Here is a 144,179-nt window from a genome sequence, read left to right on the forward strand (position 1 = left end):
GAAATGAAATGCAAGCAATATGTTAGAGCATCCAAGTAGTGCAATATTTCCATCAAATAATTAAAGGTCTGTATTCTATTGTAGGGCCCACAAGACAACAAGAGCGGTGGTGGAGCGTGGCATAGGCCAGCTTAAGAGGCGCTTTCATGTTCTCCACGGAGAGGTGCGGCTGAGGCCTGAAAAAGTCAGCAAACTCATCATAGCCTGTGCAATATTACACAATATTTGCAAGGTTAGACAGATTGCAGAACCTCTGGAGGATGGCGATGAGGATGAGGATGGAGACAACGATGAGGATGGTGGTGAAGAAGATATTCACATTCCACAGGGGAACCTAGCCCAGAGTGGACTGCCTTACAGGGCAAACTTCACAAATTTACATTTCAGGCAAGCTGTAGCCCCATGTCATTTGAGAACTTGTGATGGTATTAAGAACTACCACAGTTTTACTGCACATCACCTGCAACTGTTAAATGCAAGACACAGAACACAATCTCTAAATGGTTTATTTTTTAGGTGTTCAATTTTAAGGCGGTAGTACTCCTCCTGAAGGGAAAGGACTTTTTTTTGTTGTTCAAACACATCAATTGTGAGTTGCAATCTTCTCTCCTGCAGGGATGCTGACGGAGCAGGTGCTGCGGATGGGAATGGTGTTTGATCCGCCGGGCTATCCTGAGTAGCAGCTGCAGATGGTTCAGGCGGCAAACTTGATGGGCCCGGTTCTTGTGATGGCTCCATGCTACAGAAATACATAGGCCTAGTTTAATTATTGTTTTGATTAAATTAATTTAATACAATGAGCATGGATAACACATGAAATGGCTTCTGCAATGAATAAACACTGTTGATATGAATAACCCTGTGTCCTACCTTTGCTGCATTTCAAGGGCCTGCATCATTGACGTGTCAATGCCTGTTGGCAGCCCGGTGACACTGACCTCAGAGTGTCCCAGGACTTGAAAGACAGTGTCGGCCACCTGGGACAGCCGCTTTGCAGGTGGTCCACCCCCTAGAAAGAAACAGTCAATGAACACAGTACTTAGGCATGTAAATTAACTTTGCCAGCAGGAGCAAATTGCCAGATTATGTGGTAGGCCATAGTATTTTGCTCACCTGTGAGTGAGGATTCCCGCTTGTGTGCTGCAATCTCATCTTTTGCCTTGGACTGCAGCACATACCACCTTTTCTCACAATCGTCGCCTGTCCGCACCACCAGTGGAAAAGAGGCATTGATTGTTTGGGATATTGTGTCCCAGGCGCGCCTCTTGCCTTGGCTAGTGACAGTTGGGCCAAATTTTCCTCGTAACATACCTTTATGTTCGTTCACCAACTGGGCCAGCAACAAACCTTGCTCCTCAGTCCAGTTCGGCTTGCGATTCCTTTTTTTCTCCATTTTCTGTGTTTGTAGGATATTTGTTAACAAGCCTTCATAAATAGACCAGCCAGCAATCACAGACATTGTTAAAAGCTGAGCTGTGTTACCCTCGTTAAGTTCACACTGAGTTGTAACGTTGCAATTTCTACTTCATTAAGGACAGCCCCTTGAGATAGGCCATCTTGTTTTCAATGGGGTCCATATGGAAGTGAAAGTACAAAATATGCCAGCTAGGATATTAATATGAGCAAATGAGACACAAATCATTATTTGAACAGGGTGTAATGAGCTTAAGTTTTCACATATTTTAGATTCTAATGTTAGGCTATAACCCCTACAGCTTACTATTCATTTTCCAGATATTTTCTTGAATGTGAAATATTATTTACAATTATAGTCTGCATAAGATTAGAGTGTATAATTATGTTTATTGATTAGAGGGTACATCCTTTGCTCATTATCACCAAAAGTTCATTTTCATCAAACTTGTAGGATCAACCAATCACGGCTTTTGAAATGATGACTCATACCTAGCAACGGGGTCAACCACACCTCCTCACTAAGATAGGATTTTTCATCCATTCCTGGCTCAGAGTTCACTGAAAATGTTCTGGAATCACTTCTAAGCTAAAACTCCTGGCAAGGAATTTTTAGGTTAAGTTAGGAGCTCTCTGAGAGGATTCTCAGAATCTTTAAGGATACGGGCCCTGGAGACTGGCTAGGCCACTCCAGGACCTTGAAATGCTTCTTGCGAAGCCACTCCTTCGTTGCCCGGGCGGTGTGTTTGGGATCATTGTCATGCTGAAAGACCCAGCCACGTTTCATCTTCAATGCCCTTGCTGATGGAAGGAGGTTTTCACTCAAAATCACACGATACATGGCCCCATTCATTCTTTCCTTTACACGGATCAGTCGTCCTGGTCCCTTTGCAGAAAAACAGCCCCAAAGCATGATGTTTCCACCCCCATGCTTCACAGTAGGTATGGTGTTCTTTGGATACAACTCAGCATTCTTTGTCCTCCAAACACGACAAGTTCTATTTTGGTTTCATCTGACCATATGACATATGACATTCTCCCAATCCTCTTCTGGATCATCCAAATGCACTCTAGTAAACTTCAGACGGGCCTGGACATGTACTGGCTTAAGCAGGGGGACACGTCTGGCACTGCAGGATTTGTGTCCCTGGCGGCGTAGTGTGTTACTGATGGTAGGCTTTGTTACTTTGGTCCCAGCTCTCTGCAGGTCATTCACTAGGTCCCCCCGTGTGGTTCTGGGATTTTTGCTCACCGTTCTTGTGATCATTTTGACCCCACGGGGTGAGATTTTGCTTGGAGCCCCAGATCGAGGGAGATTATCAGTGGTCTTGTATGTCTTCCATTTCCTAATAATTGCTCCCACAGTTGATTTCTTCAAACCAAGCTGCTTACCTATTGCAGATTCAGTCTTCCCAGCCTGGTGCAGGTCTACAATTTTGTTTCTGGTGTCCTTTGACAGCTCTTTGGTCTTGGCCATAGTGGAGTTTGGAGTGTGACTGTTTGAGGTTGTGGACAGGTGTCTTTTATACTGATAACAAGTTCAAACAGGTGCCATTAATACAGGTAACGAGTGGAGGACAGAGGAGCCTCTTCAAGAAGAAGTTACAGGTCTGTGAGAGCCAGAAATCTTGCTTGTTTGTAGGTAACCAAATACTTATTTTCCACCATAATTTGCAAATAAATTCATAAAAAATCCTACAATGTGATTTTCTCAATGTTTTTTCCTCAATTTGTCTGTCATAGTTGACGTGTACCTATGATGAAAATTACAGGCCTCTCTCATCTTTTTAAGTGGGAGAACTTGCACAATTGGTGGCTGACTAAATACTTTTTTTCCCCACTGTATTTAGATTGTAGGTAGGTATTGTAGTTTGGTATTATAGGTAGCTTACTCAGGTAGTTATTGTAGGTAATTATTGTAGGTAAGTATTGTATTCGGCGGACCCCGGCGAAGCACGAGGCTAGCTTACCCACTACTTGGACCAACAAAGCTAGCTAGCTAGCTAGCGGGCAGCTACTGGTAACTTTTAGCAACTGTGGTTAGTTGTTTCCAATGTTATTTCATGCTTAAGAGTACCTGTGATTGAGCCAGCTAGCTGCCACCATTCAGCTGTTTTTCTAACCTCATTATCCGAGGCACTAACAGTCTGCTGTAGTTTACAACAATTCTAATTTCTAAAGTGGAAGTTGGGAGAGTTTTATTTGGGTGGTTCAGTGAAACAATTATAGTTTCTGAGGTGGAAGTTGTGAGAGTTATATATATATATTTTTTTTTTTTTGGTGAGGGAGGCCTGCTCTCTCCTTTCCCAGATGTTTAGTTCATTTCATTCCGATCTCCTCTGCATTATTGTAGCCATCTGCTGCAGCCTGTCAACTATGCCTCTGCCTATCCCTGTTCTCTCCTCTCCGCACAGGCTACACAAACGCCTCACACCGCGTGGCTGCTGCCTCTCTAACCTGGTGGTCCCTGCACGCACCCCACACCTGGAGTTCCAGGTCTCAGGCAGCCTCTGGAACTGCCGTTCTCCTGCCAACAAAGCTGACTTCATCCCAGCCTATGCTAACCTCCAGTCCCTCGACTTCCTGGCGCTGACGGAAACATGGATTACCACTGAAAACACTGCTACTCCTACTGCTCTCTCCTCGTCTGACCATGTGTTCTCGCATACCCCGAGAGCATCTGGTCAGAGGGGTGGTGGCACAGGAATCCTCATCTCTCCCAAGTGGTCATTCTCAATTTTTCCCCTAACCCATCTGTCTATCTCCTCATTTGAATTCCACGCTGTCACAGTCACTAGCCCATTTAAGCTTAATATCCTTGTCATCTATCGCCCTCCAGGTTCCCTTGGAGAGTTCATCAATGAGCTTGACGCCTTGATAAGTTCCTTTCCTGAGGATGGCTCACCCTTCACAGTTTTGGGGGATTTCAACCTCCCTACGTCTACATTTGACTCATTTCTCTCTGCCTCCTTCTTTCCACTCCTCTCCTCTTTTGACCTCACCCTCTCACCATCCCCCCCTACTCACAAGGCAGGCAATATGCTTGACTTCATCTTTACTAGATGTTGCTCTTCTACTAATCTCACTGCAACTCCCCTCCATGTCTCCGACCACTACTTTGTATCCTTTTCTCTCTCGCTCTCCTCCAACACTACTCACTCTGCCCCTATACAGATGGTAACGCGCCGCCGCAACCTTCGCTCTCTCTCTCCCACTACTCTCTCCTCTTCCATCCTATCATCTCTTCCCTCTGCTCAATCCTTCTCCCTCCAATCTCCTGATTCTGCCTCCTCAACCCTTCTCTCCTCCCTTTCTGCATCCTTTGACTCCCTGTGTCCCCTATCCTCCCGGCCGGCTCGGTCCTCCCCTCCAGCCCCGTGGCTTGATGACTCATTGCGAGCTCACAGAACAGAGCTCCGGGCAGCTGAGCGGAAATGGAAGAAAACTAAACTCCCTGCCGACCTGGCATCTTTTCACTCCCTCCTCTCTACATTTTCTTCATCTGTTTCTGCTGCTAAGGCCACTTTCTACCACTAAATTCCAAGCATCTGCCTCTAACCCTAGGAAGCTCTTTGCCACATTCTCCTCACTGCTGAATCCTCCCCCCCTCCCCCCCCCCCCCCCCCCTCCTCCCTCTCTGTGGATGACTTCGTCAACCACTTTGAAAAGAAGGTTGACGACATCCGATCCTCGTTTGTTAAGTCTAATGACACTGCTGGTCCTGCTCACACTGCCCTACCCTATGCTTTGACTTCTTTCTCCCCTCTCTCTCCAGATAAAATCTTGTGACTAGTGACTGCAGGCCGCCCAACAACCTGCCCGCTTGACCCCATCCCCTCCTCTCTTCTCCAGACCATCTCCGGTGACCTTCTCCCCTACCTCACCTTCGCTGATCAACTCATCCTTGACCGCTGGCCATGTCCCTTCCGTCTTCAAGAGAGCGAGAGTTGCACCCCTTCTCAAAAAACCAACACTCGATCCCACTGATGTCAACAACTACAGACCAGTATCCCTTCTTTCTTTTCTTTCCAAAACTATTGAGCGTGCAGTCTTTAGCCAACTCTCTTGCTATCTCTCTCAGAATGACCTCCTTGATCCAAACCAGTCAGGTTTCAGGACTGGTCATTCAACTGAGACTGCTCTTCTCTGTGTCACGGAGGCTCTCCGCACTGCTAAAGCTAACTCAGTCTCCTCTGCCCTTGTCCTTCTAGACCTGTCTGCTGCCTTTGATACTGTGAACCATCAGATCCTCCTCTCCACCCTCTCCGAGCTGGGCATCTCCGGCGCGGCTCACTCCTGGATTGCGTCCTACCTGACCGGTCGCTCCTACCAAGTGGCGTGGCGAGAAGCTGTCTCCGCACCACGTGCTCTCACCACTGGTGTCCCCCAGGGCTCAGTTCTAGGCCCTCTCCTTTTCTCCCTATACACCAAGTCACTTGGCTCTGTCATATCCTCACATGGCCTCTCCTATCATTGCTACGCTGACGATACAGAACTAATCTTCTCCTTTCCCCCTTCTGATAACCAGGTGGCGAATCGCATCTCTGCATGTCTGGCCGACATATCAGTATGGATGACGGATCACCACCTCAAGCTGAACCCTGGCAAGACGGAGCTGCTCTTCCTCCCGGGGAAGGACTGCCCGTTCCATGATCTCGCCATCACGGTTGACAACTCCGTTGTGTCCTCCTCCCAGAGTGCGAAGAGCCTTGGCGTGACCCTGGACAACACCCTGTCGTTCTCCGCTAACATCAAGGCGGTGACCCGATCCTGCAGGTTCATGCTCTACAACATTCGGAGAGTACGACCCTGCCTTACACAGGAAGCGGCACAGGTCCTAATCCAGGCACTTGTCATCTCCCGTCTGGATTACTGCAACTCGCTGTTGGCTGGGCTCCCTGCCTGTGCCATTAAATCCCTACAACTCATCCAGAATGCCGCAGCCCGTCTGGTGTTCAACCTTCCCAAGTTCTCTCACGTCACCCCCCTCCTCCGCACACTCCACTGGCTTCCAGTTGAAGCTCGCATCCGTTACAAGACCATGGTGCTTGCCTATGGAGCAGTGAGGGGAACGGCACCTCCGTACCTTCAGGCTCTGATCAGTCCCTACACCCAAACGAGGGCATTGCGTTCATCCACCTCTGGCCTGCTGGCTCCCCTTCCTCTGCGGAAGCATAGTTCCCGCTCAGCCCAGTCAAAACTGTTCGCTGCTCTGGCACCCCAATGGTGGAACAAGCTCCCTCACGACGCCAGGACAGCGGAGTCACTCACCACAATTTATACATTTATAACATACCCATACAAAACGTTTTTATAACAAAAAAGTCACTGGTTTTTAACAACATTGTACCACCACATCTTAACATACACCATCATCTATTTCACAGTTGAACTATCAGCACGTCAAAACCATTTTCCAACCTACTGACATTTCCCCCATTCTCAATTTATGGTACTTGGTAACATAATTTTTATGGCTTATAAACACAGGGTATTGGTGTTCAACCTGCGCCTGACCCCTGTTCCTTTGCAGGGGACCGCAGCGAACTAAAACCACTATACATCAGTAAACCTAACACATCAATATCCCACAACTGCCTACCAATAACTACCTTCTAGGACTTACCTATCTGACCAGCCCTAGTCCCCCTTTCCACCGCTCTATGGCGGCATGGTGACCCCACTTCCTCTCCTCCCTCCTTATCCTCCCTCTCAAATCTCCCTCCACTCTCCTCACTATTCCCTCCACCCCACAGTTTGCCCCTGACTTTACCAAACCTTGCCTAGCATCCCACAGCCCTTGTTTTAAGAAGGCTGATCAGCCACAACAAAAAACGTTTCCTACTTACCCCTCCTGCTCTCCCTATTCCTCTCTCCACCCTCGCCCATGTTAAAACAAAATCCCCCTTAACTCTACCTAGTCAACACTGTGCCCTGGCCCACACTACTCCTGCGAAAGCACAGTCCCAGTACATGTGGCGTATCGTCTCCTCCCCAACGCAAGTTGGTCTCGGACACTGAGGGGATCGTGCCAAACTATGCCGGTACATGATGGATCTTACCGGCAAGCACTTGTGGAGGCTTAACCAATTTAGATCCTTTAGGCGGTTGTCCAAAACCCGCACCTGTATGTTCTCCCAGACCACAGCAGGGGTACCCACCACAGGGGCCGCACAAACACTACGTCTAACCTCCTCGTACAGGTGTCTGTGATCCAGGTGTCTGTGACTTCAACCTCTGGATGCGCACGCAGCCACTTCGCCGCATGGCTGAAGTGCCACGGCAGCTGTTCAGCCCGAGGACCCGTGTTGGAACACACCATTACACTTCTCGCCTGGTATGAGAAGAACACCCACAGAAAATAACCGGAGGAATGAATCACCGGATTAGCGAGCTCATTCAACAAAAACGAAACAAAAATAGAGTCCAGCTTGAGTGGGAAATGTGGGACTCCGCTCCCACCCTCCCCGATGGTTGAGAGCATGCGAGCCCTGGCGACATACTCATACCTGCCCCCCCACATGAACTTAAACAAGCCATACTAGCCCCCTCCTCATGCTCGCTGGCAATGGATAAATGTATGCCAAATACAGACGGGAAGGCAGTACATCCACCTTCAGGACCAGGACCTTGCCCAAGAAAGACAAAGATCTGGCCTTCCACATTGCCAGCTTCCTCTGCACCACAGCAACCCTCATGTTGCAGTTCAGTGTCGCAGAGCCGGAGGTCTCAAAGTGGACCCCAAGAATCCTCAGGGCCCCATTACAGAAAGATAGTCCACCGGGCACGTCCGTCCTGCCCCACCATCTGCCAAAATACTTAACCTCGCCAAGTCGTCTGTTAAGGACCGCTCCCGACGCGCGGGTGAAGTCTCCAATTATGGCCAGAGACCTTAGCAGGCACGAGTCCTTGCAAAAAAGCAAGGTGGTGTCATCGGCATACTGTGTCACCTTAACATGCAAACCGCCGCTCCCAGGGACAAGCAAACCCTCCACCCCTGCGTCAGCTCTAATAGCAGCCGCCAGGGGCTCCATATAGAGCACGAAAAGGAGTGCCGAGAGCGGGCATCCCTGCCTGACCCCTGAGGAGTGGCCAAACACGTCACCCAGATGGCTGTTTATGCTCACCCTCTACCCACATACAAAATCTTGATCCACTTTATAAAGCGATCACTAAACCCTAACCTACCTAACACTCTGAAAAGAAAAACCCTACTGACGCGATCGAAAGCCTTTGCCTGATCAAGTGCCGCTACCATTAGAGGCAGTCTTCTATCCTCAACCCAGGCGATGGAGTCCCTGATCAGTTGGAGGTTCCACCTAATGGAACGGCCTTCCACCCCACACGTTTGATCCTCATGGACAACATAGGGAAGGGCTGTGCGCAAACGGTCTGCCATGACCTTAGCTAGTATTTTATAATCTACGCACAACATGGTCAACGGCCGCCAGTTGCTAAGGTCTGCGGTGTCTCCCTTCTTGTAGAGGAGGGACAGCACACCTACAGCCATTGACCTGCCCGGAACTCCAGTCTCGAGAACGGCCGTCAGGACTTCGAGTACCACCGGTCCAAGCATACCCCAAAATTTGAGGTAAAACTCAGTCGGCAGCCCATCCATCCCAGGCACCTTCCCTTTCCACATCCTCTTGAGGGCACTCTCCACCTCCTCTAGTGTTATCGGGGCCTCCACCGCCTTTGTAATGTCCTCCGGCACACGCTGGGACAAATGTTCTAAGAACACGGTACCCTGCTCTTCCTCTACTACCCTCTCCTGGAAAAACCTCTGGAAATGGTCAGTTGCCACCCTGACCATCTGTGCCAGCTCCCTGACTATCCTACCCTGTCTATCCCTCACCCCGTAAAAAACCTGTCTTTCCTGCTTTTCCCTAACTGATTTAAAAAACACTGCAGAGCAGGTCTCATTCTGCTCTATGAACTCGGAGTGTGCACGCTGCAGGAAAGCACGGGCCTTCCGCTCATGCACCTCCCTGAGTTGAGCCTTTAGGCTGGTTGCACGCTCAACATCCATCGAGCTCCCGAGGTTGCCTGCCTCGTACTCGAGCTCAAGTAAAGCTGTTCCACCTCCCTTCTCTCACCTTCCTGTTACAAAACCCACTAATAAAACCCTAATCCTGACTTTGGCTATCTCCCACCACTCCAACACCCCTCCGCACATAGGACGGACACCCTCAAGCCCCCGAAAAAAAACGGAAAAAGTGTTGATGAAAGCTCGCTCCTCCAGGATATCCCGGTCGAGCTTCCAGTACCCCCTACCGAAAAGGCAGACAGGTGCTTTGACCCTAAAACAAACCCTGTCGTGGTCCGAGAAAAACACAGGCAACAACCGCCCAGACAAAAGCCCCAGGGATTTGGGTAGGAAGACGTAGTCCAGCCTCCTCACAAAACCCGGGAGTTACGCCACGTGGGGCCTGCCAGCGCCGGAGTAGTATTAAGGCCGCCATCCACCAGGCCATGGCTTGCCATAAGTCCGGTGATGGCCCCTACACTACCATCTGCTACCCCTCCTAAATCTACATTAAAATCCCCTCCCACTACCAAAACCCTGTTTGTGGCACACAGGGCTGCCAGAAGCTCCACCATCTCCCTTCTCTCTGGCACCGTCTGTGGCCCGTATACCCCTATAACCCTTAGTCTAAAATCCCCTAATACTATGTCCACCCCCAATACCCTCCCCTGCATCGCTACGTATGTTCCTTCCACCTTCACCTCCCTTGTGCCAAACAAAATCCCAACCCCTGCTGAGTGTACTCCCCCCACACTCCACACTGACTTCCCTTTAACCCACTCTTTTAAAAATTGTTCCACATCCCCCCCATCTCTCAAATGCACCTCCTGCAAAAAGCAAAAAGTAAAACTTATGTTGGACAACCAACTAAAAACGGCCCTTCTTTTTATGTTGTCATTATTTTAATGTTTGCCATTTTCCCAAACTAATAGAAAAAACAGCCCTATACAATAGTCATGCACTTACTCTGTCCGGTTGGTACCTGTCCTCATCAGACAGGGATGCTACTCCCAGAAAATGCCCTGAGACTCCCCATCTCCAGCAGGCTTCACCATCACCCTGGTCTCCAGGTCTACGTCCACCTGGATGAGTTGGATCGATGAGCCCGTCAACGACGGGGGGGGATCACCTCCTCTGCACTGTGTATCTCCCCCATCGCTTATCTCCCTTTCAAGCTGACTGACCTAGCTGTCAAGCCATTCCAAATGTTCTCCTTCTCCACCAAAATATTTTCTTTACACCCTATAGTCAAATAACAGTTCTTCCTGCACCGGAATGTCTCGTTGGGCAATGAAAAGGATGACGTTCCACACTTTGCCATCTTCTTCAAGTTGCTGAAGCTGACCCTTTATGTTGCTTCTCTTTCTGGAGTGGTTGATCCTCCGTCCAATTGTGTCCTTCTCTGGGTGGCAAGGGCAGGGCACAGTCTTGGCCTCTATGTAGCACGTTTTCCCTGATGCATCCTTGTAGAAGTAAAGGTACCCCATCTTGTCTTCCTCTGTTGCTGCCAAAAGTTATTTCCCCTGCTTCCCTAAGAGTGGGAGACCGTGGTAGTCACAGACGACTTCCCCTTTAGCAAATGTCCGTGTCGTCATGACCTTTCATCCTTTGACAGGGTCACTGGCAATGTACAGTCCTTTCCACTTCTGGGACTTCACCAGCTTCATAATTGCCTTGTATTTTGTTGTCAGTGTTGCTTGAAGGTTGCCAGTAACGAAGGACATCCTCCACCTTCACTTTGTTCTTCTCCCAGTTCTGCCATTTAATGTATATCTCTACTTGACTGGCAGTGGGTTCTCTTCTGGGGAAGTGAGCTGTAACAACGCAAAGACAAACATAAATGTGTTATTATTAATTTCATTTAATTCAATAGCAGAAGCCCTTATCCAGGACTACTTACAGTCGTAGTTATGTGACTAAATCAAGTACATTCTCGTAATACCTTATATGATAAAATTGTATTCAGTTTACTGTATTTTAGCTGCATCTTACTGATCACATAATCCCTTGCTGGCTTCTCCACTTGTCATAACAGTATCTCTCATGCCTTCCTGCAATCAGTAGTCTGTCCTTCTTCTTGATTGATTGTCCATCAATTGTGACAGGGAAGTGTTGATAGAAGAGGTTCAAGGCCTGTGCCTCATCCAACTTTTGGCTGCTGGACAATGCTCCTGTTCCATAACTTGTGCTTGCGCAGGAGGGGCCTGCAGTTTCACTACTTGAAAAAGGAAAAATAACAAATATGTTCGCCATTTGTAACAACATTTACAAGACAATGTAAAGGGTCATTCATATAATTAGTGTAAATACTTACTCAGATTCACTGGACATGGCAACTTTGGAGATCAGCTTCAATCCCATGAAGGCATTGACTGGTGTCTTCAAGCGGTAGTGCCTGTCAGCTGTAGCAGTTGTATGGGCCAAGTAGTCAGCAACAAGTGCCTTCTCTGCATCTGTGAAGCTGGCTTTGGTATTTGTCTCAAAAACCTGTGTCGCTACCTGGCTTGTGATGTTGGGGAGTTTGTATCTGATGAAAGAACAAGAAAAAACTGTTTTGGATTTAGAAAACTGTACTGTCAAAAAAGTATTGTGTAATGATAAAAAAAACAGCGTTCTTCTTAACAGTGTTGTACTTGGCATGAAACCTTTGTAGGTCTTTCGAAGGGTTGTAGATGGCTTTTCCAGTTGTGGAAATGAAGAATCTCATCTTCTTCCACGTCAGAGTTTTGAAGAAAAGCTGGTCGAACGTGTCGGTAGTACACATCCAACCACTGAAAATGTACACAAAAAAAACATATTTACCAGGTTTGTATTAAATCAATCACATTCACAATAACCAGATTGTGGTAAATATACTTACTGAATCTTCCTCCTCGTCTAACGAAACGGTTGCCACTAACTGTGTCCCTGTCTTGTGTTGCTTAACACCGATGACAGTCCATTTCTCACCATTTGGCAACTTGCGCACCTCCCTTGAGAGCCATTCGTTCAGCTACAATTGGAACTGTGACATATCAATAACACGTGCCAAAAAAGCAAATACGATTCAACATTATAGCATATGACATTAGTTAACTTACGGTCAACATTTCTACAACTCCAGCCATTTGGAGATGTTTCAGCATGAGACTCCAGGTAGTATAGAACGAGCAGTTGTTCATTTTCGGCCAAGGATTCTTCACTCATGGCCTTCCCATTAATAATAATAATAATAATAATAATATAATAATAATACAGTGAGGGGAAAAAAGTATTTGATCCCCTGCTGATTTTGTACGTTTGCCCACTGACAAAGACATGATCAGTCTATCATTTTAATGGTAGGTTTATTTGAACAGTGAGAGACAGAATAACAACAAAAGAATCCAGAAAAACGCATGTCAAAAATGTTATAAATTGATTTGCATTTTAATGAGGGAAATAAGTATTTGACCCCTCTGCAAAACATTACTTAGTACTTGCTTGCAATACCCTTGTTGGCGATCACAGTGGTCAGACGTTTCTTGTAGTTGGCCACCAGGTTTGCACACATCTCAGGAGGGATTTTGTCCCACTCCTCTTTGCAGATCTTCTCCAAGTCATTAAGGTTTTGAGGCTGACGGTTGGCAACTCAAACCTTCAGCTCCCTCCACATATTTTATATGGGATTAAGGTCTGGAGACTGGCTAGGCCACTCCAGGACCTTAATGTGCTTCTTCTTGAGCCACTCCTTTGTTGCCTTGGCCGTGTGTTTTGGGTCATTGTCATGCTGGAATACCCATCCACAACCCATTTTCAATGCCCTGGCTGAGGGAAGGAGGTTCTCACCCAAGATTTGACGGTACGGTGAAGTTGTCCTGTCCCCTTAGCAGAAAAACACCCCCAAAGCATAATGTTTCCACCTTCATGTTTGACGGTGGGGAAGGTGTTCTTGGGGTCATAGGCAGCATTCCTCCTCCTAAAAACACGGCGAGTTGAGTTGATGCCAAAGAGCTCCATTGGTCTCATCTGACCACAACACTTTCACCCAGTTCTCCTCTGAATCATTCAGATGTTCATTGGCAATCTTCAGACGGGCCTGTATATGTTCTTTCTTGAGCAGGGGGACCTTGTGGGTGCTGCAGGATTTCAGTCCTTCACGGCGTAGTGTGTTACCAATTGTTTTCTTGGTGACTATGGTCCTAGCTGCCTTGAGATCATTGACAAGATCCTCCTGTGTAGTTCTGGGCAGATTCCTCACTGTTCTCATGATCATTGCAACTCCACGAGGTGAGATCTTGCATGGAGCCCCAGGCCAAGGGAGATTGACAGTTCTTTTGTGTTTCTTCCATTTGCGAATAATTGCACCAACTGTTGTCACCTTCTCACCAAGCTGCTTGGCGATGGTCTTGTAGCCCATTCCAGCCTTGTGTAGGTCTACAATCTTGTCCCTGACATCCTTCGAGAGCTCTTTGGTCTTGGCCATGGTGGAAAGTTTTGAATCTGATTTATTGATTACTTCTGTGGACAGGTGTATTTTTTATACAGGTAACAAGCTGAGATTAGGAGCAGTCCCTTTAAGAGTGTGCTCCTAATCTCAGCTCGTTACCTGTATAAAAGACACCTGGGAGCCAGAAATCTTTCTGATTGAGAGGGGGTCAAATACTTATTTCCCTCATTAAAATGCAAATCTATAACATTTTAGACATGCGTTTTTCTGGATTTGTTTGTTGTTATTGTCTTTCACTGTTCAAATAAACCTACCTGTCACGATCATTGAGAGATGTATGCATTCCACGCTGCGCCTTGGTCTAATCCATGTTTATTAAAACAATAAACACTGACAAAAGGCAACGAAACGTGACGTCAGAAGGCTATACACAAACAAGCCAAACATACCGAAACACAAACAAGCCAAACATACCGAAACACAAACAAGATCCCACAACCCAGGCAGGAAAACTGGCTGCCTAAGTATGATCCCCAATCAGAGACAACGTGCGACAGCTGCCTCTGATTGGGAACCACACCCGGCAAAACATAGAAATACAAAACAGAGTTTCACACCCTGACCAAACTACCTAGAGAATAAGTCTCTCCAGGTCAGGGCGTGACACTACCATTAAAATTATAGACTGATCATTTCTTTGTCAGTGGGCAAACATACAAAATCAGCAGGGAATCAAATACTTTTCCCCCCCACTGTATATGCCATTTAGCAGACACTTTTATCCAAAGCGACTTAGTCATGCATGCATACATTTTACCATCCAAGCTGTGTGTAAATTAAAAAGTGAAACAATTATAATAGGATATAAAGACACAGTTAAAATAGGAAGTGACCACACCTTTTTTTGCTCATTCTATTACAGTGGAGGCTGGTGTCACTTTAAATGTATGTGTGTGTCTTTACCAATGACACCCAGAAAGTCTTTCTTGGCCACCTCCAAGATTGCCAAACATTATTTTGGTGTCTTCGTGACTGTCACCATCTGTGTGTACCTGCAGAAAAACAATAATACATTCATGATTTGAAGAATGTTAATAACTAGCCACGGGCTCCCCTGGTTGAACACGAATCCCGCTCTATCTCGTGACCAGAACATCGCACAGTAATTGTTCAAGTATCTACGTGTCCGGGAGGACCAGATAAACACATTGATAGTTCGAGCTGATCGGATATACTGGCGAGGAACCAGAAAAGCAAAAATGTCTAAAATTTGAACATCAATAAAATAACAATGCAGAAGTACATGAAATGAAACTGATATCTTCAACTGTTGAAAAAGCTGTTTTAAATAGGCAGCCTGGGCCATCTTCTTCCAAGAAGATGCATGTTCTTCTTGGAAGAAGAAGTATCTTCCAGGGCCAGATTGAACAGCAGCGGTGACATTGGATCACCTTGCTTAACACTGACCGACATGTCAATCATCGAGGATTTCACTCCGTCTATGATGATCCTTGTTGTGTTGTGCTGTTCTCATAGGTGCTCCCCATTAGCTCCACAATGTGCTGGAGGAGGCCCCTTTGCCCTAGAACACCCTGAAGGTGCTCGTGTGATACCGAGCCGAAGGTCTTCGCAAAGTCCACAAATACCATTAGTAGAGGTGTCTGTTTTTTACTCTGCTTGATGAGCCCCTGGAGCAACATCAAGTTTTCTGAACACCCCGGGGCGTATATGAAGAGCCTCTGTCACGGATTTATCAGGCAGGCATGCGCCAGCCTGGCTATAATAATCCTTGAGAAGAGCCTTGCCACTACAGATCCGATAGTGATCGGCCTCCATCCTCCAATCTGCTTCCGCTCTACTGAATCAGACGTTTTTGGTATTAGGTTAGTGCGGCACTCTTTGAAGGTCGATGGTAGGGCCCCTGTCACCAGCCACATTGAGAATAAGCTAGCCAACTTGTCTCCTTTAGGGTCCCAACTTAACAGACTTTCTCTGGTCACTCCATCTGGTCCCGCTGCTGTGCCCTTTTTCATTTCTTTGAGGTTTTCATATACCTCCATTGCTGAGATCAGATGCAGGAATTCAACATTGTTGGCCCCTCCTTCTGTGTGGAATTGGCCCAGCCCATTGAAAGGCTTTGTGGTCCGCCATCAGTCAGCCAAGGCCAGAGTGAGTTCTGGCATGGGGATGGCACACAAACCTTTCACCTCTCCGTCTAAGATTAGGGACGCCAGTTTGGACTGATCTTTGTCAAACAACATCTGTTGTCGATGGAAGACCCCCCTCTTTACTTTCCATTTCTTATTCCCGCTCCTAGGCCTACTTTCCACCGTATCGCTCTTCCCATACTGTCCCGCAACTTTTCCCAGCAACTTCTGTATTTCCAGTGACGAGGGCTCAATCTGTGCACAATTCTGATACACAACCCTCAAAGAATATGTGCTGGTCCCGATTTCGAGATCACCATCCATCCCCATGTTGGCCTCGACCGCAGCTTGGAGTTTGTCGCGGACCCCATGTATTGAGGGTGGTGTTTCACCTGGGTTGGACAGCCATCTGGGTTCTTTGTTCACCACAGAGGCTTCCGCGGGACCATTGCTTCGGGTCGTTGTCTTTCTCAGGCGTCCTTGTTTTATACCTCACCTGCTCTTGGGTCCTCCCCTGTAGGCCCCTCTCGACCATGCTATGGATTGCTTTGTGGCCCTCGAATAGTTCATACCGGCGGTTCATCTCTTACTCTTCCCATTCCGTCCAGCCCTCTTTGCTATTTTCCCTTCCGTTCCGCTTTCCTTTGATTGCTCTCGCTTCCTCTGACTTTTGCTGGCAATAAAGGGCTAGGTTGACATGCTGCTTATGATGGGAGAGGCCAACCCCAAAACCGAAGCTTTTTGGGCAATATTCGATGCGAAAGCTGCCGCAGCCGCAACCCTGGTCTCTGTCACACCGTTACACTTAGGAACGTGACAGGAGATTGCATGACTACTGGGGCCGGAACGCCCACAAGAGCTGCATTTATATAGGACTTTCACCAGGCTATGGCGGATCTTAAAGTGTCTGACGACGCCGCCCACCCGTTTAAGTATTTCACCACATAACCCACAGCTCAGTTCTTGTTCCAGGATTATGATGAGCATGGTGTCGATGGCTGGAGGCTTGGCTGGAAGAGGGTCTGTGGCAGGATATGGTTCGGACCGAGCTGGCTGTGGTGGCAACACAACCTTCCTTCCTCCGTTATTCGATGCCCTGGAAGGAATCATTAATTCGCTCACCCACAGCATCCGGCTGTCTGGGGGAATCCAGGCTTATGGACTGAAATTTTTTTAGGCGGCGACGTTTTCTCGGTTGGCTAAACCGGGGTTCGTTCAAGTTTGAGCTTCTCCCGATTGCCCTTCACGTATTCTGTGCTTGAGTCTGACTTGGCCGCACTGGTGATCTGATCTCCCGTAATTTTCCCCCCCAGAGTCCCTGGAATATAGGACTGTGGAAGATCCTCCTCGCTTGACCTGACGGTGTCCGGAAACGCCCACCGTCGGTGCCAGTTTCGATCAACCAGGTAATGGATTTAAGTCCATTACCTGGTTGATCCTGCCAGTAAACAGTCTCTTGTTTTACGCAGAGGCTAGTGGCTAGGCGGGGTTGGGGTTGGGGAGGTTGGCCTCCTTTCCCCCGCCAGCCCTTAACCAGAGCGAGAGGCCACAGCTTCTTCTGTACCACTGCGATGCCGGAGGTCTCAAAATGGACCCCGAGAATTTTCAGGGCCCCGTTACAGAGAGAGAACCCCCCGGGCACATCCATCCTACCACACCATCTTCTGAAGAACTTAATGGCAGACTTTGCGTGGTTAAGAACCCGCTCCTGGCACTCGGGTGAAATCGCCAATAATGACAAGGGACGTGGTCAGGCACGAGTCCTTGCAAAGCAGCAAGGAAGTGTCGTCGGCATACTGCATCAACTTAACATACAGCCCACCACTTTCAGGGATCAACAAGCCCTCCACCCCTGTGTCCGCCCTAATGGCAGCCCCCAGAGGCTCTATGTACGGAACCAAGAGGAGGGCCGAGAGCGGGCACCCCTGCCTTATTCCAGACGAGAGGTCAAAAAAGTCACCCATGTGACCGTTTACGCTAACCCGGCACCCCGCTCCAACATATAAAGTATGGATCCACCCTATAAACTTCTCCCCAAATCCTAAACTACCTAACACCCTGAAAATAAAATATATATTCACGCGATCAAAGACTTTTGCCTGATCAAGCGCTGCTACCATTAAAGGCAGCCCTCTATCCTCTACCGAAGCGATGGAGTCCCTAATCAACTGCAGGTTCCACCTAATAGAGCAGCCCTCTACCCCACACGTCTGAACCTCGTGGACAACGTAGGGAAGGGCTGTGCGCAACCGGTCTGCTAGGACCTTCGCAAGCAACTTGTAGTCTACGCACAGCATGGTCAATGGCCGCCTATTGCCAAGGTCTGTGGCATCCCCCTTCTTGTAAAGAAGTGACAGCACACCTACGGCCATCGATCCCCCCGGGACCCCCGTCTCGAAGATGGCCTTCAAGACTTTGAGAACTACCGGTCCAAGTATCCCCCAAAACTTGAGGTAAAACTAAGCCGGCAGCCCATCCATCCCGGGCACCTTCCCTTTTCCCATCCTCCTGAGGGCTCTCTCAACCTCTTCGAGGGAGTTCTGATCCTCTATCACTTCTCTAATATCCTACGGCAATTGCAGGGACAGGTGTTCTAAAAACATGTTTCCCTGCTCTACATCTACTGCCCTTTCCTGAAAGAAAACCTGAAAATGGTCAGTGGTCACCCTGACCATTTCCTCCGTCTCTCTCACTACTCTACCGCTTTCTTCCCTACCCCCCTTACATTACCTTCCTACTCTGTCTTCCCCTTACTGATTTAAAGAACACGGCCGAACATGTTTCGTCGTGTTCTATAAAACCACAATGCGCACGCATCAGGAACGCGTGAGCCTTCCGCTCATACACCTCCCTTAGCTGCGCCTTTAGGGCAGTGGATCTCTCCCAGTCTACCGACCCGCCGAGGTTGCCTGCCTCAAGCTCGAGTTCTAGCAGCCTCTGGATATGATCCACCTCCCTCCTTTCCTCCCTCTTTTTCTTCTTCCACTGTCCTATTATAAAAACCCTCATCCTCACCTTTACTATTTCCCACCACTCTAACACCCCCTCACACATAGACCGGAGGCCCTCAAGCCCCCTAAAAAAATCAACAAAAGCATTGACGAAAGCCTGCCCATCCAGCACCTCCCGTTCTAACTTCCAGTACCCCCTACCGAAGAGGCAGACTGGTGCCCCCAACTGCAGAAGCACCCCGTCGTCGTCCAAAAAGAACACAGGCAAAAAGCGCCCAGAAAACTGACCCAGAGACCTAGATAAGAAAATATAGTTGAGCCTCCGCTCGACCCCCCCCCTAGAGTTGCGCCATGTTGGCCATGCCATCGTCGGAACAGTGTGCAGGCCCCCATCCACCAGACCATGGCATGCCATTAGTCTGGCAATGGCTCCTGCACTACTATCTCTCCCCCTCCCTATATCTATATTGATATCCTCCCCTATCACCAAGTGTCTATTTGTAGCACACAGCGGCGCCAAGCAGTCCACCATCTCCCTCCTGCCCCCACCGCCAACTGTGGCCCATACACCACAATAACTCTGTACCTGCTCTCTCTTATCGTGACATCCGCTCCCAGTACTCTACCCTGCATAACCACAAATGTGCCCTCCACCTTCACCTCCCTATTTCCACCCCCGATGAATGAACCCCCCCATGCCCCAAACTGACTCACCCTTGTCCCACTCCCTCTTAAACCTTAAAACATCCCCACTATCCCTTAGGTTAACCTCCTGTATAAAACAAACATCAAAACCCACCTCCTCTAAATACCCGAAAACCGCCCTTCTCTTAACATCCTCCCTTATTCCCCTCACATTTACAGTAACAAAAATAGCCCCTGCCATAATACATTTCACCCATCACAAATGTCTTACCCCAAAACACAAAAACAAAACAGGAGGCTAACCTGATGCTCCCCTGCTCCATCTCCTCCTGTGGGGACTCCGACTCCCCCTCAGATGCCCCCCCACTCCCCTCCATCTCTCCCACCCAGGATGGGGGAATGGTGTTTGGAAGAGGATGGTGGGGAGCCCAGGATGCAGGGAACCCAGGAACCAACCTCCCCAAACCGAAACCGGTTGGGAAAAGTGCAGGGAATCCAGAGCCCTCCACCCCCTGTGGTTTGGGGGGGGCAACGAGGTCACAGGAGATTCTTCCCCCGCACTGCCTTTCTCCCCCATGACCCTCTTGGCCACCCCCTCACCACCCTTTTCCCTCTTCCTGTCATTGGATCGCCCCCTCCTCTTCCCTCTCTTCATCGGCGACACAGGCAGTGGGGAGGGGGCCAGCCCCCCCCTGACCCCCAAAACCTCCCCCATCTCGTCCCCCCGGGCCCTCTGCATCTCACTGTCCCCCCACTCCGGCCTCATCTCTCCCCCCTTCTCCTCTCCTACTGGGGCCGTGGCTGGCTCCTCCCCGTCCTCCTCTCCCTCCGTCTCCTTCCGATCCGGCACCTCCTCTCCCACTCTCCCCTCCGTCTCTGTCCCCGGTCCCACCTCTCCTTCCGGCCCTTTTCCGGCCGTCCTCTGCCAGTCCTCCTCTCTTCCCGCTGCTTTTCCCGGCTCCTCCTCCGTTGCAGCTGGGCTTCCCTCTGGCCCTTTGCTCGGGTCTGGAACTCCCTCTCCTCTTCCTCCTCCATTCCCTGCTCCCCCCCTGCAGCCGCTGCATACGACTTGTGGCAAGCCATGCAGTCCCTCCATACGTGTGCAGACGATCCACGCCCGTGGCATTTCTTCGACTCGCCACAGTCTTTTGCCTCGTGCGCCCCTGACCCACACACCCTGCATTTCCTCCCTCCACATGAGGCAAAATTATGACCATATTTCATGCAGCGTCTGCATAAAATAATGGCCCCCTATCAGCCCCCAGGGAGAACAGCACTGGAGGATGAAGGTACCCCCCCAGGCCCCCTGGGTCTTCCTTCAATAAGGCCTGGAAATTCCTCCTCCCATTCCAGAACCCTAACGTGTCCTTGAGGAGCCTTGCTGAGGAGACATTGTCCATGTATCTCCCCAGAAAGGCCCTCACCTCCTCTTCCTTCACATGCAGATTATACATGTTGACAGTCACCACCCTGAAGCTGTTCCTTGCCAGGCTCGCCACTCATAGTGGCACATCGGTCTAGCATTTCGACCTCCTTTACCCTTCCCATAACCTCGTCATGCTTCGCCTCTGTGTGCAACACCACATCATAGGCCCCTTCTAGGGGATTCACCTGGAGGCACAGCACGTCTTTTACCGCCAGCTTCAGGACCCCCATCAGTATGGTCCTCCCGAAAGTCTCCCTTCCAAAGGGCTCCATCTCCTTCTCCCTCCATGCGAACCTTATCGCATTTGTGATCCCCATCCTGGGAATCGCCCTGTACCCTTTTGGGTCCGCCATCTCCGCAAAGAGATTAGCGCTCGCACCTCTGCTCCGACTCTCTTTATTGAATTTGGCACTTTTAACAAAGAATGTTGCTTGTTTTTTGTTGTCTTGCTTCCTTCTTTGACAGTCGGAGTATAGCCTCGAAATGCCTATGTGAAGTTTATAAAGCCAGCCGTGGCGTCTGCTGATTGGACACCATCTCCCCACCACCCCGATTGGGCCGTTGCGGAGGCCTCCTCCGTCGGCCATTGGACGGGAGGCCTGGCCTCTCCGTGCCACCCCAAAATTCACACTGCCAGCCCTTTATGTGCAATAATAGTCGCCAAAGTCCAGAATAAAATTGTATATCCATGTTCTAATCTAATGCTAGCCTACTATGGCAAACGAGGCCTAGTAGGTGTTATTACTCACGTAAGGCCTCATGTGGGTTAATGAATGATGTGTAATGGACACTGTCCAATAGCAATATCTACAATGGGCATTTATTTATGCTGTAACACGCTCTTACAAAGCTTAAAAGCCACATTTTCAAGATTATTGAACTCGGGCTGGCCAACAAATGATAGTGGATCCTCTCCCTTACTCATTGGTGTTGATTTCAGCATGTCCATTTGGCTGATAATAAATGCCCATTGAAACATATTCCAAATGTACTTGTACATTTGCAATATGAAATACAACCAATGCCAGTATAACATATTGGCATTGGCAATGTTTCATATGGCAAATGGACCTTGTACATTTGCATATGAAACATTGCCAATGATCTTGAAAATGTGGCTTTTAAGCTTTGTAACAGCATGTTACATCATGTCCAATTGGTGATAATAAATGCCCATTGAAATGTATTGCAAATGGACTTGTATGTTTGCCATATGAAATACATACTGGCAATGTTTCATATGGCAAACATACAAGTCCATTATAACGACACTCGGCTGTTGGATTCTGTTAAAGCTGTTGCACCCTTGTGGCTCAGCTGACTTCCATGCAGGCCCACATTAACCTTGTGACCTCTGGAGCTCCATGTCTCTAATTGTGCACTCCCTGCCTGTTCAAAAGACACTTCCCATGGGCCTGAGAGTACAGCTTACCCACTTGGAACTCCAGAGGGACAGCAGGCCAAAAGAAAGTGGGGAGAGAGTGGCCTGCCTCCACGGGGGCTGCCTGCTCTGCCTGCTCTGCCCACCTGTTGAACAGTTTCACTCTCAGACAGACAGACACACACAGACAGACATAGACAGACACAGACACACCTATTAACTTTGGCCTTCTCCCTCATGCCCTGCTGACTTCCATGCAGGCCCACATTGACCTTGTGACCTCTGGAGCTAAATGCCTCTATTTCTACACTCCCTGTCTAGTAAAAAACCTCTCCCAAGGGCCTGAGAGTACAGCTTACTCTCTGGACCTCCAGAGAGTGGCCAGCTTCCACAGGGGCTGCCTGCTCTTCCCCCCTGTAGGACAGTTTCACTCTCAAACACACAGACACACCTATTCACTTGGGCCTTCTTCCTCATGCCCTGCTGACTTCCATGCAGGCCCACATTGACCTTGTGACCTCTGGAGCTAAATGCCTCTATTTCTACACTCCCTGTCTAGTAAAAAACCTCTCCCAAGGGCCTGAGAGTACAGCTTACTCTCTGGACCTCCAGAGAGTGGCCAGCTTCCACAGGGGCTGCCTGCTCTTCCCCCCTGTAGGACAGTTTCACTCTCAAACACACAGACACACCTATTCACTTGGGCCTTCTTCCTCATGCCCTGCTGACTTCCATGCAGGCCCACATTGACCTTGTGACCTCTGGAGCTCCATGCCTCTATTTCTACACTCCCTGCCTAGTAACAGACATCTCCCATGGGCCTGAGAGTACAGCTCACTCCCTGGACCTTCAGAGGTGCAGCAGGCTAGAAGAAAGGGGGGAGAGTGTGTCCTGCCTCCACAGGGGCTGCCTGCTCTGCCCCCCTGTAGGACAGCTTCACTCACACACACACACACACACAGACAGACCTATTAACTTGGGCCTTCTCCCTTGTGGCCCTGCTGACTTCCATGTAAAGTAGTGTTAATGTGTTATTGCATTCTTATTTTTAAATGAACCAAACTAAGTTAAGGAACACAAAATAATAGAGTGGATATAGGTGCTAAATGAAGCTACCAAGTTGAAAAAACACCATTATTTCAGGACACAAACCTCTGAAAACACTAAGTCAAACCAACAATAAACCTAGTTGACAGCTGCATTGTGTTCACACTCTGAGAAGGTTTTGAAATGAACTATTTCCTAAGTAATTTCTCTCTGATAAATAACAGAGAAATTAATTAAGATTATTTCTTTTAACCAACATTCACAGACAATAAAGACAAGACAGTGCAGGTTGAATATAATATAAGTGACACAGAGCAAATCCAAACCTTTAATAAAAAATGTTTTTGAGTAATTCATTGTGTTGTTGTGCTTTTTTAAACAGAGCAAACCTTGGAACATTATAAAGCATCACACCAACATTTAAAATAGATTAGACAGTTTGAATAAATTACACACATTTTATGATCTGAACAAGCACACTAAAATAGAAAACCACACAACACAAAAATAGGAACAGTGTAAATGTGAGAGAGTCTTTAAGAGGTGCTGCTGTTTCCTTCCTCCCCTTGTTGAGTCTTGAAGTGGGTCGTCTCCCCTTCCTTCTGGCTGCCAGAAGGCTCCCCTCTTTCCGTGTGCACCTTCTCATCCATCTTCCTCCTCCTTGAGGCAATGGCTTTTTTGAGTCGGTCTTTATTAGAATTCACCTGCTGCATACCTTGCATCGTGACAATGGGGGAGGTGAGGGGCGACTTGCTCTTCAATTTGATGGGTGAGACTAGCAGGGGGCTGACGGCGACCACCATGCGGCGCCTGCGGATCAGCTGCTTCTTGCTCGGGGTATGGTACTGTCACGGTTTCGGCCGAGGCTGCCTCTCTTCCTTGTTCGGGCAGGCTTCGGCGTTCGTTGTCTCCGGAATACTAGCTGCCACCGTTGTATGTTTCATGTTCGTTTGCTTTTGTCTGTTTGTTGTGACACCTGTTCTCGTTTAGCGTAATTAGTGTCCTATAAGTTTCTCGTTGTGTTTGTCTAGTGTTGTGTGTTATTGATGTTGGTCTGTCGTGTGTAGGGCTTATTTGGTATTTTCGCTCGCTTGAGCTTCCCTCCACTGCGTTGGAGTGTTATGCACCTGTTTAGTGCGCTTTTGTTTTGTTCGCCTTCGTGCGTAATTTCGCCTTCGGGCAAGTGTTATCGTATTTCCTTGTTGGAGATTTACTAAAGTCTGTTGGACTATACTTCGGTGTCCTGCGTTTGATTCCACCACTGCACCCACCTACAGCACGCGTGACAGAATAACACACCTAAAGAATGGAATCAGCAGGAGCCGCAGCAGCCCAGGCGACGCTGGAGGACAAGGTCCGGGAACAAGCTGACCAGATCCTGCAGATGGGGACCGCACTGCAGGAGGTGATCACTACCATTCGAGGCTGGGGGACGCCGCCAACGCCATCCTCCCTGCCAGCACCATCGGCCAGTCAGCCCATTCCCGCACCGGAACCCCGAGGAGTCCGACTCTCGCTCCCGAGGGCCTACGATGGGACCGCGGCCGGGTGTCAGGGTTTCCTTCTCCAGGTGGAGCTGTACCTGGCCACCGTGCACCCGGCGCCCTCGGGACATGAGAGCGTGTCCGCCCTGATCTCCTGCCTTTCCGGGAAGGCGTTGGAATGGGCCAACGCGGAGTGGAGGAGGATCGACGCGGACACCATAACATACGACGAGTTCTCCCGCCGCTTCAGGGCGGTGTTTGACCATCCCCCGGAGGGGAAAGCGGCGGGGGAGCGTCTGGTCTTCCTCCGGCAGGGGAGGAGGAGTGCCCAGGAGTTCGCCCTCGAATTCCGTACTCTAGCGGCAGATGCAGGGTGGAATGATCGGGCTCTCGTCGATCACTACAGATGTAGTCTACGAGAGGACGTCCGTCGGGAGCTGGCCTGTAGGGACACCAGCCTCACGTTCGACCAGTTGGTCGACATGTCCATCAGGCTGGATAACCTGCTAGCTACCCGCGGACGTCCCGAGGGGGGTCCGTCCATTTCACCCTCCAGCGCCTCCGAGCCGTGCCCCATGGAGCTCGGGGGCGCTGGCGCTAGAGAGAGGAGGGGTCGGCTTACTAGGGGGTCCATCCCCTGCACCAACTGTGGTCGGGGAGGACACACCGCAGCTAGGTGCTGAGGATGGCCTCCTAGGGGAGAGGACGACAGGTCCCGCACTGGGGATTCCTTCCAGGTGAGTAGGCGCCCCACTCACCCAGAGCTCTCTGTTGCACATTTCTGTATACCTGTGAGTTTTCCACAGGTAGCACCTCATTCCCAGCATAAGGCGCTGGTAGATTCAGGCGCGGCTGGGAATTTTATTGATAAGAAGTTTTGTTTAGCCTTAGGGATTCCCCTTCTTCCTGTTGATGTCCCTTTCCCCGTTCATGCCCTAGATAGCCGTCCGTTGGGTGCGGGCTTGATCAGGGAAGTCACTGCGCCACTTAGGATGTGTGCGCAGGGGGGTCATCAGGAGATGATTCAGCTATTTCTGATTGACTCTCCTGCGTATCCGGTGGTGCTGGGCATGCCCTGGTTGAGTACCCATAACCCATCTATTTCGTGGCAGGAGAGGGCTCTGATGGAGTGGTCTGCTCAGTGTGTGGGTCGATGTTTGGGCGTTTCCGTGGGGGCTACCTCGGTGGAGAGTCCAAACCAGGTGCCCGCATTGCACGTTCCCCCTGAGTATGGGGATTTGGCTATCGCGTTTAGTAAATCGAGGGCGACGCGGTTGCCACCCCATAGGCAGGGGGATTGTGCGATAGACCTCCAGGCAGGAGCTGCGCTCCCACGGAGCCATGTGTATCCTTTGTCTCAGGAGGAGAAGAAAGCTATGGAGACTTACATAGACGAATCTCTGAGACAAGGATACATACGGCCTTCCACTTCCCCTGCGTCCTCGAGTTTCTTTTTTGTGAAGAAGAAGGATGGTGGTTTGCGCCCGTGCATCGATTACCGTGGTCTCAATCAGATCACGGTGAAGTACAGTTATCCACTCCCGCTGATTGCGACCATGACTGAGTCCTTGCATGGGGCGCGTTTCTTCACTAAATTAGATCTCAGGAGCGCGTACAACTTGGTGCGCATCAGGGAGGGCGATGAATGGAAGACAGCCTTTAGTACCACCTCGGGCCATTACGAGTATCTTGTCATGCCATACGGGTTGATGAACGCTCCGTCAGTTTTCCAATCATTCGTGGATGAGATCTTCAGGGACATGCAGGGGCAGGGGGTTGTTGTGTACATAGATGACATTCTCGTGTACTCGCCTACCCGTGCCGAGCATGTGGCCCTGGTGCGCAGAGTGTTGCGGAGGCTGGTGGAGCACGACCTGTATGTTAAGGCAGAGAAGTGTCTGTTTTTCCAGGAGTCGGTCTCCTTTTTGGGGTATCAGTTGTCTGCGTCAGGGGTGAAGATGGAGGTAGACCGGGTGTCAGCCGTGCGTAATTGGCAAACACCAACCACTGTGAAGGAGGTGCAGCAGTTTTTGGGGTTTGCGAATTACTACCGGAGGTTTATCCGGGGTTTTGGACAGGTGGCAGCTCCCATCACATCTCTTTTGAAGGGGGGTCCGGTGCGTCTGCAGTGGTCTGCCGAGGCGGACAGGGCGTTTGGGAGGCTGAAGGACCTGTTTACCTCGGCTCCGGTGCTGGCGCATCCGGATCCCTCTTTACCATTTCAGGTAGAGGTGGACGCGTCTGAGGCCGGTATAGGAGCCGTGCTTTCACAACGGTCAGGCGCGCCACCTAAACTCCGCCCCTGTGCTTTTTATTCCAAGAAGCTCAGTCCGGCGGAGCGAAATTATGACGTAGGGGACAGGGAGCTGTTAGCCATGGTACAGGCCCTAAAGGTGTGGAGGCACTGGCTCGAGGGGGCTCAACACCCTTTCCTCATTTTGACGGACCACCGTAACCTGGAGTACATCCGGGCAGCGAGGAGGCTAAACCCTCGGCAGGCAAGATGGAATATGTTTTTGACCCGGTTTACATTTAAGATCACGTACATCCCTGGGTCACAGAACGGTAAGGCAGATGCGCTGTCTCGGCGGTATGACACGGAGGAGAGGTCCGTGGAGCCCACTCCCATACTGCCAGAGTCGTGTCTGGTGGCACCGGTAGTGTGGGAGGTCGATGCTGAGCTCGAGCGGGCGTTACGCACCGACCCTAGTCCACCGCAATGCCCGGAGGGTCGGAAGTACGTTCCGCTCGAGGTTCGGGATCGATTGATCTATTGGGCTCACACGTCACCCTCCTCTGGACACCCTGGTATCGGCCGGACAGTGCACTGTCTTAGTGCCAAGTACTGGTGGCCCACGTTGGCAAGGGATGTGAGGGTTTATGTTTCCTCCTGCTCGGTGTGCGCCCAGTGTAAGGTGCCTAGACATCTGCCTAGGGGTAAGTTACTACCCCTGCCCGTTCCACAACGACCATGGTCCCACCTCTCGGTGGATTTCCTTACTGACCTTCCTCCTTCACAGGGGAATACCACTATACTGGTCGTTGTGGACCGGTTTTCTAAGGCCTGTCATTTGCTCCCCATGCCGGGCCTCCCTACCGCCCTGCAAACTGCCGAAGCCCTATTCACCCATGTGTTCCGGCACTACGGGGTACCCGAGGATATTGTGTCTGATCGAGGTCCCCAATTTACCTCCAGAGTCTGGAGAGCCTTTATGGAGCGGTTGGGGGTCTCGGTGAGCCTCACCTCGGGTTACCACCCGGAGAGTAATGGGCAGGTGGAACGTGTGAACCAGGATGTGGGTAGGTTTCTTAGAACATACTGCCAGGACCGGCCGGAGGAGTGGGCAAGGTACGTTCCCTGGGCCGAAATGGCCCAGAATTCCCTACGCCATTCCTCCACTAACCTAACCCCTTTCCAATGTGTGTTAGGTTACCAGCCGGTTCTGGCACCTTGGCAGCAGAGCCAGATCGAGGCTCCTGCGGTGGATGAGTGGGCGCGGCGCTCGGAGGAGACATGGAACGCTGCACACGTCCACCTGCAGCGGGCCCTCCGACGTCATAAGGCGAGCGCCGATCTCCACCGCAGTGAGGGACCGGTGTACGCACCCGGTGATCGAGTCTGGCTCTCTACCAGAAACCTGCCCCTCCGGAAACTGGGTCGGCGGTTTGTAGGGCCATTTAAAGTCCTGGGAAGGTTGAACGAGGTGTGTTACAAATTACAACTACCTGTTGAATATAAAAGTATTAACCCCTCGTTCCATGTGTCCCTTCTCAGGCCGGTGGTAGCTGGCCCACTCCAAGAAAGTGAGATCAGGGAGACTCCTCCGCCCCCATTGGACATCGAGGGGGCACCGGCGTACTCCGTGAGGTCCATCTTGGATTCGAGACGTCGGATGGGGGGTCTCCAATATCTAGTGGAGTGGGAGGGGTACGGTCCGGAGGAGCGGTGCTGGGTGCCGAGGGGAGACATTTTGGACCCGTCTCTCCTGACGGAATTCCATCGTGGGCACCCGACGCGCCCTGCTCCGCGTCCTCCGGGTCGTCCCCGAGGCCGGAGTCGGCGCACGTCTGGAGCCGCGCGTCAAGGGGGGGGTACTGTCATGGTTTCGGCCGAGGCTGCCTCTCTTCCTTGTTCGGGCAGGCTTCGGCGTTCGTTGTCTCCGGAATACTAGCTGCCACCGTTGTATGTTTCATGTTCGTTTGCTTTTGTCTGTTTGTTGTGACACCTGTTCTCGTTTAGCGTAATTAGTGTCCTATAAGTTTCTCGTTGTGTTTGTCTAGTGTTGTGTGTTATTGATGTTGGTCTGTCGTGTGTAGGGCTTATTTGGTATTTTCGCTCGGTTGAGCTTCCCTCCACTGCGTTGGAGTGTTACGCACCTGTTTAGTGCGCTTTTGTTTTGTTCGCCTTCGTGCGTAATTTCGCCTTCGGGCAAGTGTTATCGTATTTCCTTGTTGGAGATTTACTAAAGTCTGTTGGACTATACTTCGGTGTCCTGCGTTTGATTCCACCACTGCACCCACCTACAGCACGCGTGACAGGTACTGCTCAGGCATGGTCAACTTGGAGGGTGTCTGCAGGCACAGCAAACACAAAAGAGAACATATATATATATATATACAAAAATGCACGTTTGACTGTTACATGGTGTACAAGCACATTTTGGTAATGTAATGTGTGGTGTCGGAATAGCTGATCTTACCACAGGTTGTCTGGCCGTCCGTTCCTCATCCTTGACCTCTTCCTCCTCCGAGTCCCTGGAGGACGTGCCAGACTCCTGGTACATCACCTTGGTCTCTTCGGGGGTGGTGCTCCCCTCGGAGAGGGAGTCCTCCTCTCTCGCCTTCCGCTTTTTTTTTTAAGAGGCCTGGTTCTCGGCGGCGACAGAGGTATCTTCTCCCTTTAATGCTGCCTGGAAGAGTGCCCTGGTTTCACTGGCTTGGGCCGGATTTAAATTGATGGCATAAATTTGTCTGCCGTCTGGATGTCGTGGCACATGAAGTTGGCCACCCTTTCCCTGTCAGCCTTCGGGAGCATGTTTTTGACCTGTAAGACACAAGCAAAAAAGACACACACACACACACACACACAAAAAATAAAATAATGTATTGATATTATTTCAGACAACAGTGGAATAGGATCTTACAATACTTCTATTCATATCTAATCTGACTTACATGAGTGACAATGGAGGTCCGCAGGTCAGTGAAGGAAGGAGTTTCAGGCAGACCCATCTCCTTCCACACCTCCCTCAGGTAGGCAGGCAGGTTCTTTAGCTGAGTGTTTGTGGAATTGAAAAATAAGTGCTGGGACTTCTTTCCCCCTGGGAGGCAGTGTTTGAATTTGAGGAAGTCTGTAAACCAAGTGTACTCATCCTTTGTCAGCGACATCTGGACCATGCCATGGTCTCTATTCGTTTTGTGTTCCCCCAGCTATTAGAAATTGAACAGAATAAACACACACAAAAACACACAAATGACGCAAAGGCGACTGCAATTGTTTCCAAAAACAACCAACCAACCAACAAAACAAACAAATAAACACATTCAGGTGTACATTTATAGACTTACACCCGATGAGATACATCCCAGACTGGTCACATTTTGCCTCCTTCACCAACATGTTCTTATACAGGCCCGGTCTATGGCCGTATATGGAGGTAAAATAGACACACAGGTATCCATAAAACTGGTACTGATTTCTCTGTGTCCTTGTTTCTTCCAAGGTTTCTGTAGGGACATGAAAATAATAACAGGCATCTTCACACTGCACGCTATACATGTCTGACGTTTATAAGTGTGTAATAACAGTGACATCACAGATTTAGAAACACTTACTCAGCACTTCTGGGAGCTTGGCCTTGGCAAGAGACTGGCACTCCAGCAGGGTCTTTCTGGAAACCCCCTTGGCTTCTTTGCTGTCTTTAACCTTTACCTGGTGAATGGAAACTCTGCGTTTCATGGACTTGTTGATCCCCTTCATCAACCGGTTGATCCCCTTCCATTGATTTTTCGTCAGCCGGCATGCAGGTGGAGGGGTCTCCTCGGCATATTTAAGAAAGGCGCCGACAGTCAAGGTGTAGTGGTTGACTGTGGTGATTGCCTTTGTCTTTTGGAGGGATTGAACCCATCAAAAAAAAAATACACACACAAACACACACACATCATACAATCAATTACTGCATTGTTAATGAACGCTGATGAGACTAAAAAGAAAGAACTCTGCTTATCCCCTTATTTTGTCATGGTTAGTGAGGAAAAGGAGATTGGAATGGTAGGTCTCATCCTTCGCCATGTAGTTAAAAAATTGCGTCACCCTTTTGATCATTCCGGCACAATTTTCCCTTAGTTTATAATTTGGATTGGGGCCCTCACAGGTCTTCCTGAATCCCTCAAGAAACACACCTGTCAAAGAAACATAACATTTTAGACAAGAATTACAATCTCATGAGGCAACATGAATCAGTCAGGCTGTTTAAAAAAAAAAACTTTCCAACACAAACACTTGCCACTATTTAAAGAAACAGTACTTACTAATGGAAGAGCCCGGGAAGATAAGTATGCTGCCAGATCCGGACGCTGTAGCCTCCTCTGTCTGGTCCCCTGAACCTGTCACTTGGTCCAGCTGCAGCTCCTCTTGGGCTGTGTCTGCCTCGGCCTGAAAGCTGAGGGACCTCTTTGCCGACCTCTCCTTTGCCGGACTCACCCTGAGAATCCCCATCTGCCTTTTCAGTAGCTGGTACCTCTTCCTCACTCTATGCAGCTCAGAGATGAGCTTGTTGTCCTCTTTAATGGATATGATGGTCTCACTTCTCTTGGTCAGGGCCTCATCCCTCTCTTTCACAGCTTTCTGCAGCCCCAAAAGTGGTGCTTGGCAGTGGCAGTAATCATATGTGCAGCCCTCTTCCTCCTCTTCCTCTGCAAAAGTATCTAAAAAGTTATCCTCTTCTTCTTGCCTCGCAGTCTCCACAATATCAAAATCTGTGGCCAATGGGATGGCAGGGATCGACGCCCTCAATGCCGCCAGCCTCTCCATCGTCAGACGTCTCTTCACCTCCTCTAAAGCCTGTCTCCTCTGTGCTCTGTTGAGCTCTGTATGGGAGTCCATATACCGGTCCAGCCTGCTGACATGGGTGGAGCATCCTGTCACTGGACACCGCTCCAGCCTGATATTTACACGGCCCGACTGCCAATTACAAAGGAGAATCCTCTCAGTGTTCCAAACGTTGTGTACTTGCCTAAGGTGCTGACTGAAGCCAACCACAACCTTAAAGCAAAGTGAACATGAACGAAATAGAGAACGCACTGGAGCCATCTATATAATTGAAAAGTCAAATAACAGTAAATAAATACCTTTACACAATCACTTCAGTTATCCAGAAAGTACAATGCTCCAGGCTGCTTATTTGCTGCTTATAAACACATCTGAGACCACTCCCTCCACTCCTCCCATGCTGTCAGCCTCTAGTCAAATGCATTCTATTTCCAAAACACACTACTCCCACTAAAACACACATCCATGCTGTCAGGCATGGGTGACCGGACTGGTTACCAGGAGTGCACCTGGTGATGGACGGGTTATCAGGAGTGCACCTGGTGACCGGGCAGGGGGTGTAGGCCTGGAGGTCTATAGTTCCATGGAATAGGCTGTGCTCTCAAAAAAAACCTAATAAAAACCCTGTTTTCTGCTATTTACCGGTTCATGAGGGTTGCCTAATCACACATGTTACATTTTGGAAAGATGTGACCTTTTTAACCCTTCGAAACTGCCCTATGACCCCAATTTAAGGCACTTCCGGTTGTTACAGGAAGCTGTGACAACCAGAACACGCTTTTATCGATTCCGGAGTTTCAAATCTTTACATGAAGAACTGACTGATTTACAGAGGGTTGAATGCAGTGTTTTTCACTGACTGCAGAGAGTGAAATCAAAACCACATTTAGGGTCAATTTTACCACTTACGGTTGCTCCAGGAAGCTTAAAATCAACACAGGTAATTCTTATAGTGGCCTGATGGGTTGTTATTGAAGTCAGTTTGATATGGCAATCATAACCCACATAGGCATCAGGTTGAATTTAGGGCAGCAGGCAAACTTCCTATGGGGAGAGAGGTCAAGGTCAGAAGAAATACAGTTTTCACTGTTAACATTTAAGGGTTAATTCCACATGGTCAAGGGTAGGCTTGCACAGATCGGGAGGACCTTAGTAACGTTCCTGTGGTTGAATTGTATTTCTAGCCTCAATGGTTCTGCCACTGTCACCCAAAAGCACCTCAAATTTAGGTCAGGCTTCATTATGGGCCTTGTCCTAAGACCTTTCTGGATGTCAATATCTTGCCCCAAAAACGTCAAACAGCTGCTCTTCACATATGTTGCTCTTTATATGCCTCCCAACCATTATCTGGAAATATATTAAATTCAGACTACACATGGATACATACCACTACCTACCTAACCCTAACAAGCCATTCTCCATGCATTATTCTGTTGGTCAGGGAGGAGGTAGATTGAAAGGCTGGGAAGATCTTCTCCACAGAAGATCCTCCCAGCCTTTCAACTTTTTTCGAAATAGAGTAATGGTGGGAATCCCATTCATTCTGTATGGCAGTTTAACATGGGCACGGATTTGTCCCCTAGTTCCTCGCCAGTTTCTCGGATTGGCTAGAACTCCCAGACACGCAGGTACCAGACCTGTCGCTGTACGAGGTTTGGTTCGCGAGCTAGGGCGGGAGACGCGACTCCCATTCATTCCCTATGAAAACTGAATGTTGAAAGGCTGGGAAAATCTTCTCCACAGAAGATCCTCCCAGCCGTTCAACTTTTTTTCAAATGCAATACATTCTGAGGACAGTACACAAAGGTGCTAGAGCTATTGTGAGGAGTGAAGTGATATTCTATACCATATGATAATGTTACCTAATTTCCATTTTATTGGGACTTGGCAACTATTAACAGTTGATCTGTGATCAATTAATCTGCTAATGCGTCAATTTACCCTGAATGGAATATTTTTATGTGGAAAAGGGTTTGGCCTATCTGATTGTACATATATTGACCAAGGAAACAGAATATAATCTAGTTCAGAACAGAATTTCCAACTGAGAGCAAAGGCCACAGTTGATTATTGCTTTTTCCTTATTCTGCAGAGATTTCTTTGAGATATTCCTACTACTTCCTTCCTTCTGGACCAAGATGGCATCTGCAACTGCTACTGGTGCAGGGTAAGTTATCTCTTTTTAATTATTCAATGTATATTACTATTATTATCTTGCTGTTATTAATGTTAGTCGTAGCTCTGGTAGCACCAGTAATAATAGGTGTATAAGTATTGACATATTGCTATTTATTGTGCAAAATGTTTTTGAAATCACTTGGCAACCCAGTTTGTATTTGTTTGTAAATCATGTTGTATATGTTTAATTAAGTAGTAACTTCATTACATGTAGTTATTGTGCATTTACTGTCTTACATAAACCAACATCTCTCTACACCTCAACAGAGTGTGCAGAAAGCTAAAACCAAAACAAGAGATTGATCAATAAGTCACCGCTGCCCGAGATTCCATGATAGAGCATCTTTGGCAAGGCAGGATGTTTGACTACAGCTCACTCAGCTGTATCGTTACACAACAAGACACACTCCGACTCCTGATCCAGAAGCTTGATCAAACTGGTCATATTGTTAAGAACAAGCCAGAAGACAAACAAACACCTGGGTAAACTATTTTTTAAACTGATAAAATAATATATGCAAGTTACATAATATTTTAACTCATTTTAACTGTTGTCCAATTATGTTTGATTGTAATATAATATAAATGTTTTTGTTTATCTGTATGTTATTTCAGCCAAGTGGAAGTGGCTCATGTGTTGGCAACAACGGCAAATGTAGAATCAGACATCAACATGGAGGATGACCAGTCTGCCTTGTACCACCCGTAAGTAAATACACATATATACTTATGTGTAGTACTTCTTTATGAGATTATTTATAAGTGAACATGGATTTATTTTATTTATTCTAATCTGCATACCAAATGTTTTCCAGACCAGAGAACCAGTAATGGGACACCAAACTGAGAAAGGGGATGCAAAGCAGTGGTTTATACCAAAAGCACCCTCTGGATGCTGATCTGCTGGCTGGATTTGGCAAATATCTCAGCGACGACCACAACATTCCCAATTTCAAACAGGAGGTATGTACAGCAATTTTACTTTAGTTTAAATATTTTAAGGAGAATTACTCAATTCTAAAGTAGTTGTTAACTATGTAACTAACATTATTTTCATTTTCATGTACAGGTACAGGTTGCAAATATGTCAAGGACCACCAAACTATCCCTGGATTTTGTCCATGACTTGGACAAAAGCAGGTCCTTTTTTACAAAGCTTGCAAACATTCGACAGAAGAAGCAAACCATTGCAAACTACATGAAGAATCTGAAGAGATTTCTTCGCTACAACTCTGCTGCAACGAACCTCATCCAGACAGACAGGGGCTTGTATGAGCAATTCAAGCATTTCCAAGAGTGCCTGAATGACCTCCATAAGTCCATGAGCAAGCAGGTGTCTCAGGAAATTAATGGGAAAAGGTGTATATTTAAAATTGATCCTCACAGAAATGTTTTTTACATTTTAAGTGTGTATTGTTGTCATTCTTCAAATCATTAATGTATTATTGTTTTTCTGCAGGTACACACAGATGGTGACAGTTGAAAAGACACCAAAATAATGTTTGGCAATCTTGGAGGTGGCCAAGAAAGACTTTCTGGGTGTCATTTGGAAGGCCATGAGTGAAAATGAACAACTGCTCGTTCTGTACTACCTGGTGTCTCTACTCATGCTGAAACATCTCCAAAGGGCTGGAGTTGTAAAAATATGACCGTAAGTTAACTAATGTCATATATTTGTTATAATGTTGATTCGTATTTGCTTATTTAGCATATGTTTTATTGATATGTTCCAGTTGTAGCTGAACGAATGGCTCTCAAGGGAGGTGTGCAAGTTCCAAATGGTGAGAAATGGACTGTCATCGGTGTTAAGCAACACAAGACAGGGACACAGCGAGTGGCAACTGTTTCGTTAGATGAGGAGGAAGATGTAGTAAGTATATTTACCACAATCTGGTTATTGTGAATGTGATTGATTTAATACAAACCTGGTAAATATGTTTTCTTTTGTCTACATTTTCAGTGGTTGGATGTGTACTACCGACACGTTCGACCAGCTTTTCTTCAAAACTCTGATGACGTGGAAGAAGATGAGATTCTCAATTTCCACAACTGGAAAAGCCATCTACAACCCTTCCAAAGACCTACAAAGGTTTCATGCCAAGTAAGTCGAACACTGTTAAGAAGAACGCTGTTTTTTATCATTACACAATACTTTTTTGACAGTACAGTTTTCTAAATCCAAAACTGTTTTTTCTTGTTCTTTCATCAGATACAAACTCCCCAACATCACCAGCCAGGTAGCGACACAGGTTTTTGAGACAAATACCAAAGCCAACTTCACAGATGCAGAGAAGGCACTTGTTGCTGACTACTTGGCCCATACACCTGCTACAGCTGACAGGCACTACCGCTTGAAGACACCAGTAAATGCCTTCATGGGATTGAAGCTGATCTCCAAAGTTGCCATGTCCAGTGAATCTGAGTAAGTATTTACATGAATTATATAAATGACCCATTACGATGTCTTGTAAATGTTGTTACAAATGGCTAACATATTTTTGTTATTTTCCCTTTTTCAAGTAGTGAGACTGCATGCCCCTCCTGCGCAAGCACACATTATGGAACAGGAGCATTGTCCAGCAGCCAAAGGTTGGATGAGGCACAGGCCTTGAACCTCTTCTATCAACACTTCCCTGTCACAGTTGATAGACAATCAATCAAGAAGAAGGACAGACTACTGATTGCAGGAAGTTATGAGAGATACTGTTATGACAAGTGGAGAAGCCAGCAAGAGAAAATGAGATGGGATTATGTGATCGGTAAAATGCAGCTAAAATACAGTAAACTGAATACAATTTGATCATATTAGGTATTATGAGAATGTACTTGATTTAGTCACATAACTACGACTAAGTATTCCTGGATAAGGGCTTCTGCTATTGAATTAAATGAAATGAATAATAACACATTTATGTTTGTCTTTGCATTGTTACAGCTCACTTCCCCAGAAGAGAACCCACTGCCAGTCAAGTAGAGATATACATTGAATGGCAGAACTGGTAGAAGAACAAAGTGAAGATGGAGGATGTCCTTCGTTACTGGCAACCTTCAAGCAACACTGACACAACAAAAGACAACAAGGCAATTATGAAGCTGGTGAAGTCCCAGAAGTGGAAAGGACTGTACATTGCCAGTGACCCTGTCATAGGAAGAAAGATCATGACGACACAGACATTTGCTAAAGGGGAAGTCGTCTGTGACTACCACGGTCTCCCACTCTCAGGGAAGCAGGGGAAATAACTTTTGGCAGCAACAGAGGAAGACGAGATGGGGTACCTTTTACATCTACAAGGATGCATCAGGGAAAACGTGCTACATAGATGCCAAGACTGTGCCCTGCCCTTGCCACCCAGAGATGGACACAATTGGACGGAGGATCAACCACTCCAGAAAGAGAAGCAACATAAAGAGGATGGCAAAGTGTGGAACGTTATCCTTTTCATTGCCCAACGAGACATTCCGGTGCAGGAAGAACTGTTATTTGACTATGGGGTGTAAAGAAAATATTTTGGTGGAGAAGAAGATTTGGAATGGCTTGACAGCTAGGCCAGTCAGCATGAAATCAACAATAACTGATGGGACTCAAAAATATCCTTAAACCCCTTTTTAAAATGTAAATCTGTAATTTTGGTAATATATTTAGCCATGCATGTTCAACTTAAAATGTCAGTTTTGGGTATCCTGCACTTTAAAATAAACAACACATTTAAAGAAAACCTGCATATTGTTTTTATTTTCACCCACACTTTTGGCAGATGCCATCTTGCTAAAAAATGTCTCAGGTGTTGTTTCCTAGGCCATTGCTCTGATGTTTGAGGCTTCTCAAGCTGAGGAATTTCACACCTCTGTGTGGGGGTTTCACAAGCTATTAGGGTTAGAGAGGAAGTATTATGTGCAGTAGTCAGAATTGCTTCTATATAACAAGACATTCTCCCAAGAACTGTCTGATACAGTTGCCCCCCAGGAGACCAGCTACACCCTCATCCAGGTTGAACACCCGATATCCCCCACCACCCAGGAGACCAGCTACACCCGGATCCCCAACCTGGTTGAACCCCCGCTAACCCCCACCGCCCAGGAGACCAGCTACACCCAAACCGAACCAAAGAAGACTGGCATAAAGTCCTGTCACCCTGTCACCCTAAAAAAATTCCAACCCACTGAGCATGACACAGACAACCCCTTCCAACCACGACCAAGGAAGAGGAAATATGACTACATGCGAAAAGGTAAATCAGTATCCAACTTATATTGTTTTTTAATAAATCGTAATGCTGTCAATAACTTCAATTATTTTTTTCATAAATTAATACAACAATTCCAGTGATTGATGATCCCCTACTTTTCGGGAGGCAGGCATATTATACACTCTTAGAAAAAAGGGTTCCAAAAGGGTTCTTCAGCTGACCCCATAGTAGAACCCTTTTTGGTTCCAGGTAGAACTCTATTTGGTTCCATGTAGAACCCTTTGTCTTAAGGGTTCTACATCGAACCAAAAAGGGTTCTCCTATGGGGACAGCCAAATAACAATTTCTAAGAGCGTAGTCTAAGGCTAGGCATAGATGTAAAGTGAATAATGCAAATGACTGGCACACTAACTTCATAAATTTTCTGATAGGTGGTGATTAAATAAATGTATTTATTGTTTCAGTGCATCCGGGGCAAATTATTTTCCCTATTCTCGAAATTCTTGCCAATAGAACTTTTACATTACATTTTAGTAATTTAGCGGACGCTCTTATCCAGAGCGACTTACAGTTAGTGAGTGCATACATTTTTTATATTTTTTTCATACTGGCCCCCCGTGGGAATCGAACCCACAACCCTGGCGTTGTAAACACCATGCTCTACCAACTGAGCTACATCCCAACTTCAGAGGAGGTAAATCATCTGCAGTACATTGAAATTCCTGTGACTGTATTTACAGGCTAATCCTAGTGCAACACCAATTGTAGTTAACTTGCAGTATTAATAATAATAATAAGTAGACCTTGTAGTTAAAGTGGCAATATGTAACCAAATTCACATAGAAATGTGAGTTACAGATCTTTCATTCTACTTGAAAGCAAGTCTAAGAAGCAGTAGATCTGTTCGACAGTGTGCGTTATTTCTGTGCTTCCCGTTCTTAAGTTTTGTTTTAGAGTCTTTTACTTTGGTTTTGTACAACAGCTTCAAACAGCTGACATTACCAACCATGACATTGTGGAGAGATTTCTGCATAGTGCAGCTTTTAAATAAAAAATACATTTATATTTCTTGCATAATAAAGGATCAGGAGCAGAAAGTGAGATGGAAGCCATGCTCTGGATGGTATGTTTACTTCAACTAATCTCCTAGAAAGAATTGAGAATATACTGTACACTCAATACCATATGTATTTTGACAGTGAAGCTAAAATGTACAATTTTAATCTAAACTCCAGCATTTTGAATTTGAGATCAAATGTTTCATATGAGGCGATAGTACAGAAGGTCACCTTTTTACAATTTTGAAAAGAAAGTACTTTATGCATATAGTCCCCCCCAATTGAAGAAGCCATAAGTATTTTGACAAATTCACTTATAGTGTATTAAAGTTATTAAACCTTTTATTTAAAATACTAAATTCTGGAGTATAGATCCATATTTCACATTTTAGCTTCACTGTCCAAATACATATAGTTTTGGTTGTACCTTGGTATTGGATCTAACGTTACAGTGCCTTGCAAAAGTACTCATACCCCTTGGAAACGCCTTTGACAGCGATAACAGCTGTGAGTCTTCTCGGGTAAGTCTCTTAGAGCTTAACACCAGGATTGTGCAATATTAGCCCATTATTCGTTCCATAATTCTTCAAGCTAGGTCAATAAGTTGGGGATCATGGCTAGACAGCAATTTTAAAGTCTTGCAATAGATTTCCAATCAGATTTAAGTCCAAACTTTAACTTGGCAACTCAAGAACATTCTCTGTCTTCTTGCTAAGCAACTCCAGTGTAACTCCTGAGTGGCGCAGTGGTCTAAGGCACTGCATCGCAGTGTTAACTGTGCCACTAGAGATCCTGGTTCGAATCCAGGCTCTGTCGCAGCCGGCCGCGACCGGGAGACTCATGGGCGGCGCACAATTGGCCCAGCGTCGTCCAGGGTAGGGGAGGGAATGGCCGGCAGGGATGTTGATAGGGTTGTGGGTTCAATTCCCACGGGGGGCCAGTATAAAAAAATATGTATTCACTAACTGTAAGTCGCTCTGGATAAGAGCGTCTGCTAAATGACTAAAATGTAAATGTAAATGTAGATTTGTCATTGTGTTGTAGGTAATTGTCCTGCTGAAAGGTGAATTCCTTTCCCAATATCTGGTGTAAAGCAGACTGAACCAGATTTTCCTTTAGCATTTTGTCTGTGCTTAGCTCCATCCCATTTCTTTTCATCCTGAAAAACTCCACACTTTTTAATGATGTCAATCATACCCATACCATGATCCAGCCAGCACCAATCTTGAAAATACGGAGTTAGTTACTCAGTGATGTGTTGTGTTGGATTTGACCCAAACAACATAAGGTTTTGCATTTAGACAAAATAAGTGTATTCCTTTGCAGTTTTCTTTTTTCAGTATTCACTTTAGTGCCTTGTTGTTGCATACAAGATACATATTTTTGATTTTTGGTATTATGTGTATTTGTATTCTTTTTTTACTGTCATTTAAGTCATTATTGTGGTGTCACTACAATGATGTTAATCCATCCACAGTTTTTCTAACATTGCAGACTGTAACTGTTTTAAAATCACTGATGGCCTCATGGGCAATTTCATTCATGTCGTGCAGCTCAGTTCAGAAGGAAGACTATCTTTGATGTGTCTTGGTGGTTTAATACATAATCCACACCATAATTATTAACTTGATCATACTTAAAGAGATATGCAATGTCTGATTTGTTATTGTTACCCATCTACCAATCACTGCTCTTTTTTATGAGGCTTTCGAAAAGCTACCTGGTCTTTGTAGTTGAATCTGAGCTTGAAATTCAATACTTGACTGAGGGACCTTACAGATGTTGTATGTATGGGGGACAGAGGTATGGGTAGTCATTCAAATATCATGTCAACCCCTATTGAGTCCATATAACATATTATGTGATTTGTTAAGCCAAATGTAACTTGTGAAATAATTTAGGCATACCTAAACAAAGGGGCTGAAATACTTATGTAACGACTATTTTAGTTCTCAAATGTTGAATTAGTCTTCATAAAAAAATCAAAATGTTCATCCACTTTGACATTAGAGTACACAATTTTGAGTTGATTGTTGACGAAAAATCAAAATGAAATCAATTTCAATCCAACTTTGTAACACAATAAAATGTGGAGAAATCCAAGGGGTATGAATACTTTTGCAAGGCACTTTATGTAGTTGAAATAATATATATTTGAGAGGAGAAGGTGCTTGACCAACGGGAGACAAGGTGCAACCAAAAATCATAAAACCCTTTGAAAAGAATAGGTGCAACCCTTGCTCACGATTAAATATTGAATGATTTATTTTCTATTTCTGCTTAAAAACATGACATTCCTTTTTATGATTTCTTTCTTGTCTTACAGTGGCAAGAAATGGGACGATGACTGGATCAAGGCCGAGGACCGGTTTTCTCCAGTTTAACCTCTACTTTATGCACAAATGTCTTCCTCACTCTCCCTTCACATTCATCACTGTCAATCATAAATGGTTGGCTAGATTCGTCATGATTGTCGCTTTGGATAAAAGCGTCTGCTAAATGGCATATTATATTATATTATAAACGTTCATGGAGCATCAGCATGCCAACCATTTGATCTCAATCAGTTTCATGAGAATATGCATTTAGATCTTCTTGATATACAGTGAGCTACAAAAGTATTGCAACTGTGACAATTTTTTTGTTGTTTTGGCTCTGTACTCCAGCACTTTGGATTTGAAATGATACAAGGTTAACTATGAGGTTAAAGTCAGCCTGCCATCTTTAATTTGAGGGTATTTTCATCCATATCTGGTGAACCGTTTAGAAAACACTTTTTGTGCGTAGTCCCCCCATTTTAGGGGACCAAAAGTATTGTGATAAATTCACTTCATATGTGTATTAAAGTAGTCAGAAGTTGAGTATTTTTGTATTTTATGTTTGAATTGATTCAGTTTACTATGTTATTAAATATGTACGTTTAATTCCACTCTCTGTCCATTCTTGACCTTTAGCTTCTGCCTATTCTATAACACAATGCACATAGCTAATTATCTTATGGAGTAGATACAATAATATTTACTGTATAGACTGTTAATTTGCAAGTTATATAGTCAATGGGCTCCAGATCAAACGTGTTGGTCTTTCAGCCAAAGCACCCCATACAGAAGCAATAATTTGATATAATAAAGAACAAACAAAAATCAGGCTATATGAATCAGACAGTACTAGGTCAGATGGTTGAAAATCACAGATTTTATCGTGATTTGACTGTTTACAGTAGGTAGAAATCATCTTGTGGTCTTCCTATTTGTTGTTAGTGACACTCTCCAGTCTCCACTGCCGTGGTTCTGAACTCGCCACGGCATTCCTTGCATTTCTACCGCACTAGCTAGCAGTAGCTGTCTGTGGTCCTGGAATAAAACGTTGGCTCACTATTAGAAAAGGCACACAGGTTAATATACACAGTTCCTCATTTTACCTGTGCCTTTTCCAATATAGTTAAGCTACAACATTATGTTTGGAACAAATGCATGTAAATCTGAGACTTAAAGGTCACTCTTGTTTCCTTCTGTCTTTCTACTTTAACAATGTTAGTTCAATGGATAAAGGTACAGGATCCTTTCTTTCCAAATATATATATATATTTTGTCATTTAGCAGACGCTCTCATCCAGAGCGACAGCACACATTTTTTTGTATTATTATTTTTATATACTGTCCCCCCTTGGGAAGTGAACCCACAACCATGGCGTTGCAAACACCATGCTCTACCAACTGAGCTACATCCCTGCCGGCCATTCCCTCCCCTACAATGGGCCAATTGTGCGCCGCCCCATGTGTGTGCCGGTCACAGCCAGCTACAACAGAGCCTGGATTTGAACCAGGATCTCTAGTGGCACAGCTAGCACTGCGATGCAGTGCCTTAGACCACTGCGCCACTCTGGAGACAAATTCACCCTACTCCTTGGAAAGTGGACTACTTTTAACCAGATGCCTAAGCACATAGTACAATGTTGATATATTAGTTATGAGCAGTGGATTGGGCTGATCAACTTTAGTACTTAGTGAATGTCTTATGAGTAATGAGAAAATAATAATCAAAAGTGATGAGAATGTTGCATTTTGGACGACTGACCTTGATCTTCGCAATTCATATCCAAGTTTATTATAGGCCTATAGGCTAGGCGTAGCTAGGCTATATATTAAAATACATAGGCCTACATGTATATCAACATATCTTATTTTTTGTTATATATATAAATATCTATATGTATATATATATATATATATGGATTATATACACAGTTGATTTAATGCTATTACATATATTAATTTACCTGAATTTTTTCTGTTGGATATAGGCCTACCCCTGAGTCGTATTGACATGCAGCATGTTTAGTACATTGAGACAGACCGTCTATCTGTTTGCGCTCTAAGCTAGTTGTCCGCGAAAATATTTGATGAAGATCAAAGCCAAATCATGCCTCAACTGCTTTTTAGAAAAGCAGTTGCTTATCAGGAATATGATGTGCCGAGGACCATGGCAATAGAAGTGCGGTTATAAGGCCATGCGGGTAATAATATAATAATATGCCATTTAGCAGACGCTTTTATCCAAAGCGACTTACAGTCATGCGTGCATACATTTTTGTGTATGGGTGGTCCCGGGGATCGTACCCACTACCTTGGCTTTACAAGCGCCGTGCTCTACCAGCTGAGCTACAGAGGACCACAAATAATGGGTAATGGGTATAGGGGTTGAAAGGCCACATATAGGCTGTTGAATGTTAATATTGTCAATTTTTTGAGCTTCTTGAAGCATCAATATCGATGTAACAACGTTTCTATAAGCATTTCTATACATACACTTGTTTTCTGCCATTAACCTTTATACAACACCAGGAAATCTTTGTAAGAGGTCAGGTCTGGTCATGGAATGTTTTTTGTAGCTCAGTCTTATGGCTTGGCACAAATAATATTTTACATTAATCAGACATAATTATGCAATCCCATACCCCTGGTGGCCATGGGGTGCTCAATAGCGCTACCCACAGTCTACTTTTTCACAACCTTTGATGATTCTTTAATCAAGAATAGATTAACATAGCCTAATGTTATTTGACGTTAGGGGTAACTCCAGGGGTACAGCAGGCCTAAAAAAAAGGGGGAGAGAGCAGCCAGCCTCCACAGGGTCTGCCTTCTCTTCCCCCCTGTGAGACAGTTTGACTCACCCACCTATTCACTTGTGCCTTTTCCCTGTGGCCCAAATGACTACCATGCAGGCCCACATTGACCTTTGTGACCTCTGGAACTACAGGCCTCTAGTTCCACACTCCCTGCCTAGTAAAACCCTCTCTCACTGGGCCTGAGAGTACAGCTTACTCCCTGTAACTCCAGAGGTACAGCAGATATAATAATATGCTTACATTCCGGGTTTTATCCGGGGGTTTTTTGAGAGCACAGACATCCAGGCCTTTAGGCCTGCACTCCCTGCCCAGTCACAAACCGTTACTCTCATTTGAAAAATGTTGAAATGCTACGTGGAAATTCTGTGGAGAAGTTTTTCCCAGCATTTCAACCTCCCTCGTCCCTGACCCAACAGCATAATGCAAGGAGAATGACATGTTATATAGAAACATTGATTTGGAGAATGGCGTGTTATATATGAACATTCATTTGGAAGACAATTGCTCACCCAAGGTGTTGTCGCCTAGGCCATTGCTCTGATGTTTGAGGCTCATCTAGCTAAGGGATTTCACATGTCTGTGTGTGGTTTTCACAAGCTGTTAGGGTTAGATAGTAAGTTTTATGTCCAGAAGTCTGAAATTAATATATTTCCAGATTATGGTTGGGGGGCATATAAAGAGCAACATATTTGAAGATCAGCAGGCTCTGACGTTTTTTGGGCTAAAATATAGACATCAAGAAAGGTCTCAGGACAAGGCCCAAAATGAAGCCTGACCTACATTTGAGGTGCTTTTGGGTGAGAGCATTAGAATCGTTGAGGCTAGAAACACAATTCAACCACAGGAACACTCCTAAGGTCCTCCCGATCTGTGCAAGCCTACCTTTGACCATGTGGAATTAACCATTAACAGTGAAAAGAGGGTGCATTTAGGGTCATTTTCCATAGAAATACATTGCCTGCTGACCTAACTTCAACCTGATGCCTATGTGGGTTATGATTGCCATATCAAACTGTCTTCTATGACTATAAGGATTACCTGTGTTGATTTTAAGCTTCCTGGAGCAACCGGAAGTGTTAAGATTGACCTTAAACGTGGTTTTGATTTCACTCCCTGCAGTTAGTGAAAAACACTGCATTCAACCCTCTGGAAATTATTCAGTTCTTCACGTATAGACCTGCAACAGGGTTCTGTAAAAGTGTGTCCCAATGGTATCCAAATGTTCTATAATAATATAATAATAATATGCCATTTAGCAGACGCTTTTATCCAAAGTGACTTACAGTCATGCGTGCATAAATTTTTGTGTATGGGTGGTCCCAGGGATTGAACCCACTACCCATCTGAGCTGCAGAGGTATTGTGAGGTGTGAAGTGGTATGGGGGTTAGCAACTCATTTGCTTATGTGTAAATCTACCCTGAATGGAATATTTTAATGTGGAATGGGGTTGGGTCAATCTGATTGTATATATACTGACCAAGGCAACAGTATATACTCCACTTGTCACGGTTTCGGCCGAGGCTGCTCCTCCTCCTTGTTCGGGCAGGCTTCGGCGGTCGTCGTCTCCGGAGTACTAGCTGCCACCGTTCTATGTTTCGATGTTTGTTTGGTTTGGTCTGTTTGTACACCTGTTCATTGTTAGTGTTAATTATGTGTCCTATAAGTTCTCTTGGGTTTTGTCATGTGTTGTGTGTAATTGTTTCTTATGTCAGCAAGGGTTGCTAGTACTTCTCTCTCTCGTGTTTGTTTGGAGAGATTGTCCGCACAGTGTACGCATTTTGTTTTGTATTTTGAGCTGTACTCAGTGTGCGTAAAGTTCGCTTGCCTTCCGGCTTGGATTTAGCCGTGTGTCTTGTTTTCGTGTCTTCACTAAAGACTGTTGAACGAAGCCTCTGTTGTCCTGCGCTTGATTCCACACCACATCCACGCTCGAACCTGACACCGCTTCAGAAAAAAGAATTCAACTGAGAGCAACGACAACACTCTTTCCTTCTGGGAGCTGATATTTTGGATTATTGCTTTTTTCCTTATTCTGCAGAGATTTCTTTGTGATTGTCTTATTACTTCCTTCATTTTCACCAGTCAATGCCTGCATGGGAATGAAGCTGATCTCCAAAGTTGCCATGTCCAGTGAATCTGAGTAAGTATTTACACTCGTTATATAAATGACCCTTTATAATGTCTTGTAAAGTTGTTACATATGGCTAATACGTTTTTGTTATTTTCCCTTTTTCAAGTAGTGAGACTGCAGGCCCCTCCTCCGCAAGCACAAGTTATGGAAGAGGAACATTGTCCAGCAGCCAAAAGTTGGATGAGGCACAGGCCTTGAACGTCTTCTACCAAAACTTCCCTGTCACAATTGATGGACAATCAATCAAGAAGAAGGACAGACTACTGATTGCAGGAAGGCATGAGAGATACTGTTATGACAAGTGGAGAAACCAGCAAAAGAAAATGAGACGGAATTATGTGATCGGTAAGATGCAGCTAAATTACAATAGACTGAATACAATTTTAACATATTAGGTATTACGAGAATGTACTTTATTTAGTCACATAACTATGACTGTAAGTAGTCCTGGATAAGGGCTTCTGCTATTGAATAAATTAAATTAATAATAACACATTTATTTTTGTCTTTGCATTGTTACAGCTCACTTCCCCAGAAAAGAACCCACTGCCAGAAAAGTAGAGATATACATTAAACGGCAGAACTGGGAGAAGAACAAAGTGAAGGTGGAGGATGTCCTTCGTTACTGGCAACCTTCAAGCAACACTGACACAAAAAAAGACATCAACGCAATTATGAAGCTGGTGAAGTCCCAGAAGTGGAAAGGACTGTACATTTCCAGTGACCCTGTCAAAGGAAGAAAGGTCATGACAACACAGAAATTTGCTAAAGGGGAAGTCGTCTGTGACTACCACGGTCTCCCACTCTCAGGGAAGCAGGGGAAAGAACTTTTGGCAGCAACAGATGAAGACGAGATGGGGTACCTATATTTCTACAAGGATGTATCAGGGAAAACGTGCTGCATAGATGCCAAGACTGTGCCCTGCCCTTGCCACCCAGAGAAGGACACAATTGGACGGAGGATCAACCACTCCAGAAAGAGAAGCAACATAAAGGGTCAGCTTCAGCAACTTGAAGAGGATGGCAATGTGTGGAACGTCATCCTTTTCATTGAAATCACCAATAACTGATGGGACTCAAAACTATCCTTAAACCCCCTTTTAAAATGTAAAACTGTAATTTTTGTAATATATTTAGCCCTGCATGTTTGACTGCAAAAGTCAGTTTTGGGTATGCTGCACTTAAGTAAAACAACACGTTTAAAAAAAAAACTGCGTATTCTTTTTATTTCCACCCTTATCTATTGAACACACTTTTGGCATAATTTGTAATAAACTTTTTTTTTTTTTTGTCTTTTTTTTTTCAGTCATTTCAAATCTAGCTTTTGCATTAGAGACAGGCAAATATGTGAGCTGCCTTGGTCATTAATTTCAGAAAGTATAGTTGCTTGCGAAAGTATTCACCCTCCTTAGCATTCTTCCTATTTTGTTGTTTTACAACATGGAATTTAAATGGATTTTTTTGGGGTTTGTATCATTTGATTTACACAACATGCCTACCACTTTGAAGATGGTTGATTGTGGAGGAAAGTGGTTGAGTGTGTTAGAGTATGTGTGTGTGTGTTTATCCCACATCTGGTGCAAGGGGGTAAGGATGTTAGGGAGAATATAGGATGAATCACAATTGTTTGCTAAAATTATAATTGCCATTGTATTACATTAAATTTTTGTCGAGCAATCTGGGTTATAGGTAACAATCTAACTGCCGACATTATTATGCATATTAATTGATAATGATAGAAATTAAGATATGCAAGATATTTGAATAGATATATATTTTTAAATAGCTATATATATATATATACAGTGGGAAGTATTTGATACACTGCCGATTTTGCAGGTTTTCCTACTTACAAAGCATGTAGAGGTCTGTAATCATAGGTACACTTCAACTGTGAGATCTAAATCTAAAACAAAAATCCAGAAAATCACATTGTATGATTTTTAAGTAATTAATTTGCATTTTATTGCATGACATAAGTATTTGATACATCAAAAAGCTGAACTTAATATTTGGTACAGAAACCTTTGTTTGCAATTACAGAGATCATACATTTCCTGTAGGTCTTGTCCCGGTTTGCACACACTGCAGCAGGGATTTTGGCCCACTCCTCCATACAGACCTTCTCCAGATCCTTCAGGTTTCGGGGCTGTCGCTGGGCAATACAGACTTTCAGCTCCCTCCAAATATTTTCTATTGGGTTCAATTCTGGAGACTGGCTAGGCCACTCCAGGACCTTGAGATGCTTCTTACGGAGCCACTCCTTAGTTGCCCTGGCTGTGTGTTTTGGGTCATTGTCATGCTGGAAGACCCAGCCACGACCCATCTTCAATGCTCTTACTGAGGGAAGGAGGTTGTTGGCCAAGATCTCGGCCCCATCCATCCTCCCCTCAATACGGTGCAGTCGTCCTGTCCCCTTTGCAGAAAAGCATCCCCAAAGAATGATGTTTCCACCTCCATGCTTCACGGTTGGGATGGTGTTCTTGGGGTTGTACTCATCCTTCTTCTTCCTCCAAACACGGCGAGTGGAGTTTAGACCAAAAAGCTATATTTTTGTCTCATCAGACCACATGACCTTCTCCCATTCCTCCTCTGGATCATCCAGATGGTCATTGGCAAACTTCAGACGGGCCTGGACATGCGCTGGCTTGAGCAGGGGGACCTTGCGTGCGCTGCAGGATTTTAATCCATGACGGCGTAGTGTGTTATTAATGGTTTTCTTTGAGACTGTGGTCCCAGCTCTCTTCAGGTCATTGACCAGGTCCTGCCGTGTAGTTCTGGGCTAATCCCTCACCTTCCTCATGATCATTGATGCCCCACGAGGTGAGATCTTGCATGGAGCCCCAGACCGAGGGTGATTGACCGTCATCTTGAACTTCTTCCATTTTCTAATAATTGCGCCAACAGTTGTTGCATTCTCACCAAGCTGCTTCCCTATTGTCCTGTAGCCCATCCCAGCCTTGTGCAGGTCTACAATTTTATCCCTGATGTCCTTACACAGCTCTCTGGTCTTGGCCATTGTGGAGAGGTTGGAGTCTGTTTGATTGAGTGTGTGGGCAGGTGTCTTTTATACAGGTAACGAGTTCAAACAGGTGCAGTTAATACAGGTAATGAGTGGAGAACAGGAGGGCTTCTTAAAGAAAAACTAACAGGTCTGTGAGAGCCGGAATTCTTACTGGTTGGTAGGTGATCAAATACTTATGTCATGCAATAAAATGCAAATTAATTACTTAAAAATCATACAATGTGATTTTCTGGATTTTTGTTTTAGATTCCGTCTCTCACAGTTGAAGTGTACCTATGATAAAAATTACAGACCTCTACATGCTTTGTAAGTAGGAAAACCTGCAAAATCGGCAGTGTATCAAATACTTGTTCTCCCCACTGTATATATTGAGGTGAGAGCATTGGAAAGGCTTTTGGCGGTTGACCTGCTTCTGTTTTGTTGGTGGTAATGTGTGCTGTTTTTGATAGATTTAGAAATATTGCCTAGTGCCAAATCGGTAACAGAATGACCAAAAAATTTAAAATGACTAACTGGATTGGCTACAATGGGAATTCATAGGAGTCACAAACCACAGTTGGGTCACCTGCTACTGTCCTCCCTTCCACTGGCGTACTATTATGTTCAGCTCATAACTGTTTTCTTTTTCTTTCTGTCACTTGATGGTCAAAGCAAGAGTGTGAAAACATTACATTTACGTCATTTAGCAGACACTCTTATCCAGAGCGACTTACAAATTGGTGCATTCACCTTATAGCCAGTGGAATAACCACTTTACAATGTGTTTTCTTTTTTTTTTTGGGGGGGGGGGGGGGTTGGGTAGAAGGATTACTTTATCCTATCCCAGGTATTCCGTAAAGAGGTGGGGTTTCAAGTGTCTCCGGAAGGTGGTGAGTGACTCCGTTGTCCTGGCGTCGTGAGGGAGCTTGTTCCACCATTGGGGTGCCAGAGCAGCGAACAGTTTTGACTGGGCTGAGCGGGAACTGTGCTTCCGCAGAGGTAGGGGGCCAGCAGGCCAGAGGTGGATGAACACAATGCCTCGTTTGGGTGTAGGGACTGATCAGAGCCTGAAGGTACGGAGGTGCCGTTCCCCTCACAGCTCCGTAGGCAAGCACCATGGTCTTGTAGCAGATGCAAGCTTCAACTGGAAGCCAGTGGAGTGTGCGGAGGAGGGGGGTGACGTGAGAGAACTTGGGAAGGTTGAACACCAGACGGGCTGTGGCATTCTGGATGAGTTGTAGGGGTTTAATGGCACAGGCAGGGAGCCCAGCCAACAGCGAGTTGCAGTAATCTAGACGGGGGATGACAAGTGCCTGGATTAGGACCTGTGCCGCTTCCTGTGTAAGGCAGGGTCGTACTCTCCGAATGTTGTAGAGCATGAACCTACAGGATCGGGTCACCGCCTTGATGTTAGCGGAGAATGATAGGGTGTTGCCAAGGCTCTTTGCACTCTGGGAGGAGGACACAACGGAGTTGTCAACCGTGATGGCGAGATCATGGAACGGGCAGTCCTTCCCCGGGAGGAAGAGCAGCTCCGTCTTGCTACCTGGACTATTTGCACTGCCCCCCCACCCCATCCTTTTTACGCTGCTGCTACTCTGTTAAGTATTTATGCATAGTCACTTTAACTCTACCCACATGTACATATTACCTCAACTACCTCAACTAGCCGGTGCCCCCGCACATTGACTCTGCAACGGTACCCCCCTGTATATATAGCCTCCCTACTGTCACTTTATTTTACTTCTGCTCTTTTTTTTCTCAACACTTTTTTTTTGTTGTTGTTGTTTTATTTTTTACTTTTTTGTTTAAAATAAATGCACTGTTGGTTAAGGGCTGTAAGTAAGCATTTCACTGTAATGTCTGCACCTGTTGTATTCGGCGCATGTGACCAATAAAATTTGATTTGATTTGATTTGATTTGATCCGTCATCCACACTGATATGTCTGCCAGACATGCAGAGATGCGATTTGCCACCTGGTTATCAGAAGGGGGAAAGGAGAAGATTAGTTGTGTGTCGTCTGCGTAGCAATGATAGGAGAGGCCATGTGAGGATATGACAGAGCCAAGTGACTTGGTGTATAGTGAGAATAGGAGAGGGCCTAGAACTGAACCCTGGGGGACACCAGTGGTGAGAGCACGTGGTGCGGAGACAGATTCTCGCCACACCACTTGGTAGGAGCGACCTGTCAGGTAAGATGCAATCCAAGAGTGAGCCGCGCCGGAGATGTCCAACTCAGAGAGGGTGGCGAGGAGGATCTGAAGGTTCACAGTATCAAAAGCAGCAGACAGGTCTAGAAGGACGAGCAGAGGAGAGAGAGTTAGCTTTAGCAGTGCGGAGAGCCTCCGTGACACAGAGAAGAGCAGTCTCAGTTGAATGACCAGTCTTGAAACCTGACTGGTTTGAATAAAGAAGGTCATTCTGAGAGAGATAGCAAGAGAGTTGGCTAAAGACGGCACGCTCAAGAGTTTTGGAGAGAAAAGAAAGAAGGGATACTGGTCTGTAGTTGTTGACATCGGAGGGATCGAGTGTTGGTTTTTTGAGAAGGGGTGCAACTCTCGCTCTCTTGAAGATGGAAGGGACATAGCCAGCGGTCAAGGATGAGTTGATGAGTGAGGTGAGGTAAGGGAGAAGGTCTTTGGAAATGGTCTGGAGAAGAGAGGAGGGGATAGGGTCTCCGGAAATGGTCTGGAGAAGAGAGGAGGGGATAGGGTCAAGCGGGCAGGTTGTTGGGCGGCCGGCCGTCACAAGTCGCAAGATTTCATCTGGAGAGAGAGGGGAGAAAGAAGTCAAAGCATAGGGTAGGGCAGTGTGAGCAGGACCAGCAGTGTCATTTGACTTAACAAACGAGGATCGGATGTCGTCAACCTTCTTTTCAAAATGGTTGACGAAGTCATCCACAGAGAGGGAGGAGGGGGGAGAAGGATTCAGCAGGGAGGAGAAGGTGGCAAAGAGCTTCCTATGGTTAGAGGCAGATGAGATGAGAGGAGGGAGTGAAAAGATGCCAGGTCCGCAGGGAGTCTAGTTTTCCTCCATTTCCGCTCGGCTGCCTGGAGCCCTGTTCTGTGAGCTCGCAATGAGTCGTCAAGCCACAGAGCAGGAGGGGAGGACCGAGCCGGCCGGGAGAATAGGGGACATAGAGAGTCAAAGGATGCAGAAAGGGAGGAGAGGAGGGTTGAGGAGGCAGAATCAGGAGATTGGAGGGAGAAGGATTGAGCAGAGGGAAGAGATGATAGGATGGAAGAGGAGAGAGTAGCGAGAGAGAGAGAGAGCGAAGGTTGCGACGGCGCATTACCATCTGAGTAGGGGCAGAGTGATTAGTGTTGGAGGAGAGCGAGAGAGAAAAGGATACAAAGTAGTGGTCGGAGACATGGAGGGGAGTTGCAGTTAGATTAGTAGAAGAACAGCATCTAGTAAAGATGAGGTCAAGCGTATTGCCTGCCTTGTGAGTAGGGGGGGACGGTGAGAGGGTGAGGTCAAAAGAGGAGAGGAGTGGAAAGAAGGAGGCAGAGAGAAATGAGTCAAAGGTAGACGTAGGGAGGTTAAAGTCACCCAGAACTGTGAGGGGTGAGCCATCCTCAGGAAAGGAACTTATCAAGGCGTCAAGCTCATTGATGAACTCTCCAAGGGAACCTGGAGGGCGATAAATGATAAGGATGTTAAACTTGAATGGGCTAGTGACTGTGACAGCATGGAATTCAAATGAGGAGATAGACAGATGGGTCAGGGGAAAAAGAGAGAATGTCCACTTGGGAGAGATGAGGATTGCTGTGCCACCACCCCGCTGACCAGATGCTCTCGGGGTATGCGAGAACACATGGTCAGACGAGGAGAGAGCAGTAGGAGTAGCAGTGTTTTCAGTGGTAATCCATGTTTCTGTCAGCGCCAAGAAGTCGAGGGACTGGAGGGTAGCATAGGCTGGGATGAACTCTGCCTTGTTGGCCGCAGAACGGCAGTTCCAGAGGCTGCCAGAGACCTGGAACTCCACGTGGCTGGACAACTCTCTCTCTCTCTTCTCTCTCTCGCCAGTTAATGGGAGATGGCGCTGTAGAGGACAGCAGCCGTTTTTCCGTCTCCCGACCAATTCTGCTACATTGTGTGTGTTTTTTTACCCAGATATTTTTGTTGTTGTACATAATGTCTCTACCATAATTTCCTATGACCGAAAGTAGCTTCTGGACATCGGAATCACTAACCTTAATTTGGATGACAACTTCTACTTCAACGAGTCAGCTGCTGTGGATGTTCTGCTTACTCCGGACAAGGCCCTAATCTCGGAAAAGGAAGCGACGCCACAAAAGGGTCAGACGGACAGGGATACTGATGAAACTACGCTGGCGTGCAAATAAACCGCCCCCTATCCTCTGTTATGAAGAATTGTAAAATCCTGTGTTTCTCAGAGTTGTGGCTGAACAAGGACATGCATAATATACATCAAAAACGTACGGCAGCGTCGGGTATGGTTAGGGGGGAGGGGTGTGTCTCTTTGTTAAGAATAGCTGGTGTGCGATCTCTATTGTTTAGGAAGTGCAAGATGGCGCCGGAGGGGATGGCTGCCGTTTTATGGACTCTTAACCAACAATGCTATTTTGTTAGTTTTTTCGCATTGTTTGTAACTTATTTAGTACATAATGTTGCTGCTACCGTCGCTTATGACCAAAAAGAGCTTCTGGACATCAGAACAGCGATTACTCACCTTGAACTAGACTAAGAATGTTTCTTTAATGAGTCGGACTAGAGGGATTTGTTCCAGACCCCCGACAAGGCCCTCATCCCCGTCATTTGCAGTAGAAAGAAAAGTAGATATCGCGGAAGGAGATCGGGGTGCCTGGTAAGGAGCCGGCGACGAGTGCTAATCTGCCTTTGCCATCGATACTATTGGCCAATTTGCAATCGCTTGATAATAAAGTGGATGAACTACAAGCACGTATATCCTACCAACGGGACATAAAAAACTGTAATATCTTATGTTTCACAGAGTCGTGGCTGAACGAAGACATGAATAACATACAGCTGGCGGGTAATACACTGTATCGGCAGGATAGAACAGCAGCCTATGGTAAGACAAGGGGTGGCGGTCTATGTATATTTGTAAACAACAGCTGGTGCACGATATCTAAGGAAGTCTCAAGGTTTTGCTCGCCTGAGGTAGAGTATCTCATGATAAGCTGTAGACCACACTATCTACCAAGAGAGTTTTCATCTATATCCTTCGTAGCTGTCTATTTACCACCACAAACCGATGCTGGCACTAAGACCGCACTCAATGAACTGTATACGGCCATAAGCAAACAGAAAAACACTCATCCAGAGGCGGTGCTCCTAGTGGCCGGGGACTTTAATGCAGGGAAACTTAAATCAGTTTTACCTAATTTCTACCAGCATGTTAAATGTGCAACCAGGGGGGAAAAAACAAGAGTTTTTTTCTTTACTCCACACAAAGAGATGCGTACAAAGCTCGCCCTCCATTCGGCAAATCTGACCATAATTCTATCCTCCTGATTCCTGCTTACAAGCAAAATCTAAAGCTGGAAGCACCAGTGACTCGGTCAATACAAATGTGGTCAGATGAAGCAGATGCAAAGCTACAGGACTGTTTTGCTAGCACAATAAATAGTACCCGCAAAACACCAGTCTCAACATCAACAGTGAAGTGGCGACTCCGGGATGCTGACCTTCTAGGCAGAGTTGCAAAGAAAAAGCCATATCTCAGACTGCCCATCTTAATCATTTCTTTTTATTGGCGAGTCTGAGATATGACTTTTTCTTTGCAACTCTGCCTAGAAGGTCAGCATCCCGGAGTTGCCTCTTCACTGTTGACGTTGAGACTGGTGTTTTGCGGGTACTATTTAATGAAGCTGCCAGTTGAGAACCTGTGAGGCGTCTGTTTCTCAAACTAGACACTAATGTATTTGTCCTCTTGCACAGTTGTGCACCGGGGCCTCCTACTCCTCTTTCTATTCTGGTTAGAGCCAGTTTGTGCTGTTCTGTGAAGGGAGTAGTACACAGCGTTGTACGAGATCTTCAGTTTCTTGGCAATTTCTCGCATGGAATAGCCTTCATTTCTCAGAAGAAATGAAGGCTCAACTAGTCTCAAGGAGGCCAGTTTTATTGCTTCTATAATCAGCACAACAGTTTTAAGCTGTGCTAACATAATTGCAAAAGGGTTTTCTAATGATCAATTAGCCTTTTAAAATGCTAAACTTGGATTAGCAAACACAACGTGCCATTGACTGATGGTTGCTAATAATGGGCCTCTGTACCCCTATGTAGATATTCCATAAAAAATCAGCAGTTTCCAGCTACAATAGCCATCTACAACATTAACAATGTCTACACTGTATTTCTGATCAATTTGATGTTATTTTAATGGACAACAAAATTGCTTTTCTTTCGAAAACAAGGACATTCCTAAGTGACCCCAAACTTTTGAACGGTAGTGTACATACCCCAACCAGAAGCCATGGATTACAGGCAACATCTGCACTGAGCTAAAGGGTAGAGCTGCTGCTTTCAAGGAGCGGGACTCTAACCCGGAAGCTTATAAGAAATCCCGCTATGCCCTCAGACGAACCATCAAACAGGCAAAGGCTCAATACAGGACTAAGATCGACTCGTACTACACCGGCTCTGACGCTCGTCGGATGTGGCAGGGCTTGCAAACTATTACAGACTACAAAGGGAAGAACAGCCGTGAGCTGCCCAGTGACACGAGCCTACCAGACGAGCGAAATTACTTCTATGCTCGCTTCAAGGCAAGTAACACTGAAACATGCATGAGAGCATCAGCTGTTCCGGACGACTGTGATCACGCTTTCCGTAGCCGATGTGAGTAAGACCTTTAAACAGGTCAACATTCACAAGGCCGCAGGGCCAGACGGATTACCAGGACGTGTACTCCGAGCGCGCGTTGACCAACTGGCAAGTGTCTTCACTGATATTTTCAACATGTCCCTGACTGACTCTGTAATACCAACATGTTTCACGCAGACCACCATAGTCCCTGTACCCAAGAACACTAAGGTAACCTGCCTAAATGACTAACCCCCGGAGCACTCACGTCTGTAGCCATGAAGTGCTTTGAAAGGCTGGTCATCTCTCACATCAACACCATTATCCCAGAAACCCTAGACCCACTCCAATTTGCATACCACCCCAACATATCCACAGATGGTGCAATCTCTATTGTACTCCACACAGCCCTCTCCCACCTGGGTAAGAGGAACACTTATGTGAGAATGTTGTTCATTGACTACAGCTCAGCATTAAACACCATAGTGCCCTCCAAGCTCATCACTAAGCTCAGGACCCTGGGACTGAACACCTCCCACTGCAACTGGACCCTGGACTTTCTGACGGCCCACTCCAGGTGGTGAGGGTAGGCAACAACACATCCGCCACGCTGACCCTCAACACGGGGGCCCCTCAGGGGTGCGTGCTTAGTCCCCTCCTGTACTTCCTGTTCACCAATGACAAACGGTACCAAAGTGCCGAGTCTGGGACCAAATGGCTCCTGAACAGCTTCTACCCCCAAGCCATAAGACTGCTGAACAGTTAATCAAATGACTACCTGGACTATTTCCATTGACACTTTTTTGCACTGAATCTCTTGCACTGACTCTATGCACACTCACTGGACTCTACCCACACATTCACACATACTTACACTTACACTCCAACACTCCAACACACACACAACATATGCTCACACACACACACACTTTTTGTAAAATTGCCAGTGGAAATGGTTAATAGGAGTCATTGTGCACAGAGTTGTATGGTTTGTTTAACTTTGTGTAATAAGTGTTTTTTGTTTGACATACTTTTAAAGTGAAAAATATGTGTCTCAGCATCATTCTGTTACCATGGAATTGCCCTGAATTAAATCAAACAATTATTCATTGTTTAGCCTATATTTAATGAATGAATGTTAATTTAGAATGTATACATCCCCACCCCTGAATATAACAAATATGTGTTTGTAGTCCCCTATAATACAAATACAAAAATAATCACTTTACAGTTCATATATCAAGCTCATTTTCTGAGCTGTAATAACATAAGTACTACCATGTCATCTTACAGCATGACCTCACCTGTGGTAGCAGCCTTGCCCAGTTGATGGTTAGAGGTACTGATGACAGTACCATACTCCACAGCCAAGTGCCCTGTCAGAACTGAATCCCAAAATATGAATGCCCTCTGGCAGAAGTCTGATAGGACACTGACAGCCCTAGCATTGCCCTCTTTGTAGCCTGTCATCTGTAGCTTCTCCATCTCACTCACTCCTCTGAGAAGAACACTAGCAAGCCGACCCTCTGCCGGTCCAGGTCATTCAGGCTGCCAAACCCACTCAGCACTGCACTGTCTGTGTCACCGGATGCTGCCACAAGGATGAGGTAGTTGCACATTTGTGGGAGACAATAGCTGAAGAGCTAAGGCATCAACTACAAGGCCAGGTCTTTGAACGAAGCAGTAGGGCCGTGGAAGAACTCCTGCACAAACTGGTTATGAATGTGGTGTTTCACCGGTGCAACGGTCTTGCTGGCAAAGTTAACCCCGTAAGCTCTGAACACCATTCTTCTGAGATCTGTACCAGGGATATCCATGGGGTGTATAGCAATTTTCAAGGATGGCTCGTTCAGGATAGGGCATGTCTGCTAGTCTCAGCATTCTCGTGCGTCGAGCTTCGGAAAGCCTTTTTGGGGCACGTATAGTCCACCATCAGGAGCTCAACCCTCAACAACAACTTCACTAAAGTATTTTGGATCACTAGATAATCCGTTATCACTCCTGGTTGACACAGTGGTCTCCGAATCAGAGTTCTGGTATCTCTTCACAGCCTGAAGCACCTTCTCTGCAATCTCCTCAACAGTATCTCCAGTCCCACAGAGCACTCTAGTGTCAAACCATTTCTCATAAAACTGCTTCCTGTAGTGTAGAATCTGCCTCATGGGGATCTCAGCCTCCTGGCCCACATTCCTGTTCACCTTCATCCTGGAGAGTCTCTGTATGATGTCATCGGTGGCTACATCTAGATACACTACCAGTCCTTTGTGTTTTACATTTACATTTTAGTCATTTAGCAGACGCTCTTATCCAGAGCGACTTACAGTTAGTGAATACATATATTTTTTTTTATACTGGCCCCCCGTGGGAATCGAACCCACAACCCTGGCGTTGCAAACGCCATGCTCTATCAACTGAGCTACATCCCTGCCGGCCATTCCCTCCCCTACCCTCGACGACGCTGGGCCAATTGTGCGCCGCCCATGAGTCTCCCGGTCGCGGCCGGCTGCGACAGAGCCTGGATTCGAACCAGGATCTCTAGTGGCACAGTTAGCACTGCGATGCAGTGCCTTAGACCACTGCGCCACTCAGGAGTACTTGTTTTAGGTGCTGCATAGCCCCAGAGTGGAGTGGGTTGGATCCCATTAGGGAGATGACACTACCAGCAGTGGAGAATTTGCACACAGCCTGCCCCTCTTCTTCCAGGAAATGTTCACCTCTGACCTCGGAAAGCTTGTCAGCCACGGCACCTTCCATGTCACCTCCAGGACATGGTCGTCCATGTCAATGACAGGCATTCCCAGTCTGTGAGTGACATCACACCCCACTGAGGTTTTTCCTGCTCCAGCCGGACCCGTTAGCAGGATGTTTCAGTCCCCTATCTGGGGTACAGTAGATAGCCATGATCTGGATATTGAGAAAGAGCTTGTGCTTGTCCGCCATCTCACAGCTTTCAGAGCAAGCTGCTGTGTGTTGTTCAACACTCCCATTGCTATAAACAGTTTCACCCTTTGACAGTAGGATCCTGGAAGCATTTTGAGGTAGTTGTTATGTCAGATCAGATCAGATTGATTGTGCAGGGTTAATTACATCAAATAATGACAGGTAATACATTCAGTGAGGTAAATTCCTTGTCAGGAGCTGTTGAAATGTGTAATTTATGTAGCAACAGGATGATAATTAACATCTATCCTGGTCATACAGCAGTTAATGTAGCTAGCTAAGTTAGTTACTTGACCAGAATTAATAGACCCCATAGTTTATCTACATACTTCCATTTCTGTCTTCTAAAATACTATTCTGTTTAAAGAGGCAATCAGCAGTTGAAACAATAACAAAGAGTTATCTCCACCACTGTTTGTTTTACTAAAAAGATAAGGGATGGGGCTGGATTTTTTTTTACCACATTCAAATTCATAGACAGAGCTATGGACTGACCAACAAGCTTATATTTTGGGTTCTGATGGGGTACGACAGTTGAACAGCTCATGAGGCATTTATAAGTTATATTCTTCAAGAAGCAAATTTCGTTGACATACTGTAGCTAGCTAGAGAAAGAGCTGCTGAAAGTAAACCAAAGTCAGCCACATTGGCTTGTTGAACGTTGACACATTGTACGGCAAAGTAAATGGACAAACTTTATTTAGCGATTACCGTACTAACGGTAGCTAACTCAGTTCTGTACATATGTGGGCAACCGCAGCATTCAAACGAGGCTGCAATGAATACTAATGGTACTGTTGCGACTGTGTTGGCATCAAAATCCGGGGTGTGAACTAAGTTTCGATTCAGCGTTGATTGACATGGTAATAGACCAATAGTATTGGACAAGTTGAAAGAAACTGACCCCGCTGACGCTGTATGTTAAAGTGTGACATGTCACGACGTAACGTACGCAGAGGAGGTCTAAGAGAGAGAGGGAGGAAGACTGTGAGCTTAATTCTGTAAAAAATGGCGGGAAAAAGTGAGAAGGTTTGTTAAAGAAGAATGGTAGGAAATGTAAGCAAAGTGAGCTGAAGACAGGAGTAGAAATGGAAGTGAATGAGAGTGAAGTATCGGAGGTGGTAGGTGTGGTGAAGTACTCGGAGCCAGAGGCTTGCACAGAGCGTCAGATAAAGATGAGTCTGTGACACTAGGAGTGACGTTTTTGGAAAAAGGGGACCCCTTGCCTTTTGGCTGATCCATTTGTGGTTTCAAGATCGGTGAAAAAAGCGTTGGGTATAGTGGAATCGGTGAGGGTAACCAGAAGTGGTCTAGTGATAATTGTTTGTGTTTCTGTTGGGCAGAGGGAGAAGGCGCTAAGAGTTAAACAAATGGGGGAAAGAATTGTGAATTGATTAGCTCTCAAGAAAAGGGCACCATTGAAAGGAGTGATTACTGGGGTAGCAGTAAATGTAAAAGTGGACCAACTGAAGGGGAAGATTCCCGGTGTGTGATGCTCGTCGTATGGTGCGACGCAAACAGGATGGCAAGAGTGGGGAAACAGAAGAGTCATTGTCTGTTCTTTTGAGTTTTGAAGTTGAGTCTTTGCCTGACAAAGTGAAGTTAGGATATATATGTTATCCTGTACGAGCTTATGTGCCGAGTATATTACGATGTTACAGGTTTCAAACTTATGGGCATGTGGCAGCAGTATATAATGTATGCTAATCTCCAGTCCCTCGACTTCCTGGCGCTGACGGAAACATGGATTACCACTGAAAACACTGCTACTCCTACTGCTCTCTCCTCGTCTGACCATGTGTTCTCGCATACCCCGAGAGCATCTGGTCAGAGGGGTGGTGGCACAGGAATCCTCATCTCTCCCAAGTGGACATTCTCAATTTTTCCCCTAACCCATCTGTCTATCTCCTCATTTGAATTCCATGCTGTCACAGTCACTAGCTCATTTAAGCTTAATATCCTTGTCATCTATCGCCCTCCAGGTTCCCTTGGAGAGTTCATCAATGAGCTTGACGCCTTGATAAGTTCCTTTCCTGAGGATGGCTCACCCCTCACAGTTTTGGGGGATTTCAACCTCCCTATGTCCACATTTGACTCATTTCTCTCTGCCTCCTTCTTTCCACTCCTCTCCTCTTTTGACCTCACCCTCTCACCGTCCCCCCCTACTCACAAGGCAGGCAATACGCTTGACCTCATCTTTACTAGATGCTGCTCTTCTACTAATCTCACTGCAACTCCCCTCCATGTCTCCGACCACTACTTTGTTTCCTTTTCTCTCTCGCTCTCCTCCCACACTACTCACTCTGCCCCTACACAGATGGTAATGCGCCGCCGCAACCTTCGCTCTCTCTCTCCCACTACTCTCTCCTCTTCCATCCTATCATCTCTTCCCTCTGCTCAATCCTTCTCCCTCCAATCTCCTGATTCTGCCTCCTCAACCCTCCTCTCCTCCCTTTCTGCATCCTTTGACTCTCTGTGTCCCCTATCCTCCCGGCCGGCTCGGTCCTCCCCTCCAGCTCCGTGGCTTGATGACTCATTGCGAGCTCACAGAACAGAGCTCCGGGCAGCGGAGCGGAAATGGAAGAAAACTAAACTCCCTGCCGACCTGGCATCTTTTCACTCCCTCCTCTCTACATTTTCTTCATCTGTTTCTGCTGCTAAGGCCACTTTCTACCACTCTAAATTCCAAGCATCTGCCTCTAACCCTAGGAAGCTCTTTGCCACATTTTCCTCCCTGCTGAATCCTCCCCCCCCCCCCCTCCTCTCTCTCTGTGGATGACTTCGTCAACCACTTTGAAAAGAAGGTTGACGACATTCGATCCTCGTTTGTTAAGTCTAATGACACTGCTGGTCCTACTCACACTGCCCTACCCTATGCTTTGACTTCTTTCTCCCCTCTCTCTCCAGATAAAATCCTGCGACTTGTGACTGCAGGCCGCCCAACAACCTGCCCGCTTGACCCCATCCCCTCCTCTCTTCTCCAGACCATCTCCGGTGACCTTCTCCCCTACCTCACCTCGCTGATCAACTCATCCTTGACCGCTGGCCATGTCCCTTCCGTCTTCAAGAGAGCGAGAGTTGCTCCCCTTCTCAAAAAACCAACACTCGATCCCACTGATGTCAACAACTACAGACCAGTATCCCTTCTTTCTTTTCTTTCCAAAACTATTGAGTGTGCCGTCTTTAGCCAACTCTCTTGCTATCTCTCTCAGAATGACCTTCTTGATCCAAACCAGTCAGGTTTCAGGACTGGTCATTCAACTGAGACTGCTCTTCTCTGTGTCACGGAGGCTCTCCGCACTGCTAAAGCTAACTCTCTCTCCTCTGCTCTTGTCCTTCTAGACCTGTCTGCTGCCTTTGATACTGTGAACCATCAGATCCTCCTCTCCACCCTCTCCGAGCTGGGCATCTCCGGCGCGGCTCACTCCTGGATTGCGTCCTACCTGACCGGTCGCTCCTACCAAGTGGCGTGGCGAGAAGCTGTCTCCGCACCACGTGCTCTCACCACTGGTGTCCCCCAGGGCTCAGTTCTAGGCCCTCTCCTTTTCTCCCTATACACCAAGTCACTTGGCTCTGTCATATCCTCACATGGCCTCTCCTATCATTGCTACGCTGACGATACACAACTAATCTTCTCCTTTCCCCCTTCTGATAACCAGGTGGCGAATCGCATCTCTGCATGTCTGGCAGACATATCAGTATGGATGACGGATCACCACCTCAAGCTGAACCCTGGCAAGACGGAGCTGCTCTTCCTCCCGGGGAAGGACTGCCCGTTCCATGATCTCGCCATCACGGTTGACAACTCCGCTGTGTCCTCCTCCCAGAGTGCGAAGAGCCTAGGCGTGACCCTGGACAACACCCTGTCGTTCTCCGCCAACATCAAGGCGGTGACCCGCTCCTGCAGGTTCATGCTCTACAACATTCGGAGAGTACGACCCTGCCTTACACAGGAAGCGGCACAGGTCCTAATCCAGGCACTTGTCATCTCCCGTCTGGACTACTGCAACTCGCTGTTGGCTGGCCTCCCTGCCTGTGCCATTAAACCCCTACAACTCATCCAGAATGCCGCAGCCCGTCTGGTGTTCAACCTTCCCAAGTTCTCTCACGTCACCCCCCTCCTCCGCACACTCCACTGGCTTCCAGTTGAAGCTCGCATCCGCTACAAGACCATGGTGCTTGCCTATGGAGCAGTGAGGGGAACGGCACCTCTGTACCTTCGGGCTCTGATCAGTCCCTACACCCAAACGAGGGCATTGCGTTCATCCACCTCTGGCCTGCTGGCTCCCCTTCCTCTGCGGAAGCATAGTTCCCGCTCAGCCCAGTCAAAACTGTTCGCTGCTCTGGCACCCCAATGGTGGAACAAGCTCCCTCACGACGCCAGGACAGCAGAGTCACTCACCACCTTCCGGAGACATTTGAAACCCCACCTCTTTAAGGAATACCTGGGATAGGATAAAGTAATCCTTCTACCCCCCCCCCCCCCCCCAAAAAAAAATTGTAAAGTGGTTATCCCACTGGCTATAGGGTGAACGCACCAATTTGTGAGTCGCTCTGGATAAGAGCGTCTGCTAAATGACGTAAATGTGCCCTTGAGCAAGGCACTTAACCCTAATTGCTCCTGTAAGTCGCTCTGGATAAGAGCGTCTGCTAAATGACTAAAATGTAAATGTAAAATATATATAGGAGGGAGGTTCCAAGGTGTGATAAGTGTGCAGAAGGGCATGAGACAAAGGAATGTGTAGCATTGGGGAAAGTAGTGGTATGTGCTAATTGTAGGGGTGGCCATCGGGCTGGGGATCAGACATGTCCCATGCGAGAGAAGCTGGTTGAGGTTTCCAGGGTAAGAGTAGAGAAAAAGTTGTCATATGCTGAGGCAGCGAAGAAAGTAGAGGAAGAGGGGTCAAGGGGGGGAGTGGTGAGAGTAGTATATATTTACCAGTACAGAGGAATAGGCAAGCAAGTGATATATGTTTCAGTAAGATTGGATTTTTTGCATTTATAGCAATGGTTATTAATTGTACTGCAGGGATGGAACACAAGTCGAAGAAATTTGAGGTGGTGATGGCAGCTGCAGAGAGGTATTTGGGTGTACGAGACTTGACATCAGAAGAGTTACAGGGAGTGTTAAGTGGTGATGTCCCATCATTTCAGGTTGAGGGCATGAGGTAAGAGTGAATATTTATTGTTATTTTATTTTACCTTTATTTATCTAGGTAAGTCAGTTAAGAACAAATTCTTATTTACAATGACGGCCTACACCGGCCAAACCCGGACGACGCTGGGCCAATTGTGCGCCGCCCTATGGGACTCCCAATCACGGCCGGTTGTGATACAGCCTGGAATCGGGGGGGTCTGTAGTGACGCCTCAAGCACTGAAATGCAGTGCCTTAGACCGCTGCGCCACTCAGGAGCCTATTTAAATATATTTAAATAGTGGAGAAGGGTGGGTTAGTTGTTAGTAATAATTTTGAATTCGTGTAGCGTTAGATGGTAGGGTTTTTCTTGATTTTATTTTTCAAGCAAAATATAAGGGAGTTGTACTCCAGTCTAGTAGGTGGCGGTAATGCAACAAATTGGATGCCAACCGCAGTAAAACCTCATTGAAGAAGAAGAAGAAGACGTAACATACGTTATTATTCAGTCATTCTGTACCGTACAGCCTCTTTCCACCAGGTGCAGCGCTTCTCTCGCAGATTAAAAACATGAAATGATCAATAGTGAGTTCATCAATAGTTAATTCAATCAATTGTTAACTGCGAGCCATCATGACTCTCAAAAACCCTGACACCCACAGTTTAATTATATAGATAAATTTAGCGCCACCCTGCAAACCCTATCCCTATTCAAATTCGACACAAACCTTCAAATGGGTATGTAATGAGACATTATATAAAATATTTATAGTGTTTTATTTACATTTTAGAGGTGCTAAATTTGACAAATCGGGTGAAAAAAGCCAGTTCCCCACAATACACATCTACCCCTTTCACTATGACGCAGTAGCTTTCGCTTCCCCACCCGCCATTTTTAAAAAGACCCGGCGGAGCTCCCATTGCTTTCTTCGATCATGCAGAGACGGGCAGCATGAAGGTCTCGTCATTACTTTGCTGGAAAGGGGAGAAATTGTGTTTTACAATGGTATTCAGATTACAGTTGACCTGGAAGTATTTCGTTTTTGGGGCGCTAAAATAAGGTAAAATGTATGGAACAGCGCGATGTACAAAAGTGCGTTTGCTACCGTTACAAGTAAGAGAAGGCAAAACAAAGCAGACAAGCTGCAGATTGCACTATGATTAGTCAGGCCACTTGTTTCTATTGTCGATGCACCATCCTATTTCACTTAAATGGCGATACAATGTAGTAATCAATCAGTAACAATGACTAATAATGAAGGGAAGTAACAAAGACATTACTCTGTGGAAGTGATACTGTCTTCTATTCGCCATTTATACCACGGGTGGGTCTAATCCTGAATGCTGATTGGTTAAAACCGCATTCCAGCGGGTGTCTATTCCACAAATTACCACCAGCTAAATCTATGACGTTAAAATGCCTATTTACAGTCTCATCAACCCAGTCAGACACTTTATAAACTTGATCTCCACTATCAAAAGCATCTAGACATTATCTCACATTTCTTTTAGACTAACAGTTAGTTTTCAACAGCGGAGATTTGTATAAACTTTGCCGTCTATCTCTCCGACATTTTTAACATCGTTTCAATATTCAAATACGATCTCCTGCTGTCGGGACGATACAGAAAGGCAGGCAGCGTTTCTCAGCCGGTCGAAATGATGAATCAGCTGGCATCATTTTTATATACAAAAAAAGGTAAATTCAAAAAAGGTAAAATGAAACGCAGCTAATTTGCAGTCTTTCCAGCTTCAATTTGAAGTGATTGTGTTACTGTAGCTGTGTTGTTGGCTAGCTCCTCTGAACGACAGTGTGCTGACAAGTGAGCACATTCTCTGCCAGGCGAAATCGCGCCTCATTAGTTCATTGTTATTTATGTATCCAAGTAATTGTCACTAGAAAACAGCTTAAGCAAATGTAAATGAAGCTATTTTGCTGTTATTCTGGCGGAACTTTTTGACTAAGTTAGCCGTAGTTGGCTAGCTAGCAAACAAGGGATAAGAACGTTGTCAGCCAACGGAACATTTAGAACGAACGACTGGGTCGCGTCCATAGATACAGAACAAAAATACTGAATGACTGGGTCGCGTCCATAGATGCAGAACAAAAAGAACGCGCGACTGGCTCGTGTCTAGCAACCCTAGATTTGTGTTGGGACTATACATTGTGGAAGGATGAAATAGTACGAATAAATTAATCAAAATAACGTTTTTAATTAAAATATGTCAATCATTATTTGAATATGTTGGTAACCCATTGTATAATAGTGATAATGCCCTCGAAGCCGGTGTTCGTTGGACATATTGGCACGATTTGTCAGCCCTCGATTTCGTCTCGGGCCTGACAACACCCGTGCCAATATATCGAACAACAAACACCGGCTTCTCAGGCATTATCACTTAATTCAGGGGCGTTACAATGTAGCAGCATTGGATTTATTTTAGATTGTAGCACGCTGATGTTACAATCATTCCCCGACAGTTGCCAAGCAACTGTTGCCCAGGGAACTTGTCAAACAAAACATTCCAGCAGCCTTCCCTACTTATCAGAAATTCGAATGTAGAGCCAGCTAGAGGTGACTAGCTAGCTGTTATTTGCATTTTATTTTTTCCGGTGCATATTTTGCAGCAATATGTATCCAACAGAAAGTATTTACAACCTTATTCCAAGGGAGGAGGTTAAAATGGAGAAACCACCAAGGTATGGCTGACTGTGAACTACCTATAGCTACGTAACTGTATGTAGGCTACATTGTAGCTAGCTAAACTTATTTGCACTGCACACAGCCTATGGCATTTTTACTGTACCCAGCTAGCCACATGTATTTATTTAGCCTATGTTTCTGTGTATTAGGAATGTGTGGGGATACTTTGTTGCCACAACCTGCACAGTGAATAAGACTGCACCACTGTGCACAGGGCTTCTGACTCATGACATGTCCTGTAATGATATATCAATCTTCTCTTTTCTCTTTTATTGTCAAGGTATAAATCAAAGTTTAGGGCACAAGTTAAGCATGAGAAAATGCTGAATAAGGCTACCAACAAGACTATGGGACCAGCAAAAGTAGACGTGCCCTCTCCAGAGAAATATCTGCTAAAGCACTCCAAGGAACCCAAACTTCCTGAAAGTAAGCAATAGGATGAGAATACATCTCAATATCACTTTGTTTGGAGGTCATTTCCTAACTCTGTGTTTATATTGTTAAACCCTTAGAGCAACCATTTTCATATTTGGATGATGAGACTCTCAAAAAACCACAAATACCTGCCAAAGCGGACAACCCACTTATGGGCATTCACACCAAAAAGGACTTTGTAAAGACAAATGCCTTTGAGAACATCATGGCAGTGCCAAAAAAGCCACAGCCTATCTACGCCGACACTAAAACTGGAGACAAACAGCTCCTGGAAAATTCAGGACTAGTCCCAAAGTACATCAAGAAAAAGGTGAATTTATCACTACATATGAAAATACTGCTTTTGCTTTGTCCGTCAAGCAGGTAGTGAATTTTTCCAAGATTTTGATTGCTATTCTAAGTAAGATGCTTATATGCTTCTTGCACAAAGACTGGACTCTCAATCTATGTGAACTGAACTGAAGAGCCCAACATAACTATTTGCCCATCCCCTCCCTAGGACTTTGGAAAGACCCCTGAGTACCTGCAGCAGCGCACTGAGGAGGTGAGGAGGGCTCAGGATGAGTATGACTGCTTTGTCAAGGAGCGCATGAGACAGGGCGCCATGAAACAGCTCTCTGAGGATGAGCGAAACAACATCCTACAGGTAAACCACTTAGGTCCTTAGAACCAAGCCAATATAATCTGACCTAGAATAGATCATAAAGATGCATTACATTCATGTATGTGTTTTAGTTGATTAGTAATTTAGATAAGGTTAAATATTTGAACAATGTATCAAATGATGAATACGCTTACAAATTCTGATAAGCACCAGCATACATTCAAATTTAATGAAGGATGTGAGGGGTAAGATTTGTGTTGGTTAATTTTTTGGAACTCGCAAGGACAATCCCATTACTTTTTTAAAACTATTTTATTTATGATTTTTTTTTTTTTTTACAAAACATCCACATACAAACGATAACATACAGACGCACACAAACATCCACGTCACCCCTGCCCAGACCCACCTGCTCATACCACCATCTCCAGCGCTGCATCACTCTCCGCCACATGGCCTCAAACTGCACCATTTTGTTTCTCTCCATCGCCCACTCACTTAACATTTGGATAATAAAGCATTTGACCTTTCCATTGTGTTTAACAACAATGGAGGATTGGTTGATTTCCAGTTAAGTATACAGGTATCTCACTGCACCCTCATATGCCATGTCTTGAAATATTGAGACAGACGGATTAAAAGTAAATGTACATTGTAGTACTTCTGACAGCCAACATTCTAACTCCACCCATAACTTTTGGACTTCATAGCATTCCCAGAAGGCATGGATTATTGAGTCATTGTTCGTTTTATACTTAAGACATGACTCTGCCGTTGTGCTGTAGAATTTGTGAATTTTGTCTCGTGTAATAAATGATATACATTAGTTTATACTGGATTAAGCGTACATTTTCGTTAGTTATGTTCCAACATTCCCTCCATCATGTGCTAATATCAGTTATTTTTAAGTCTTAGTTCCAGTAGTTTATATTTTTTTCTAAGAGATTGTCAATTGGATAGGCTCTCTGCAAGGTTTTTCTATATCTTACCTAGCATATGAAATCCTTTTCTGACTCAAATAGGGTTCCCTCAAGATTGCTCTGATGTCCAAAAGATTTCAAATCGAAATTTCTTGGTATGAAACTTACGTTGCATGTGTTTGAAAATATCTACGTTGGTCAGTCCAAAATTGTTTTTTAATTCTGTCATGGAAATAAATGTATTTCCTATTACCAAGTCATTTATGCCTTTAGTTTTCCATGTGGACCAATTTATCAGTGAATTCTGAAAAGATATTGAAGTATTGTTCCATAGGCTTGTATTTTTAGGGAATGATATTGGTTATTGTAGAATACGTTTCATTTTCTTCCATATTGTTATAGTGTTCTTAACTATGAAGTTGTTAATGTTCTTAGCTTTATGCTTAGAAAATAGACGTAAAAAGATTCTGGGGATGAGCATGCACATCTTTAATATGTACCCATTGTTCCTCTTTAGTGCATTTAACTACATGTATATGTCGCAAGTAAATGCCCTGGGTGGCGAGTTGATACAATTCCAAGTCTAGCAGGTTAAAACCACCCTCTGACTTAGGAAGATGTAAAACATACCTTTTTATTCTATGAGTTTTCTTATATAATTGTATCAATGAACATTACTTGGTCATCTATTTGATTCCTTTTACTGTTTCCTCCCTATTAATGAGATGTATACTTGGTCTCTTATGACCAAGTATACTTTTTTAAGCTGTCTTTGGTGGGGTAATTAGTATTACCGAGAATAAATATTACGCTGACATGCACGGGCTCATTGATAATTCATTGTTCCTGAGCAAGAATGGAAATCTCATCTCCCTTGCCTGTGTGATTGACGGGTCATCCTCTGTCCAGGGCTTGAAGATGAACTGGGGGGAGCTGCACCATCAGTACCAGGGACTCTCTGTTGTCACGGACACCACCCCCAAGAAGTACCGCAAGGAGCGTCTGGAGCTGGAGATGAAGCAGCTGGAGAGGGACATTGATCGCATCGAGAGATACAAGACTATCTACATCGCCAACAACTAACACATGACACCTATTTTCTTTAGTGGCAAATGCATTGTAAACAGATATTCAGTGAAGAAAAAAACTGCCCTAACTGCTAGATATGAAATTGTCTGGCAAATATTCATATCCCTCTCTCTATCCCTGTCTATGATTTCACTTTGTTTTGGAAAACTAAATAAACTCCCTGCACTATATTATAAGATATTTAGATGTAATTGAATCTCAAACACAACACATCAGTATTTTATGTTCTGTTTTTGTTTATTTGTTCATTCAATATGGTATAAGCGTTTTTTGAAGGTGCCTATAAACTGTTTATAAATGTTACTACATACTATGTTCATGATGTAATCCTTGAAGTTCATTATACAAGAGCCGAAATGAGCAAATGCATATCAAATTAGTCACATTTCCTTTGTAGCAACTGTGCCTACAGGAAATCACATGCAGCTGATTATGCACCCCTGTGGATGTCTGATTGTGCCACTCAGTGGTCTATTCAGAAGGACTGTAATACAACAACCACCTGTTTTTAGTCACACTAATGACTTCAACATGACCAGACAGCATGCTTGTCTTGTTGGCTAGTTTAGAGTTTCAGCCTAAAATTCCACCAGGAATCTTTACTTAAAAAGTGAAAAGGGTAAGGGACAGAATAAAAAAGAAAAGTTCTCATTAAACAGGATTAACTTCAGAACTAAGCATTTTTGGTAAATACAGTGAGCTCCAAAAGTATTGGGTCAGTGACTGTTCTTTGGGGTTTTGGGTCTGTACTCCAGCACTTTGAAATGATACAATGACTATGGGGTTAAAGTGCAGACTGTCAGCTTTAATATGAGGGTATTTTAAGCCATATCATGTGAACCATTTAGAAATTACAGCACTTTTTGTACATAGTCCCCCCCATTTTTGAATAATGATGAATGATAAATTTACAGAGGCATAAATATCATACCCCCGAAAAATGCTAACCTCCCCTGTTATTGTAATAGGTGTGTGCCCTCTGTAACTTTCTCACTCATCATTATTCACGATTCATTCAGGATAATCTGTAATATGGTAGCATCCACATTAATGTAGAAGTGTTTAGAACATTCTATTCTTATTTACAATAAAAGTGACTCCGAAATGACAATACATTCTTTACCATTCATTTCTATTGGGCACAATATAATCTGAAAAAAACAAAACAAACAGCAAATTCATCCAACACATTTGTAGAGTCACAACCTTGATGTAGTCATTGCGTGCTAGGAATATGGGACCAAATACTTAACCTTTTGCTACTTTAATACACATAAGTGAATTTGTCCCAATACTTTTGATCCCCGAAAATGGGGGGACTATGTACAAAAAGTACTGTAATTTCTAAACGGTTCACACGATATCGATAAAAATACCCTCAAATTGTATCACTTCAAATCCAAAGTGATGCAGTAGAGCCAAAACAACACAAAATGTGTCACTGTCCCAATACCAGTTTGAAACATTATTGTGTAGTGGACTATTGCAATATACCAATATTTATCCTTTCTATGATTTGCTTGCTTGAATCGAACTTGTTGCAACTGATTTCAGTTCATCAAGCACTGTCTTCTGATGGACTTTTTAAGTTGATACTTACAGATATAGGCTATGGGAATATTGCATGAATAAATTGATCATAACTTTGAAAGTGTTTCTTATCTTTGTTTCTCATCTCTTAGATTAAAGATGATTGGCCCGGATACAGTTTAGAGCTCTTCACTTAACTATGACCATGAAGATATAGAGTGTCTACATTCCACATTTATTTAACTAGGCAGGTCAGTTAAGAACAAATTCTTATTTAAAATGACGCCCTACCCCGGCCAAACCCGAACGACACTGGGCCAATTGTGCGCCACCCTATGGGACTCCCAATCACGGCCGGATTGTGATACAGCCTGGAATCGAACCAGGGTATGTAGTGACGCCTCTAGCACTGAGATGCAGTGCCTTAGATCGCTGCGCCACTCAGAACCCCACATGGGTTATCATGGACAGGTAAATAGCTTATCATCTGTAAGAAATTCATACAAACTTTTTCACCAAATTGCTGAGGTGATCAGAAGCAAATGTACTATTCTATTTCTGACATTGTAGTTACACAATTTGTAACATACAGTCTTTACCTTTCCATAGTAGCAAGAGCTTATCTATTTTTGCTAACTTTCTGAGAAAATGTAAGTTCCTTTATTTCTTAAGGGATATGAATACCGAGTATGTCCACTTTACCGTGTAGTTTACCAATAAAATGGTCTGACGGTGATGTAAAAGTTGTATTTTTTAGCGATCCAATACGTAATATGGTACACTTATCATAAATAAGTTTCTCTAGATCCTCTATGAGAATGTGAAGGTATCCAGATTGCGGATTGAAGTGGAAATTTGAGTCGTCAGCATACAATTACACTTTTGTTTTTAAGCCCTGGATTTCTAGCCACTCTATATTATTGTTGGATCTGATTTTATTAGCTAACATTTCGATGGCCATAATAAATAGATATGCAACAATGGACAACCTTGTTTTACTCCTCGACAGTTTAATACTTTCTGAGAAGTAGATATTATTTATTATTTTACATCTGGGGTTACGATACATAACTTTAACCCATTGTATAAGAGATTCTCCTAAATTAAATTAGTCCAGGCATTTATATCTAAATTCTAGTCGTACTTTATCAAAAGTATTTTCAAAAACCAGACCTGGTTTCCTAGATTTCTCATAGTGTTCTATTGTTTCAAGTACTGTACGTTACTACTGTGCTTTAAGGATACTAGTACTCTGCCAGCAGCACAAACAATGACATCACTTTCGTATGGTAATGATTAAACCTATACAAATAAACGTTTTTTAATAAAATAACTTTATCCGCAATGTTGTATTCCATTCTGTGCAACTTGAGCCACACTTTTCCATGTGCGCACGGAGAAGTACAGTATCACAAATGGATAGGGGAAACCACTCAAGTCGCACAAAATGGAATATAACATTGCGAATATAGTTTGAAATAAAACAATTTCATGTGCACAACATCTAAAGACCTGCATCACTACACTGAGAGCGTTGCCGTTTCTAAAAGGACGTATTTGGGTGTTTTTTGTAGCTTTTGTTCATGTTTTATCCATGCCCTGGCACTGCAGAACAAGCATGAGGAAGTGTATCGCTGGTTGGGGTAAGTTTCTCAAAACCAACTGAAATTGCAAAAAAGTATACAGATTTGGTTTAAGTGTCAACTCTGAGGTATCATGTGACCCCAAAATGTAATTACACACACTGCTCGGTCTATGAAATTGTGATTTCCTGGGGAGGTTTAACATGATTTGTGCCGTAGGACGGCATGCCTGGCCCGACACATCATGGATGACATTGGGGACCATGACATGGTGGTGCTGTGTGTTCTGAAGGGAGGGTACAAGTTCTGTTCGGACCTGGTGGAGTACATAAAGGTACAACAAACACCTGGAGACCAGAGTGAAGATCATCAGGCTTAAGAGCTACCTGGTAAGAGCTACAGTGAGGGAAAAAAGTATTTGATCCCCTACTGATTTTGTACATTTGCCCACTGACAAAGACATGATCAGTCTATAATTTAATGGTAGGTTTATTTGAACAGTGAGAGACAGAATAACAACAAAAAAATCCAGAAAAACGCATGTCAAAAATGTTATAAATTGATTTGCATTTTAATGAGGGAAATAAGTATTTGACCCCTCTGCAAAACATTACTTAGTACTTGGTGGCAAAACCCTTGTTGGCAATCACTGAGGTCAGACGTTTCTTGTAGTTGGCCACCAGGTTTGCACACATCTCAGGAGGGAATTTGTCCCACTCCTCTTTGCAGATCTTCTCCAAGTCATTAAGGTTTCGAGGCTGACCTTTGGCAACTCGAACCTTCAGCTCACTCCACAGATTTTCTATGGGATTAAGGTCTGGAGACTGGCTAGGCCACTCCAGGACCTTAATGTCCTTCTTCTTGAGCCACTCCTTTGTTGCCTTGGCCGTGTGTTTTGGGTCATTGTCATGCTGGAATACCCATCCACGTCCCATTTTCAATGCCCTGGCTGAGGGAAGGAGGTTCTCACCCAAGATTTGACGGTACATGGCCCCGTCCATCGTCCCTTTGATTCAGTGAAGTTGTCCTGTCCCCTTAGCAGAAAAACACCCCCAAAGCATAATGTTTCCACCTCCATGTTTGACGGTGGGGATGGTGTTCTTGGGGTGATAGGCTGCATTCCTCCTCCTCCAAACACGGCGAGTTGAGTTGATGCCAAAGACCTCCATTTTGGTCTCATCTGACCACAACACTTTCACCCAGTTCTCCTCTGAATCATTCAGATGTTCATTGGCAAACTTCAGACGGGCCTGTATATGTGCATTCTTGAGCAGGGGGACCTTGCAGGCGCTGCAGGATTTCAGTCTTTAACGGCGTAGTGTGTTACCAATTGTTTTCTTGGGGACTATGGTCCCAGCTGCCTTGAGATCATTGACAAGATCCTCCCGTGTAGTTCTGGGCTGATTCCTCACCGTTCTCATGATCATTGCAACTCCACGAGGTGAGATCTTGCATGGAGCCCCAGGCCGAGGGAGATTGACAGTTCTTTTGTGTTTCTTCCATTTGCGAATAATCGCACCAACTGTTGTCACCTTCTCACCAAGCTGTTTGGCGATGGTCTTGTAGCCCATTCCAGCCTTGTGTAGGTCTACAATCTTGTCCCTGACATCCTTGGAAAGCTCTTTGGGCTTGGCCATGGTGGAGAGTTTGGAATCTGATTGATTGCTTCTGTGGACAGGTGTCTTTTATATAGGTAACAAGGTGAGATTAGGAGCACTCCCTTTAAGAGTGTACTCCTAATCTCAGCTCGTTACCTGTATAACAGACACCTGGGAGCCAGAAATCTTTCTGATTGAGAGGGGGTCAAATACTTATTTCCCTCATTAAAATGCAAATCAATTTATAACATTTTTGACATGCGTTTTTCTGGATTTTGTTGTTGTTATTCTGTCTCTCACTGTTCAAATAAACCTACCATTAAAATTATAGACTGATCATTTATTTGTCAGTGGGCAAACTTACAAAATCAGCAGGGGATCAAATACTTTTTTCCCTCACTGCACCTGTTTGAACTCGTTACCTGTATAAAAGACACCTGTCCACACACTCAATCAAACAGACTCCAACCTCTCCACAATGGCCAAGACCAGAGAGCTATGTAAGGACATCAGGGATAAAATTGTAGACCTGCACAAGGCTGGGATGGGCTACAGGACAATAGGCAAGCAGCTTGGTGAGAAGGCAACAACTGTTGGCGCAATTATTCGAAAATGGAAGAAGTTCAAGATGACGGTCAATCACCCCCGGTCTGGGCCTCCATGCAAGATCTCACCTCGTGGGGCATCAATGATCATGAGGAAGGTGAGGGATCAGCCCAGAACTACACGGCAGGACCTGGTCAATGACCTGAAGAGAGCTGGGACCACAGTCTCAAAGAAAACCATTAGTAACACACTATGCCGTCATGGATTAAAATCCTGCAGCGCACGCAAGGTCCCCCTGCTCAAGCCAGCGCATGTCCAGGCCCGTCTGAAGTTTGCCAATGACCATCTGGATGATCCAGAGGAGGAATGGGAGAATGTAATGTGGTCTGATGAGACAAAAATAGAGCTTTTTGGTCTAAACTCCACTCTCCGTGTTTGGAGGAAGAAGAAGGATGAGTACAACCCCAAGAACATCATCCCAACCGTGAAGTATGGAGGTGGAAACATCATTCTTTGGGGATGCTTTTCTGCGAAGCGGACAGGATGACTGCACCGTATTGAGGGGAGGATGGATGGGGCCATGTATCGCGAGATCTTGGCTAACAACCTTCCCTCAGTAAGAGCATTGAAGATGGGTCGTGGCTGGGTCTTCCAGCATGACAACGACCCGAAACACACAGCCAGGGCAACTAAGGAGTGGCTCCGTAAGAAGCATCTCAAGGTCCTGGAGTGGCCCAGCCAGTCTCCAGACCTGAACCCAATAGAATATCTTTGGAGGGAGCTGAAAGTCCGTATTGCCCAGCGACAGCCCCGAAACCTGAAGGATCTGGAGAAGGTCTGTATGGAGGAGTGGGCCAAAATCCCTGCTGCAGTGTGTGCAAACCTGGTCAAGACCTACAGGAAACGTATGATCTCTGTAATTGCAAACAAAGGTTTCTGTACCAAATATTAAGTTCTGCTTTTCTGATGTATCAAATACTTATGTCATGCAATGAAATGCAAATTAATTACTTAAAAATCATAATGTGATTTTCTGGATTTTTGTTTTAGATTCCGTCTCTCACAGTTGAAGTGTACCTATGATAAAAATTACAGACCTCTACATGCTTTGTAAGTAGGAAAACCTGCAAAATCGGCAGTGTATCAAATACTTGTTCTCCCCACTGTACATAAGCAATATCCTGTTGTTTATAAGCTATCAATCCTCTCGATCTGTACCTGAAATCGTAAAGACAACAACCGCGGTGAAAAGGTGTTCATTCTATAAGGCAGGTGGGTGACCTCTCCTGATCTAGTGTTTATAATGACACCTGTCGTCCTCTTTCCTCTGGAGTAGTGGCGGCTCAGAGAGATAGTGACCAGACTTCGAAAAGATAAGTCAGTAAAAAGAGCCGATCTTCCCATCACTAGTCCCACCGAATTCACTCACCACATGAACCCTTGAGCATGTGGAAATTGTGCGCAACCAGAGAAGCTCAACGAGGGCTGCCCCCTGGCTAGCCCCTCCGCAACAGAGCCTTGAGTGAGGCTGAAACAGCTGCATTAGGGAGTTGCTTTACTAAAAACTAAAATACAACGGGGAAGCAACCACCTATGCTTTATTAGCTAAAGCAAAAAAAATACACATTGTTTGCTTACTGATATGATGCAATGTTGTGAGATGAATGAATGCCAGCATAACATGCAAAACAGTGCCATCTCCTGTATAGTGGTGGGGCTGCACCCCACTTACCTCTACTAGAAGACATTCATCGAATTCTCACATTTTGGCTGTTATGGTTCACTGTCAATAGCAAACACTAACACAATTTACAAAACAGTCAACATTGCTAACAAAGTCTGTGATGTCAAGTGTCAAAGCATCTCATCCCTCTAAAAGCAGGGGTGTCAAACTCATTCCATGGAGGGCCTAGTGTCTGCAGGTTTCTCCTTTCAATTAAGACCTAGACAACCAGGTGAGAGGAGTTCCTTACTAATTATTGACCTTAATTCATCAATCAAGTAAAAGGGAGGAGCGAAAACCCGCAGACACTCGGCACTCCGTGGAATGAGTTCGACACGTGCTGTACAAGCTTCCTTCTTTTCACTCTGTCATTTTTTATTGAAGTTTTTTATTTCACCTTTATTTAACCAGGTAAGCCAGTTGAGAACAAGTTCTCATTTACAACTGCGACCTGGCCAAGATAAAGCAAAGCAGTGCGATAAAAACAACAACACAGAGTTACATATGGGGTAAACAAAACATAAAGTCAAAAATATAAACAGAAAATATATATACAGTGTGTGCGAATGTAGTAAGTTATGGAGGTAAGGCAATAAATAGGCCATAGTGCAAAATAGTTAAAATTTCGTATTAACACTGGAATGATAGATGTGCAAAAGATGATGTGCAAATAGAGATACTGGGGTGCAAATTAGCTAAATAAATAACAATATGGGGATGAGGTAGTTGGGTGGGCTAATTTCAGAATGGCTGTGTACAGGTGCAGTGATCGGTAAGCTGCTCTGACTACTGACGCCTAAAGTTAGTGAGGGAGATAAGAGTCTCCAGCTTCAGAGATTTTTGCAGTTCGTTCCAGTCATTGGCAGCAGAGAACTGGAAGGAATAGCGGCCAAAGGAGGTGTTGGCTTTGGGGATGACCAGTGAGATATACCTGCTGGAGCGCAGACTACGGGTGGGTGATGCTATGGTGACCAGTGAGCTAAGGTAAGACGGGGATTTGCCTAGCAGTGATATATAGATGACCTGGAGCCAGTGGGTTTGGCGACGAATATGTAGTGAGGGCCAGCCAACAAGAGCGTACAGGTCACAATGGTGGGTAGTATATGGGGCTTTGGTGACAAAACGGATGGCACTGTGATAGACTACATCCAATTTGCTGAGTAGAGTGTGGGAGGCTATTTTGTAAATGACATCGCCGAAGTCAAGGATCGGTAGGATAGTCAGTTTTACGAGGGCATGTTTGGCAGCATGAGTGAAGGAGGCTTTGTTGCGAAATAGGAAGCCAATTCTAGATCTGACTTTTGATTGGAGATGCTTAACGTGAGTCAGTTAGTATTGTGGATTAATTACAATGTTGTTGATCCATCCTCAGCTTTCTCCTATCATGGCCATTAAACTCTGTAACTGTTTTAAAGTCACCATTGGCCTCATGGTGAAATCCCTGAGTGGTTTCCTGTCTCTCCGGCAACAGAGTTAGGAAGAATGTCTATATCTTTGTAGTGTATTGATACACCATCCAAAGTGTAATTAATAACTTCACCATGCTCAAAGGGATATTCAATGTCTGCTTTTTTTTTTACCCATCTACCAATAGGTGCACTTCTTTGAGAGATATTGGAAAACATCTGGCATTCTGCCCTTGAGCAAGGCAAGTAACCCTAATTACTCCAGGGTCGCCGTCAATAATGGCTGATCCCCTGGCTGTGACCACACTCTCTGAGGGCGTCTCAGTGGTAGTGGGATATGCAAAAACAAAACATTTCCATTTCACACCTGTACAGGTTACCCACTTGTACATACAGTGAAACTATATAAGCATTCCTAATTTTTATTACAAATATTTGCCAAAAGCATTTGCCACCTCTTACATTTACATTAACGTCATTTAGCAGACGCTCTTATCCAGAGCGACTTACAGTTAGTGAATACATATTTTTTTTAATACTGGCCCCCCGTGGGAAACGAACCCACAACCCTGGCGTTTACGAATCCCGTGGCTCTAAACGTCTAGGGTGGATGGACATGAGACCCGTAACATAATTCAGGCAAATTAGGAGTGTGACATGGAACAGTGAGAAAAAAAACTACACGACAACCATAAACTACCGTCAAACATAAATGGTTTATTGCTGAACACACGGTAAAGGTTTGGGAAAAAGGGCTGAGCAGGACCCAAGAAATGAAACAATAGTGTAAAACACCCCTAAACTGATCTTGCCTGCCTCAAGAACCGCTAAGCTACTGCTACTCATACAAAAATACAGTGGGTGGTCCGCTCAGGTCTAACTAGTGTTTTTAGACAGATTTCTTCCTACGGGTAATGTACGCCCAAGGGCAACTAGCTTAAACTCCCCTTTTCCCAGAAACACACAAAGTTACCAAACAGAGTAATCAGCAAATAAGTGAGTACACAATACACAGGACACCACCGTATCCATACTCACATACAAAAAGTAGTCTAACAAAGTTACTAAACAGTGGAACCAGCAACTTAGTGCGTAAACAATACACAGGACAACACAGTATCCATACTCACATACGGAAATAGTCTCTCTCTCTCAACAAACATAACTGACTGGTTTTATACAATGGGATGTGTGATTGAAAAAACCAGCAACAGGTGGTGCAATGCAGAGGAATGTTCACTGATTGGTCCACCTTAGCAATCAGCAGACATCTCAACGACCACCAATCAGGAACATACAGGACACCTGTGATTAGGGCAGAAGGAGAGGAAAACACAGGATACCTGTATCCGTAACAGCCATGCTCTATCAACTGAGCTACATCCCTGCCGGCCATTCCCTCCCCTACCCTGGACGAATTGTGCGCCGCCCATGAGTCTCCCAGTCGCAGCCGGCTGCGACAGAGCCTGGATTCGAACCAGGATCTCTAGTGGCACAGTTAGCACTGCGATGCAGTGCCTTAGACCACTGCGCCACTTAGGAGCACAGAAGAACTAAAGAATACAGATACAATTTCAAATATTAGTTTGATTATGACTCAAAGATGTCAAACAGTATTTTGTTTGTATTTTTTGCCATGAGATATAAGGTTGTTCGCTTCCATTCTGGAGTGTTTGATCAAATGCATTCTGGGCAATTGTTTTTTCCCCTAATATTTCATAAAACAATTATCTTAGAATATTTCCAGTCCACTAATTATTTAAAACTCCATTTAGGAGGATGACTGAAATGTTTCAAGAACACGCTAAACATAGTATAGGTAACCAAACATGCATAATGATTTATGGAATACATTATCTATTTGAATTTAATTCTACTTCCTTTAAAGGGATACCTCAGGTTTTGTCAATGAATCCGATGAACTTGTGGATACCAATTTTAAGTCCCTGTGTCCAGTATGAAGGAAGTAAGAGGTAGCAGCATGCTAGTAGATACCCATAGACTTCTAGTCATTGCGCTAACGATAGTTAGTGTTGGCTCACAAAACTACATCTAACTTCCTTCATACTGGACACAGACAAAAAAATGGTATCCACGAGTTCATCTGACTCTGGGGAAGTAGATAAAGGGCCTCATCTAATTGAAATGAAATTAGACCAATTCACAACTCAATTCACAATTGACCAAAACCTGGTGTGACTGACCAGCAACAAGTAGACAGGACAGGACACTTGAAAGGATAATTTCTCTAAAGGATATGGGAATAATTAGAGATATCTCTGCATTGAAATATTGTGTATTTACTTTACAAAAGACCTGAATGGCCAGGAATTGTAGCTCACCTGCCCTTCACCTTCTCAATCTCTCTGTGGTGCAGCATGCTCTGCATGTGCTCGTGCGCGTGCTGTAGGATAGATGAAAAAAAAATGCATAGCTGAATAAAGTCTCTCAAGACATGACAACTGTGAAAAAAAGCTATCAACAGTATGCCATTTGCTTCAGCCTGGAATCTTTCAACCAAATCGATGCTCCTACAAAGGTTTGAACGATTAACTTAACCTTGAGATGCTTTTAGGAAACCGGGCTCTGGGCAATTGGCCTAAGGCTAAACCATAAATCATCTTACTTTTTGCATGTAGACCTCGCGGCATAGTTGCCAATAGCAAGTAAACTTAGTCTGAATCAAGTCTGAAAAAGGATAAGCAGCATTTGAAATTTGTTTGCAACAGACACTATTGAAACTAACTAAGATAACCAACCCTGCCATTGCTCAACACACACTTGTCTCTTCTGGCTATTCATTTAGCAGCGCAACGCCCCCCAAAAATATGGAACAGGAAAGAACATTTCTACCAAGGCACACTTTGAAGATGCTATATGCAGTGGGGAGAACAAGTATTTGATACACTGCCGATTTTGCAGGTTTTCCTACTTACAAAGCATGTAGAGGTCTGTAATTTTTATCATAGGTACACTTCAACTGTGAGAGACGGAATCTAAAACAAAAATCCAGAAAATCACATTGTATGATTTTTAAGTAATTAATTTGCATTTTATTGCATGACATAAGTATTTGATACATCAGAAAAGCAGAACTTAATATTTAAATCAAATCAAATCAAATCTAATTTTATTGGTCACATGCGCCGAATACAACAGGTGCAGACATTACAGTGAAATGCTTACTTACAGCCCTTAACCAACAGTGCATTTATTTTAAACAAAAAAAGTAAGAATAAAACAACAACAAAAAAAGTGTTGAGAAAAAAAGAGCAGAAGTAAAATAAAGTGACAGTAGGGAGGCTATATATACAGTAAAATAAAGTGACAGTAGGGAGGCTATATATACAGGGGGGTACCGTTGCAGAGTCAATGTGCGGGGGCACCGGCTAGTTGAGGTAGTTGAGGTAATATGTACATGTGGGTAGAGTTAAAGTGACTATGCATAAGTACTTACTTAACAGAGTAGCAGCAGCGTAAAAAGGATGGGGTGGGGGGGCAGTGCAAATAGTCCGGGTAGCCATGATTAGCTGTTCAGGAGTCTTATGGCTTGGGGGTAGAAGCTGTTGAGAAGTCTTTTGGACCTAGACTTGGCACTCCGGTACCGCTTGCCGTGCGGTAGCAGAGAGAACAGTCTATGACTAGGGTGGCTGGAGTCTTTGACAATTTTGAGGGCCTTCCTCTGACACCGCCTGGTATAGAGGTCCTGGATGGCAGGGAGCTTTGCCCCAGTGATGTACTGGGCCGTACGCATTACCCTCTGTAGTGCCTTGCGGTCAGAGGCCAAGCAGTTGCCATACCAGGCGGTGATGCAACCAGTCAGGATGCTCTCGATGGTGCAGCTGTAGAATTTTTTGAGGATCTGAGGACCCATGCCAAATCTTTTTAGTCTCCTGAGGGGGAATAGGCTTTGTCGTGCCCTCTTCACGACTGTCTTGGTGTGTTTGGACCATGATAGTTCGTTGGTGATGTGGACACCAAGGAACTTGAAGCTCTCAACCTGTTCCACTACAGCCCCGTCGATGAGAATGGGGGCGTGCTCAGTCCTCTTTTTTTTCCTGTAGTCCACAATCATCTCCTTTGTCTTGGTCACGTTGAGGGAGAGGTTGTTGTCCTGGCACCACACGGCCAGATCTCTGACCTCCTCCCTATAGGCTGTCTCATCGTTGTCGGTGATCAGGCCTACCACTGTTGTGTCGTCGGCAAACTTAATGATGGTGTTGGAGTCGTGCCTGGCCATGCAGTCATGGGTGAACAGAGAGTACAGGAGGGGACTGAGCACGCACCCCTGAGGGGCCCCCGTGTTGAGGATCAGTGTGGCAGATGTGTTGTTACCTACCCTTACCACCTGGGGGCGGCCCGTCAGGAAGTCCAGGATCCAGTTGCAGAGGGAGGTGTTTAGTCCCAGGATCCTTAGCTTAGTGATGAGCTTAGAGGGCACTATGGTGTTGAATGCTGAGCTGTAGTCAATGAATAGCATTCTCACGTAGGTGTTCCTCTTGTCCAGGTGGGAAAGGGCAGTGTGGAGTGCGATAGAGATTGCATCATCTGTGGATCTGTTGGGGCGGTATGCAAATTGGAGTGGGTCTAGGGTTTCTGGGATTATGCTGTTGATGTGAGCCATGACCAGTCTTTCAAAGCACTTCATGGCTACAGACGTCAGTGCTACGGGTCGGTAGTCATTTAGGCAGGTTATCTTAGAGTTCTTGGGCACGGGGACTATGGTGGTCTGCTTGAAACATGTTGGTATTACAGACTCAGTCAGGGACATGTTGAAAATGTCAGTGAAGACACTTGCCAGTTGGTCAGCACATGCTCGGAGTACACGTCCTGGTAATCCGTCTGGCCCTGCGGCCTTGTGAATGTTGACCTGCTTAAAAGTCTTACTCACATCGGCTACGGAGAGCGTGATCACATAGTCGTCCGGAACAGCTGGTGCTCTCATGCATGCTTCAGTGTTGCTTGCCTCGAAGCGAGCATAGAAGTGGTTTAGCTCGTCTGGTAGGCTTGTGTCACTGGGCAGCTCGCGGCTGTGCTTCCCTTTGTAGTCTGTAATAGTTTTCAAGCCCTGCCACATCCGACGAGCGTCAGAGCCAGTGTAGTATGATTCAATCTTAGACCTGTATTGACTCTTTGCCTGTTTGATGGTTCGTCGGAGGTCATAGCGGGATTTCTTATAAGCGTCCGGGTTAGAGTCCCGTTCCTTGAAAGCGGCAGCTCTACCCTTTAGCTCAGTGCGGATGTTTCCTGTAATCCATGGCTTCTGGTTGGGGTATGTACGTACGGTCACTGTGGGGACGACATCATCATTAGTACAGAAACCTTTGTTTGCAATTACAGAGATCATAAGTTTCCTGTAGGTCTTGACCAGGTTAGCACACACTGCAGCAGGGATTTTGGCCCACACCTCCATACAGACCTTCTCCAGATCCTTCAGGTTTCGGGGCTGTCGCTGGGCAATACGGACTTTCAGCTCCCTCCAAAGATTTTCTATTGGGTTCAGGTCTGGAGACTGGCTAGGCCACTCCATGACCTTGAGATGCTTCTTACGGAGCCACTCCTTAGTTGCCCTGGCTGTGTGTTTCGGGTCGTTGTCATGCTGGAAGACCCAGCCACGATCCATCTTCAATGCTCTTACTGAGGGAAGGAGGTTGTTGGCCAAGATCTTGTGATACATGGCCCCATCCATCCTCCCCTCAATACGGTGCAGTCGTCCTGTCCCCTTTGCAGAAAAGCATCCCCAAAGAATGATGTTTCCACCTCCATGCTTCACGGTTGGGATGGTGTTCTTGGGGTTGTACTCATCCTTCTTCTTCCTCCAAACACGGAGAGTGGAGTTTAGACCAAAAAGCTCTATTTTTGTCTCATCAGACCACATTACCTTCTCCCATTCCGCCTCTGGATCATCCAGATGGTCATTGGCAAACTTCAGAAGGGCCTGGACATGCGCTGGCTTGAGCAGGGGGACCTTGCGTGCGCTGCAGGATTTTAATCCATGACGGCATAGTGTGTTACTAATGGTTTTCTTTGAGACTGTGGTCCCAGCTCTCTTCAGGTCATTGACCAGGTCCTGCCGTGTAGTTCTGGGCTGATCCCTCACCTTCCTCATGATCATTGATGCCCACGAGGTGAGATCTTGCATGGAGCCCCAGACCGAGCGGGTGATTGACCGTCATCTTGAACTTCTTCCATTTTCTAATAATTGCGCCAACAGTTGTTGCCTTCTCACCAAGCTGCTTGCCTATTGTCCTGTAGCCCATCCCAGCCTTGTGCAGATCTACAATTGTATCCCTGATGTCCTTACTCAGCTCTCTGGTCTTGGCCATTGTGGAGAGGTTGGAGTCTGTTTGATTGAGTGTGTGGACAGGTGTCTTTTATATAGGTAACGAGTTCAAACAGGTGCAGTTAATACAGGTAATGAGTGGAGAACAGGAGGGCTTCTTTAAGAAAAACTAACAGGTCTGTGAGAGCCGGAATTCTTACTGGTTAGTAGGTGATCAAATACTTACAGTGGGGAAAAAAAGTATTTAGTCAGCCACCAATTGTGCAAGTTCTCCCACTTAAAAAGATGAGAGAGGCCTGTAATTTTCATCATAGGTACACGTCAACTATGACAGACAAATTGAGAAAAAAAATTCCAGAAAATCACATTGTAGGATTTTTAATGAATTTATTTGCAAATTATGGTGGAAAATAAGTATTACAGGCCTCTCATCTTTTTAAGTGGGAGAACTTGCACAATTGGTGGCTGACTAAATACTTTTTTCCCCCCACTGGATTTTTTTTATTTTTTTTTAACTAACGTCGCTTGCTGACTAGCAAACTCACTTTATTCCAGCATGAATTAACATCTAATTTTCCCCGTTTCATGTAAACCCACATTTAACTACATCAACTTGGGTTTCAGAAAGGGCACTTATACATAAAAAAATATCAAGGTAAGGTAAATTGCTAGCTAATTAACCAATTCCTCATACACTTACCTCTTTAAAAAAATATATAAAATATTATTCATTATACAAAATTATCAACGACATACATCCCTACATCAAACATGTCTAACAAAACAAAACACAAGTATGAACAAGAAAATACTAAATACATACAAAAAAAAAATGAAAAAATTCAAGAGCAATTGTATTCACTCAGAAAAAAATTGCATTATAATGAGTCAGGAAGATGTTATTATTTTTGGTATTCACTATGGATAATGTCTTAACAAGATGATTAAATTCAATCAAAAATATTTTCAATTTTGGTATAGAATTCTGGCATTGTGTTTGTGTATAAAGGATTTGGCAATAATAATTTTTAAAAAAGCACAATAATTTCAATGGTCTTGTTATCATTGCAATAGTAACATATTATATCCTTGTTTTCAAAACATATGTACTGTTCAAAAAGGTAAAGTATTCTGCAAGGTTTTCCCAAAAATCGATCAGAGATTTACATTCAAATGAGTAAGATTTTCACCTTATGTTTTGCAGAAAACGCAGATATCATCAATATCAACAGATTTGGACAACATAGAACTACATGGGTACATTTTATTTAGAATCTTAAAGTGCACGACCTTAAATGTATCTGGTATACAATATTTGTAAGGCATCAACCAAGCTTTTTTCCTGACAATGTCAGGAATAAGCATGTTCCAGACAAATTTTCTTCTAGGCGTAAGTTGATTCCGTGAATGGAAAATGTGTCTTATGTATTTGTTACAACAAGATTTCTCAAGTAAGCCCACGCCTTCCAAGCTGAGTTCTGGATAAGCTCTGTGATCATCACCAAAGCTAAGATGAGTTTTCATTAGTGTAGTTAGATCACTGGGAATGGCTTTGATCACAGAAATAAACTCTCCTGAAAGGTATTGCAAATGTCTCATTTATTGATATGGATATAGCCTCTGCGTGATGGGGTTGTGCAACGCAAATGGCTATAACAAGCCTACATAGAGTGGAATTCACTAATACAACAGTCAAAAAGCCTAATATAAGGCCTACAGTCCATGCTCCCAAATACTGGAAAAAGTGTGATTCATTAGGTTACATGATCACCACAGTAGCCCCACGCGGCTATAAAAATAAATTATGCAATTATATGGCGATTAAATAACACACAACAGCATGGCATATTTAGATAGCGTAATAGGCCTAGGCTAAATCATATTTACTTACTATTTTGCAGCTCAGGCTGTTATTCTAGACAAGGCTCTTCTGTGTCTATCATTCTCACACAAGTCATTTTCTGAAGGCCCAAGCCTATACTATGCCATCTATTGGTATAACACAGTTATTGAATGCCGTTCTAAGACAAGCTATAGACTTTTATTTTGGAAATGAAACTGGAAGCTGCAAAGCAACTCTAACGCCTGGGCTAGAGTTGCTTGATTGACTGGCTAACTTTGACTAGCTATGTTCAGTTCATGTCCTTTTGTGTTTGTATTTGCCAAGGCAGCAGCTACTATTCCTGGACCCAAACACATTAAAGCACTTACATTACATGTAAAACAAAAGATAAAACAGTACATCATATAACATTATTACACCACTACATATCCACAATACAAAATGTTTAATACCACCATACAACAATATCACAACGTGTGCGTATGCATGTGTCTGTAGCTTTGTGTGTGTCTCTTCACAGTCCCCGTTGTTCCATAAGGTGTATTTTAAACCTGTTTTTAAATCTGATTCTACTGCTTGCATCAGTTACTTGATGTGGAATAGAGTTCCATGTAGTCATGGCTCTATGTAGTACTGTGCGCCTCCCATAGTCTGTTCTGGACTTGGGGACTGTGAAGAGACCTCTGGTGGCATGTCTTGTGGGGTATGCATGGGTGTCCGAGCTGTGTGCTAGTATTTTAAAAAGACAGCTCGTTATATTCAGTTTGTCATCACCTCTTACAAAAACAAGTAGGGATGAAGTCAATCTCTCTTCCACTTTGAGCCATGATAGATTGACATGCATGTCATTAATGTTAGCTCTCCGTGTACTTTTAAGGGCCAGCCGTGCTGCCCTGTTCTGAGCCAACAGCAGTTTTCCCAACTCCCTCTTTGTGGCACCTGACCATACTACTGAACAGTAGTCTAGGTGCGACAAAACTAGGGCCCGTAGGACCTGCCTTGTTGATAGTGTTGTTAAGAAGGCAGAGCAGCGCTTTATTATGGACAGACTTCTCCCCATCTTAGCTACTGTTGTATTAATATGTTTTGACCATGCCAGTTTACAATCCAGGGTTACTCCAAGCAGTTTAATCACCTCAACTTGCTACATTTCCACATTATTCATTACGAGATGTAGTTGAGGTTTAGGGTTTAGTGAATGATTTTTCCTAGAAACAATGCTTTTAGTTTTGGAAATATTTAGGACTAGTTTATTCCTTGCTACCCCATTCCGAAACTAACTTCAGCTCTTGTTAAGTGTTGCAGTCATTTCAGATGCTGTAGTAGCTGATGTGTGGAGTCATCCGCATACATAGACACACTGGCTTTACTCATAGCCAGTGGCATGTCGTTAGTAAAGATTGAAAAAAAGTAAGGGGCCTAAACAGCTACCCTGGGGAATTCAAATCAAATCAAATTTTATTGGCCACATGCGCCGAATACAACAGGTGTAGACATTACAGTGAAATGCTTACTTACAGCCCTTAACCAACAATGCATTATTTCTTTTAATTAAAAAAGTAAAATAAAACAACAACAAAAAAGTGTTGAGAAAAAAAGAGCAGAAGTAAAATAAAATAACAGTAGGGAGGCTATATATACAGGGGGGTGCCGGTGCAGAGTCAATTTGCGGGGGCACCGGCTAGTTGAGGTAGTTGAGGTAATATGTACATGTGGGTAGAGTTAAAGTGACTATGCATAAATAATTAACAGAGCAGCAGCGTAAAAAGATGGGGTGGGGGGGGCAGTGCAAATAGTTTGGGTAGCCATGATTAGCTGTTCAGGAGTCTTATGGCTTGGGGGTAGAAGCTGTTGAGAAGTCTTTTGGACCTAGACTTGGCACTCCGGTACCGCTTGCCGGGCGGTAGCAGAGAGAACAGTCTATGACTAGGGTGGCTGGAGTCTTTGACAATTTTCTACCTGGATTATGTTTGAGAGGCTTCCATTAAAGAACACCCTCTGTGTTCTGTTAGACAAGGAACTCTTTATCCACATTATAGCAGTGGGTGTAATCGATAATGTCAAAAGCTGCGCTGAAGTCTAACAAAACAGCCCCCACAATCCTTTTTCATCAATTTCTCTCAGCCAATCATCAGTCATTTGTGTAAGTGCTGTGCTTGTTGAGTGTCCTTCCCTATAAGCGTGCTGAAAGTCTGTTGTCAATTTGTTTACTGTGAGATAGCATTGTATCTGGTCAAACACCATTTTTTCCAGAAGTTCACTAAGGGTTGGTAACAGGCTGATTGGTCGACTATTTGAGCCAGTAAAGGGGGCTTTACTATTCTTGGGTAGCGGAATGACTTTAGCTTCCCTCCAGGCCTGAGGGCACACACTTTGTAGTAGGCTTAAATTGAAGATGTGGCAAATAGGAGTGCCAATATCATCTGCTATTATCATCAGTAATTTTCCATCCAGATTGTCAGACCCCGGTGGCTTGTCCTTGTTGATAGACAATAATACTTTTTTCACCTCTTCCACACTGACTTTACGGAATTCAAAAGTACAATTCTTGTCTTTCATAATTTGGTCAGATATACTTGGATGTGTAGTGTGAGCGTTTGTTGATGGCATGTCATACCTAAGTTTGCTTATCTTGCCAATGAAAAAGTCATTAAAGTAGTTGGCAATATCAGTGCGTTTTGTGATGAATGAGCCATCTGATTCAATGAATGATGGAGCCGAGTTTGCCTTTTTTCCCAAAATGTCATTTAAGGTGCTCCAAAGCTTTTTACTACCATTCTTTATTGTCACGGTTTCAGCCGAGGCTGCCCCTCCTCCTTGCTAGGGCAGGCTTCGGCGTTCGTCATCACCAGAGTACTAGCTGCTACCGATCCATGTATCTATGTTTGACTTGTTTTGTCTTAATTGGTCACACCTGTTTCCCATCATGTAGTTATATCTTCCCTATTTAGCCCTCTGTCTTCCACTGTGTGTTGTGTGTGTTTGTTTTAGTCTTGGTTGTCGTTAGTGTGTGGGATTGTTCCCTCCCTGCGTGGAGGTTTGCTGTTCATTCTTTTACCTTTGAGTAAAGTACACTTTTTGATTAGCTCTGTGTCCTGCGCGTGACTTCGCCTACCGCATTACACTGACGCCTTGACATTTATATCATATATTTTTGTTTCATAGTATATTTTTTAAAATTTGTATGAAGTTTAGTCACATGATTTCTTAATTTGCATTACGTTTTCCAATCAGTTGGGCTGCCAGACTTATTTGCCATATCTATTGCCTCTTCCCTCTCAACCATACCATTTTTCAGTTCCTCATCAATCCAAGGGGATTTAACAGTTTTTACAGTAATTTTCTTAATGAGTGCGTGCTTATTAGTAAATGGAATAAGCAATTTCATAAACGTGTCAAGTGCAGCGTCTGGTTGCTCCTCATTACACACCACAGACCAGCAAATATTCTTTACATTATCAACATATGAATCACTACAGAACTTCTTGAATGACCTCTTATACACTATATTAGGAACAGCCTTTGGAACTTTGGTTTCCCTATATTGTGATCACTACATCCTATGGATTTGGATACTGCTTTAATGCAAATGTATGTAGCATTATTAAAGATGTGATCAATACATGTTGATGATTTCATTCCTGTTCTGTTTGTAAATACCCTGGTAGGTTGACTGACAACCTGAACCAGGTTGCAGGCACAGGTTACAGTTTGAAGTTATTTCTTGAGTGGGCAGCTTGATGAGAGCCAGTCAATATTTAAATCAACCAGAAAATATACTTCTCTGTTGATATCACATGCATTACCCTTTGCAGATGCCACATTACTGACAAAAGTTTGTACATATAAACTGTAACTAAGTAAAGGGAGATGTAAAGTAAGAATTTAACGTGTAAATGTAACATAGGGTTTGTACGTTTACAGATCTAATTGAAAGTTTACGTTTCATGTTTCACGCATGGCATTTCTTACGATCCTAACAATTAACATATGGATATTCTTACAATCCTAACGATACGTACGTTCAACCATTTGGCAGCTATCTCGCTTCATACGATCTCCAAGGCATTCCTAGTCGATCGCCAAACATTTCTGTAAAAAACCCAACGATACAGTCTTGTATTCCGATTTTGTTGGGGGGTCTCGGGCTGTTGGCGGTAAGTGCACCCGATTCAGCTACCCTGTGCACCGGGTAGGGGAACTGTTGCCATTTTGAACCATTTCATGTGTCTGAAGGTACAAACTCTGCCTTCCCAGCGGGCCGGAGAGCAAATCAAGTACACTATTGGCCTACCGCTGGCCAATCGCATGGCTCAGATTAGCGTGTCTGCACTAAGGTAGCAGGGATAAAAGAAAGCTACAGCAAATTTGATACTGTGAGATTTCAAAACGTTTAAAACCATGACTAGAGAGAGACTGTGAACGAATACAGCAAAGAGCTGCTGTTTCATGTTGACGTTCTTACTCAGCACTTTCAACACTTTGTATTCAACACTTTTATAAGCCATAAAATGCGCGTTCTTGCTATTTCCACTCAGCGCTACAACAAGCACTGCAGCAGTAATGAATGAGTAGTTAAGTGTATCTATAGGCTTGCGTTGTTATTATTGGTGACTTGGGTCTTTTTTAATTTCGAGGAACATTTCACTTTCTCTGTTCATAAGAGTAACAACATGAATTTGTGCATGAGGCAGAAATAATGTGGTGCGACTCGAGTTTTACCATCAGATGGAAGACTGTGTCCCTTTTTGGTCAGTGTCAGTGGAGGAAAGGGAGAGTGGAGGGATGTTAAGAGGCGGACCCTCAGTCTGCTGCTCTCTCCCTCCGCTGAGACTGACCAGCAGATGTAGGCACCATCAGCCTAGTAAAATGAAAATAAAAATCAAATTATTTAAATGTATGCTCATCAAGCTGTGCCTCAAGTAATACAACAACGGCTCTATTACTGGTGTGATCATATTGCCTACCTCAAATTTTGAAAAATGGCCCTAACTACAACGCATTGGCAGGGCAATTCAAGCAAAGACAATATGCGGTGATAATGTATTGGGCCTATAGCTTACTGCACAAACCTCATTGCTACAGAACTGTTTTTATTTGATTAATGTTGCAAAGGCTTATGTTTTTTAAATAATGTTAAAAACAATCTCTGCTTGCATCTTGACTCAGAAAAGGTTGGTGACCACTGTTCTAGAGTTTTCCCTGATTACACTATCAACATTTCCCTTTACTGTGGCAATTGTGATCAAATCAACGCAATATTAGCCACTTTCAATACAACATACTGAAACAAAACAACTATGCAAGAGATTTTGTTGTAGAATCGGAGTAGGATTCTATTGTATTGACATGCAAGACTCAGCCTGTACTCTACACAGACCGGTGCGGCATAACCACACAGAGCTGCAGTAGATCTATACACAAATAGACCAATACCATATATGGATCTGTACCATTTACTTTGAACTGGACTGTGTTTACAGTATGAGTGGTCATGAGTAAATGCGCTTATTTTGAGATCAAAGCGACAGCTTGTAGCCACGTGTGCATATTTTGTTCATATTGTAGCGGTTTTGAGGACGGGTTCTTTGCAAGGCAGGGTTTACACACACAACACCAAATAAAGGGTTAAACTTGTTTATTATGATCAGGCTTTGGCAGCATTCTTCACAAATCATACCCAAAACAAACAAAGTAAATACTTTGCTACCCGTGGAAGGTCCTCCAAGCTTTGTTTTTGGTGGAGTTCCATCCTTCTTGTAAGCCTATTCTCCTTTCGTCTTTTAAAGCCTCCTTTTCGTTCCGTTGCTCTGCTTCTCCCATAGCCTCCTACTCCTTTAGCAGCCGGGGTCAAAACCAAGACAAAGAAAGAAACACAGGGCGCTATTAAAGTAGAGAGACTGATTGGTTTCACCTGTCTGCAGTTTGGCTCTGATTATAACTGGAGACAGGAGTGGCTGCTCTGCTGCAGTCTGGAAGTTTCCCCGGTGCTGTATGTGGTCCTGGCAGCCAAAAAACACAGAAACCTTGCAGGCACATAACGTCCATCCACAACACAACCCCTGAAACCGCTACAATATCCTTTGCTAGTTAGTGCGTTTTTTGCCCAGTTATAGATCATTTGTAGTAAGCAATATGGGAGTGATTGCTTCCTACAAGAACACAATACGTGTCGATTTCTAGACATCTTTGAAAAGCGAGTGTTGTATTTTGAGATAGGGCTCGTATAAGTTAAGTAACCAATAGGCAGAGGATAGCATAATTTGTCTGATTCTCTGTAATAATGGTATGGGAATAATAATGCATTTTATTTTGTAAAGTGGTTTCTTGCATCAAACAACACAACAACATTGTCAGTCACCTCTTTGTTTGAAGGACAAATGGATAAACAGGTTAATGTCAAACCCTGTATGTTTTTTTTCAACAGTCTCATGAAATGTTGACCCACGGCGCCGGAGAAGATGGCTGCCGTTTTACAGCCCTCTAACCAATTGTACTATTATGTGTGTTTTTCCGCGTTATTTGTAATTTATTTTGTACATAATGTTTCTGCCATTGTCTCTTATAACCAAAAAGAGCTTCTGGATATCAGGACAGCGATTACTCACCTCGTATTGGACGAAGATTTCTTCTTCAACGAGGCGGCCCGAAGGATATCCTACAGACACCCGACAAGGCCCAAATCCCCGTCATTCGCATGAGGAAGAGACTGAGATATCGTGGACGTAGGTCGGGGTGCCTTGTAAGGATCCGAAGGTGAGCGAGTAATCTGCCGCTCCCATCAATCCTATTAGCCAATCTTTCAATCATTGGAGAACAAATTGGATGACCTAAGATTACGGTTATCCTACCAACGGGACATTAAAAACTGTAATATCTTATGTTTCACCGAGTTGTGGCTGAACGACGACATGGATAACATACAGCTAGCGGGCTATACGCTACATCGGCAGGATAGAACGGCTGACTCCGGTAAGACAAGGGGTGGCGGTCTGTATATTTGTAAACAACAGCTGGTGCACAAAATCAAATACTAAGGAAGTCTCAAGGTTTTGCTCGCCTGAGGTAGAGTATCTTATGATAAGCTGTAGACCACACTATTTACCAAGAGAGTTTTCATCTATATTTTTCATAGCTGTCTATTTACCACCACAAACCAATGCTGGCATTAAGATTGCACTGAATGAGCTGTATAAGGCCATAAATCAACAGGAAAACGCTCATCCAGATGCAGCGCTCCTAGTGGCCGGGGACTTTAATGCAAGGAAACTTAAATCCGTTCTACCTAATTTCTACCAGCAGGTTAAATGTGCAACCAGAGGAAAAAAAAACTCTAGACCACCTTTACTCCACACACAGAGACGCATACAAAGCTCTCCCTCGCCCTCCATTTGGCAAATCTGACCATAACTCTATCCTCCTGATTCCTGCTTATAAGCAAAAACTAAAGCAGGAAGCATCAGTGACTCGGTTAATAAAAAAGTGGTCAGATGACGCAGATGCTAAGCTACAGGACTGTTTTGCTAGCACAGACTGGAACATGTTCCGCGATTCTTCAGATAGCATTGAGGAGTACACCACATCAGTCACTGGCTTCATCAATAAGTGCATCGATGATGTCGTCCCCACAGTGACCATACGTACATACCCCAACCAGAAGCCATGGATTACAGGAAACATCCGCACTGAGCTAAAGGGTAGAGCTGCCGCTTTCAAGGAGCGCGACTCTAACCCGAACCTCCGACAAACCATCAAACAGGCAAAGAGTCAATACAGGACTAAGATTGAATCGTACTACACTGGCTCTGACGCTCGTCGGATGTGGCAGGGCTTGCAAACTATTACAGACTACAAAGGGAAGCACAGCCGCGAGCTGCTCAGTGACACAAGACTTTCAGACGAGCTAAACCGCTTCTATGCTCGCTTCGAGGCAAGCAACACTGAAGCATGCATGAGAGCACCAGCTGTTCCGGATGACTATGTGATCACGCTCTCCGTAGCCGATGTGAGTAAGACTTTTAAGCAGGTCAACATTCACAAGGCCGCAGGGCCAGAAGGATTACCAGGACATGTACTCCAAGCATGTGCTGACCAACTGGTAAGTGTCTTCACTGACATTTTCAACATGTCCCTGACTGAGTCTGTAATACCAACATGTTTCAAGCAGACCACCATAGTCCCCGTGCCCAAGGACTCTAAGATAACCTGCCTAAATGACTACCGACCCGTAGCACTGACGTCTGTAGCCATGAAGTGCTTTGAAAGGCTGGTCATGGCTCACATCAACAGCATTATCCCAGAAACCCTAGACCCACTCCAATTTGCATACCGCCCCAACAGATCCACAGATGATGCAATCTCTATTGCACTCCACACTGCCCTTTCCCACCTGGACAAGAGGAACACCTACGTGAGAATGCTATTCATTGACTACAGCTCAGCATTCAACACCATAGTGCCCTCAAAGCTCATCACTAAGCTAAGGATCCTGGGACTAAACACCTCCCTCTGCAACTGGATCCTGGACTTCCTGACGGGCCGTCCCCAGGTGGTAAGGGTAGGTAACAACATCTGCCACACTGATCCTCAATACGGGGGCCCCTCAGGGGTGCGTGCTCAGTCCCCTCCTGTACTCCCTGTTCACCCATGACTGCATGGCCAGGCACAACTCCAACACCATCATTAAGTTTGCCGACGACACAACAGTGGTAGGCCTGATCACCGACAACGATGAGACAGCCTATAGGGAGGAGGTCAGAGACCTGGCCGTGTGGTGCCAGGATAACAACATCTCCCTCAACGTGACCAAGACAAAGGAGATGATTGTGGACTACAGGAAAAAAAAGAGGATTTAGCACGCCCCCATTCTCATCGACGGGGCTGTAGTGGAACAGGTTGAGAGCTTCAAGTTCCTTGGTGTCCACATCACCAACGAACTATCATGGTCCAAACACACCAAGACAGTCGTGAAGAGGGCATGACAAAGCCTATTCCCCCTCAGGAGACTGAAAAGATTTGGCATGGGTCCTCAGATCCTCAAAAAATTCTACAGCTGCACCATCGAGAGCATCCTGACTGGTTGCATCACCGCCTGGTATGGCAACTGCTTGGCCTCCGACCGCAAGGCACTACAGAGGGTAGTGCGTACGGCCCAGTACATCACTGGGGCCAAGCTTCCTGCTATCCAGGACCTCTATACCAGGCGGTGTCAGAGGAAGGCCCTCAAAATTGTCGAAGACTCCAGCCACCCTAGTCATAGACTGTTCTCTCTGCTACCGCACGGCAAGCGGTACCGGAGTGCCAAGTCTAGGTCCAAAAGTCTTCTCAACAGCTTCTACCCCCAAGCCATAAGACTCCTGAACAGCTAATCATGGCTACCCGGACTATTTGCACTGCCCCCCCACCCCATCCTTTTACGCTGCTGCTACTCTGTTAATTATTTATGCAAAGTCACTTTAACTCTACCCACATGTACATATTACTTCAACTACCTCAACTAGCCGGTGCCCCCGCACATTGACTCTGCACCGGTACCCCCCTGTATATATAGCCTCCCTACTGTTATTTTATTTTACTTCTGCTCTTTTTTTCTCAACACTTTTTTTGTTGTTGTTTTATTTTTACTTTTTTGTTAAAAATAAATGCACTGTTGGTTAAGGGCTGTAAGTAAGCGTTTCACTGTAATGTCTGCACTTGTTGTATTCGGCGCATGTGGCCAATAAAATTTGATTTGATTTGTAGGCCTACATTGAACACCACACATTGTCTGCTACTGTAGGCTAAATGATAGAACAGCTATTTCCATGTTAAAATGTTATGGGATGCATTTTCTCCATTGTTTTTGATGGTAAGCCACTCTGGTAGGCTACATTATGATCAAATAGCCACAGTAGCCTACTTGGCCAATGATAAACTGTAACTTAAAGCGGGTACAGTGTTCCCAGTAAACGCGCTGGAAGTTTCACAAAGTTCAAGTTTGCGCTCAGCAGACCTGAAATTTGCTCAGTGGCTAATGTTTTTTGAGGGAACATTGCTTATGGGTAATGTGAACGAGGCTTTAGTGTTGATATGTTAAATACCTATCCAGGCATTGTAAGATCTGGCTTGCGTCAGCAACGCCTGGGCAGAGGAACAAGCCCATATTCTTCTCAGCATCAAGTTGCATATAATATGCATTTTGATAAGCAGTCAATGCACAACATTTCTTAATGCAATCGCAGTGAAAAACACTATTGAAAGCAGCTTTGATGGCCTTTATTATTTGTTAAAAAGAGGGGGATCCCAGCTTTCCATGGCTACTACATTTATTTCTCAACTCCTAATAATGAGTGATCTGCGCTGTTTAAAAGGGATGGTTCAACAGAATAACAAAATGACATTGGCTTCCTTACCCTGTAAGCAGTTTATGGCCAAGTTATGACAGCAATCCATGCTTTGGTTAAGTTTCCATGGCACTGTTTCCAAATGCTAATGCTTCTTTAGCATTTGTGGCACAAATCCCATGCAAGTTATGGTACCTATATTAGCATTTTTGTGCATTATATCCAAATCATCTAGTGACTTTGTTGAGCTACACAATCAATTTAAAATACTTTAGAAACATTTGATGTGAGCTTTAGGAAGTGAGCTTTAGGAAATGAAAGAACTCTACGAAATGAGAAATGATTGGAAATGACTACTTTTTCAGTCCCCTCATTGTGCACTATACTTCTATAAAGGCCATGAATTTCTGTCACTTGTGATTTTGTATTTTGGCTTACTCAGCATCTGAAATATCTGACTCAAGCATGATTGTAGAATTGAGCTGACCTGAATGACAGTGTCTGTATTAGCTCCATTGTCACTGTCCTTCATTCTGGCCCCTTTCCATCCCATTTAAAGTCTCACTGTCTGAATGATAGTGATTATGTAGACACTACTAGACAGTCACCCTCATGGAAAATGAACTGTTTTGTGCAGCGTAGTCATCCTGCATATCTGGATGCCATGTTCGGGGACATCTCTGTGAGGTCATCTGTGTCTTGTCTCTGTCCAGGACAGAGTGCTGACTGTTCACACACTCAGGACAGTTTGTCTCTCTCTAGAATGACCAGTCAACAGAGGATCTGCACATAATAGGAAGTCAAGATCTATCTTATCTACAAGGGAAGGTATGTACATTAGTGCTTAAAAAGATTGTAATGATTTTATATGGACATTTGTCTAACCAGATTTATTTCTGTAATCTTTGCATTGTTATCCCTCCCTGGGAAATTGGATTCTATGCATTTAGGTACCTTTTGTTCTGAAAATATTTTGCGTGAATAACATTTTGATATTTAGTCATACCTAGCCACAAGGGGGAGCTCTCAGCTCTGCTGTTGAGTATTTGTATTTGTATTTATTAAGGATCCCCATTACATTTCATAACACTTTTCACATATCTGTTACATTAGGGGAAACGTAATCCATATTGAGTAAGGTCATATAAAATATGGTTGTTTGAGGCTGTTTCGTGCACATCTTAGGCATGTGGCAAAGCAGGTTAGTTGTGCTCAAGGTTTCCATGTTCTCTGTCTCCATTACATGTCCTTACTCCCTGTTCATAGTGTTACATAACATTGTTCAGGTGTAGGATGTAGGCCCAACCATAGATACACTCCACCAGCCACACAAAGAGCCTCATACACAGCCAAGGGGGAAACGCTGTTATTTGAACCCCTGCACCAGAGCGACTAACTTTATTCAAGGCATTTGCAATACTGTACCATGAGATGATGCAGGCACTTACCTCAGAGACACACAGACATGTCATTAAACTCCCTCGTGATGCACGATTGTCCCTAACAATGAGCCAAAGTTACTTCCAGATGTCTTAGACAGTACAGAGTTAATCTACATGCAGCCTTATTATACAGGAGGCCTATTAATATGCCATCTTCCCTACTGCTTATTAATACATCTGACATTTTTATAGGAATCAACATAGTTAATTTCTTCACTTATTCTCATTCACTATTTTGATAATCAGGTCTTAAGTGATGCAATAACAGCCGGACGGCAAGGGATTGATAGATTGCATAGAAAACTGGCCTTGCATTCAGGCAATAATTGCTTAAAATCTATAGCGTAGAATCCCGTATTATCGACATATTCAACAGCGTTTAAGAAATATATTACCTTCAACAGTGTTATCTTGTGATCAAGCCTTCAATGTTTTGTGATTATTGGTGTCGTAAAAATGTTAGCTAACGGTTTAGCAATTAGCAAGTTTGACATTATTTGAAAATATTACTGTTATCTGCTTTTGATAAGCGGTTAAGCAAAAAAATACGTCCCGTATTATCTGTATACGGCCCCCAGTTATTGGGCACCTTACTATTTTGTTCAATTACAAGATATATCCGTTTAATTTTGTTGAAAAAAGAGACACCAACCACGTACCCGAAGTGTTTACTAGATAGTTGACTAGTTGGCTAGTCTTCCGGTAAAAAATAATGACTTGCCTGTCAACTTTTCATTGCGTAGCCCGGTGCGCCCTCTTGTGGACTCTTAAAAAATGGTTCTTCACCAACATATTCAGTGTTGTAACCAAATGAAATATGAGTATTAATAATTTACATCAAATACACTTTAATTTCAGTTATGTGCATTAACATAAAACAATGAAAACACTGGAGTTTGTGTTGCAGAGGTGCACTTGGAAAGTAAAGGAAGAAATACACAAGATGGGTTCAATAAATATATATATTATATTTTAGACATTTATTTTTTTGAACAAATAAATAATTTCATATGAACACAAACAAAACAAACTATTAAATCTCGACCTCCATCCCTATATTGTCACAAAAATCACAATAAAAATCCAGCTCCACCGCTACCTCTTGATCCCACTGCACACACCTGCAGTGGAACCAGTGCTGGCAAAAGTCACAGCACACCCATGGCACCTCGGATCTACACTCCTGAGAGGAGCTTGCAGGCGGATCACGCTCCCCGCAGCGAGCACAGCAGGTGGTGTCTTCTTTTATAAAAAATTAAATAATAATACAAATTGATTAATATGGTTTTGCAAAATGTAGAAGTTCTTCAACAACAATAGTAATTGATACAACTGAGAGAGCGAGAAAAACAGATTATGAAGTACCTGAGAGTGGTGCCATGGGTGGTGTGACAGATGTGACCGGTGTAGCTTTTCTCTTCCTTTTCTGTGCTGCAGTTTGAGAAAAAGTGGTGTTAGACAGAGCATGTTGCATGAAAACCCTTTTCAACTTTTTTACATCAATACCTCTGGAGGAAGCTGCAGGGGTTTTGGAGGAGGTGGAGATGATTTGAGGGCTGGTGCTATGTACTGTAGATATATAAAGATATATATATATTTTTTTTACATTGCTGTTTTATAAAACAGATAACAAACAGTCATTTGTTCGTAATTTTGTGTTTACCTGTGGAGGTGGTGGTATTCAAATTGCAGGGGGCAGGGACACCAGACGAGGCTGCTATGGTGGTGTGACCAGGGGAGACGGAGGAGGCAGTTGGTCCAGAGGAGGCCGTGTTGGTGGTGACAGACATGGGGGGTGGTGTGCATTGGGGTGGTGGTGGACAAAACCGCCGACGATGGCTTGGAGGAGCTGGTGTTTGTAATGGTGGGGTTGAGGGGCCGACGATGGTGTGGCCGGGAGAGTAGGCATGTGGCCTTCTTCTGCAGCTGGGGACTCCGGCCGCTCCTACAGGTGTTGCACACTGGGAGGCACTGGCAGTGGTGATGCAGCTGTCAGGAGTGGTTCCAGCAGGGGGTCCAGCAGAGGCGATGGCGTCGATGGTCTCATCCATGGCAGCCCTCTCCTGTGCCCTCTGTGTTCTGAGGGCTGCCCGACGCTCTTTCTCCTCTGCCCCGGCCCTCTCCTTCTCACCCCTCTCCTGCCACTGGCGCGTGTATTCCTCCCCGGTGAGGCATGTGGCGACCACAGGGAGTCTTCTGTATCGGTCCAGCCGATACTTCAGGACAGTAAGGATGTGCCCCAGGTCCTTCGCTATCAGCCCCCCCTCTATTAGGGGTTGCTCTTCTAGAGCTAGGGATAGGACTGGAGCAGCGGCTGGGACTGGGGCAGGGGCTGAGGGTCCTCCTGTGGTCGCTGGGGAGGAGGTGCTGATGGATGGCACAGTGCTGCTGGTTCCAGTAGAGGCGGTGTTGGGACCCGGTAGGGTCCGAGACGGCATTAAACGGGACCCTTCAATGGCTGAAGGGTCAAAAGGGAAGAGGCCACACTTCTTAAACCCTTCCACCACATAGCGCATGTCCTTGCATCGCTGGTACGGGTAGCGGAATACTCTGGCAAATTCTGATTTGTTTACCATGTACATTTACATTACATTTTAGTCATTTAGCAGACGCTCTTATCCAGAGCGACTTACAGTTAGTGAATACATATATCTATTTTTTTATACTGGCCCCCCGTGGGAATCGAACCCACAACCCTGGCGTTGCAAACGCCATGCTCTATAAACCGAGCTACATCCCTGCCGGCCATTCCCTCCCCTACCCTGGACGACGCTGGGCCAATTGTGCGCCGCCCATGAGTCTCCCGGTCGCGGCCGGCTGCGACAGAGCCTGGATTCGAACCAGGATCTCTAGTGGCACAGTTAGCACTGCGATGCAGTGCCTTAGACCACTGCGCCACTCAGGAGTATACTCATGTATATGTAGGAGTGGTCAAAATGGCTAAGGTGGTGTGACCAGTCTGGTCGCTACGAAACCCAGACTCATCGCAGTTATAGATTTGTCTGGGTTTCTCCCTCAACCCACTCTCCTCCAAGTGCTTCTCATAAGAAGTGAAGAAGGTGTCCATCGTCGGACGTGTGGCACACTCAGCTCTCCCCCTGTCCAGGGTGTCCGGCCTCCTCATGCTTAGGTTCTTGTGCCTCCTCCTGAACATTTCCCACCACCTCTTCCCCAGTGGTGGGATTGTTTCCCCTGGGTGCCGAAACCTACAATAGAATAGAATATATAATTGTCCATCCAGGATGAAAATGTTTGTTTTGGCATCACCATACACATCCACATTTACATCACACACATTGATAACAGTCAGTCCAGCATTCTACATACATAAACACATAGAACACCAAATACCTGCGTATTTTGTCTGCGTATTTCATCAGCCTCTGTCTGGTGAAGGGGAACCCATGGCTGGCGCAGTAGATACAGTACTGCACCAGAGACTTTTCATCCTCTGGTGCAAGCAATGTGGGTGGTCCACTGCGACAACCATGGGTCACCCGGCCGCTCAGCCTGTCCGCCAGGGTCTGCCGAGGTACACCATGCACCTTGGTAGATAAGAAAAGAAAACTGTTACTAGCAGATAAAATTCACATACACATGGTAATCTCCTAAAAACAAAAGATGCCTAACCTTGGCAGCCTGGCGGATAGCCATCCCTGCCCCGCAGTCCTCCATGGCATGGAACATGTCCACCTCACTCCACTGCTTCCTCTTGACTTTCTCCATGCTGCAGTGGTAAATACATGTAGCTAAATAACTTGGCATACTATACACATTTTAGAAAGATAACTCAATCTGAATATGTATAAACATTTACATTTCAAAGCTAAGGCATTGAAAGGTGATGAAAGTTTTCACAATAACTGAAAGTGTACCCACGTTTTTTGTTTGATGTTATCTGTAATGAAAATTAGTGTCCCAATTAGTGTAATATTGATGCATACATTGTACCATTTAACTAAATACTGCCTCTATGTAGCTGTTGTAAGATGAAATATAGCCAACAGTGATAGGTGTCGAAAAGTTAATGGTTCAAAGTTCCAAATACATTTTTGCAGATTGTGCAAAACGCCTCCGTCAGAGGACTCCAATTTTGATACGGTAAAGCTTGACAACATGCAGCTGTTTTCGTGATATGTATTATCTAACACTTACAATTTCTTTCCTTTTTGCTTACTTAGCAGTTCTATCAACATTTAGCAACTAAGATAGCAACATTAGAAAATCCGTTAGCTATATTTCAGAGGTAAAAAGTTGGATATTAAATTAGGTGTGGTCTGTCGCGCAGTCGAATTTTACAATATGCAGCGTGTTCCACAAAATGTGTACATATAACTTTTTTGAAAACTCTCAAAACCTAACTTAACTTACATAAATTGCACTGAAAATCGGTGGTCAGCTAGCAAAAAGGGTGTCGTTAGTCACAAAACTTACCGTTATTTTTCAGTCCATTTAAATGTTGAGCTCGAGGTGATTCAATCCTCCAACCGCTAGAAAGTGTCCGAGGTCAGGGGGTGTCTGATGTTTGGGGAAAATTAGCTAGTGTTCTCCCTACCCTCCAACCTCCTGGAGCACATAGGTGTTCTTTTGTATTGAAAACAAATGGAGAAAAAGTGGTATTTTCCCTTTGAGATGTTTCAGACTGAAGTCAACTATGCATAACACTACATCACATGATGGCTGTTTAGCCCCACTCTAGAGGGAAAACGGCATCTGAGATCCAATCAACATTCTAGATGGGCTGTGTGACATAAACACACACACAAACACAAAATTGCACTCATTTTGCCACACTACATGCTGTACTTCTATATCATAGGTCTTGTTGTTAATCTCAGATCTCAAGGAACAATTTCAAAGCAAGGCAAAACATTGTCATTGATATCTGTATAAATCTATATGGATTCATTTATTTTACAGAACTGTATAACATACTGTACATGTTATCAGTTGATTTGCAATTGCAATACATTTTCCTCTGATAGCAGTCCACATTCACGGCCCTCACTCTCTCTATTCCTCTTCGTCCCCCCACCCCTAGGCTATAGTTGACACAAGAAAGACCATGATGGCCTTTCTGAAGCATGTGCAGGCCTTTGAACCCAAGATGGTCAAGGTCGCCGGGTGAGTCAGCCTGTCAAAGTTTTCCGTGTTCACGGGTTGGAAATGATGAGCCTGTGACAGCAGCAGGAACAAGACGTCACTCTTCCCTAGTTACAGCAGGGTCTGGAGATATGCATTCCTTCTGTCACCATACTTCTATTTACATTTCTCTCAGGTTGTAAATAAGGTTTGTGATTGTGTTTCATTGCTTGAGTATTCATTGCTTGTTAGTATTGCATTTTTTGCATGAATCAATCCATGTGTATTCAACACTATTGTTTAGATTTAGAATGGTATAGGTTCTGTACTGTATGTGCCCCTTTGACGCTTCCGTAACCAGTGTTGTTCCTATCTGAATGATAATAGCTACACTATCGTCATCTTCACTATAATGTAGTCATACACTGTTTATGGAGTATCACTTTAAATGGTTGTCATTTGAGATCAAGTCCAATCTCTTCCGCATGATTTATTGCAAAGATTAGCTGAATTAATGGTTGTAATGTCATGTCTGTTTCCTGGTGAAAAGGGTCTCTAATGTGGTTGGAAGCCTTCCAGACTGTAAGTGCATCTCTATTAAATGTCATCTAGGATTTCACTCATCCTTCAGTCATCCTTCAGAACAAGATTTATACTGTATATCTCAAGTTACTCATATAATCTCAGTCTAAAGCCAAGGTGGTTTTGAAAACTGAATTAAGTTGTATTGTAAATGTATGTTTAACGTTTAATACATTACAAAGTGCTTTGTTTGAGGTTGGTATTTGATCCTGAGACATTTCAATTAGATGTTCTACTATACATACATGATATAACCCCTGGCATTGACTCAGGTTTGAATGTATGGTTTATTCAGACCATGTCTACATATTTAACATATATCATTCTATGTGTCTGTATTTACCTTAACAGATGTGGGGTTTGAAATTCCTAACCGTTTTTTCGTGGGTCATGCCTTGGACTACAAGTTTTTCTGTGACCTGAAAGTAAGGCTTAAGCGTACTTTCACTCCTGAACGACACATTACCTTTTAGTAAAGAGCTGTTTGAAAGAGATGAAAGAACCAGGAGCTAAGAATAAACATAGTCAGTCAAAGAGACACGTCTCTCTCTGAAACCTAAACGCACCCAACAGGTATCCCCAGGAAGAGTTTGCATCTAGGCAAATCCACAGAGTGCATGCCTTTTAAATTTAAATGTTACCTTTACTTAAACAGGGAGTCACCATAGAGACCAGGGTCTCTTTCGCAAGGGAGCCCTGCAAATACAAATCATAGACAAAATCAGATTGTACAAAAACAAACTAAAATACAGCACAGCAAACAATCAAGAAAAACAGCCACATTCCACAGCAATCCCGATCAATGCCAGAGTATACAAAATAATATATACAGTGGGGAGAACAAGTATTTGATACACTGCCGATTTTGCAGGTTTTCCTACTTACAAAATATGTAGAGGTCTGTAATGTTTATCATAGGTACACTTCAACTGTGAGAGACGGAATCTAAAACAAAAATCCAGAAAATCACATTGAATGATTTTTAAGTAATTAATTTGCATTTTATTGCATGACATAAGTATTTGATACATCAGAAAAGCAGAACTTAATATTTGGTACAGAAACCTTTGTTTGCAATTACAGAGATCATACGTTTCCTGTAGGTCTTGACCAGGTTTGCACACACTGCAGCAGGGATTTTGGCCCACTCCTCCATACAGAACTTCTCCGGATCCTTCAGGTTTCGGGGCTGTCACTGGGCAATACGGACTTTCAGCTCCCTCCAAAGATTTTCTATTGGGTTCAGGTCTGGAGACTGGCTAGGCCACTCCAGGACCTTGAGATGCTTCTTACGGAGCCACTCCTTAGTTGCCTTGGCTGTGTGTTTCGGGTTGTTGTCATGCTGGAAGACCCAGCCACAACCCATCTTCAATGCTCTTACTGAGGGAAGGAGGTTGTTGGCCAAGATCTAGCGATACATGGCCCCATCCATCCTCCCCTCAATACGGTGCAGTCGTCCTGTCCCCTTTGCAGAAAAGCATCCCCAAAGAATGATGTTTCCACCTTCATGCTTCACGGTTGGGATGGTGTTCTTGGGGTTGTACTCATCCTTCTTCTTCCTCCAAACACGGCGAGTGGAATTTAGACCAAAAAGCTATGTTTTTGTCTCATCAGACCACATGACCTTCTCCCATTCCTCCTCTGGATCATCCAGATGGTCATTGGCAAACTTCAGACGGGCCTGGACATGCGCTGGCTTGAGCAGGGGGACCTTGCGTGCGCTGCAGGATTTTAATCCATGACGGCGTAGTGTGTTATTAATGGTTTTCTTTGAGACTGTGGTCCCAGATCTCTTCAGGTCATTGACCAGGTCCTGCCGTGTAGTTCTGGGCTGATCCCACACCTTCCTCATGATCATTGATGCCCCACGAGGTGAGATCTTGCATGGCGCCCCAGACCGAGGGTGATTGACCGTCATCTTGAACTTCTTCCATTTTCTAATAATTACGCCAACAGTTGTTGCCTTCTCACCAAGCTGCTTGCCTATTGTCCTGTAGCCCATCCCAGCCTTGTGCAGGTCTACCATTTTATCCCTGATTTCCTTACACAGCTCTCTGGTCTTGGCCATTGTGGAGAGGTTGGAGTCTGTTTGATTGAGTGTGTGGACAGGTGTCTTTTATACAGGTAACAAGTTCAAACAGGTGCAGTTAATACAGGTAATGAGTGAAGAACAGGAGGGCTTCTTAAAGAAAAACTAACAGGTCTGTGAGAGCCGGAATTCTTACTGGTTGGTAGGTGATCAAATACTTATGTCATGCAATAAAATGCAAATTAATTACTTAAAAATCATACAATGTGATTTTCTGGATTTTTGTTTTAGATTCCGTCTATCACAGTTGATGTGTACCTATGATAAAAATTACAGACCTCTACATGCTTTGTAAGTAGGAAAACCTGCAAAATCGGCAGTGTATCAAATACTTGTTCTCCCCACTGTATATATATATATATATTGTGTGTGTGTGGACGTGTGCGTGTGCTTGTTGGTGTGCATGGGCCTCTGGGAATGAGTGCGTTCGGGCGCATGTATATGTGCACCGTATGTTTTGGATTATCTGTATGTTTTCCTGAACTCTTGCACCGTGCCTCATGCCAACACTCCTATGTTAAAATGAGTTACGGCTTTCTTATTTTATAACATTTACTGACCTTATCTCTATTATGAAGACCTGTCTCAAGGAGATACTCAGATTCGTCCTTAACACTGTCAGACATACTTTGATACAGGTAATTGTAGGCAGTGGAGTTATGACTCGTCACTTCAATTCATGTACAGTGAGGGAAAAAAGTATTTGATCCCCTGCTGATTTTGTGCGTTTGCCCACTGACAAAGACATGATCAGTCTATAATTTTAATGGTAGGTTTATTTGAACAGTGAGAGACAGAATAACAACCAAAAAATCCAGAAAAACGCATGTCAAAAATGTTATAAATTGATTTGCGTTTTAATGAGGGAAATAAGTATTTGACCCCCTCTCAATCAGAAAGATTTCTGGCTCCCAGGTGTCTTTTGTACAGGTAAGGAGCTGAGATTAGGAGCACACTCAACTCGCCGTGTTTGGAGGAGGAGGAATGCTGCCTATGACTCCAAGAACACCATCCCCACCGTCAAACATGGAGGTGGGAACATTATGCTTTGGGGGTGTTTTTCTGATTTACAATTTTAGCAAGTGTATTAAAAATAGAAAACAAAAAGACCTTATTTACATAAGATGGAACATCTCTATTTCTTCACCTGATCATTTATCACACTACACTTGAACACCAAGAAGTCAACTCTGTTCACCACCGATTATTTTGACCCCACGCTGATAGAAAACCTGCTCCAGAGCACTCAGGACCTCAGACTTGGGCGAAAGTTCACCTTCCTACAGGACAACGATCCTAACGACACAGCCAAGACAACGCAGAAGTGGCACAAACCTGACAGAGCTTGAGAGGATCTGCAGAGAAGAATGAGAGAAGCTCCCCAAATACAGGTGTGCCAAGCTTGTAGCGTCATACCCAAGACGACTCGAGGCTGTAATCGCTGCCAAAGATGCTTCTACAAAGTACTGAGTAACGTGATATCAGTTTATTTGATTAATTTGCAAAAATGTCTAAAAACCTATTTTTGCTTTGTCGTTATGGGGTAGTGTGTGTAGATTGAGAAAAAACTATTTAATCAATTTTAGAGTAAGGCTGTAACGTAACAAAATGTGGAAAAAGTGAAGGGGTCTGAATACTTTCCGAATGCACTGTATCCCTTTCATACACAGACCAGACCAAAATCACACTAATTTACCACGCCTGTATTGTTATACCAGCCTTTTCATATATCTGAAAGGGGAAGGGGTTAAAAACATGGAAAAATAAAAGCCACCTAAAGACGTAGTCATGATTCAAAATTGCATTTTCACAGACACTGTAAACAAAAAACAGGGATCAGGTCTGTGTGAATGGTTCTGCTTTATTGCAAGTAAATTAATTAACACTTCCATTGTTTAACACCCCCCCTAATTTGCCCCCATGGTTTATCACCACCCCCACCCCTCTAGATTTGCCAGTTACCCACTGATATGTAGAAAATGGTTATACCAGCAAATAAGTGGTACATTTTTGAAAGGGGGTCATAAACATTTTTATAGGTAACATACAACATTTTCTAATTGAAATGGGTAATAGTAAAACTACTTGTAATTTATCCCACTCTAAAGTAGGACTTGTGTTCTGGTATTATGAAAAAATAATAATGTATGCACTCACTAACTGTAAGTCGCTCTGGATAAGAGAGTCTGCTAAATGACTAAAATGTAAATGTATTATGAGGGTCACAAAAGGGGTTCCCGACGCAAAATGTTTTGGGAACCCCTGATTTAGCACTCTTATCCAGAGCAACTTAAGTCAGTGCATTCAACTAAGGTAGATAAAGAACCACATCACAGTCACAGCATGTAAAACTTTTCTTTAACCGTTACTGAGGAATGTTGTTGTAGTTAAACTGTTCTGTTGGTTGTGTCAGACAACTGAATAGGCTAAGTGACAAAAGGGGAGTGTTAATAAATATTCCACACTGCAATCTCCATTTTGCCATTTTAATAAGTAACAACTATTGAACTTGACATAAAGTAAAATTCTGTGCAGTTGAAATAAATGTTTTATTATGTTTCCTTAAAACGTCTGTAAAACATGAACTTTCAACGTCTTTAAACAGCTTGCTCAGCTTCCTCTGCCTCAGTCAGCCTCACCCTCAGCTGCTTGTGGAGGGGTAGAGAGTAGGATAGGCATGGCGGAGGTGGTGGAGGGGTAAATTGGGGTCAGACTGGGATATGGGGACATGGGCACCGTGGTGGTGGGTACAGCGGGGATACCGCGTTTGGACAGGGGACGGAGTGAGGGGTGCTGGGTGGACCCATAGACACCGTAGCTGCTGCCACCCCTCCTTGCATCCCCTGCAGTATCTCAATATCCTTGGCTTGGGTATTGTTAATCTCTGTGATAAGCTGAAACATAGACAAGAAATGTGAAACCAACACCATACTTCAGTGATTGAATTAAATCAACACCAGGCTAGACTCATTAAAAAAGAACACATTAAAATGTTACGTCTGTCGGAAGGCTGTGGGATAATGAGGTACAAATCTATATCTATTCATTTATTATACCCCATCTTTCTCCCCAAATTTGTGTTATTCAATTGCTAGTTACGATCTTGTCTCGTCGCTGCAACTCCCCAACGGGCTAGGGAGAGGAAAAGGTAGAGACATGGGTCCTCCGAAACAACATGATCCGCCAAGCAGCACTGCTTCTTAACACACTGCTCGCTTAACCAGGAAGCCAGCCGCACCAATGTGTCGGAGGAAACACCGTTCGACTGACGACCCAACTCAGCTTGCAGGCGCCCCACCCGCCACAAAGTTGCTAGAGCGCGATGAGCCAAGGAAAGCTCCCCGGCCAAACCCTCCCCTAACCCGCCCTATGGGGCTCCCAGTCACGGCTGGCTGTAATGAGGTACAATTCTACCCGTGCAGTTTACTGTATTATTATTTGGACGAGTCATGATTTCACGGGGATGCACCTACATCTGGCATCTTTTTGAATTTCGGAAGTAGAGGGGTTGATTTGGCCCATAGATGGCCGAATCCGACAGTATTTCAGAGTAGGGGGTGTGGACTTGTCTGCTATCAAAGAGGATCCGCCCAGGTTCCGCCACTCACACTAGGCCAAACATCTCAACCTGCCCCCAAAACCAAAGATAGCGTTCACACTAGATTTGATTCTGGGCTGCTGGGATTAACACCAGTTAAACATAGAGAGGCAGTACCTGCTGTTTGAGCCGTAGGAGGAACTGCACCTCTATGTAGGTGACCTGCAGGAGGCTTTGGGCCTGGATCAGGGAGTCGTCCAGAGCCTGCAGGGAGCTCCTCAGTATCTTCTTCAGAGACCCAGCTAGCAGATTGTCCACCTGGACGTGCTCTATAGAACAGGGGATTGAGTTAGTCAGGATACACTCACCACACCGTAAACTCATTTAATGTGGACAACACAATACTTGACCTCTTTTAGTGTCAATTTTAACGTGAAAATATTGGTAGGGCAAACTCAATCAAAAAAGCCAATATGCATCGAAACCACTATACAACACATTGAATGATAACCAATCCCACAAATGAATTTCGAGCCACACACAAACATAACATCGGGGTCATGATCAGTTCATAGGCTACCTCCCATATCTTTATCTCTTGTTGCACGGAAGACCACGGTAGTCAAGCATACTTTTATACAGTTACGTTTATTTTACTTCAGAATCATTTTCAGCATCGGTCTGAAATATTGATACATTGAGGATTGGCACACTGCCAAAACACTATTCTGAGGGTCTGCCTGCCTGTTACGAAGATGCCCCGGTAAAGAATAAAGCAACAAAGTTTATAAAGCTACTCCTCGCTTCATCCATTGCATAGTTGCAGTTTCATGAGTATTACAGTCTGACAAACATCAACAAGCCACATTGTATAGCTAGCTCAAAACAGTACTTCCATCCACCACTCGGGTTGAATCTTCTATTTCAGCTGACTTTAACTGATGGCCTTATTTTTATGTTTAGTGGCTGATGAGCACCGTGACATTCGATCTCTTCCTTTCCTTTATAACTAAGTCAGAAAAGTATATGCTAGGACATAATCAACATAATTCATTTAGACTTTTCAGCTAACTAGAAAACCTGGTAAACAATTATGAAGTTGACATCAGTCTAATCAAAGTTACCGGAGATAAGTTGATTTATCTGTGACCAATGACCTTGACCCTTCTTGTAACTCTATGGCAGCACCCAAAGGGGCTAAAGCTGCCTAGAACTACCAGTACGTGCTGCAGTCACACGCTGTCCCAACAAGTGATATGCAGTTCACGAAAGATTTGTTCTTTTTGAAAAACTATTTTTACTGATTTGAGTCATGATACATTTTTCTGAGTTGACTAGCTAATCAACAAAAGTACATTGTTTAAAGGACACTTTTACACATGTCACAAATGACAGCTCCAATAAGCCCCCTATGGTGAACGAGATGCTTGTAGACAGGGTATCTGCAGGTTCTGTGAAGTTGAATTTAAAACGTAAGACCTTTTAATGCCACTTGAAATGCAATTTAATACCAACGCCACACACCTGCTAATATTCCCCTCCAGAAATGAATCCATGTTGGAAAAAAGTAGTATTTTTAGAGCTGGCTCTTTCAAAAGGCTATAGCCTACATGGCTCCTATTATCAAGCCGGTGTGCTGTTTTAGCAATAAGCCAGACAGATGTAGTAGCATAGTGGCAACTGGCTAGGCTATAGATGGCTGAAGCATGGGGTTGCCCATCTGCATTTGTTAGGCTACCCCAGTGGGCTAATCATTAGCTAGATCACCAACTAAGTTTTCAGAATTTTGGCTACGATATCAATTCCAGCTTAGTATAATGGCACTCAATTCCACTGTGAAAAAAAATACCTTGAAGTGAAATATACAGCACTGTTACTGTTCAAAACATGTGGTGTACTCTCCATCTGGAGAGCTAGGCCAATGGGTGTGCACGCTTTTGATCAAGCACACCTGAGTCAGCTTAACAAGGTCCTGTTAAGCAGTTGATTTGTAGAATCTGGTGTGTTCGAGTGGGGCTGGAACAAAAGTCTACACAGCCAGTAGCCAAATAAAATAATTCCCTCATTCAGTTTATCGGGTATCAAATGACTATACTTCTTTGAAGCAAGGTAGCTAAGCGGGAGGGGAGGGCCCTAGACTGACTTTTTCCAGTGCCAAGACATGAAAGTAGTTAGCTATTTCATCTAAATATTTTCAGGGAATGCATGATGGATATTTTGATGTGCAACATGTCAGAATACAATCCAGAATAATCAGATCTCTTTTTGGCTCAGAATTTAAGACATTTTAAGGCCTTTAAATCAGATAAATGAATTTAAAGACTAAGGCCCCGCGGACACTCTGGTAGAAATCATGATTCTTTCAAGTTCAGTTCAACGTTCACCGGCAGGGGGTCCTGCATGCTCTGGGCATTACTGACTGAAATGACTCGAAAGATTTGTTCTTTTGATTGAATGAGTCGAAAAGATCAGAGTCAGTAAAAATATCCGAAGTTCCCATCACTAGTCCCATTTAATTCACTTATCCACATGAAACCTTGAGCATGCGGAAATCACGCACAACCAGAGAAAATCAACGAGGGCTGACCCCTGGCTAGCCCCACCGCAACAGAGCCTTGAGTGAGGCTGAAACAGCTGCATTAGGGTGCTGCCTTTACTGAAAACAAACATTCAAAACGGGGAAGCAACCACGTATGCTTTATTAGCTAAAGTGACTGGGTGTATTGATACACCAGCCAAAGTGTAATTAATAACTTCCCCATGCTCAATGGGATATTCAATGTCTGTGCCCTTCTTTGCGAGGCATTGGAAAACTTCCCTGGTCTTAGTGGTTGAATCTGTGTTTGAAATTCATTGCTCGACTGTGGGACCTCACAGATAATTCTATGTGTGGGTTACAGAGATGAGGTAGTCATTAAAAAATCATGTTAAGGGATAATCAACGAGGGGCTATGCGTTCTATGGAAAATAATCATTGACTTGGAAGGTGTGCTCCACAATGCGCTAGCAGAGTGTAACTAAGATTCCACAGAGTTGCTGTCACGGATTCTGCCGAGGCTGCTCCTCCTCCTTGCTCGGGCAGGCTTCGGCGTTCGTCGTTCCCGGAGTACTAGCTGCCACCGCTGGATGTTCACGATAGTTGTTTGGTCTGGTCTTGTGTGTGCACCTGTTTCGTATTGAGTATAGATTATGTCACCTATAAGTTTCCCTTTTGGTTTGTTTGCAGTTGTGTGTAATTGTCCGCCTGTCCGATTGGTGTCTCGTTAGATGTTTAGTGTTTTACGCGTGTGTGCGTAATCGTTCGCCTCCTTTGTTTCGAGGCCTTTTGTTTTGACTTTGTGCATTCTAAGTAAAGTCATTTTGGACTTAGCCTCCTTGTCCTGCGCTTGACTCCACCACTGCATCCACATCAGTTTACGTGACAGTTGCAATATTTTCCAGAGAATGCATAGAGCGCCGAGTTGATTATCCATTTCATACCATGGATATAATTTAAGACATTTGCAGCTAAAAATGCTTTCATTTGGCACTAGAAAAGTGTTCAACAGCCACTGAAGTAGCTAGCAAGTTCACTAGATATCTACAGTAGTTTCCTTGCTAACCAAACAAACAGACTTGCTAGTTTAGCTAACCAAATAATCAGTCCTTGCTTGCTATTATGAAAATCGAATTCAACAATGCCAATAAGGTTTTCAATTGGACTTGTTTTCAAAAGCAGCTCAAAAACATACAACATGTAAGAATGAACTACAGTCATTGAATTCTATTGTGCTTTATAGGGAAATAATTAATGCTCTAGAATGACCTTCAAGCCAATAAGAAACGAGTCTTCAACAATGCCATGGTATAAACACTATTATACACTGGGTGGTTCGAGTCCTGAATGCTGATTGGTTGAAAGCGGTATACCACGGGTATGACAAAACATGTATTTTTACTGTTCTAATTATGTTGATAGCCAGTTTATAATAGCAATAAGGCACCTCGGGGGTTTGTGGTATATGGCCAATACCACACCCCCTTGTGCCTTATTGCACACAGAGTGAGTCCATGGAACTTATTATGCGACTTGTTAAGCAAATGTTTACTCCTGAACTACTTAGGCTTGGCATAACAAAGGCATTGAATACTTATTGACCCAAGACATTTCAACTTCTCATTTTTTATTAATTTGTAAAATAAAATACATCCACTTTGGCAAAATCGCAATAATCCATTTTCAATTCAGGCTGTAACAACAAAATGTGGAAAAAGTCAAGGGGTGTGAATCCTTTCTGAAGGCACTGTACATGATAACAAAATAGATCAGTTGTATTACTAGCGAGGCACAGCTGAGCCTATATTTAAATAATTTGCTTTTTTATTTTACCGGACAAACGGTACCTGCATGCATCTGATGGTCAGTCTCAGCGGAGGGATAGTCTCCAAAACTAGCGGAGGTTGAGAGCAGCAGAAGGTCCGCCTCTCACAGTCCCTGCTCTCCCTCTTCCTCCGGTGAGACTGACCAGAGAGATGGGACAACGTCTTCCACCTGATGGCGAAACTCAAGAAGCACCGCATTGTTTCTGACTCATGCACAAATTCATGTTGTTCCCATGACCAGAGAAAGTGAAATATTCCTTGATTAAAATAGACATGATGAGCAAATGACAATAAAAACGCAGGCCTTTCGATACACTTGGCAACTCATTCATTGCAGCGCTGGTTGTAGAGCGAGTGGAAGTAGGGAGAACAATGTTTTATGGTTTGTAAAAAAGTGTTGAATAAAAACAGTGTTGACAGTGCTGAATAAAAACCTACAACATGAACTCAAAAACGGCTGCTCATTGCTGTATTCTTTGACAGTCTCTCTCTGGTCATGGTTCTAAAAGTTCTGAAATCTCACGTAGGCTAGTATCAACTCTGCTGTGGGTGGGGTCGTGGAAGCTGCAGGCACGGTGATTGAGCCATCCAATTGGTCAGTAGTAGGCTCACTTGATTTAGCTCTCCAGGTCCACCGGGTAGGCAGAGTTTGTAGACAAATCAATGGTTCAAAATGGGAAGACTTTTCCTACCTGGCGGGCAGGGCAGCTGAATCAAGTACACCTACCGCCAACAGCGCAAGATGAATATATTATTTATTTTAATAAACACGAACGCAAGGCTTTGGTCACGTTCCTCTGCTCAGACGTTGCATGCGTCAACCAATGGTTGCGTGCCGCATCATCGGCTGACAGATTGCTATAACATTATGATGTTAGCTGATATGTGAAATACCTATCTGGCATGCGTCAGCAACGCCTGGGCAGGTGCACCTAATTGTTGGATTTCTACAGACATTTTTGTAGATTGACTAGGAATGCCTTGAAGATCGACCAGTGGTGGAAGCCCATTTAGACTATTGAGATGCACCCACAGAGAGCAACAGGAAATAGCCCATGTTGACAGCACACTTACACCAGAGAAGTAACAATCTGCATTATCATACCGTAAGTCACCTAAAAAGTGGGATCTCCTCCTACAATTTGGCACAGATTTTCTTCATTTTAAGCAAAGAAATAAGCCTGTTGTCCTGTTACATGGCATGCATTATTCCGCTGTGTTTTGTATATTTTGCTGTCACAATGCATGTATGCATTTGTAGGCCAATTTGGAAACTATAGATAGAACTATGGGTAATGCAGTCAATCAGCTTCATTTCAATGCATCATAATGCTTTTGGTAAAAAGCTCAATGACCAAACCATAGAATTAGGAATTAGAATCTCTATGGACCAAACTGTATGGCTCTGAAAAACAGGTGTTGGAGGAAAAAGGTATCAACAACTGCATATCCCTGTAGCTGTTCTGTTTTCCCCAACTCTTAAACTAACAAATAAAGCAATGTTCCTAGTCAAATAAGCAGTAGGCCTAAAACCTAGGCAACACACGTGAGCAGGTAGATTAGTCAGCCCACACTGGAGAGGAGGAAATCTTAATTTTTATTACAATTCTTTCTAAGAGACAGCAAGTGCCATGAACCCACAGGACATATGGGAGTTTTTTTTAATGCTCTGGAGTTGAGAATATTAGCAGCATATCCAGAGACCAAAAAGTTGAACAGAAACACATTTCTCAGGGAGAATTGCACTGAATAAAATTATAAACCTTTAATGATTTACCGCTAGAATTGGCATATATTTCGGAAAGGAGGACGGCATAACTCGATGAGGCAACTTACCACTGTTTGACTTGACCTTTCGCTTTTTCCCACTCTGATCCACACTAGGAGCGTCAGGGAATTCACTATTCTGAGGCAAAGAAAAATCAAAAGAGAAGTCAAGTGGACAATAGGCATCAGCTCTTTCTTTAATATAAAGAGATCTAAAAGATGCAGCCCTAAAAGCAGGATCCCCATTGTCAAATAACCCCTCCCCTTACCGCTTTGCGCTTCTTCTTCCTCTTTGTATTCAACTCGCTCTGTTCACTGTCCGCTGCTCCGATCCCCACGTCCGAGCGTCCGACAGTCGAGGATAGTGGTGAATTTGGGATCTGTTTGGCTGCTTCTTCATACTGCTCCTCCTCTGGTTCTAGGCTGCTCCGATCCCCTCGTCCGAGCATCTGACAGTCACGGCTGGTGGTGAATTAGCGATTCGTTTGGCTGGGACCAGGCCCGTTGGCATCAGAAATAGCTCCCTCACCTTCCTTCGACAGTGGAGCGTTACGGTTTTCCACTGCCTTGTGGCATCTGGTTGATGGTTGTTGATCTCGAGCCTTCCTGTTTGACAAAGCCAATGAGTACGGTTACATGTCTGATTAATATAATAGTTCCATTTAAAACGCTTACATACTTTGCAAGAAGAATGATTTCCCTAATAATCCTGTTTACATGGACACATCTGAACTCAGGCTACCTGATGGGACTTAAATAAATGCAGAAAATCGGCTATCAAAATAAACGTTCTACCATAGCGACCACTTTATTTTTGCAAAGCCTATTTCATTCTGAGTTCGGACATATAAAGCTTGTATGTGAACACTATTTCTAACATGCATACTTTCAGTTTTTCCTAAATCACTTCACTTGCGCTACCAGTGCTGGCACATGTGCAGATTAAATACACAGCTGGAACGCCGATTAAGCCGTTTACATGTCCTAATAATCCCAAAGATTGCTCAGAAAACCAGGTGATCGGCGTATGCGAACTTCGATTTTGACCTCACTCCGATTAAGATAAGCAGAGTAAAGTGTTTACATGACTATTGCCCTACTCTGCCTGCTGCCATAATCAGTTTAATATTAAATTATCAGCGTGCATGTAAACGTACTCAATGTAGTGTATGTAGCTGCTTTTAATCATGGAAGCTGTATGCATAAGACTTTTCTCAACTGGCACAACAACGAACATTTTAAAGGTACTTTCAGGGCTCCTGTTGTCTAAAACGAAAAGGCAACATAAGCAAAAACTATTTGTTTGGACAACAGACATGTGAACAAATAATCACAAATAACCACATTGTCTCTTCCTGTAGCGACAAGAAACATGGAACTCACTTCTTCAGTTTGCGGTTCCTTTCCCTGACGAGAGAGAGCAGCTCCGCACCTAGGGTGTGTTCCACAGACATGGGTTTCAGTTTTGGGTTCTTCATCTTATCTTTGTGCGAATGAGTGGCAATGTGCTCGGCGTACTCCGTCAGACCCAAGGAGGACACATTGCACACTTTGCACCAGTGGCTACAGTCCCTGGGAAGGAGGAGAGGAGGTCAGTGCCACACACACACACACACTAACCTCTAGTCCTGATAATGCATATTTCATGCAAATTTGATATGCATGATCAGGTCTAGAGATGGAGCCTAGATGGTGTGTGATACAGGGTTGGGGTCAATTCGAAATGTAATTCAACCCATGAATTGAAATTCGAATTGGCCACACCCCACAGCAAGCAGAACTAGATTTGAATTTGAAATAAAGTTAGTAGAATTTAATTCAAACCTATTCAAAGAAATTCAACTGAGACATGAGTCTCATTGCTTTGACATTCGAGCCAGCAACCTTTCTGTTACTGGCCCAACGCTCCTACACCGGTACATGTACAGTGGGGAAAAAAAGTATTTAGTCAGCCACCAATTGTGCAAGTTCTCCCACTTAAAAAGATGAGAGAGGCCTGTCATTTTCATCATAGGTACACGTCAACTATGACAGACAAAATGAGAAATGTTTTCTCCAGAAAATCACATTGTAGGATTTGTAATGAATTTATTTGCAAATTATGGTGGAAAATAAGTATTTGGTCAATAACAAAAGTTTCTCAATACTTTGTTATATACCCTTTGTTGGCAATGACACAGGTCAAACGTCTTCACAAGGTTCACACACTGTTGCTGGTATTTTGGCCCATTCCTCCATGCAGATCTCCTCTAGAGCAGTGATGTTTTGGGGCTGTCGCTGGGCAACACGCACTTTCAACTCCCTCCAAAGATGTTCTATGGGGTAGAGATCTGGAGACTGGCTAGGCCACTCCAGGACCTTGAAATGCTTCTTACGAAGCCACTCCTTCGTTGCCCGGGCGGTGTGTTTGGGATCATTGTCATGCTGAAAGACCCAGCCACGTTTCATCTTCAATGCCCTTGCTGATGGAAGGAGGTTTTCACTCAAAATCTCACGATACATGGCCCCATTCATTCTTTCCTTTACACGGATCAGTTGTCCTGGGCCCTTTGCAGATAAACAGCCCCAAAGCATGATGTTTCCACCCCCATGCTTCACTGTAGGTATGGTGTTCTTTGGATGCAACTCAGCATTCTTTGTCCTCCAAACACGACGAGTTGAGTTTTTACCAAAAAGTTATATTTTGGTTTCATCTGACCATATGACATTCTCCCAATCCTCTTCTGGATCATCCAAATGCACTCTAGCAAACTTCAGACGGGCCTGGACATGTACTGGCTTAAGCAGGGGGACACGTCTAGCACTGCAGGATTTGAGTCCCTGGCGGCGTAGTGTGTTACTGATGGTAGGCTTTGTTACTTTGTTCCCAGCTCTCTGCAGGTCATTCACTAGGTCCCCCCGTGTGGTTCTGGGATTTTTGCTCACCGTTCTTGTGATCATTTTGACCCCACGGGGTGAGATCTTGCGTGGAGCCCCAGATCGAGGGAGATTATCAGTGGTCTTGTATGTATTCCATTTTCTAATAATTGCTCCCACAGTTGATTTCTTCAAACCAAGCTGCTTACCTATTGCAGATTCAGTCTTCCCAGCCTGGTGCAGGTCTACAATTTTGTTTCTGGTGTCCTTTGACAGCTCTTTGGTCTTGGCCATAGTGGAGTTTGGAGTGTGACTGTTTGAGGTTGTGGACAGGTGTCTTTTATACTGATAACAAGTTCAAACAGGTGCCATTAATACAGGTAACGAGTGGAGGACAGAGGAGCCTCTTAAAGAAGAAGTTACAGGTCTGTGAGAGACAGAAACTTACATTTTACATTTTAGTCATTTAGCAGACGCTCTTATCCAGAGCGACTTACAGGAGCATTTAGGGTTAAGTGCCTTGCTTAAGGGCACATCGACAGATTTTTCACCTAGTCGGCTCGGGGATTAGAACCAGCGACCTTTCGGTTACTGGCACAACGCTCTTACCCACTAAGCTACCTGCCGCCCAAACTTGCTTGTTTGTAGGTGACCAAATACTTATTTTCCACCATAATTTGCAAATAAATTCATAAAAAATCCTACAATGTGATTTTCTGGACATTTTTTCTCATTTTGTCTGTCATAGTTGACGTGTACCTATGATGAAAATTACAGGCCTCTCTCATCTTTTTAAGTGGGAGAACTTGCACAATTGGTGGCTGACTAAATACTTTTTTCCCCCACTGTATATGACTATTGCCAACTTATAAACTTCTTCATAATTATTAGTATTACAAATTACCCTCAACTCTGTAATAAATCACCTTCAATTCCTCATCCCATGCCTTTAGAATTTCCAGTGTGGGTGATCAATTCACACTAAATAGTCAGGACACAGGTCAGAGGTCATTCAAACCCTTCAAAGAAATGTTCCATTCTTATAGTATAAACTGATCATTAACAACAGTCAAAACATTTCATAAATGTTATGTATCCCAAGCGTACATTAAGTCCTCATGACATTTCTTCTTAAAATAAATAATGTGTTTACCCAAAATTTACTCAGAAAACAAAAACTTCATAAAATTAAGTGTGTGCCCCTTTAAGACTTATCATCTCTAACCTGTGAAAAAACCCTAAAATAAAAATATAAAACCTTTATAAACATCATACTAGGTGGGTTGTGTGTGGTTATTTGAAAAACCCAATTGGAAAACAACAAACAAAAATAGCCAGGCCTTATTTTAAATTGGTAGCTCCCTTTCACGGCCTAAGTATAAGACTGCTGAATTTTACTAACTGCTCCCCCTAGCCCACAGACTTGGGAAACATTCCAATGAGAGATAAGGAAATCCCCATTCTCCTGGAAGAGAAAGTATACATTTAGTTAACATTCAAGTATAATCAGCAATCCAAAAATTGTAATTACACACAAAACATGATGCAGATATACGCTGTCCTACCTCACATCAATAATCGTTTGTTTCAATCTAATTCCTCATAACTACTCCATAAGAAGATTACATAAAATCTCTCAAAAGATGAAAACCACTCAAGTTTCCCTGAGTTTACAATGAGTATTTTTTACTTGATTACCCTTTAGACTTCATCCTCTGTAATGCTCACAATGATTATTCAACCCCATAATCAGCTCCATTTGATCCCATATCAAATTATCCTAGTATTGGTACTTGATCAACAACATAGGAAATATCTGTTTCCCCTTATATTGTTCCTGTCACCCCTCTAAATGTCATATTGTCATGCCCTGATCTAGAGAACTCTTGTTGGTTGGGTCAGGGTGTGAGTTTGTTGAGATCTATGTTATTGTATTTCTATGTTGTAGATCTAGGTTGATATTTCTATGTTTGGCCGGGTGTGATTCCCAATCAGAGGCAGCTGTCGCTCGTTGTCTCTGATTGGGGATCATACTTAGGTAGTGAGTGCATACATTATTATTAAATTTTTTCATACTGGCCCCCCATGGGAATCGAACCCACAACCCTGGCGTTGCAAACGCCATGCTCTACCAACTGAGCTACATCCCTGCCGGCCATTCCCTCCCATACCCTGGACGACGCTGGACCAATTGTGCGCCGCCCCATGGGTCTCCCGGTCGCGGCCGGCTACGACAAAGCCTGGATTCGAACCAGGATCTCTAGTGGCACAGCTAGACCACTGCGCCACTCGGGAGACATGAAACATGGTATTGACTGCACCTTGGTCTGACCCGTCTCTCAACGATCGTGACACATATTTCATTCATTTGCAAATATAATCAATTACTCCGCGTAAGGAAACCATGATATTTTATCCCATGCATTTATTTAAAAGATTGTTTGAGACGTTGACTCCTACTTTTCCCTTAACATATACTGTAGGGGACTTCCATCAATACTGGAAAGAAAAAAAACTCCCACTCAAAACACATCAGATAATACCATGTTTCATTATGTTCACTACACCTACTAATATAAACCTATAACCCCTTTTCAGTAATGTAATCTCCTCCAATTGTTGCATTGATGTCTTAAAACAAAAACGTATTGTTTAATAACTTCAGAACTTACAAAAAATTTAAATTAAAAATAAAAATTGTCAAAGAACATTCTATATTCAAATATCTATACATGTGCTCCACATTACCCTCTGCGTCCTGTACATCTCAATATAGCCCAACTAGCACTACTCTCTTTCACCCTCTTACTAAATCATAGCATTAGTAAATTCTATCCACAAACCACTACTACTTAATAACATATTTTCATTCACCTAACTAGAAAGCATTATTTTAATACCAGTCTACTCAAACAATCCAATTCAACATTTCTCATCTCCCAATTAACCTACTTTCCTTCTTCAAACAATCCAATTCAACATCTCATCTCCCAATTAACCTGCTTTCCTTCTTCAAACAATCCAATTCAACATTTCTCATCTCCCAATGAACCTACTTATCCTTCTAACACAGAAAACCCTCTACAATATCTATTATTCTCTATCGCTGACTTTCCATCTAACGGTACTCTAGCATATGACAAATTATTTTTAAGTTATAGTCAAAACAAACAAAACATCTATTCACAGTGATGCAACTTTAAATACTATGTTATCCTATGCTGCCATGTGTTGGTAAGACAATCCCTTTCCTACAATCTTATCAATTCACCCAGTGATCTAGGTCAATAGCATCAATGTAACAGTTTTGCTTTCGTGCCTACATAAAACAAATAAAAAATATTCTACCTTTATTTAACTAGGCAAGTCAGTTAAGAACAAATTCTTATTTACAATGACAGCCTACACCGGCCAAACCCAGATGACACTGGGCCAATTGTGCGCCGCACTATGGGACTCCCAATCACAGCCAGTTGTGATACAGCCTGGAATCGAACCAGGGGGTCTGTAGTGACGCCTCAAGCACTGAGATGCAGTGCCTTAGACCGCTGCGCCACTCGGGAGCCCATGGGCTTGAACCAGGGACACTCTGCACACATCGACAACAGTCACCCTCGAAGCGCCATTACCCGTCGCTCCACAAAAGCAACGACCCTTGCAAAGCAAGGCAAACAACTACTTCCAGGTCACAGAGCAAGTTACGTCACCACTCTAAACGCTACTAGTTCACACCACTAACTAGCTAGCCCTTCCACACCGGTAACATTTACCCCCCTTTGACTTTCTCCTTTCTCGCAGCAACCAGTAATCCCACTACACCAAACTTAACCCATTATGTCCCTTACAGCCCTCTCACGTTCAGCGAGCCCCAGTTGCTAACCCTGAAAGATCAACACCTAGAAATTCTCCAGACAACAAATAAAAACCATTCTCAAAAAGCGTTCTGCATTTCTCTCTATCGTAGGGTTGAAAAACTAATTTAACAACATTAACAATCAATTGCTGTAGTAGCTTCATGTTTGGTTCAGTTTATCTGTTACGATATTGTATCAGTAATATTTCTGTAGTGACCTCAGCTACAAGTTCCTATATTCCTCAGTTAATGTTATCCTTCATACTCTGCTCCCTTCCAACACAGCTTCATAATCCCTGTTGTATTTTTAATACTCTTTTTATTCTATTTGTCCCCTTGCTTCACTTTCCATTAAGATAAGACACTCGCTTCCCTGTGCTTCGTCACTATACCCTTATTTTCCCTTGTTATCAATTAAGATCATAGCCACAGCTCTTATGAAACCACCAATCCGCCATTATTAGGATACAGCAGATCTAGGTAACTGTCCTTTCTAAGTAGGTTACAAGTAACAAACCAAACACTTGCTGTAGTTGAGAAGCATATATTGAATTTATATCCATAGTATCAATATCCAAATTATGGATTGACATTACGGCACCATTCTCAATCGTTTAAGCTAGCAAACCATTAGGCAACGCAAAAAAAATTACTACCACGAAATCGTCTCGCTATTCCTGTTAAATAAGTGAGTCTTTCCATTTGAACCAAGCACACTACAAACCTTCCATTCTACATCACCAAACCAAATACTTTGTAGTATCTGTCTAAGCAACACATACCAACAGTTGAATTACAGTCAGCAACCCAGATTTTACTCTATGCCATTGAAATGACAAATAAATCCCATAAATAGCCCAATTACACTGGTTTATCATCTTACCATCTGATATAAAATGAAGTTCCTTCACTTCACCACCTTAGCTCCGCAATGATAATTAGTTTAATGGAAACCCTGAATGGGCTTTGTACTATGTTATAAGTTACGTCTATAACTTCCACTCCTTATGGGCAGGTCATTTCTTAAACCTTATCTCTGTCAAAGGATCTAACAATGGTACAAACTTAGAAAACCCATATTCATTATTTCCCACCCATGACGTACGTCTACGTTTGGGTGAGCAAGTTAATACATACATAGCACTCTAATTATGATTTTCTCACTTCTCTAGTAATCGATTACATACATAAACTTCATCCTATTTTCACATCGTCACAAACTCCATATAGAACGGTTGAAACTTCTAGGTACTCACAACTTTTGTTCAACGATCCTCACTCAACACAAATCAACTTCTACAAACATACTCCCAGCGGACCAAAAAATAAAACAGACTGTAATTTCCAGGACACTGCCCTGCCTGTCCCAGAAAATACAGACTTTTCCACTACTCTCTAAAATAACCACACGCTCTCCATACCCCTCTTTGATATTATATGATAGGCATTGATGTACGGAACCACAATATAATGTTATATCAAAGCTTATTATCCAAATTTATATTAACCTGTCATGCATATTCATATAATTTAATCTCTCCATGCTGATAAATCACTAAGATATAGTTCCACATGGAAAAATCCTAATTTACTTAACACCCATTTGCACATAGTCTGATTTACATTACTTTACAAGAGACTTGTTCTAAATGTGGATTTGTCTGTAATAATTTCATCATTTCCTGTCTCTCTCTTCGAGGTAAATGAAGCTCTGATTTACTCTTTAATGGTGACTGTTTTGCCAGATACCGGTCTACTAAGCTGGCCATTCATTACTGCCATTAGTTCATGCAATATTAGTAATCAAATACTTGAATCAAATCCCCACCTTGATCTTTATTAAAATGTTGTTTGCCTATTTTGTCTTTGGTGCTATGATTCAACAGGCTCACTTGAATCTGCTCGCTCTCCTGGCCGTTTTGAGTAATTCACACAGGACTAATTTTCTCATAGGGCTTCTATAACACGGCTGAGGCCTTGAACCTATTCACATCCACCTCTCTACTCTGCTTCCCCGAGGACCCGAACCTACGAACAATGTCTATTCTTTCATCACATGACTTGAACCTATGAACAATGTCTATTATTTCATCACAGGACTTGAACCTATGAACAATGTGTATTCCTTAAGCTTTCTGAGGACTTGAACTTCACAACTTTTCACATTAGAATGTCGTCTTTCTACCAAGGACTTTAACCTTCAAACAAGGACTTGAACCTTCAACAAAATACTAATTTTCTTAAGCTTGCTGAGGACTTGAACCTCGCAACTTTATAATGACCTAAACCTCTATCTTTGTAATGTCGTACACATTAAAAGACCCTACGCCCAATCTTGTTAAACCCATTCTCCTTCTCCTCTGTTGTTTTTAGTCATTACTCTGAACAAACCCTTCTTAGAATCATAGCACCATGTTATTGTCTAATTTGATCATTCTCCTTACATCCCTTCTACACAACTCAACATCACTCATCGTCCCCCTTTAAAAATAATGAATTTTAAACGTTCGTTACAGCTCAGCTTTACCACAGATAAGCAGAATTTGACATAATCCAATAAATGAAAGTCTGCTTACCTGTTAGTTTGGCTGTAAACTGCATCCTTTTCGTTCAGACGCCAATCTGTTATGATGAGTTTCTATGGTATCAAGTAATTCAGGATGCAAGAATATACTTAAACAGTTATATGGAGAGTTAATACAAATATTTAATAGGTACGGTACTGGGTTCTGTCATGATTTAACTGGATTTGAACCCAAATGCAGACAACTACACCGAGCCAGAGAAGGTTTAACAGGTTTATTTACAAAGTTCAATTTGTCCAGGTTTCCAATAATAGGGGAAGAGCAAGTCCAGGTTTACAGGGAGGGTAACAGATCCAGGTTCAGAGCAGGTGTGGTACCGTAATGTCCTAGTGTCCGTGGTGAGTCCAAAAGGGAGGTCCGGTAGTGGAAAGCAGGATGGTGGTGGCAGGAGTGAAGCGGAGGCAGGAGTCAGGTTCCAATAATCTGTGGCACAGGAGAAAAGTAACTAGAACAGGCCAAAAACACAAAGGGCGAAAACAAGCAGGTTGAGTCAACAGCGAAACTAACATGGTCGTCTTGACTATGATCTGACGATGAGTGGCAAGTTTGACCGGGTCTTAAAGGCTGAGGTGATTATGGTGAATGAGCTGCAGCTGGAACCCTGACTCCCGCACACCAGACTTCACTCCTGCAATCAAGGACAGACAGAGGGGAGGGGGAGAGCAGAGAGAGCGCTACCTAGCAGCAGTAGGCCTAACAGGTTCATCTAAAAAAAGGCACGTGCTTTGCCTCTTGCCATTCAAACTACTAGACAAAGAAAACCTCTCAGTTTATATAAGTCATGTTACATGTTTCTTCAACACCATCTGTTAACCATCAGTGGGCACTCCCTTCTTTGATGTTATTACCTTGTACCCCAAGTCAGTATATTATGTCCATCAATCATTCTAAGATAAACCTCAGGTGACTCTTGGTGCCACACAGTCTGGAGGCCAAGGATTCCAGTATGTCGAGGGAGATTACTATCTACTAGATTTAACCTTGTTCCCACAACACCATGAAAAGACATCATAACAATACGTCATAATATTATGCAGGAGTTGTTGTCCCACAACTTCCACATATAAACCAATCAGCATCCAGGATCCAAACAACCCGCTTTTTTATAAATACTAACCCTTTAAAATGCAATATAATTCTAGAATGCTGCTGTAGATTACTGAGAATTTTCCAGATAAAGCAAATTTTCTCACACATTTCAAACAGACAGCTCAAAAACAAAGAACAAATGACAATTACAAGTTAACTTAGTTGTAAAGAGCAGACCCTTCTTTAATGACACCACATTCATGTCAATAGGAATAACACTAATTTTGTCTTCCATTGTGTAAAGACACTCACTATCAAAAAAGTATTAACACAACAAAAAAATGATAAAGTATTTACACTTGAGTACATTGATTAAATTACTCACTCATAAATATTTACAAAATAATGCTAATCTGAAAGCTATTCCCCAAGTTTCACAGCATCAAACATTGACAACATCAAACATACAGTACCAGTCAAAAGTTTGGACACACCTACTCATTCAAGGGTTTTTCTTTATTTTTACTATTTTCTACATTGTAGAAATCACCACTATGAAATAACACATATGGAATCATGTAGTAACCAAAAAAGTGTTAAACAAATCAAAATATATTTTATATTTGAGATTCTTCAAAGTAGCCACCCTTTGCCTTGATGAGAGCTTTGCATTCTCTCAACCAGTCACCTGGAATGCTTTTCCAACAGTCTTGAAGGAGTTCCTACATATGGAGGTGTGTTTTTTTGGTCATTGTCCTGTTGAAAAACAAATGATAGTCCCATTAAGCAAAAACCAGAATGGATGGCGTATCACTGCAGAATGCTGTGGTAGCCATGCTGGTTAAGTGTGCCTTGAATTCTAAATAAATCACTGACAGTGTCACCAGCATAGCACCCCCACACCATCACACCTCCTCCTCCATGCTTCACAGTGGGAATCACACATGCAGAGGTCATCCGTTCACCTACTCTGGCTGTAACAAAGACACGGCGGATGGAAACAAAAATCTCAAATTTAGACTCATCAGACCAAAGGACAGATTTCCACCGGTCTAATGTCCATTGCTTTTGCTTCTTGGGCCAAGCAAGTCTCTTCTTATTATTGGTGTCCTTTAGTAGTGGGTTCTTTGCAGCAATTCGGCCATGAAGGCCTGATTTACGCAGTCTCCTCTGAACAGTTGATGTTGAGATGTTTCTGTTACTTGAACTCTGAGTTGCAATCTGAGCTGCAGTTAATTGCAGATTTCTGAGGCTGGTAACTCTAATGAACTTATCCTCTGCAGCAGAGGTAACTCTGGGTCTTCCTTTCCTGTGGCGGTCCTCATGAGAGCCAGTCTCATCATAGCGCTTGATGGGTTTTGCGACTGCACTTGAAGGAACTTTCAAAGTTCTTGAAATTTTCCGGATTGACTGACCTTCACGTCTTAAAGTAATGATGGACTGTCATTTCTCTTTGCTTATTTGAGCTGTTCTTGCCATAATATGGACTTGGTCTTTTACCAAATAGGGCTATCTTCTGTATACCACCCCTACCTTGTCACAACACAACTGATTGTCTCAAACGCATTAAGAAGGAAAGAAATTCCACAAATTAACTTTTAACAAGACACACCTGTTAATTGAAATGCATTCCAGGTGACTACCTCATGAAGCTGGTTGAGAGAATGCCAAGAGTGTGCAAAGCTGTCATCAATTTAAAGGGTGGCAACTTTGAAGAATCTAAAATCTAAAATATATTTTGATTTGTTTAACACTTGTTTTGGTTACTACATGATTCCATATGTGTCATTTCATAGTTTTGATGTCTTCACTATTATTCTACAATGTAGAAAATAGTAAAAATAAAGAAAAACCCTGGAATGAGTAGGTGTGTCCAAACGTTTTACCGGTACTGTATATTGACAAAAAATATATACAGTGAGGGAAAAAAGTATTTGATCCCCTGCTGATTTTGTACGTTTGCCCACTGACAAAGACATGATCAGTCTATAATTTTAATGGTAGGTTTATTTGAACAGTGAAAGACATAATAACAACAAAAAAATCCAGAAGAACGCATGTCAAAAATGTTATAAATTGATTTGCATTTTAATGAGGGAAATAAGTATTTGACCCCTCTGCAAAACATGACTTGGTACTTGGTGGCAAAACCCTTGTTGGCAATCACAGAGGTCAGACGTTTCTTGTAGTTGGCCACCAGGTTTGCACACATCTCAGGAGGGATTTTGTCCCACTCCTTTTTGCAGATCTTCTCCAAGTCATTAAGGTTTCGAGGCTGACGTTTGGCAACTCGAACCTTCAGCTCCCTCCACAGATTTTCTATGGAATTAAGGTCTGGAGACTGGCTAGGCCACTCCAGGACCTTAATGTGTTTCTTCTTGAGCCACTCCTTTGTTGCCTTGGCCGTGTGTTTTGGGTCATTGTCATGCTGGAATACCCATCCACGACCCATTTTCAATGCCCTGGCTGAGGGAAGGAGGTTCTCACCGAAGATTTGACGGTACATGGCCCCGTCCATCGTCCCTTTGATGCAGTGAAGTTGTCCTGTCCCCTTAGCAGAAAAACAACCCCAAAGCATAATGTTTCCACCTCCATGTTTGACGGTGGGGATGGTGTTCTTGGGGTCATAGGCAGCATTCCTCCTCCTCCAAACACGGAGAGTTAAGTTGATGCCAAAGAGCTCCAATTTGGTCTCATCTGACCACAACACTTTCACCCAGTTCTCCTCTGAATCATTCAGATGTTCATTGGCAAACTTCAGACGGGCATGTATATGTGCTTTCTTGAGCAGGGGGACCTTGCGGGCGCTGCAGGATTTCAGTCCTTCACGGCGTAGTGTGTTACCAATTTTTTTCTTGGTGACTATGGTCCCAGCTGCCTTGAGATCATTGACAAGATCCTCCCGTGTAGTTCTGGGCTGATTCCTCACCGTTCTCATGATCATTGCAACTCCACGAGGTGAGATCTTGCATGGAGCCCCAGGCCGAGGGAGATTGACAGTTCTTTTGTGTTTCTTCCATTTGCCAATAATCGCACCAACTGTTGTCACCTTCTCACCAAGCTGCTTGGCGATGGTCTTGTAGCCCAATCCAGCCTTGTGTAGGTCTACAATCTTGTCCCTGACATCCTTGGAGAGCTCTTTGGTCTTGGCCATGGTGGAGAGTTTGGAATCTGATTGATTGATTGCTTCTGTGGACAGGTGTCTTTTATACAGGTAAGAAACTGAGATTAGGAGCACTCCCTTTAAGAGTGTGCTCCTAATCTCAGCTTGTTACCTGTATAAAAGACACCTGGGCGGCCAGAAATCTTTCTGATTGAGACGGGGTCAAATACTTATTTCCCTCATTAAAATGCAAATCAATTTATAACATTTTTGACATGCGTTTTTCTGGATTTTTTCGTTGTTATTCTGTCTCTCACTGTGCAAATAAACCTACCATTAAAATTATAGACTGATCATTTCTTTGTCAGTGGGCAAACGTACAAATTCAGCAGGGGATCAAATACTTTTTTCCCTCACTGTATGGGGGATAGGGAATAATGCAGACAATTGCATTGATGGAAGCTACAATCTATCTGTAATATTAAAGCTGATCTACCCCTTGAATTCATATGGGAACAGTAATAGTTAGAATAGTAACTGAAATCTGGACACTGACTGTAGGCCTCACATGTAGCCTATTGTAATATTAACTCTTGCAAAATTAAGTGTTTCTTGCAGTAAAACAATAGAGCAAATGTTAATTTTGTCTCTGGAACAAGAGTGGAGAAATATGATTTTTTTCATCTTGAGAAAATGTGAATGCGTGCTTACAGTCCGCGTTGTGTAGACTTAACGTGCAATTTCTTTCAGCGACATAAAAGCTGACAGTATTTCACTTTAAACCACATACAATATGCATGCAAGATGAACTGAAATACTATCAGAAACCTGTTGGATCGTTTTCATAACTTTTCATTTCAAACATTTCAAACAAACTGCATGGAAAATCTCCCTGGTCCCTAAACGCCTTTGCTCCGAAAGAGAAGCGGAAATGAAAGATACAGCTTTTCCGTATATTTGAATGCATCATCAACATTCTATCGATTTAGACTATTCTGGTGAGCAAGCCTTTATTTAGTATTCCAGGGCATCAAGTAATGACAAAAAAAAAGTTGCAAGTATCTAATTATAGACAAGTTGACTAACATATAGGCTACCAAATGGAAATTATAAGCAGAAAAATATCTAAATGAGGTTTAAAAACTTTTTTCTCCCCACCCCTTGTCAAAAGATCGTTACGCCGTCCCTGGTCAAAAGTAGGAATATTCTGTTTATTCATGGTTACTGGGATACTTGTGAAACTGGATATCAAAGGTGCATGTAAACAGCTTATCCTGAAATAAGACCTTAAAGACATGTAGTATCCAAAGTTTTCGGAGCATAAGTCTTTTTTTAAACCTCCCACTTTGGGCTGGATGTGGGCAATTCCATGGAGACAGAATTCCGCTTTTACACCGATGTTTCACTTTAAAATGTATGCCAAACAAAAACCATTGATTTCAAAGTTTAACAAACCATACAACTCTATGCACTAGGACTACATTGAACAATTTACACAGAACATTTCACGAAAACACACTTACTGGAAGAACTGTGCAGATGAAAGGTTGGTAACAGAATTACAGTAAAATCTCCCTTAGTTTTTTATGCGACCACATTTTCCAAAAAGAGATGTCTGCAGAAAGAATCGGGTATCAGCTATGACATGACACTTTGAGTTTGAAAACATGTATTTTGTTTATGAACTACAGTAGGTGAAGTGGATTTACATCCGGTAACGGAATTATGGTATCGTAATTACATCATGGGTCCCTGATCTGTACTATACAGAAATGCATAATTATGGATATGAATATCATTCTCTTCATGGTGATGTATCCTGAATAGGTACACAAATGTAGAAATATGCAATATCCTTAAATTGCATATTTGGCTATTATTTTACACACTGGCTATTATTGTAATGAGCTCCACCCCCAAACAAGACAACATTTGGTCCGGACCAGACCAAATCCGAAACAATCATAGACGTCCACACTTGTGAAACATAGAGAACGTTAACATGCACACTAATAATTTGATATTAAATGGATTATGGCAGTAGGCAGATTACGCAATAGTCACGTAAACACTTTACTCTGCTTATCTTAATCGGAGTGAGGTCAAAATCAAAGTAAGCATATGGCGATTAAAACACCTGGTTTTCTGAGCAATCTTTAGAATTATTAGGACATGTAAACGGCTTAATCGGCATTCCAGCTGTGTATTTGATCTGTGCATTTGATCTGAGTTCGGAACAACTGAATGTATGCATAGTAGAAGTAGTTTTCACATAAAAACTCAGATTAAAATATGATTCCCAAAAATAACATGTTCGCTGTGGTAGAACGTTTATTTTGATTGTCAATTTTCTGCATTTATCAGAGTGCCATCAGGTAGCCTGATTTCTGATGTGTCCATATAAACAGGATTATTACGGGAATCATTCTTCTTGCAAAGCATGTAAACGTTTTAATCAAACTATTATATTAATCTGACTATCCACAATAATCACATTATTGTGTGCATGTAACCGTACTCATAGACATCACAGTACAGCACAGTAAAGTAGTGTTGTCACGATACCAGAATTTTGCAAATGTAATAGTAGTGTGTGCATGCATTGCGTTAGTGAGCTTGTTTTGGCAAATTTCATGCACACAGATGACAAACAATCTGTTTCCCTTCCATTTGGGATGTATTTTATTGTACAGATCAACAACATTTGCATAGAAGTGTAAGCTGTCTCTTTAACCAGTAATGAAGTCATTCACCAGGCAAGAGTGGCGGCCCGGAGTCAGTTTGCTGAGGCAATAGATCATCTTTGGGAGAGTGTTGTGGAAAAGAACCACTATACTTTATTACAAATAAGGTCTTACAGAGTTTTTGTTGCCTCAAGAAATGACTTTATTAAAGTTTCAACAAAGCCGATGCCAGTCTGCAGAATGGCACACCCTCTTACTCTCTCCCTCCATGTTATATAGTCCCCTCATCAGTTTCCCGCTCTTTTATTGCTCCGCCCACTTATTTTGTCTCTGAGGGCGGCTAAACTCGACTTTTATTATGCACATAGTACTCCAACCAATCACTCACTCCCCTGTCTTGCCCACACACTCATGTTTAGTTTAAACTCTGTTCAACCCCGGCTCTTTTCACTGTGTTTGAAGACAGAACCAAAAGGCCCAAGCCAGTTTCAGTCTTTGATATGATAAGACAACCATGGATCTAAGTAAGAGCAAGCAATCTGACCCTAGGTCAGATTCCCTCTTTACCACCACACACACAGTGAAATGACCCAATTACATTTCTGGCCCAGTAACAAATAATTATAATTATTTGATTCCAAGATGGCGTAGTAGTGCAGTTCTGTTTTTGTCGTGTGTCTGTAAATAGCCTGTAAATACCCTGTTTTTTTTGTATTTTTCGTACATATTTCCCTATCAGACTTTTCATCCTTCTACAAAATATACTTTCCTGCAACCCGCCTCACTCAATGTGGAACGGATTCTATTATTGACTTACCTTTTATCTAGAATCTCCAGTTGAAACTAGCTAACCAGCTAACTAGCTACTTGCTATTAGCCACAGTTAGCGGAATTTCACCCAGAACATTGGATTTTTTTCCGCGGGATTAATTTTAATCACTGGACATTGATCACCGGATATTCGGCCAGTCTGCACAGCGCGTTATCGACCCAGAACATATCAGTTTTTCCGCGGAATCACTGATTCACTGGAACTTTAACTCCGGATTCATTGCTACCAGCTGGCTACAACAAAACGGACGCTGTGGTCTGGCTAATCAACCTGAGCTAGGCCCATCTCCCGGCTATCTACCTCTCTATCAACCGGACGGGACCACATAGTATTGACACGGAGCCCCGCCGATCCTACACGACTGGTCTGCCGACGAAATCGTCTGATGTGGTTACGACGTAACCACGAAGATTCCATCCATCTGCTAGCCCTGGCCCGTTAGCACACGCTTACTCACTAAACTGAACTAGCTACTGGACTAGCTACTTGCTATTAGCCACAGCTAGCAGTGTTTCACCCAGAACATTTGATTTTTTTCTCCGCGGGATTAATTTTAATCACTGGACTTTGATCACCGGATATTCGGCCAGTCAGCACTGCGCGTTATCGACCCAGAACATATCAGTTTTTTCCGCCGGAATCACTGGACCGGATTCTTCGCTACCAGCTGGCTACAACAAAACGGACGTAGCACACGCTAGCCGTGGCCTCTTACTCACTAGCACTTCACCACCGGACCTTATGATAACTCAGCTATACAGCTGATATCTGCTGGACTGTTCCTTTTTACGGTACTACATCCTGTTTATGTTTAGCCTCAGCCCAAACATGGTTAGTTTATTGTTGTTTCGGTTATTTCTAATTGTACTATATCACTGTAGACCCCCCAGCCTAGCTAAACCTGCCTTAGTTAGCTCCTTTGTCCCTCCACCCATACACTCAGAGACCGATTCAATTGATGCCTCTAGAGATACTATCTCTTTCAGTGTTACCCAACGCTTAGGTTTACCTCCAATTTACTCATATCCTTCCATATCCTTGTCTGTACATAATGCCCTGAATCTTTTCTATAACACCCGGAAATCTGCCCCCTTTATTCTATGTACCCAACGCACTAGAAGACCAGTTCTTAAAGCCTTTAGCCGTATCCTTATTCTAGTCCTCCTCTGTTCCTCTGGTGATGTAGAGGCTAACCCAGGCCCTGTAGCCCCCAGTATCACTCCTACTCCCCAGGAGCTATCATTTGTTGACTTCTGTAATCGCAAAAGTCTTGGTTTCTTGCACATAAATATCAGAAGTCTACTTCCTAAGTTTGAGTTATTCACTGCGTTAGCACACTCTGCCAACCCAGATGTTCTAGCAGTGTCTGAATCCTGGCTCAGGAAGGCCACCAAAAATTCTGAAATTTCCATCCCCAACTATAACATTTTCCGTCTAGATAGAACTGCCAAAGGGGGTGGAGTTGCAATCTACTGTAGAGATAGCCTGCAGAGCTCTATCATACTATCCAGGTCTGTGCCCAAACAGTTTGAGCTTCTACTTCTAAAAATCCACCTTTCCAGAAATAAGTCTCTCACTGTTGCCGCTTGCTACAGACCCCCCTCAGCCCCCAGCTGTGCCCTGGACACCATATGTGAATTGATTGCCCCCCATTTATCCTCTGAGTTTGTACTGCTTGGTGACCTAAATTGGGATATGCTTAATACCCCAGCCATCCTACAATCCAAGCTAGATGCCCTCAACCTCACGCAAATTATCAACGAACCTACCAGATACAACCCTAAATCCTTAAACATGGGTACCCTCATAGATATCATCCTGACTAACATACCCTCTAAATACACCTCAGCTGTCTTCAACCAGGATCTCAGCGATCACTGCCTTATTGCCTGCGTCCGTAACGGGTCCGCGGTCAAACAACCACCCCTCATCACTGTCAAACGCTCCCTAAAACACTTTAGCGAGGAGGCCTTCCTAATTGACCTGGCCCAGGTATCTTGGATGGATATAGATCTCATTCCGTCAGTAGAGGATGCCTGGTTGTTCCTTAAAAGTAATTTCCTCTCAATCTTAAATAAACATGCCCCATTCAAAAAATACAGAACTAAGAGCCGATATAGCCCCTGGTTCTCCTCAGACTTGACTGCCCTTGACCAGCACAAAAACATAATAATATAATATAATATGCCATTTAGCAGACGCTTTTATCCAAAGCGACTTACAGTCATGCGTGCATACATTTTATTTTTAATTTTTTTGTGTATGGGTGGTCCCGGGGATCGAACCCACTACCTTGGCATTACAAGCGCCGTGCTCTACCAGCTGAGCTACTGAGAACCTACTGAGAACCACAATTTGGTCTGTCTGTAGTGCCACATAAACGGTAAATTGGCACAACACATTTGACTCAGTCACTCCTGAGATTGAGTGGAAACATCCTGTGGCGTACAGCATTAGCATCAAATAGCCCCCGCGATATGCAACTTTTCAGGGAAGTTAGGAACCAATATACACAAGCAGTCAGGAAAGCAAAGGCTAACTTTTTCAAACAGAAATTTGCATCCTGTAGCACTAACTCCAAAAAGTTTTGGGACACTGTAAAGTCCATGGAGAATAAGAGCACTTCCTCCCAGCTGCCCACTGCACTGAGGCTAGGAAACACTATCACCACCGATAAATCTACAATAATCGAGAATTTCAACAAGCATTTTGCTACAGCTGGCCATGCTTTCCATCTGGCTACCACTAACCCGGCCACCAACTCTGCACCCTCTGCTGCAACTTGCCCATGCCCCCCCCGCTTCTCCTTCACACAAATTCAGACAGCTGATGTTTTGAAAGCGCTGCAAAATCTGGACCCCTACAAATCAGCTGGGCTAGACAATCTGGACCCTTTCTTCCTAAAACTAGCCGCCGAAATTGTCGCAACCCCTATTACTAGTCTGTTCAACCTCTCTTTCATAACGTCTGAGATCCCCAGAGATTGGAAAGCTGCCGCGGTCATCCCCCTCTTCAAAGGGGGTGACACTCTAGATCCAAACTGCTACAGACCTATATCCATCCTGCCCTGCCTTTCGAAAGTATTCGAAAGCCAAGTTAATAAACAGATCATCGACCATTTCGAATACCATCGTACCTTCTCCGCTATGCAATCCGGTTTCCGAGCTGGTCACGGGTGCACTTCAGCCACGCTCAAGGTCCTAAACGATATTATAACCGCGATTGATAATAGACAGTACTGTGCAGCCGTCTTCATCGACCTGGCCAAGGCTTTCGACTCTGTCAACCACCGCATTCTTATTGGCAGACTAAATAGCCTTGGTTTCTCAAATGACTGCCTCGCCTGGTTCACCAACTACTTCTCAGATAGAGTTCAGTGTGTCAAATCGGAGGGCCTGTTGTCTGGACCTATGGCAGTCTCTATGGGGGTGCCACAGGGTTCAATTCTTGGGCCGACACTTTTCTCCGTGTATATCAATGATGTCGCTCTTGCTGCTGGTGACTCTCAGATCCACCTCTACGCAGACGACACCATTTTGTATACATCTGGCCCTTCATTGGACACTGTGTTAACAAACCTCCAAACGAGCTTCAATGCCATACAACAATCCTTCAGTAGCCTTCAACTGCTCTTAAACACTAGTAAAACTAAATGCATGCTTTTCAATCGAACGCTGCTAGCACCCGCCCACCCGACTAGAATCACCACTCTCGACGGGTCGGACCTAGAGTATGTGGACAACTACAAATACCTAGGTGTCTGGTTAGACTGTAAACTCAACTTCCAGACTCACATAAAGAATCTCCAATCCAAAGTTAAATCTAGAATCGGCTTCCTATTTCGCAACAAAGCCTCCTTCACTCATGCTGCCAAACATGCCCTCGTAAAACTGACTATCCTACCGATCCTTGACTTCGGCGATGTCATTTATAAAATAGCCTCCAACACTCTACTCAGCAAATTGGATGTAGTCTATCACAGTGCCATCCGTTTTGTCTCCAAAGCCCCATACACTACCCACCACTGTGACCTGTACGCTCTTGTTGGCTGGTCCTCACTACATGTTCGTCGTCAAACCCACTGGCTCCAGGCCATCTATAAATCACTGCTAGGCAAATCCCCGCCTTATCTTAGCTCATTGGTCACCATAGCAGCACCCACCCGTAGTCTGCGCTCCAGCAGGTATATCTCACTGGTCATTCCCAAAGCCAACACCTCCTTTGGCCGCCATTCCTTCCAGTTCTCTGCTGCCAATGACTGGAACGAATTGCAAAAATCTCTGAAGCTGGAGACTCTTATCTCCCTCAATAACTTTAAGCATCAGTTGTCAGAGCACCTTACCGATCACTGCACCTGTACACAGCCCATCTGAAATTAGCCCACCCAACAACCTCATCCCTATATTGTTATTTAATTTGCTCTTTTGCACCCCAGTATCTCTATTTGCACATAATCTCTTGCACATCTAGCATTCCAGTGTTAATACTATTGTAATTATTCTGCACTATAGCCTATTTATTGCCTTACCTCCATAACTTGCTACATTTGCACACACTGTATATATATTTTCTGTTGTATTTCTGACTTTATGTTTTTTTACCCCATATGTAACTCTGTGTTGTTTTTGTTGCACTACTTTGCTTTGTCTTGGCCAGGTCGCAGTTGTAAATGAGAACCTGTTCTCAACTGGCTTACCTGGTTAAATAAAGGTGAAATAAAAAATAAAAAAAATATAAAAAAAATTATAACTCTATGTTCGTGATTAACCCAGTTTTATCTGATAATCCATCAAAAATACACATCAAGAGACATGAGAGAGAGACCGATTTAAGTGAATTAATAACATTTCTAAGGCAATCAGCTTTGAAATCAGCATATTTTGCGTTATGATTTGCATATTATCACATACAAAGTACCAGGGTAGTGAATTGATGATAGCTTCAGCTGTAAGCTAGCAAGAAAAGTTAGCCTACAAAGCTGGAAGCTATCAATCAATCACTCAAATGTATTCATAAAGCCCTTTTTACATCAGCAGATGTCACAAAGTGCTATACAGAAACCCAGCCTAAAAACCCAAACAGCAAGCAATGCAGATGTAGAAGCTACCAGTATCTTCATGCATTGTAAAGTGTTCTAGCCGGCAGGTAGCTTAGTGGTTAAGAGCGTTGTGCCAGTAACCGAAAGGTAGCTGGTTCTAATCCCCGAGCCGACTAGGTGAAAAATCTGTCGATGTGCCCTTGAGCAAGGCACTTAACCCTAATTGCTCCTGTAAGTCGCTCTGGATAAGAGCGTCTGCTAAATGACTAATTATTGTTATTATTATTACTAGCCAGTATGGAGATTGTTTTGCCAACATTAATGAACAGTTTCAACGTTTCTACATGCCGTGTCGCTTTATTGAAGTGTGTTAACTTCTGTGCAGCATGAGTGGGGAGCTAACATGATGCAGCCCAGACTCCCAGTGCAGGCTAAGTGGAGCAGGTTTGATGTTTTCGCACTTGGGGACATCGGCTGCACTGATAGACAGAGTTGATCCGTGAGACACAAGTACCAAAAGTAAGTAATATTCTAGTAACAAACTGTTTTTCATGTTCTATTATTTAAAAAAACTGACGTTTCAGTGTACCGTGCAACACTACAGTAGAGTATAATAAGATGCAGTTCAGTACAGTAGAGTACAGTAAAGTAGATATGTTCAGTACAATACAGTACATTATACTGTACTCTACTCTAGTGTGCTCTACTCTACTGTACTGTACTAAACCCTACTCCACTATACAGTACTCTAATTTTCTTTACTGTACTGTACTGTTCTCTACTGTGCTCTTCTCTACTATGCTCTACTCTACTGTGCTGTCCAAACTTGTGAGACATATGATTGGTGCTATGATTGGTGCAAATTTGGTCCGGCCAGGGCGGACTGACCAAATTTCAACTACTTTTCAACATCCATGGACGTCCGGTTTCGGTCGGTGCTCAGTGGGTGAGGATGCTTGTTGCAATAAATAGAAAGAGGGTAAGTGGTAGGTGTTAGTAAGGTGACATTAACTGGAGAGAGAGAGAGAAGCGAGAGAGAGAAGGAGGGGTTGTCCAGGCTGTTTTCAGTCTTGCTTTGACCCCCAGATGAAAGAAAGATTATTAAAAAAAACAGTTATGAGCTGTAAAACAAACTGTGGTTTGTGATTACAATGAATTGCAGTAATTCCGTTAAGGATTTGGAAATAGAATTACGAGTTTTAAAGGTCAACTGCACTTCCTGATTTGGCCTCGTTTTTCATCAATGCTCATTAAGAAATGCTACCGGCCATGACAGAAGGCAAACCAGAGTTGTCTTGGGGGTGTGGTTTAATCTGGGTGTTTCTTGGGTGTGTCTGCCATTCAATCACAACAAACAAGTGCAGTAGTACAGCGAGGTAAGCTAAACTAGCTTTTTTGCTATGGAGAGAACAACGTTTTGAAGTTGAGGACTTCTCCCCTCCTGACTGATTCGCCATCTCAAGATGGTCAGCTAATTCAGTTCTATGTGTAGGCTAAAGCCTGCACTGACCTTGTTTAGCCAAGCTGACAGCCACTAGCTAGCATAGGTGATAGCTGAAGCTGGCTATCCAATCTAGCTGATATTTCTGTCAAATGATTTATGGCAAGATAACAAGAGCCAATGTCTGGAATGTGTTTCATAATTCTACAATGCCTTTCTTGCTACAAAAGTACACTATATATACACAAAAGTATGTGGACACCCCTTCAAATTAGTGGATTTGGCTATTTCAGCCACACCTGTTGCTGACAGGTGTATAAGATCAAGCACACAGACATGCAATCGCCATAGACAAACATTGGCAGTAGAATGGCCCGTACTGAAGAGCTCAGTGACGTTCAACGTGGCACCGTCATAGGATGCCACCTTTCCAACAAGTCAGTTCTTCAAATTTCTGCCCTGCTAGAGCTGCCCCGGTCAACTGTAAGTGCTGTTATTGTGAAGTGGAAACGTCTAGGAGCAACAACGGCTCAGCCGCAAAGTGGTAGGCCACACAAGCTCACAGAACAGGACCGCCGAGTGCTGAAGCGCTTAGCGTGTAAAAATTTGTTTGGGAGCTTAATGAAATAGGTTTCCATGGCCGAGCATCCGCACACAAGCCTAAGATCACCATTCGCAATGCCAAGCTTCGGCTGGAGTGGTGTAAAGCTTGCCGCCATTGGACTCTGGAGCAGTGGAAACGCATTCTCTGGAGTGATGAATGATGCTCTACCATCTGGCAGTCCGACGGACAAATCTGGGTTTGGCGGATGCCAGGAGAACGCATAGTGCCAACTGTAACGTTTCATGGTTTGGGCTAGGCCCCTTAGTTCCAGTGAAGGGAAATCTTAATGTTACAGCATACAATGACATTCTAGACGATTCTGTGCTTCCAACTTTGTGGCAACAGTTTGGGGTAGGCCCTTTCCTGTTTCAGCATGACAATGCCCCTGTGCACAAAGCGAGGCCCATACAGAAATGGTTTGTCAAGATCAGTGTGGAAGAACTTGACTGGCCTGCACATAGCCCTGACCTCAACCCCATCGAACACCTTTGGGATGAATTGGAACGCCGACTGCGAGCCAGGCCTAATCACCCAACATCAGTGCCCGACCTCTCTCGGTCCCAGCCTTGATGCACCTGTACTGTCTCCGAGTTCTAGATGGTAGCAGGGTGAATAGGCCGTGGCTCAGGTGGCTGAGGTCCTTGATGATCTTCTTGGCCTTCCTGTGACGACAACCATCATTGTCGTCTGGAAACTTGATGATTGAGTTAGAGACGTGCATGGCCACACAGTCATGGGTGAACAGGGAGTACAGGAGGGGGCTGAGCACACACCCTTTTGGGGCCCCTGTGTTGAGGATCAGCGTAGCGGAGGTGTTGTTTCCAGGACCCAGTTGCACAAGGCGGGGTCCAGACTTAGGGCCCCAAGCTTAGTGATGAGCTTGGAGCGTACTTTTGTGTGTAATCAATGAACATCATTCTTACATAGGTATTCCTGTTGTCCAGATGGGATTGTGCAGTGCGATGGCGATTGCGTCATCCATGGATCTGTTGTGCCGGTATGCAAATTGTAGTGGGATAGGGTGTCGGGTAAGGTGGAGGTGATATCATCCTTAACTAGCCTCTCAAAGTACTTCATGCTGACAGAAGTGAGTGCTGTGACACCACATTCATGTCAATGGGAATAACACTCATTTTGTCTTCCATTGTGGAAAGACCCTCTCTATAAAAAAACGATGAACACTCAACACAACAAAAAAACCTACAGTATTTAAATTGTAGTAAATTTGACTAAATTACTTACTCAAAATGTACCAAGTATAATATCATACTTACAAATATTATTTACATATATATATTTAAAAAAGAAAATCAAATGTGACGAGAGGGCAATATTCAGAAAGTACTGTATTTCAAAACCCACACAAAGTAGGCTATTTGATTGACAACAATTCTTACTTCTGTAACAATGTAAAAATGCAAAGAACTATTCAGAGACCATTTCAAAATGTAGATAGCCTCTCTCAATAAGATTTAGTAAAGACCAGGCCTGACAACATTTTGAAATAGTAACTTACTTTGGCTCAGTGGAAACCCTATGCACATGTCCACACAGCAGAGAGAGAGCAATGACGTGCTGCAAATGTCTACACATACAGTGGGGAAAAAAAGTATTTAGTCAGCCACCAATTGTGCAAGTTCTCCCACTTAAAAAGATGAGAGAGGCCTGTAATTTTCATCATAGGTACACGTCAACTATGACAGACAAAATGAGGAAAAAAAATCCAGAAAATCACATTGTAGGATTTTTAATGAATTTATTTGCAAATTATGGTGGAAAATAAGTATTTGGTCACCTACAAACAAGCAAGATTTCTGGCTCTCACAGACCTGTAACTTCTTCTTTAAGAGGCTCCTCTGTCCTCCACTCGTTACCTGTATTAATGGCACCTGTTTGAACTTGTTATCAGTATAAAAGACACCTGTCCACAACCTCAAACAGTCACACTCCAAACTCCACTATGGCCAAGACCAAAGAGCTGTCAAAGGACACCAGAAACAAAATTGTAGACCTGCACCAGGCTGGGAAGACTGAATCTGCAATAGGTAAGCAGCTTGGTTTGAAGAAATCAACTGTGGGAGCAATTATTAGGAAATGGAAGACATACAAGACCACTGATAATCTCCCTCGATCTGGGGCTCCACGCAAGATCTCACCCTGTGGGGTCAAAATGATCACAAGAACGGTGAGCAAAAATCCCAGAACCACACGGGGGGACCTAGTGAATGACCTGCAGAGAGCTGGGACCAAAGTAACAAAGCCTACCATCAGTAACACACTACGCTGCCAGGGACTCAAATCCTGCAGTACAGACGTGTCCCCCTGCTTAAGCCAGTACATGTCCAGGCCCGTCTGAAGTTTGCTAGAGTGCATTTGGATGATCCAGAAGAGGATTGGGAGAATGTCAGATGAAACCAAAATATAACTTTTTGGTAAAAACTCAACTCGTCGTGTTTGGAGGACAAAGAATGCTGAGTTGCATCCAAAGAACACCATACCTACTGTGAAGCATGGGGGTGGAAACATCATGCTTTGGGGCTGTTTTTCTGCAAAGGGACCAGGACGACTGATCCGTGTAAAGGAAAGAATGAATGGGGCCATGTATCATGAGATTTTGAGTGAAAACCTCCTTCCATCAGCAAGGGCATTGAAGATGAAACATGGCTGGGTCTTTCAGCATGACAATGATCCCAAACACACCGCCCGGGCAACGAATTAGTTATCTGGAATACTGTTAATGTGGTCACTGACTGTAGCCTGCTTTGACTTCTGTGTCAGTGGTAGAGTTTAGAGTAGAGTATGTGTTTGTGTGCCACAAAAGAGCTCCTGTTTTGAGTGTGTGTGAATGATTCAAAGCAGTTTACCCAAGCGTATAACACTGAAGTGATACCTCCTGCTGTGACATCTAAGCTTAGCGTTTACCAGACAGGTGTGTGTCTGAGTTTAAAGCACCATGAAACAAATATGCTGGTTGTAAGAGAAAGCACCTGAGCTCTGAACCCATTGCTAATCTCTGTGAATGGCAGGCCTGTTAGCGTTTGCTTGCGAAACTACCTCTAACTTCCTTCATACTGGACACAGATATATACAAATGGTATCCACGAGTTCAGCTGACTCTGGGGAAGTAGACGTATCCCTTTAAGGATATCAGCATAAACTCTACCAGTTGACTGTTTTTAACATAGCCCCTCTATTAATTTCATAGGATGACTATGTCATAATCCCTCAAAGTTCCAGAATGGGTGAAAATGGCAGCCATCTTGGTCAGGGAGAAATCCAAAACCAGTCTAATTGGAATGAATGGCGGTAGAGTGCATTCGGAAAGTATTCAGACCCCTTTACTTTTTCCATAGCCTGATTCTAAAATGTATTAAATTGCTTTTTTTCCTCATCAATCTACACACAATACCCCATAGTGACAAAGCAAAAACAGGTTTTTAGAAATGTTTGCAAATTTATAAAAAATGTAAAACTGAAATATCACATTTACATTAGAATTTAGATCCTTTATTCAGTACTTTGTTGAAGCACCTTTGGCAGCGATTCCAGCCTTGAGTCTTCTTTGGTATGACACTACAATCTTGGCACACCTGTATTTGGGGAGTCTCACATTCTTCTCTGCAGATCCTCTTAAGCTCTGTCAGGTTGGATGGGGAGCGTCGCTGCACATCTGTTTTCAGGTCTCTCCAGAGATGTTCCATTGGTTTCAAGTCCAGGTTCTGGCTGGGCCACTCAAGGACATTCAGAGACTTGTCCCGAAGCCACTCCTGCCTTGTCTTGGCTGTGTGCTTAGGGTTGTTGTCCTGTTGGAAGGTGAACCTTCGCCCCAGTCTGAGGTCCTGAGCGCTCTGGAGCAGGTTTTCATCAATGATCTCTCTGTACTTTGCTCCGTTCATCTTTCCTTCGATCCTGACTAGTCTCCCAGTCCCTGCCACTGAAAAACATCCCCACAGCATGATGCTGCCACCACCATGCTTCACCATAGGGATGGTGCCAGGTTTCCTTCTCCCATTTAAGAATGATGGAGGCTACTGTGTTGCTGGGGACCTTCAATGCTGCAGACATTTTTTGGTATCCTTTCCCAGATCTGTGCCTCAGCACAATACTGTCTCAGAGCTCTACGGACAATTCCTTCGACCTCATGGCTTGGTTTTTGCTCTGACATGCACTGTC

The 144,179-nt window shown here is 44.0% G+C and overlaps 2 protein-coding genes, 2 long non-coding RNA genes and 2 pseudogenes across 12 annotated transcripts; 3 read left to right on the plus strand and 3 right to left on the minus strand.

Annotated features, from left to right (window-relative positions):
* Window positions 1-488: 488 nt before the first annotated feature.
* Window positions 489-1,539, minus strand: LOC311108945. 2 transcript variants are annotated; one of them, XR_014610560.1, is made up of 2 exons: window positions 871-1,539; window positions 489-739 (listed from the first exon to the last, which is right to left on the minus strand). It is a non-coding gene; the product is annotated as an uncharacterized lncRNA (long non-coding RNA). The 2 variants fall into 2 exon arrangements; XR_014610561.1 differs by having other exon boundaries at window positions 489-757.
* A 44,500-nt stretch (window positions 1,540-46,039) lies between these two features.
* LOC311108926 (uncharacterized protein) lies at window positions 46,040-47,729 on the plus strand (the record flags this gene model as incomplete). The annotated part of the gene is made up of 3 exons (XM_084151704.1): window positions 46,040-46,668; window positions 46,766-47,004; window positions 47,182-47,729. The coding sequence occupies exons 1-3, from the start codon at window positions 46,622-46,624 to the stop codon at window positions 47,727-47,729; spliced, it is 834 nt and encodes a 277-aa protein (XP_084007830.1). The 5' UTR covers window positions 46,040-46,621.
* Window positions 47,730-57,731: 10,002 nt separating this feature from the next.
* On the minus strand, window positions 57,732-59,397 carry LOC311108927 (threonine synthase-like 1; annotated as a pseudogene). Its single transcript has 3 exons — window positions 59,309-59,397; window positions 59,053-59,259; window positions 57,732-58,721 (listed from the first exon to the last, which is right to left on the minus strand). The product of its transcript is annotated as a threonine synthase-like 1 (transcript).
* Window positions 59,398-65,422: 6,025 nt separating this feature from the next.
* Window positions 65,423-70,455, plus strand: LOC311109049 (enkurin-like). Of its 6 annotated transcripts, none has more exons than XM_084151830.1 (5): window positions 65,423-65,593; window positions 67,518-67,663; window positions 67,750-67,982; window positions 68,172-68,318; window positions 70,106-70,455. In XM_084151830.1, exons 2-5 carry the CDS (start codon window positions 67,558-67,560, stop codon window positions 70,277-70,279), a joined length of 660 nt encoding a protein of 219 aa, XP_084007956.1. In that variant the 5' UTR covers window positions 65,423-65,593; window positions 67,518-67,557; the 3' UTR covers window positions 70,280-70,455. The 6 variants fall into 6 exon arrangements, with proteins under 6 accessions (XP_084007956.1, XP_084007959.1, XP_084007958.1 ...); XM_084151833.1 differs by having other exon boundaries at window positions 65,445-65,490; XM_084151832.1 differs by having other exon boundaries at window positions 65,477-65,538.
* A 1,823-nt stretch (window positions 70,456-72,278) lies between these two features.
* LOC311108928 (hypoxanthine-guanine phosphoribosyltransferase-like) lies at window positions 72,279-104,940 on the plus strand (annotated as a pseudogene). Its single transcript has 8 exons — window positions 72,279-72,286; window positions 73,390-73,458; window positions 73,618-73,787; window positions 97,882-97,947; window positions 103,603-103,685; window positions 104,179-104,225; window positions 104,577-104,650; window positions 104,881-104,940. The product of its transcript is annotated as a hypoxanthine-guanine phosphoribosyltransferase-like (transcript).
* A 20,535-nt stretch (window positions 104,941-125,475) lies between these two features.
* On the minus strand, window positions 125,476-125,830 carry LOC311109025. The gene is made up of 2 exons (XR_014610564.1): window positions 125,783-125,830; window positions 125,476-125,698 (listed from the first exon to the last, which is right to left on the minus strand). It is a non-coding gene; the product is annotated as an uncharacterized lncRNA (long non-coding RNA).
* Window positions 125,831-144,179: the final 18,349 nt, after the last annotated feature.

Source organism: Coregonus lavaretus (genome assembly GCF_964263955.1).
Source record: "Coregonus lavaretus genome assembly, chromosome: 34".
Taxonomy (NCBI): Eukaryota; Metazoa; Chordata; class Actinopteri; order Salmoniformes; family Salmonidae; genus Coregonus; species Coregonus lavaretus.

Bases quoted from the DNA above. Each gene is read 5' to 3' on its own strand.
- LOC311109049 (XM_084151829.1), top strand. From the start codon at position 67,166: ATGTATCCAACAGAAAGTATTTACAACCTTATTCCAAGGGAGGAGGTT. The intron at 67,234-67,517 runs GTATGGCTGACT...TTTATTGTCAAG, and splicing joins AAAATGGAGAAACCACCAAG to GTATAAATCAAAGTTTAGGG. The intron at 67,983-68,171 runs GTGAATTTATCA...TCCCCTCCCTAG, and splicing joins CAAAGTACATCAAGAAAAAG to GACTTTGGAAAGACCCCTGA.